Genomic DNA, 112,212 nt, shown 5'->3' with positions numbered 1-112,212 from the left:
CACCTCTGGGTCCACCTGGAACCTGGGGGACCTCATCACCCTGAAGGGAAGGACATGGGCCTGGCTGGCTTTGCCAGCTGCTGGTTGTTAAGCCTCAGGTTATTGAACAAACACAGGCAGTAGCCAGGAAGTGGTGACAGCAGGCCTTGGGTGAGACCAGTGCTGTGCTGGCTTCAGGTCTGACCCAGTGCAGTCACAGGGTGGTGGCCACAGGGATGGTTGTGTCACTTCACCCCCAACTTTAGGTGACTCAGAAGAGAAACTCTGTTTGGAAGAAAGAAAGAGAAGAGAACAAGAGTCGCTGCCTGATAATCCAGATAATTCTCCTGGATCTTGTCCAAGACAATAAAGGCAGTATCTATGAGTCTGCAAGAATCACAGTGTTACTGGACTTGGAGTGCCCCCTAAAGCAGGTACAGCTTAGATCACAACACTCAAGCCTCTTCTAATATGTGGAAAGCCTTCCCAAGAAAGATGGGAAAGACTTAACTCTTCAAAGCCCAGGCACAGATGAACACATGTAAGAATCAAGACATTCCAGGAAAAAAAAAACCTCACGAAATGAGCTAAATAAGGCACCAGGGACTCATCCTGAAGAAAAAGAGATGTATGACCTTTCAGACAGAGAATTCAAAATAGCAGTTTTGAGAAAACTCAAGAAAATTCAAGGCAACACAGAAAAGAAATGCGGAATTCTGTCAGATAAATTTAACAAAGAGACTGAAATAATTAAAAAGAATAAAGCAGAAATTATGCAGCTGAAAAAACGCAGTTGGCATACTGAAGAACAACACAGAGTCCATTAATAGCAGAATTGATCAGGCAGAAGAAAGAACAGTGAGCTTGAATACAAGCTATTTGAAAATACAGTCAGAAGAAACAAAAGAAAAAAGAATAAACAATGAAGCATGTCTACAGGATCTAGAAAATAACCTCAAAAGGGCAATTCTTAAGAGTTGTTGGTCTTAAAGAGGAGACAGGGAAAGAAATGGGGGTTGCAAGTTTATTCAAAGAGATAATAACAGGGAACTTTCCAAACCTAGAAAAAAAAATTACAGGCGACAATACAATAATCACTGAAGACTTCAACACCCTACTTTTAACACTGGATAGATCTTCTAGACGGAAAATCAACAAAGAAATATTAGACTTAACCTGCAATACAGACGAAAAGGACCTAATAGATATTTACAGAACATTCCAGCCAATGGCTGCAGAATGAGCATTCTTTTCCTCAGCACATGGATCCTTCTCAAAAATAGCTCATATGTTAGGTATCAAAACAAGCCTTCAAACATTCAAAAAAACTGAGATAATATCAAGCATCTTCTCTGATCACAACAGAATAAAACTAGAAATCAATAACAAGAGGAATTTTGAAACTATACACATACATGAAAATTAAACAATATGTTCCTAAATGACCAGTGAGTCAATGAAGAAATTAAGAAGAAAATGGAAAAATTTCTTGACACAAATGATAATGGAAACATAACATACCAAAACCTATGGGATACAGTAAAAGCAATTTATATTTTTATAACAGTTTATTGCTATAAGTGCCTACATCAGAAAGGAGGAAGAACTCCACATAATCTAACAATGCATCTTAAAGAACTAGAAAAGCAAGAGCAAACCAAACCCAAAATTAAAAGAAAAGAATAAAGGTTGGCACAAAAATAAAACTGAAATGAAAAAATAATATAAAAGATCGGCTGGGCGTGGTGGCTCACGCCTATAATCTCAGCACTTTGGGAGGTCGAGGTGGGTGGATCACGAGGTCAAGAGATCGAGACCATCCTGGTCAACAAGGTGAAACCCCGTCTCTACTAAAAATACAAAAAATTAGCTGGGCATGGTGGCGCGTGCCTGTAATCCCAGCTACTGAGGAGGCTGAAGCAGGAGAATTGCTTGAACCCAAGAGGCGGAGGTTGCGGTGAGCCAAGATCATGCCATTGCACTCCAGCCTGGGTAACAAGAGTGAAGGTGCGTGTCAAAAAAAAAAAAAAAAAAAAAAAATATATATATATATAAATTATATATATATAAAATTATATATATATAAAAGATCAATGAAACAAAATTTTTCTAAAAAGTTAAACAAAATTGACAAATCTTTAGCCAAACTAAAAAAATAATAATACGAATAAATAAAATAAAAAAGGAAAAAGGAGACATTACAACTGATACTGCAGAAATTCAAAGAATTTGATTCCAGTATCATTTGTAAATAGTATAAGCAACTATATATCTAGAAGATATATCTAGATATAGCTCAAAATATAAATAAATCAAAATATCTAGAAGAAATGGGCAAATTCCTAGATATATACAACCAAGCAAGACTGAATCAGGAAGAAATTCAAAACCTGAACAGACCAATAACAAGTAGCAATATTGAAGCTATAATAAAAAGTCTCCCAGTAAAGAAAAGCTCAGGACTAATGGCTTCACTGCTGAATTTTACCAATCCTCCTCAAACTATTCCAAAAAATAGAGGAGGAGTGGCTACTTAACAAACTCATTCTATAAGACCACTATTACCCTGACATCAAAATTAGACAAAGGTACATCAAAAAGAAAAAAAGAAAGAAAACTACAGGCCAATATCTCCGATAAATATTGATTCAAAAATTATCAACATTACCAGACCAAATTCACTAACATATTCGATCATTCATCATGACCAAATGGAACTTATTCCCAGGATGCAAGGATGGTTCAACATACACAAATCAATGTGATATATCATATCAACAGAATAAAGGATGAAAACCATATGATCATTTCAACTGATGCTGAGAAGGCATTTCATAAAATTCAACATCGCTTCATGATAAAAACTCTCAAAAACCTGGGTATAGGAACATACTTCAACATAATAAAAGCCATATACAGCAGACCCATGGTTCTTTTAGTGAATGAAGAGAACTGAAAGCCTTTCCTCTAAGATTTGGAACACAAGGATGCCCACTTTCACCACTGTTATTCAACAAATATTATGAGTCCTCACTGGAGCAATCAGACAAAAAAAAAAAAAAAAAAAAAAAAAATATATATATATATATATATATATATATATATATAATGGGCATCCAAATGGAAGAAGTTAAATTATCTTTGTTTATAGAAAATATGATCTTATATTTGAAAAAACCCAAAGACTCCACCAAAAAACTACTAGAAGTGATAAATTCAGTCAAGTTGGAGGATATAAAATCAATATATAAACATTAGTAGCATTTTTATATGCCAACAGTGAACAATCTGAAAAAAAACTGAAGTAACCCCATTTAAAATAGTTACACATAAAATGAAATACCTAAGAATTAACCAAAGAAGTGAAAGATTATAATGAAAACTATAAAACAGTGACGAAAGAAATTAAAGAGAACACCAAAAAAAGGGAAAATATTCCATGTTGATGGACTGGAAGAAGCAATTTTGTTAAAATGTCCATACTACCCAAAGCAATCTATAGATTCAATGTAATCCCTATCAAAACACCAATGACATTCTTCACAGAAATAAAAAAAAAAAACCCTCAAATTTATATGTAAACAAAAAAGACCCATAATAGCCAATGCTATTGTAAGCAAAAAGAACAAAACTAGAACAATCACATTACCTGACTTTAGAATTATATTAGAGAGCTGTAGTAACCAAACAGCAGGGACTGGCATAAAAACAGACACGTACACCGATAATAACGAATAAAGAACCAAAAAACAAATCCCCACACATACAGTGAATTCATTTTCCACAAAGGTACCAAAAACATACACTGGGGAAAAGACAGCTTCTTCAACAACTTGTGCTGGGAAAACTGGATAACAGAAGAAGGAAACTAGACGCCTATCTCTCACCATATCACAAATCAAATCAAAATTTTTACATGGCTAAAAACGGCCTTCTTCAGTGAATATATATAGGAAATCCAAAAGAACTATCTGTATCAGGCACTATATGATAGAAGATTTATCTGAAAAAAATTTTAAATCATACCTATTAATATGAGCCCAGGTATGGGCTTTCTTTCTCACCTAAGGGACAAAGGGTCTGCCTGTACAAGTGGAAATAACTGCCAAACAAGGCTGACTGGCAGGAACACATCCCCTAGGGATCTGGGAAGCATCCTCAGGAAACACCTTCTCTGACCAGATACCTCCTTGAAGAAATGTGTGTTAATTTAATCAGCGCATACATCATGGTATGCAAAGTTCTTCACTTTCTTTCTTCTTCCTTTCTGTCCTTTTAGATTCAAATATACCAACCATAAGCCTTAACATCCATAACTTTCAAGTCAGTTTGTTTATGTTTTTTGAGATGGAGTCTCACTCTTTTGCCCAGGCTGGAGGGCGGTGATACGATCTCGGCTCACTGTAACCTCTGCCTTCGGGGTTCAAGCAATTCTCCTGCCTCAGCCTCCTGAGTAGCTGGGATTACAGGCAGGTGCAACCACACCCAGCTAATTTTTGTATTTTTAGTAGAGACGAGGTTTCACCATGTTGATCAGGCTGGTCTTGAACTCCCGACCTCGTGATCTGCCTGTCTCAGCCTCCCAAAGTGCTAAGATTATTGGTGTGGGCTACTGTGCCTGGCCCTAAGTCAGTTTCTATATACACACAAACCAAATTAAGAATCTCATATCTTTTGTTAACATTTGGGGAAACTAGGTAAAAGACAAACAGGAATGATTTGTACTGTACTATTTTTGTTTAACTTTTCTGTGAGTTTGAAAGTATCCCAAATGATTTTAAACACTTTTTATTTAAAAAAGATTCTCTTTTCATTGAATATTTTAAAATATTGCCATGACCAGGTTTACAGTTTGAATTTTAAAGCCGGGTCTAACACAGAGCAGAATTACTTCAATTCATCTAAAGTTTCTGGCCACAAGGTTATTTTTATCAACTTTCCTTCCTATCTGACATGCTCAGTTATAAATGCTGCCTGGTCAAACACTCCAGAATCACCAACCACCACCCAGCTCCTGCAGGGGCAACTGATGTTCCTTCAGCTCAAGGAGCTCTTTCACACACTCCAAGTTCAAAGTGCTCACTCAAGATTCACAGAGGTATGGTTCAGCAAGCTGCACCACTACCTTCAAGGCTGAAATGTCCACATCTGTGGCCTAAAACATAAAATAATGTGACTTAACACATGAAAATAAAAATTAAACTCCATGTAAAAACACTACTGACTACTGATGGCCAGGGGGAGTCATCTCTGAGCTGAGAATGAAAAGGAAGCAGCCATCTGAAGAGCAGGAAAGACGTAAAGGGCCTGTGGCAGAGTTAGGCTTGGTCACTGAAGGCGCAGAAAGGCAGTTCTTCTTGCTGGAGTCAAACAGAGGAAACAGGGAGGGGAATATCAGGAGAGAAACAGCAAGAGAAGAGACGGGAGAGAAAGGCAAAAAGACCAGGACATAGAGTCTCAGGAGCTTGGGTTTTACATGTTCTCCAGCACAATGAAAAGCCATAAAGCCAACACGAGGCCCTTGGTAAATGCAATGCATTAGTAGTTTTAAGCAGAGAAACTGCACACTTCTCTTAAAATAATAACTTTGACTGCTTTTAGAGAAGTGATGGGGGCAGGAGGGGCAGGCACCATCATAACCCAACGAAAAGGCCTGAACTTCAACTGAAGATATTAGCATAATCCAAAACTTAAAAACTCACAAGGAACAGCTACAACCGACTGCCTTGTTCATAATCGCTGCAGTATGTGATGCCATTTTCTAAAGGAGCTGCAGCAACAACTTGTATGCGCACTCCCCGGTTTAACATTTTATCTTAACAGGGTTTTTTTGGTTCAGTTAACAAACGCTGAGAAAAATTCACAGCTGTAATTAGAGTGCAAATTTAATGTAAAAGGCCCAGTCAGTTGAAAAATACGATTGTTTTTACTTTCTGCAATGAGACACATTATCAAGAGATGAACCACATAGCTACAAGTTTGCTAGGCCAAAATGGGATAATTTTAAAATGCCTCTTTGGTTTGAGCTACTTAATGGGCTTCAACTAAGAAGGTAAAAAATTAATGGAAACTGTTGACCTCATAATTAGGCCTCCTCATTTTTTAAATGATCTCAAATACTTCCTCCACTTCATAGGTTTATAATCCAGTTTCCTTTGTCAAAGGACACTGAAACTTAAGCTACTTTAATTCCCTATAGGTCCTCCTCAGTTGCCTTTAAAATTTGCAGAACACTTCCTACACCACGGCAATTAGATGTGAAAAACATGCTATTTCAATCAGCTCATAAACTTTAATTAAAAATAAGCGCTTTGGCTCTAAGAGTTTAAAGTAAAGTGCTTATAGCTTGAGACAAATGTCTTAACAACAAAATTAACTTTGCCTCAAGCGGCACCTTGAGCACATTATGTGCCAGACTGCCCGCCATCCAGATGGCTCAAGGACCTTCTCCAAGAACTCAGCTGTGAATTCCCATGCCTCAGAGCCCTTGCAGTCAGTTGCAAACAAATTAAACCCAGGAAGAAGTGAGAACACATAAAGCAGAGGGAAGTTAATAAATCCACTTAAATCCTTTTTCTCAGAATGAACAACCGAGGGACTGAGACAGGCAATCCATTTATAAACTAAAAAGATAAAAGCAGCAAAAAAGGCCAGGCATGGTGGCTCACGCCTTTAATCCCTGCAATTTGGGAGGCCGAGGTGGGCAGATCACTAGAGTTCAGGAGTTCGAGATCAGCCTGGGCAACACGGCAAAACCCTCTCTCTAGGGAAAAAAAATACAAAAATTAGCCAGGTGTGGTGGTGCACACCTGTAGTCCCAGCTGCTCAAGAGGCTGAGGTGGGAAGAGGGCTTGAGCCGAGAGCAGAGGCTGCAGTGAGCCAAGATCGTGCCACTGCCCTATAGCCTGTATGACAGATCAAGACTCTATCACCAAAAAAGAAAGAAAAAAAAAAAAAAAAGCAGAAAAGAAACGCAAGAGAACCTACTCACCTAAAATGTAGTCTTGATAGGCCCTGGATTACTCACAGAGCAAAAGTTGATTTGTTTGGAAAATTCTAGGCAAACTGGCTTTTTTTCCTTCCGGAATAAAACTACATAAACTAGAACCTGGCTTATCACGACAGTTACAATCACTGTGTGAATCTCCATTTTGAAAGAAACCTAAAAAGTCAAAAATAATAGTAATAATAAACAGGCAAGAGTATCCCAGATACTTCCAGTGCTCGTCAAGGGTTTCTGTCTCCACCTCCTTGCTTGAGATTCCAAACCAACAAGGATTTGAGTATGAATTTTCTACTTATCTGTATCATTGTCAGAAGAAACTGGCTTTCCAAACCTGAAAATATCTCAAAATCCAAGTTCTACTTAAAAACACTAAGAGCTTAAGATCTTTCACAAGGCAGGTTTTTGTTGTTATGTGGGGATTTGGGGGAAGGCAGAGAAGTGAGATTGCTTTTTAATCCAGTGGAAACCACCTAAGTTCTTCTAGGGATCTTTACTTTTTTTTTTTTTTTTTTTTTAACTTTACTAGCATCTCAGTTACTTTTTTTTTCCTCCCAAACACTTCCATAAAGCAGCATTAAGAGAGCTAATTTCCTAGACTCCCTCTCTAAAGGGTTGAAGCCTCCCTTTATTTTCTACAATATCAGCCTGCCAATGGCTCCTCAAACAGGGATGAGAGATTCTTAATAATGCATAAGGTTTACTTCACTAAGACTACTGGGTTCCTCCTCATTAATTTCAATGACTGTGTCTAAGGAAAAGATCAGAAAATGCAAATCACATTAGGTTTGGGCTGTATGTAATTATGTTTCACAAGGCATGATTCAGCCAGTGGCATATCTAATTCTGTGTAATAAGATGTTTTTAAAAAACGAAATGACTACTAAATCAGCAATGCTGAGTGTAGCATTTAGACTGGCAGAGTAGTTTCCGAAGGTGGTTTCAAGGAAGGTGTCTGGGACTGTAATTAGCAGCAGTCTTTCTTCCCTCATTGCCTTTTATTTTCCCCTTTCCTTTTCTCCTTCCTTCCATTTCTTTGCCCCGACTCACGCCCCCAGAATTACCTGATCCCACAGATGAGATGACCAAAGCATGTGCTGTTCATAAACACTGACACGCATGCACCTTAGAGGGCATCAGCACCTTACTGGCTGCGGGACAATCTCTCTGTGCCTCAGTTCTCTTGCCTATAAAGAGAAGATAAAAATAGTATGCCTACTTCAACTAAATTAAGAGAAATAAATACATTTTGTTAATTATTTACTACAGTGCCAATTACACAGTGTGTGTATATATACATATATAAGAATATTTGTTAAACAAATATACTTGACTTCAGCACCACTCTTTACAGCTATTTTGTTTTTTCCAGCTTTACTGAGGTATAACTGACAAATGAAAACACTGTATAATCTAAGGTGTACGACGTGATGTTTAGATATACATTATGAAATGGCTGCCACGGTAAAGCAAATTAACATTTTTGCATTCGTGTGTGTGCTGAGAACACCTGATTTACTCTCGGCAAATTTCAAGTACACAGTAGCGTCATTAACTACCATCACCAGGCTGCACACTAGATCCCCAGAACTTGATCAACTTTGCACCCTTTGACCCACATCTCCCCGTCTCTCTCACTTGCAGCCCCCGGCAACCACCCCGCTCCTCTTTTTCTCTCAGTTCTGCTTTGTTATTTTCCACCTATATTATTTAGAATTTTCTTTCTTTACAGCCACTTAAAAAATATTCCCCTTTGCACGTTGTTTCACTGCGTCTTCACCACAAGGACAGCCACTAGCTCCGTCTTCAGATGGGAAAACTGCGGACGGGCGACTTCTGCCAGTTGGAAACACAGCGGTGGAATTAAAGTCACACTTAGGCCTTCTCACCTCGCCGGGCCTCTTTCCACTACACAATACGACTAAACGTGTTAAAGTAAAAACGTGACCCAGTTTAAAGTGTAGGGTTTTTTTTTTTTTTTTAAAGGAACCTCCCTGACCAGTGAGGAGGCAGAAAGGACCGAGAACGAGGGGACCCGGTTCCATTTCTGGACCCCCGTCCGCAGGCTGCTCGCCCGACTCGGGGCCGCCCTGCCCTGGGCGCTCAGGACAGCTGCGTAGGCCCAGGGCGGCCCTCTTCTTCCGGAGAGCGAATGGCTCGGATCTCCGCACAGATGCAGCTGGAAAAGGGAGCCCTCGCTCCACAGCTCGCGGCAGTTCCTTGAATCCCACCCAGGTGGGGAACCCCTGGCGCATCCCGGCTCCCTGCTGTCTCCGGGAAGCTGAGAGGGGAGCCCTGCCCCGGGTCCCTCCGGACCCTGACGTCCTAAGAGGGATACGGGCTGTGCACGGCCGCCCCCGCCATCCAGACCCGCCGGGTCATTACGCCCCGGCCAGGCCGTTCCCCGAGGATCCCGACGCCCGGGCCTCGCTCGGAGGCGGCTCCTGGCCCGGCCCGGAGGGCGCTCACCTTCCTCTCGGGCGCTGGCGCCTCCTCGGCCGCCCAGGTGCGCGCAGCCTCAAGCCTTCGCCTCCCAGCGGCCCGGTTAGGCACTTCAAATTCCCGCGGACGGTCGCCGGGACAGTGACGCGCCGCCGCGGCGCCTCTGATTGGACGGGCGGCCGAGCTCGGACCCGGGAGAGCCCCGCCGCCCCTCCTGGCTGGCGGAATGCTGCTCTCGCTCAAGCTCCGGCGCGGGGCTGCGCTGGACGAACTAGGGCGAAGTTGAACTGGGACATCATTGGGGATGATTTTTGAAAAACGAACAAGCCATGGCTGGAAATGAGGGAGAGAAGAGATGAAACTGGATTGAAAGTCAGAAGACGCGGCGTTTAGTCCGGCTTCGGTTATTCCTAGGGGGCACTGCCTTGGGCAAGTCATTTCACCTCGCAGGCGCCTCACCTGTCCCAGGATGCTGGCCCCATGGCCTCAAACTTCCATCACCAAAATCAGTCTCTCTCTTCTCATTCAAAACACACACGCACGCAGAGTGTATTTTCAAAGAATGTCAAATTTAGTACTTTTTAAAATTATTGATCAAAGGCAGCTGTAGCGTAAATAATGGCTAACATTTACTGAGTAGTGTGTGCAAGACACTCTCCTGCATGCTTTACCTGAATTATCTTGTTTAGTCTTCAAGAACCATCCCATGAGAGAGGAACTAGTATATACCCATTTTACGGAGAACTAATGGAATCAACGAGCAGTGAAGTGACTTCAATCTAGGCAGAGCTAGGAGGTGAAGCCAGCCAGACTCCAGAAGAAACCCTTTAGTGCCTCTGCCAGCACTGCCAAGCTGATGAGAGCAGCCTGAGATAGCCCAGGTCACCAGAACACCAGCCGGATGAGTCCACAGGAGGCCAGGAGCCTGTGCAGGACACCCCGTGAAGCCTTGTCGTAGGGAAACATTTCCACTTCCTGCTTTGAAGGGAAACCTGGGCTACAGTCTCTCAGATCCCCTACAGCTGAAGTAAAATGGAGCCAGGAGAGGTGATTGAGGAAACCTGCACTTAATTCAGCTAGCTTTGCCAGGAAACAAGATTTCTTTAACTCTTGTGTGCAGAGTCTGACCTTACATTTATTTGTTCACTGAACAAATATTTATTGAGCACCATAAGGTGAAAACACAGAAAACAATAAAATCAGGACTAACAACAGACCTTGAGGACTAAGGTAGCTTTTTCATAATTTTCCTCTTTAACCCTCCTGCCCATAACCTCACAAGTGGCAGCATTTCTCCTCACCTATTTTCATCATCACTGGAGACAACACAGCTCTCTTCCCGTTCAATTACCAAATATTTCTTCAACCATGAAGATATTACTCAAATCAGTTCTTCTAGAAAATTATTGGAAAGAAATAGGAGGCAACAGCTTAAGACAAAATATCTATGCTATTGCAAACTCCATTAAGGGGAAATTATTGATTACATGGGATACATTTGCTAGACACAGCCCTTCTCATTTCCAAACCTGTGTCAACACATAGTCACTACTTGTTCAGATCATATCGGAGACTTTTAGAGTCTCTCCCTAAGTGGAGACCTGTTAGAAGCACACATTTCTTGGGAATTTTCTTTCCTTGCCCCTCCATATCGTAAAGAAAAGGTTTTCTTCTTCCTCCTTTTCAATCTCTTCCCCTGCCTATCACAACCTTCTACTTGCCCAAAGGTGGACGTCACTTGACTGCTGTTCCATTTTTCTTACATCATTACTCTTTCTATCACCACTGGGTCCTTACACTCTGTTTACACATGGGCTCACAAATATCTGTGCTCCCCCTAAAAAACTTCCCAAACCCCAGCTTCAACCATGAGAAACTGCCCTCTTGCTTTCCTTCTTTGTAGCCCCAAACTTTTCAGTATAGTGCCTCCCTCTCCTGAAGGCCGGCAGTCCGTCCTGAGGCCCTCAGCTTCCACCCCACAGCACTGACCTGGCTGACCACCCACCCCTCTGCTCTTTCCTCCTTTACACTCTGTGTCCTCTCCCTCCATCTCCATTCTGATTCTCTGACTACAGTACCTGGGTCAACTGTGGTCTGAAAGGATTAAATGAAAAATGCCAGAAATAAATACCAGTTTCAAATTACAAGCTCTTCTCAGTAGCAAGACTCATTCCTGTCTGGAAGTGCCCACACTGTATATGCTCCCCATCTGGTAGTCACTGCCAAGGCCCACAGAAAACTTCTCCTTCACCCTTGAAGGCTTGCTGAAAATCAACCAACAAAAGGCAGATGAATCAGAGAAAAAGGCATAAAAAATGTATTCATATGCACAGGGCTGGGGACAACATACAGGATGACCGCACCACACAGTGGGGTAGAGATGATTGTACACCCTTCTTCTTGGGGCAAAGGGAGATGAGGAACTGTGGATGATTAGGGGTAGCAAATTTTGGCGGGGGAAGAATTCATTGGGCTTAAAGAACATACAAGGACCTGGGACAAAGTCTCTTGAGCACACAGAGCAGACAATTATTTATGACAAAAATCTGTCCAGGGGTATTAAAAAACTCCAGTCTTTCTTCCGGCAATATAAATTCAGTGAATGAAAATTAGAAATCCAAGGTAATTGTTTCCATCTTTGGTGGGTCAGACTTTAGACAGAAAAAGGAACTTCAGAAAACAACTTCATCTGTGCTTTGTGAGAGACAGAGGATTGGGACATGGGACAGTGGAGGTAAGAGAGACTTTAGGCTGCTTCTTGAGTTCACCATGACAAAGCACGGTGGTTTGGGGTATCAGTTTCTGGGCCCCAATATCACTTAGTGGCCATCTCAATTATACTGTATATACTATAATTGTATATATACTATACTGTATGTAGTATATATACTATAAGATATATGTATACTATTATATATATATTACTATATGTAAACTATATATATATATATATATATATATATATATAATGTATATACTATGCTTGTCTGGGAAATACTTTATTTCTTCTTTATGAAGCTTAGTTTGTCAGCATATAAAATTATTAGCTGGCATTTCTTTTCTTTAAGTATGCTAAATAACTGACACAAGAGCAGAAAATCAAACACCACATGTTCTCACTCATAGGCGGGTGTTGAACAATGAGAACACATGGACACAGGGAGGGGAGCATCACACACTGGGGTGTGTCGAGGGGAAACAGGGGAGGGACAGCAGGGTGTGGGGAGTTGGGGAGACATAGCATGGGGAGAAATGCCAGATATAGGTGATGGGGAGGAAGGCAGAAAATCATGCTGCCATGTGTGAATCTATGCAACAATCTTGCATGTTCTTCACATGTACCTCAAAACCTAAAATGCAATTAAAAATAAAATAAAATAAAAAGGATGCTAATTATGGGCCTCAATCTCTTCCAGCTTGTAAGGTTTTTGCTATTCATCTGCTGGGTTCCCCCTTATAGTTAATATGACCCTTTTCTTTAGCTGACTTTATGATTTTTTCTTTCACACTGACCTTCAATAGTCTGCTGACTATGAGCCTTGGAGATAGGTGTCTTATGTAGTATCTTGCAGGAGTTCTCTGGATTTCTTATATCTGCATATTGACCTCTATAGGAAGGTTAGAAAAACTTTCCTGAATCACATTCTCAAATACATTTTGCAGGTTGCTTACTTTCTCTTTTTCTCTCTCAAAAGTACTACTAATATGTCATAGATTTTTATTGCTTTACATAATCTCATGTTTCTCAAAAAACTTTGTTCATTAAAAATTTTTTTCTTCATTTGTGTCTGGGTTGATTCTAAGAACCAATCTTTGAACTCTGAGATTCTTTCATCTGCTTGGTCTATTCTGTTGCTAAGGTTTCCAATGTGTTTTGATATTCCCATAGCAGATTTTTAAAAATGTCAATTCCAGAAGTTCCATTTGATTATTTCATAACTATGTTGTCTTTCAAATCCTGAATCATTTTTCTGTTTCCTTTGTGCTGTATTTCAACTTTCTCTTAGATCTTGTTGAGTTTCTTTGCCACCCATACTCTGAATTCTATTTCTGTCATTTCAGACATTTCTTTCTGATTAGAATCCATTCCTCGGGAGCTATTAAGATCCTTTGAAGGTGACAAAACACTTTGGCTTTTTGTATTACTGAAATGCTTTTGCTGATTTCTTCTCATCTGAGAAAGTTGATGCTTTATGTTTCAAATGTGTTATCATTTGGATGGGGCATTTTGATTTTTTTTTTCTTTTTTCCTTTGAGGAGTTGACTGTGGTTTATGTTGTGTGTGATCAACCAGCTATATGTCTCAGGGTCTTCAGAGGGCCTGGGTTCCTTGGCTGCAGACAGATTCATATCTTTCTTGGAAACTGCTTGGTAACTTTCTTGGAAACTGCTCGGTGTAGCAATGTGTTTTTGTTTGGTGCTATAATTCAGACTGCAGTCAAGTCAATGGCACTTCAGAGTAAGAGCCAGCAGGAGGGTCTCACTCTGCCTGTGGTCATCCTCAGCAGAAGGGGAGGCAACAGAGAAACACAAGAGGACCCTCCCCTAGAACTGCTGTTCTTCAGCAAAAGTAGAGGCCCTTGAAAAGCTCGAAAAGTGTCTCTTTCGGCCCACGCTTCCCGGGACCCAACAAGAAGATGTGTGGCTGCATCCACAACACTGCACTGGGGAGAGACAGGGGCACTTAGATGATCTCCTCTCCAAGTTTGTTTGTAGACTTTGGCATTGCCCCTCCAGTGGTTGGCCCTGCACTCCAAGGGAAGCTTTGACAGGCTGTGTTCTTACTTCCCTTTAAGGCAGTCCTCAACAAGGGTTAGGTCTCCAGTGCTTGGGGGATGCCTCCCTTCCACTCCTCACAGTTGGTGGGTCACACTTCACCAGCTGATCAAGGGAGCAAGCTGGGACACCCAGCAAGGGCATACACTGACTGGTTCCAGATCACAAAGCTGTCCTTGGCTGCAAGTCCTACTGCTGAGTAGAAACCTCATCTTCAGCACTTCTTCTCCTGCTGCAGCCTTGCAACAAATGAGTCTAATTTCACTGCCTGCTCCTGGAGTGCTCTCCGAACTCACCACTCAATTCTGGCTGTGAGGGCCCTTCCCCGGCTCTACAGCAAATGCTCCACTCTCTGGTCTGAGGCTAAAATGTCTGCAGCAGCCACTATTGCCAGGTTACCACACAGTGACTGCCCTGATATAAACCCAGATTAAAAATGGTGTCATCCTCTCAGTCTCACGTCTGGGAAAATGCCAGCAGCTTTTCCCAGTGTCTTCCCTCCCTCCCTCTCTCAGCCTCCCCCAAGTTAGCTCCAGGGCTTGGGAAAAAAAGGGGTGCCCTGTCTTCGCCTGGGTTTCGCAGACCCCTAACAGAAGGGTGAGACCCAGAGGGAGATAGGCTGCTGCCCTTGCAGGCAAGGGCTTTATTCACTGATCAGTCACTGTCATGGAAGCTGCTTGTGCATCTTTCCCTCCCCAGAGTCTGGTGTGTCCTTCACTAATCTGGTGAATTCTTGTCTCCCTGTGAAAGTTTACAGTGTTGATCTTTAAACACTGTTGTTCTATTTCCATGTGGCTGTGGCATGCAGAAAGCCTCTCATCTGCCATCTTCATTATTACCATCTGCCATCTTCATTATTCCTGCCCGCCCTCCCTCCCTCCCTCCCTTCTTTCTTCCTTCCTTCCTTCCTTCCTTCCTTCCTTCCTTCCTTCCTTCCTTCACATTCTCTTTTCATCACCACAATGGTTTCTAATCCCTAGTGGGGCATTCAGATAGAGGTTTGCCAACAGTTCTTTTTATATGTAATATAATAACACAATGTTATTAGCTGAATAACTTGGGTTTAGAGTCCAGTAGCCAGGGCTGGGGCCATGCCGGATGCTTCTGCCCAGATGCCTCCAGGAAGCAGATTCAACATTGACATCGTTACCCAAGTCAGGGTCAGTGAAGGCTGATTGAATTGGAGACCCTCCTCTGCCTGCAAATCATCTCAATAGCTTCCCTAAGAACGGGAACAGCCTTTCGGGTGGTAACTAACAGCATAGTTAAGGGCTTTGATTCCCTGAGAGATAGGTACTACCGTAAGTCATTATTAGACATTCATGTGAATGAATTTCAGAGAGCAGATATGTGCCAGACAGACAGTGCAAATTCTGAACAGCAGGGAAAAGGAGAGAGAGCTCCTGATTGCAGGAGGAGTCCCACTGGGGTAAGGCTCTCTCTCTATCTGCAGCTGTATGGAGCTCCACGTGGGCCCAGGGTGAGCCTGAGCACCTTCCATAAAAAAGGAAGCTACTCCACAACACCCATCGGCTTCAGGGAGAGAAGAGATACTAGCTCACTGCTACTGATTAGAGTATCTGAGAGTCCCCATGCTGAAAATAAAACCAAAGAAAATACAGGCTCACATCTTGGCCTGTATTTTCCACTAGAGGGCAGCTTAAACTTTCAAAATAAAATAAATCTTGCACACTTTGTAAAGGACTATATATAAAATTTGTATGTACACATCACATCAAACTAATGTTCATATTCTAGTTTTTGTAAGTCTGTACAAGCAGGTCAAGTGTTTAATTCCGTATGTCTGGATGTATGTATCGTAGGAAACTAGTCTAGGATACAACTGAAAATTCTTAAGAAGGTTAAGAAGAAAAGAGAAGTGCCAGTGCCTAATGATCCGTCCTCTCAGTCCAAGACCCAGGCACCACCCACCCTGCTGGGCCCAGTGTTTGTTTTCATCAGGCCTATGGAGAGAACGTAGGTCAGTGTGTCAGTCTCTAGCAATAATGAGGAACTGAAGCTAAATCTACCTTCCCACCATAAGCAACTAGAAAACCAGAAAAAAGAAAAGAAAAGAAAAGAGCAGTTTTTAAACAATGGTCATGGCAGGACTATGATCCCTAAGAGAAGACAAAAGTTGTGTCTTGTTATCCCCCTGGCCTTCTGCCTGCAGGTGCCTCTGGACCACAGAACTGGAAGAGGAAATTTGAGCAGAAGACAGCTTCTCAGCGAGTTCGGGAAAGAGAGACCAGAGTTTGGAGAGACAGGGGCAGCTGGAATTTTTAAAAAGAAGTATCAGGAGAAAGAGCTGATTTCAAAAGGAGCTTGAGAAATCTTTAGACGGTTTCACTCTAGTCTGATTCTGGATACTGAGCAACATGTTACTAGGGTGAAACTCCATGGGCTGGGCCAAGAGTTAAACCATGACCACAACTCACATAGGGATGGGAGACGTGGAGTTCAGACAAGCCAGAGAGGTGACCCTCAAAGACACCTATCTAAAGTATAGTGCTTTATAAGCACTCAAAACACTCTGAAAACAACTAACAATGAAAGACAAAACAGTCAAAAAGCATAGACATTTCACTGCAGAGGATATAACGATGCCAAATAAGTATATGAAAAAATGGTCAACTTCATTAACTGTAAGAAAATGACAAATGAAACCACATGAGGGCTCACGTTTGTAATCCCAGCACTTCAGGGGGCCGAGGCTGGCAGATCACTTGAGGTCAGGAGTTCGTGACCAACCTGGCCAACAAGGCAAAACACATCTCTACTAAAAATACAAAAAACAAACAAACAAAAAATAGCTGGGCATTGTGGTGCACGCCTGTAATCCCAGCTACTTGGGAGGCTGAGGCAGGAGAAGCACTTGAACCTTGGAGGTGAAGGTTGCAGTGAGCGGAGATCGTGCCACTACATTTCAGCCTGGGTGACACAGCAAGATTCCATCTCAAATGAAGGAAGGAAAGAAGGAAGGAAAGAAGGAAGGAAGGAAGGAAGGGAGGGAAGGAGGGAGGGATGTTACTACACACATATCAGAATGACTAGAATAAAAATTAATAAAAGTACCAATATTCTGCTAAGAATACAGAGAAACTTGATCACTCAAACATTGCTGGTGAAATGTAAAATGGCATAACCACTCTGAAAAACCGTTTGGCACTTCCTCTTTATATATATATATATAAAATTGAACTTTAGGTTCTGGGGTACATGTGCAAAACATGCAAGATTGTTGCACAGGTACATACATGGTAATGTGGTTTGCTGCATCCATCCCACCCCGTCACCTATATCTGGTATTTCTACCCCTGTTATCCCTCCCCAACTTCTCTACCCCCCACTGTCCCTCCCCTATTCCTCCCCAACAGACCCCAGTGTGTGATGCTCCCCTCCCTATGTCCACGTGTTCTCACTGTTCAACACCTGCCTAGGATGAGAACATGCAGTGTTTGTTTTGTGTCAGTTTGCTGAGAATGATGGTTTCCAGATTCATCCATGTCCCTGCAAAGGACATGAACTCATCCTTTTTTATGGCTGCATAGTATTCCATGGTGTATATGTGCCACATTTTCCTTGTCCAGTCTATCATCAATGAGCATTTGGGTTGGTTCCAGGTCTTTGCTATTACAAACAGTGCCGTAGTGAACATACATGTGCATGTGTATTTATAAAAGAATAATTTATAATCCTTTGGCTATATACCCAGTAGTGGGATTCCTGGGTCAAATGGAATTTCTATTTCTAGGTCCTTGAGGAATCGCCACACTGTCTTCCACAATGGTTGAACTAATTTACACTCCCACCAACAGTGTAAAAGTGTTCCTATTTCTCCACATCCTCTCCAGCATCTGTTGTCTCCAGATTTTTTAATGATCGCCATTCTAACTGGCATGAGTGGTATCTCAATGTGGTTTTGATTTGCATTTCCCTAATGACCAGTGATGATGAGCGCTTTTTCATGTTTGTTGGCCTCATAAATGTCTTTTTTTGAAAAGTGTCTCTTCATGTCCTTCACCCACTTTTCAATGGGTTTGTTTGTTTGTTTGTTTCTAAATCTGTTTTAGTTCTTTGTAGATTCTGGATATTAGCCCTTTGTCAGATGGGTAGATTGCAAAATTTTTTTCCCATTCTACTGGTTGCCAGTTCACTCTAATGATTGTTTCTTTTTTTTTTATTTTTTATTTTTTTTATTTTTTATTTTTGAGGCAGAGTTTCACTCTTGTTACCCAGGCTGGAGTGCAATGTCGCGATCTCGGCTCACCGCAACCTCCACCTCCTGGGTTCAGGCAATTCTCCTGCCTCAGCCTCCTGAGTAGCTGGGATTACAGGCAGGTGCCACCATGCTCAGCTGATTTTTTGGTATTTTTTAGTAGAGACAAGGTTTCACCATGTTGACCAGGTTGGTCTCGATCTCTTGACCTCATGATCCACCCGCCTCGGTCTCCCAAAGTGCTGGGATTACAGGCTTGAGCCACCGCGCCCTGCAATGATTGTTTCTTTTGCTGTACAGAAGCTCTGGAGTTTAATTAGATCCCATTTGTCTATTTTGGCTTTTGTTGCCAATGCTTTTAGTGTTTTAGTCATGAAGTCCTTGCCTATGCCTATGTCTTGAATGGTTTTGCCTAGGTTTTCTTCTAGGGTTTCTATGGTGGTAGGCCTTATGTTTAAGTCTTTAATCCATCTGGAGTTAATTGTGTAAGGTGTAAGGAAGGGGTCCAGTTTCTGCTTTCTGCACATGGCTAGCTAGTTTTCCCAACACCACTTACTAAACAGGGAATCCTTTCCCCATTGCTTGTTTTTGTCAGGTTTGTCAAATACCAGATTGTTGTAGATGTGTGGCATTGCCTCTGAGGCCTCTGTTCTGTTCCATTTGTCTATATCTCTGTTCTGGTACCAGTACCATACTGTTTTGATTACTGTAGCTTTGTAGTATAGTAGTTTGGTGTCAGGTAGCATGATGCCTCTAGCTTTGTTCTTTTTGCTTAGAATTGTCTTGGCTATGTGGGCTCTCTTTTGGTTCCATATGAAGTTTAAGGTGTTTTTTTCCAGTTCTGTGAAGAGGGTCATAGGTAGCTTGATGGGGATAATGTTGAATCTATAAATTACTTTGGATAGTATGGCCATTTTCACAATATTGATTCTTCCTAACCATGAACATGGAATATTTTTCCATCTGTTTGTGTCCTCTCTTATTTCCTTGAGCAGTGGTTTGTAGTTCTCCTTGAAGAGGTCCTTTACATCCTTTGTTAGTTGTATTCCTAGGTATTTTATTCTCTTTGTAGCAGTTGTGAATGGCAGTTCATTCTTGATTTGGCTCTTTTTAAGTCTGTTATTGGTGTATAGGAATGCTTGTTTTCTGCACATTGATTTTATATCCTGAGACTTTGCTGAAGTTGCTTAACAGTTTCAGGAGATTTTGGGCTGAGACGATGGGGTCTTCTAAATATGCAATCATGTTGTCTGCAAATACAGACAATTTGACTTCCTCTTTTCCTAATTAATACCCTTTATTTCTTTTCCTTGCCTGACTGCTCTGGCTAGAACTTCCAGTACTATATTGAATAGGAGTGGTGAGAGAGGGGATCCTTGTCTAGTGCCAGATTTCTAAGGGAATGCTTCTAGTTTTTGCCCATTCAGTATGATACTGGCCATGGGTTTGTTGTAAGTAGCTTTTATTATTTTGAGATACGTTCCATCAATACCTAGTTTATTGAGAGGTTTTAGCATAAAAGCTGTTGAATTTTGTCAAAGGCCTTCCCTGCGTCTATTGAGATAATCATGTGGTTTTTGTCTTTGCTTCTGTTTATGTGGTGGATTATGTTTATAGACTTGCATATGTTGAAACAGCCTTGCATGCCCAGGATGAAACCTACTTGATCATGATGGATAAGCTTTTTGATGTGCTTTTGCAATCGGTTTGCCAGTATTTTATTGAAAATTTTTGCATCTGTATTCATCATGGATATTGGCCTGAAGTTTTCTTTTCTTGTTGAGTCTCTGCCGGGTTTTGGTATTAGGATGATGTTGGTCTCGTAAAATGATTTGGGAGGGAATTCCCTCTTTTTGGATTGTTTAGAATATTTCAGAAGGAATGGTACCAGCTCCTCTTTGTATGTCTGGTAGAATTCAGATGTGAACTCATCTGGACCTGGGCTTTTTTTGGTTGGTAGGTTATTAATTGCTGCCTCAATTTCAGCCCTTGTTATTGGTCTGTTCAGGGTTTCAACTTCTTCCTGGTTTAGGCATGGGAGGGTGCAAGTGTCCAGGAATTTACACATTTCCTCAAGGTTTACTGGTGTGTGTGCATAGAGTTGTTTGTAGTAATCTCTGATGGTAGTTTGTATTTCTGTGGAATCTGTGGTGATATCCCCTTTATCATTTTTATTGCATCTATTTGATTCTTCTCTCTTCTTTTATATTAATCTGGCTAGTGGTCTATTTTGTTGATCTTTTCAAAAAATCAGCTCCTGGATTTATTGATTTTTTGAAGGGCTTTTTGTGTCTCTATCTCCTTCAGTTCTGCTCTGCTCTTGGTTATTTCTTGTCTTCTGCTAGCTTTTGAGTTTTTTAAAATCTTGCTCCTCTAGCTCTTTCAATTTTGATGAAATGGTGTCGATTTCAGATCTTTCCTTCTTTCTCATGTGGTCGTTTATTGCTATAAATTTTCCTCTAGACACTGCTTTAAATGTATCCCAGAGATTCTGGTACATTGTGTCTTTGTTCTCATTGCTTTGAAGAACATCTTTATTCTTGCTTTCATTTCATTGTTTATCCAGTCAACATTCAAGAGCCAGTTGTTCATTTTCCATGAAGTTGTGCACTTCTGAGTTAGTTTCTTAATCCTGAGGTCTAATTTGATTGCACTGTAGTCTGAGGGACTGTTAGGATTTTCATTCTTTTGCATTTGCTGAGGAGTGATTTGCTTCCAATTATGTGGTCAGTTTTAGAGTAGGTGTGATGTGGTGCTGAGAAGAATGTATATTCTGTGGATTTGGGGTGGAGAGATCTGTATATGTGTATTAGGTTTGCTTGGTCCAGAGCTGATTTCACGTCCTGGATATCCTTGTTAATTTTCTGTCTCATTGATCTGTCTAATATTGACAGTGGAGTGTTAAAGTCTCCCACTATTATTATGTGGGAGTCTAAGTCTCTTTGTAGGTCATTAAGAAATTGCTTTATGTATCTGGGTGCTCCTATATTGGATGCATATACATTTAGGATCATTAGCTCTTCTTGTTGCATTGATCCTTTTACCGTTATGTAATGCCCTTCTTTGTCTCTGTTGATCTTTGTTGGTTTAAAGTCTATTTTATCAGAGATTAGGATTGCAACTCCTGCTTTTTTTTTCCACTCCATTTGCTTAGTAAATCTTCCTCCACACCTTTATTTTGAGCCTATGTGTGTCCTTGCATGTGAGATGGGTTTCCTGGATACAGCACACTGATGGGTTTTGACTTTTTACCCAATTTGCCAGTCTGTGTTTTTTGATTTGGGCATTTACCCATTTACATTTAAGGTTAATATTGTTATGTGTGAATTTGATCCTGCCATTTTGATGCTAGCTGGTTGTTTTGCCCATTAGTTGATGCAGTTTCTTCATCGTGTTGATGCTTTTTACCATTTGGTATGCTTTTGGAGTGGCTGGTACTGGTTGTTCCTTTCCATGTTTAGTGCTTCTTTCAGGAGCTCTTGTAAAGCAGGGCTGGTGGTGACAACATCTCTGAGCAACTGCTTGTTAATAAAGGATTTTATTTCTCCTTCACTTGTGAAACTTAGTTTGGTTGGATATGAAATTCTAGGTTGGAAGTTTTTTCCTGTAAGGATGTTGAATATTGGCTCCCACTGTCTTCTGGCTTGTAAGGTTTCTGCTGAGAGATCTGCTGTGAGTCTTATGGGCTTCCCTTTATGGGTAACCTGACCTTTCTCTCTGGCTGCCTTAGCATTTTTTCCTTCATTTCAACCCTGGTGAATCTGATGATTATGTGCCTTGGGGTTGCTCTTCTTGAGGAATATCTTTGTAGTGTTATCTGTATTTCCTGGACCTGCATGTTGGCCTACCTTACTAGGTTGGGGAAGTTCTCTTGGATAATATACCGAAGAATATTTTCCAGCTTGAATTCATTCTCTCTGTCACATTCAGGTACATCTATCAAACGTAGATTAGGTCTTTTCACATAGTCCCATATTTCTTGGAAGCTTTGTTCATTTCTTTTCACTCTTTTTTCTCTAATCTTGTCTTCTCATTTTATTTTATTGAGTTGATCTTCAATCTCTGATATCCTTTCTTCTGCTTTGTCAATTTGGCTATTGAATCTTGTGTATGCTTCATGAAGTTCTCATGTTGTGTTTTTCAGCTCCATTAAGTCATTTATATTCTTCTCTAAGCAGTTTATTCTCATTGGCATTTTGTCAAACCTTTTTTCAATGTTCCCAGTTTCTTTGCATTGGGTTAGAACATGTTCTTTTAGCTCAGAGGAGTTTGTTATTACCCACCTTCTGAAGGCTGTTTCTGACAATTCATCAGACTCATTCTCCATCCAGCTTTGTTCCTTTGCTGGTGATGAGTTGCTATCCCTTAGAGGAGAGGAATTCTGATTTTGCATGTTTTCATCCTTTTTGCACTGATTTCTTCCCATGTTTGTGGATTTATCTTTGTAGGTGGTGACTTTTGGATGGGGTCTGAGTGGACACCCTTTTTGTTGATGATCAAGTTATTTACTTCTGTTTTTTAGTTTTCCTTCTAACAGTCAGGCCCCTCTGCTGTAGGACTGCTGGAGGTCCACTCCAGACCCTGCTTGCCTGGGGATCACCTGCAGCTGCTGCAGAACAGTAAGGGTTGCTGCTAGTTTCTTCTTCTATTATCTTCATCCCAGAAAGATACCCGCCAGATGTCAGCCTGAGCTCTCCTTTATGAGGTGACTCTTTGGATATACAGGGGTCAGGGAGCTGCTTGAGGAGACACTCTGTCCCTTATAGAAGCTCAGGTGCTGAGCTGTGAGCTCTGGTATTCTGTTCAGAGCTGCTGGGCAGGTATGTTTAAGTCTGCTGCAGCAGAACTCAAAACTGCTTTTTTCCCCAGGTGCTCTGTCCTGGGATGGTGAGGCTTTATTTATAAGTTCCTGATATGCTGCTGCCTTTTTTCAGAGCTGCCTTGCCCAGCAAGGAGGTAGCCTAGTCACAGTCTGCCAGCAGAAGCATCGCTGAGCTGCTGTGTGCTCTGCCCAGCTGCTGTGTGCTCTGCCCAGCTGCTGTGTGAACTTCCTTGCAGTTTTGTTTATAGAGGTACAGTTACAACTGCATTGGTAATGGCAGGCTGCCTCAGTAATGGCAGGACTGCCTCTGTATTGGTGGATTGCCTCAGTAATGGCAGACTGCCTCAGTAAAGGTGGATTGCCTCAGTAATGGCAGACTTCCTTGGTAGTGGTGGACTCCCTCAATAGTGGCGAACTGCCTCAATAATGGTGGATGCCCTTCCCCCAACAGAGCTGGACCATCCTGGGTCCAGCTGCACTTGCCGTGAAACTGTCAGTCCAGAGCGTTTCAGATTGCTGGTCTTTGTGGGGGTGGGACCGACTGAGCCAGGTCACCTGGCTCCCGTTTTCAGCCCCCTCTTTCTGAGTTGAATAGGTAGCTCTGTCTCCCAGGCATTCCAGGCACCAGCTGAAACAGCCACCCATGAGTTTTTGTGTGGACACCTGCTGTGCTGGCCGAAACAGCCATGCTGGAAACTCATCATGCTTTTCAGCCTAGGAATCTCCTGGTCTGTGGACAGTAATAACTCATTTGGAAATGTGGTGTTCACTCACCTTCTGTGTTGTTCTCGCTGGGAACTGCACTCCAGAGCTGTTCCTATTCAGCCATCTTAGATCCAGTTTGGTACTTTCTAAAAAAAAAAAAAAAAAAAAAAAAAAGAAACATGTAAGTACCATATGACACATAACTGTATTCCTGGGCATTTATCCCTGATAAATGAAAATTATGTTCATACAAACACCTATACCCTAATGTTTATAGTAACATTAGTAATAATAGCCTCAAACTGGAGACAACCCAGATATCCTTCAATAGGTGAACTGTCAGACAAACTGATGCCTTTGAGGCATGTGTATCAATTAGACTTCTCCAGAGAAAGATAATTAATGTAGGATTTTATAGAGAGGGAGAGAGAGAGAAAGCAAGAGAAAAAGCAGACATTTTTAGAAATTGGCTCACACAATTGTAGGGGCTGGCACTTTTAAACTTTGTAGACAAAACAGGCAGACTGGAAACTCATGCTGAAGTCATGAGGCAAAATTTCTTTTTCTTTGGAAAACTAGTTTTTTATATTAAGGACCTCGAGTGTTTATATGAGGCCCACTACATTGTTGACAGTAATGTCTTTTACTTAAAATTAACTGATTATAGATGTTAACCATGTTTACAAAATACCTTCACAGCAACACCTATATTAGTGTTTAATTAAATAATTGGGTACTATGGCTTAATCACATTGTCACTTAAAACCGACTATCACATCATATTCAGCAATTAAGAGGAGCAAACTATTGATATATATAACAAACTGGATGACTCTCCAGTGAATTTTGTTGAGCAAAAAAATACCATTTCTAAAAGGTTACATACTGTATAATTCCATTTATATGACATTTTTGAAATGACAAAATTTTAGAAATAGAAGAGCAATTAGTGGTAGCCAGAGTGGGAGGAAGGGGTGGGAGCAGACACGGACAAGAAGAAGGAGGGTGTGGTTATGAAATTACAACATAAGGGATCATTTTGATGCTGGAACTGACCAGTATCTGAACTGTGGTGTTGAAGACATGAACTTACACAGATTCTAAAATAATATAATAATACACATAAACAATGAAGGCAGCAAGATTGGGGTAATTGGATTAAGGTCAGTGGATTGTATCAATGTCAATATCCTGGTATAATAAGTCCTGTATTATACTATATATACTATATTACAGTATGTAATGAACACAATTTTTATTTCTCAGGGATAAATGCCCAGAAGCATAGTTGTGGGTCATATGGTAGTTACACATTTTATTTGTTTTTAAGAAAGCGACAGACTGCTTTTCTGTACAGTTGAACCAATTTATATTTCCAGCAGCAATGTTTGAGAGATCCAGTTTCTCTGTATCCTTAGCAGCATAACACTATGCTATAACATAGTATCCACTACAGTGTATTACAGTATATTATATATACACTATAGTATAGTATTTTTTAATATACACTATTTTATACTATAGTTTTCAAATGTTACAACTAGAAGAAACAACACAAAATGAGCAGAAACCTCTGTATTATTTTTAACATCAACTTTATTCTTATAATTTACAAAAATAAAATGCAACTACTTTAAGTATACACTTTTAAAGTTTTGACAAACATATACAATTGTACAATCATTACCACAACAGATATAAAATATTTTCATTATCCTGAAAGAGTCCCTTGTGTCTCTTCCCAGTTAACCATCTTCTCCTAGGAAACAATGAAATCATGTCCTTTGCAGCTACATGGATGCAGCTGGCGGCCATTATCCTTAGTGAAACAATGTAGAAAGAGAAAACCAAATACTACATGTTTTCAATTATAAGTGGATCTAAACATTGAGTGCACATAGACATAAAGATGGGAATAACAGACCTCTGGGTGCTACAAGAAGAGAGAGAGTTAGATAAGGGCGAAGTTTTATATACTACCTATCAGGTACTATGCTCACTACCTGGGTGATGGTATTATTCATTACCCCAAACCTCAGCGACACACGATTTACCTATGTAACAAACCTGCACACATATCCCCGAACCTAAAAGTTGAAAAAAAAAATCGAAAAGTGTGTTATTATGGAATAAAAGAATAATTTTGAAATTACTTATAGAAAAAGTATTTGATAAAATTCAACATCCCTTCCTGTCAAAACCTTCAACAAACTAAACATCAAAGAAATATACCTCAAAATAATAAGAGCTATCAATGACAAACTCACAGCAAACATACTGAATGAGCTAGAGCTGGCAGCATTCCCCTTGAAAACTGGAATAACACAAGAATGCCCATTTTCACCACTCCTGTTTAATGTATTAGTAGTACTGAAAGTCCTAGCCAGAGAAATCAGGTAAAAGGAAGAAATAAAAGGCACCAAAACAGAAAGAGAAGAAGTTAAATTATCTTTTTTTGCAGGCAATATAATTCTATACCTAGAAAATCCCATATACTCTGCCCAAGGGTTGCTAGATCTAATACATGACTTCAGCCAAGTTTAAGCATACAAAATCATTGTGCAAAAATCAATAACATTTCTATTTACCAATAATGTCTAAGCTGACAGCCAAATCAAAAACATAATCCCATTCATAAAAGACATAAAAAAATAAAATATCTAAGAATACAGCAACAAGAGAGCTAAAAGATCTCTACAAGAAGAACTACAAAACACTACTGAAAGAAATCAGAGATCACAAAAAAAAAAAAAAAATAGAAAAGCATTCCATAGTCCTGAATAGGAAGAACCAATAACATTAAAATGTCCATACAGCACGAAGCAATTTACAGAGTCAATGCTATTCCTATCAAACTACCAAATCATTTTGCAAAGAATTGGAAATAACTATTTTAAAATTCATATGGAACTACTGACATCAAACCAACAAACCAAAACACTAAAGCAATCCTAAACAGAAAGAACAAAACTGGAGAAATCATACTACCCATCAACTGATTATACCACAAGGCTACGGTAACCAAAATAGCATAACACTGGTACAAAAACAGTCACATGTACAAATTGAACAGCTTAGAGAACCCAGAAATAAAGTTGTCCACCTACAACTATCTTATATTTGAAAATTTTATAAGAAGCAATGGTGATAGGACTCCCTATTCAATAAATGTTGCTAAGATAACTGGATATCCATATGCAGAACACTAAAAATTGACACTTCCTTGATATCATATACAGAAATCAACTCAAGGTGAATTAAAGGCTTAAAGGTAAGACCTAAAATTATTTTTAAAAATTAAAAAGAAATCTTAGGATACAGCATTCTGGATAGAGGTCTCAGCAAAAATTTTATGGCAAAGTCTCCAAAAGTAATTGCAACAACAACAAAAATAGACAAATAGTACTGAATTAAACTGCAGGGCTTCTGCACAGCAAAAAATTAAATTAAATTAAATTAAAAAATAAGAGTAAACAGACAACCTACAGAATGGTTGAAGATATTTACAAAATGGTTGAAAATATCTTACAAAGTCTGATACTCAGAATCTGTGAGAAAATTTAAACAAATCAGCAAGTAAAAAAAAAAACCACCCCATTAATAGACAGGCAAAGAACATGAACAGACATTTCTCAAAAGAAGACAACACACGGCCAAGAAGCGTATGAGAAAAAAATCATCAGCATCACCAATCATTAGAGAAATACAAATCAAAACCACAATTAAGTACCATCTCACAGCAGTCAGAATGATTGTAACTGAAAACACACACAAACCCACACACACAACACATGTTGGTGAGGTTGTGGAGAAAAAGGAATGCTTATACATTGCTGGTGGAAATATGAATTAATTACTTCAGCCACTATGAAAATATTTTTAGAATTCTCAAATAACTTAAAATGCAACTACCATTCAACCCAGTAATTCCATTTTTGGTTATATACCCAAATAAATAAAAATTATTGTCCCCATAAGACACGTTTGTTTTTGTTCATTATAGTGATATTCACAATAGCAAAGGTGTACAATCAACCTAGGTGCCCATCAACTGTAGCCTGGATAAGGAAAATGTGGTACACATACATTACAGAATACGTACTATGCAGTCACAAAAAAAAAAATGAAATGGTTTTTTTCCTGCCAACATGGATGCAGCTGGAGGCCATTACCCTAAGTGAACTAATGCAGGAACAGAAAATCAAATACTGCATGTTCTCATGTGTAAGTGTGAACTAAACTTTGAGTACACATGAGCACAAAAGGTAAAACCATAAATGCCAGGGCCTACTTAATGGTGCAGGGTGAAAGGAGGGTTAGAATCAGAAAACTACCTATCGGGTACTATGCTTAATACCCATGTGATAAAATCATTTTTACACCAAACCCCAGTGACACACAATTTACTCATGTAAGAAACATGTGCATAAACTCCTGAATGTAAAAGTTGAAAAAAAAATTGGTCTTCTCTTAAAACAACTGGGTTTCTTTTGGAGAGACTATAGGAAGAGATTATAAAAGGCTTTTTTAAAAAACCTCTTTATACAAACTTCTTGAGAAAAAAAACAATTCTGTGTTTAATCAAAATAATTTATTGTGCTTGATATCTTATTAGGTCTTCTGATTACTAAGACAACTAAGCTTTCTTAATATTAAAGAATTTAAAGTTTTTTGAGAACTATGTAACTTTTCTGTATTTGCTTCTTTTTCATAATGATGATTCTATTGAGTCAAGCGTTTTAAATATTTTGTTTGACATTTTTGACAAACTTCTCAAAAGAAAGTTTTAATTAAGTCTTTTTGACCTTGAATTAACTTACAATAGTTACAGAGAAGCCCTGAGACATCTCAGAGATTTGAAAAAGAGAGACATTAAGGTAGTTAGAATTACTTGATACGTAAAATTATATGTGAAGAAATGTCAAATAAGAAATCTTGTTTTTTCAATATGACATATTGGAGGCAATGTTAGCATGTGTCTCCCATGTAGAAAGACAAAATAATTTTTAAAGATTCATGCTGTGAACCTTTTTCCAAGATGCAACACAGGAATTTATCAGAAAAACTGAAAGAAAGCATAGATGGTTTGAATGAAGTGGTGGGCTGCAGCCTACACTGTGAGCCAGACAGAAGACATCCAACGAGAGACAATGGACCTATTCATGCACCCGGCACATCACTACTACAGCCAGAGTCTCAGAAAGCCATCACACAAAAATTCTCTATAACCAAGAAACTCACACTGAGTCTTTGCCTCTGAAAGCACTCAGAGCTGAAGCTAAGTGAGAATACACTGTAAACATTAAAGTCACACGATTGGCCATGTGCAGTGGCTCATACTTGTAATCCCAGCACTTTGAGAGGCCAAGGCATTTGGATCATTTGAGGTCAGGAATTCAAGACCAGCCTGGCCAACACTGTGAAACCCCATCTCTACTAAAAATACAAAAATTAGCCGGGTGTGGTGGCACGTGCCTATAATCCCAGGTGCTCAGGAGGCTGAAGCAGGAGAATCACTTGAGCCCAGGAGGCGAAGATTGCAGTAGGCTGAGATCATGCCATTGCACTCCAGGCTGGATGACACAGTGAAACTTTGTCTCAAAAAAAACAAAAAACAAAAAACAAACAAACAAAAAAAAAACAAACACACACACACACACACATATTCTGGAAAAAAAAAAAATGAAACAAAATTCAAAAGTCATTACAAGCAATAGTCCATCCCCAAGAGAAAGAACAAAACAACAACAACAACAAAATTCTGGCAATACAAAAACAAAACAAAACAAAATCAAAAACAGCATTCTCTAATTCTCAAAAAAGATATTACACTGACTGTCCAGCAGTGGATCCAAACTAAGAAGAAATCTTTGAAATACCAGATAAAAAATTCAAAAAGTTCCTTAGTAATTTGTTCAAGGAGATACAAAGTGAAGATAAAAACCAACATAAATAAATTTTAAGAATTCAGGATATTAATGAAAACTCTTCTAAAGAGGCAGATATTTTAAAGAAAACCCAATCAGACCTTCTGAAAATCAAAGTCACCTTTAGGCAACTACAATTCAGTAGAAAGTTTTAACAACAGACTAGACCAAATATAAGAGAGTTTCAGAGGTTGAAAACAGAACTTTTGAATTAAACCAATCAGAAAAAAAAGATTAAATTCCCAAATGAATAGGAGATTATGTAAAACAGCCAAACCTAAGAACAAAAGGTATTTCTGGGTGAGAAGAAAAAACAAAATTTTAGAACACCTATTTGAGAAAGTTATTGATAAAACTTCCTGGGTGATGCTAAAGATCTAGATACCCAAAAACAAGAAGCTCAAAAAAATTCTGGGAGATTAATTCCAAGTATATCACTAAGGCCTAAAGTTATTGTGAAGGAATGAATTCTAAGCGCAGTGAGACAAAAGTATCAGGTAACTTATGAATTAAAACCTATCAGACTAACAGCAAACTTCTCAACAGAAACCTTGCTAGACAGAAATGACTGGGATCCTAACTTTAGCCTTCTAAAAAAAAAAAGAATAATTGTCAGCCAAGAATTTTAGATCCAGTGAAACTGTTTCATAAAAGAGGGAAAAAAGTATTTCTCAGATAAGCAAATGATGAGGAAATTTGTCAGTGTAGACAAGCCCTACAGAAAATGCTAAAAAAAAAAAAAATCAACTTTGAAACAAAAGGTTGATACACACTACAACAGAAACTCTTAAAAGCATAAAACTCCCAGGGCTTATAAAACAATAACACAATGGAGAAAACAAAGTCACCTGGTAACAATTAACATGATGACTGGAAAATTACCTCACATTTCAATACCAACATAGAATGTAAACGGTCTAAGTGCTACACTTAAAAAATAGAGGTAGAATTAAAAAAAAAAAAATCACAAAACAAATATCTGCCCTCTTCCGGAGACACACCTAAAGGATATTTCATGAAAATGGAAACCAAAAGCAAATAGGAGTAGTCTTCAATCAGATAAAACAGGCTTTAAAGAAACAACAGTACAAAAGACAAAGAAGAACATTATACAATAATAAAATAATCAACTATATTATAACATATAACAATCCTAAATATACAAACATTTTACTCTGGAGCTCCCAGATTAATAAAGCTATTACTACTAGACTAATAAAAGAGATAGACAGCATACAATAATAATGGGAAAGTTTTCAATATTCTACTGACAACACTAGGCAGATTATCAAGGCAGAAAGTCAACAAAGAAACCCTGGACTTACACTGTAGTCTAGAACAAATGGGCCTAACCGCTATTTAGAAAACATTCTACCCTGGAAGTGCAGAATATACACTCTTCTCAGCAACACATGAAACATTCTCCAACATAGACCATACAGCAGCCTACAAAAGAAGTCTCATTTTTTTTTAATGTTGAAATTGTATCAAGTCACTTCTCAGACAATAGCGGAATAAAACTAAAAGTCAGTTCCTAAAGGTCCTTTAAACCTAAACATGTACATAGAAATTTAACAATCTGCTCCTGAATAATTTTTAGATTAACACTAAAATCGATAATAAAATTTAAAAAATATTTGAAATGAATTGTAATAGTGAAAGAAGGTATCAGTACCTCTGGAATACAGTAAAAGCAGTGCTAAAAGAAAAATTCACAATGCCAAATTCCCGCATCAAAAAGTCTGAAAATAATCTGGATAGCAGGAAACATCATGAGATTCAGGAGAAAGCTGAAACCCATTCCAAAGAATCTAAAAAGTCCAGTATAACAATTCAAAAAATGAAAGATAAAATAGTTATTTTAATATAGAACCAAACTGAGCCAACAGAGCTGAAAAACTCACTGCAAGAATTTTACAACACAACCAGAAGTATTTTTTATTTGAATTTTAATTTAAGTTCAGGGGCATATATACAGGTTTTATATAGGTAAATGTGTCATGGCAGTTTGTTGTACAGATTATTTCATCACCCAGGTATTAAGCCTAGTATCCATTGTTATTTTTCCTGAGCATTTCCCTCCTCCAAACCTCAACTGTTTGATAGGTAGGGGGTGTTGTTCCTACCATGTGTCCATGTGTTCTCATCATTTAGCTCCCATTTATAAGTGAGAACATGCAGTATTTGTTTTTCTGTTTTTGCATTAGTTTTCTAAGGATAATGGCCTCCAGCTCCATCCTTGTTCTTTCAAAGAACATGATTTTGTTCTTTTTCATAGCTGCATACTATTTCCTGGTATATATATATACCACATTTTCTTTATCCAGTCTATCACTGATAAACATTTAGGTTGACTCCATGTCTTTGGTATTGAGAATAGTGCTGCGTGCATGTTTCTATATAATAGAATAGTTTTTATTCCTTTGGGCATATACCCAGTAATGGGATTGCTGGTTTGAATGGCAATTCTATTTTTAGGTCTTTAAGTTGCCACACCGTCTTCTACAACCATTGAACTAATTTACACTTCCACCAACAATGTATGCGTTCCTTTTTCTCCACACCTCTGACAGCATCTGTTATTTTTTGGCTTTTTAATAGTAGCCATTCTAACTAACGTGAGATGATATCTCATAGTGGTTTTGATTTGCATTTCCCTAATGGTCAGCAATGTTGAGCTTTTTAAAATATGCTTGTTGGATCCATGTTTGTCTTCTTTTGAAAAATGTTCATTCACTTTTATCGCCTACTGTTTAATATGGTTGTTTGTTTTCTTCTTGTTGTAAATTTGCTTAAGTTTCTTATAGATGCTGAATAGTAGACTTTTGCCAGACGCATAGTTTGCATGATTTTTCTCCCATTCTGTAAATTGTCTGCTTGCTCTGTTGATCACTTCTTTTCCTACGCAGAAATGCTTTAGTTTAATTAGATCCTATGTGTCAATTTTTGCTTTTGCTGCAATTGTTTTTGGTGTCTTTGTCATAAAATCTTTGTTGATGCCTATGTCCTGAATGGTAATGCCCAGGTTGTTTTCCAGAGTTTTTATAGTTTTGGGTTTTACATTGAAGTCTTTAATCTATCTATTAAGTGTTAATTTTTGTATATGGTATAAAGAAGGGGTCCAGTTTCAATCTTCTGCTTATGGCTAGCTTGTTATCCCAGCACCATTTATTAAATAGGGAGTCCTTTTCCTATTGCTTGTTTTTGTCAGGACTGTCGAAGATCAGATAGTTGTAGGTGTGTGGCCTTATTTTTGTGTTCTCTATTCTATTTCATTGGTCTATGTGTCTGTTTTGGTACCAGTAACATGCTGTTTTGGTTACGATAGTCCTGTAGTATAGTTTGAAGTCAGGTAGCGTGATGCCTTCAGTTTTGTTCTTTATGCTTAGAATTTCGTTGGCTATTCAGGCTCTTTTTTGATTCCATATAAATTAAAAAAAAATTTTTTTTTCATTCTGTGAAGAATTTCAATGGTAGTTTAATAGGAATCTCATTGAATCTATAAATCACTTTGGCCAGCAAGGCCATTTTAACACTATTGATTCTTCCTATCTCTGAGCATAAAATGTTTTTCCACTTGTTCATGTTATTTCTGTTTTCTTTGAGCAGTGTTCCAAGCTTCTCCTTATAGAGATCTTTTACCTCTCTGGTTAGCTGTATTCCTAGGTATTGTATTTTACCTAGGAATTCTTGTGGCAATTGTGAATGCAATTGAATTTCTGATTTGGCTCTTGGCTTTACTGTTGTCAGTGTATAGGAATGTCAGTAAATTTTGCACAATTGATTTTATGTTCTGAGACTTTGCTGAAATTGTTTATTAGGTGAAGAAGCTTTGTGGCTGAGACTGTTGAGCTTTTTAGATATAGAATTATGTCATCTGCAAACAGTGATAATTTGACTTCCACTCTTCTTATTTGAATGCCTTTTATTTCTTTCTCTTGCCTGATTTCCCTGGCCATGACTTCCAACACTGTGTTGAACACAAGTGGTGAGAGACAGCATCCTTGTCTTATGCCAGTTTTCAAAAGGAATGCTTCCAGCTTTTGCCCATTCTGTATGATGTTTGCTCTGGGTTTGTCATAGATGGCACTTATTATTTTGAGGTGTGTTTCTTCAAAATCTAATTTATTGAGAGTTTTTAACATGAAGTGGTATTGAATTTTGCCAAAAGTGTTTTTCTGCATCTATTGAGATAATCTCTTGGCTTTTGTCTTTAGTTCTGTTTATGTGATGAATCATATTTATTGATATCCATATGTTGAACCAACCTGGCAACCCAATGGATAAATCGCAATGGATCAAAGATCGTAGTGGATGAGTTTTTTGATGTGCTGCTGGATTCGGTTTGCCAGTATTTTGTTGAAGACTTTTGCATTGCTGTTTATCAAGCTATTAACCTGAAATTTTCTTTTTTTGTTTTGTCTCTGCCAGGTTTTGGCATCACAACGATACTGGCCTCACAGAGTGAGTTAAGGAAGAGTTCCTTCTCCTTAGTGTTTTGAAATAGTTTCAACCTGAAACTAGCTCTTCTTTGTACATCTTGTAGAATTCAGCTGTAAATCTATCTGATCCTGGAATTTGTTTTGTTTTTTAGGCAATATTACTGACTCAATTTCAGAGCTCATTATTGTTCTGCTCAGGTATGCCATTACTTTCTGATTCAGTCTTGGGAGCATGTACATGTGTAGATATTTATCCATTTCTTCCAGGTTTTCTAGTTTATATGCATAAAGATGTTTATAACATTCTCTGATGGCTGTCTATATTTCTATGGGATGACTTGTAATATCTCCCTTGTTTCAGATTGTGTTTCTTGGATTGATTTTTATTCTTTATTAGTCTAGCTAGTGGTCTGTTTCATTTTTTTTTTTTTCAAAAAGCTAGCTGCAAGATTCATTGACCTTTTCGATAAATTTTCATGGTTCAAACTCCTTCAGTTCAACTTGCATTTTGCTTATTTTTTGTCTTCTGCAATTTTTCTACCTCAGGTTAGAGGTAGAAACTTCTTTCTACTTCTTTGGAGTTGAAAATTTAGTGTCCCAGAGATTCTGATATGTTGCTTCTTTGTTTTCATTAGTTACAAAAAACCTCTTGATATCTACCTTAATTTCATTATTTACCCAAAAGTCATTCATGAGCAGGTTATTCAACTTCTATGTAATTGTATGATTTTGAGTAAATTTCTTAGTCTTGCTTTCTAATTTGATTTCACCATGGTCTGAGTGATTATTATTTCAGTTTTTTGCATTTGCTGAAGAGTGTTTCACTTCTGATTATATGATTGATTTTAGAGTATGTGCCATGTGACAATGAAAAGAATGTATATTCTGTTAGTTTTGGGTGGAGAATTCGGTAGATGCCTATCAGGACCATTTGATCCAGTGCTGAGTTCAGGTCCTAAGCATCTTTGTTAATTTTCTGTCTCAATGATCTAATATTGTCAGTGAGGTATTAAAGTCTCTCAATATTATTGTGTGGGAATCTAAGTCTCTTTAGTCTCTAAGAACTTGCTTTATGAATTTGGGTGCTCCTGTATTTGGTGCATATATATTTAGAATAGTTAGAACTTTTTGTTGAACTTTTTTACTATTATGTAATGTCCTTCTTTGATTCTTTTTAAAAAAATCTTTGTTGTTTTAAAGTCTGTTTTTCTTAAAACTAAGATTGCAACCCCTTCTTTTTTTCTGTTTTTCATTTGCTTGGTCAATTTTTCTCCATCCCTTTATTTTGAGCCTATATTTGTCACTGCATGTGAGATGGATCTTTTGAAGAAAGCATCCCAAAGGGTTCTTTATCCAGCTTGTTACTCTGTGTCTTTTAATTGGGGGCATTTAGCCCATTTACATTCAAGGTTAGTATTTATATGTGTGGATTTGATCCTGTCATCATGTTACTGATTTTTCAAACTTGTTTATTTGGTTGCTTTATATTGTCACTGGTATGAGTCTTTGTGTTTTTGTAGTGACTGATATTTAGCGCTTCTTTCAGGAGCTCTTGGAAGGCACGTCTGGTAGTAACAAATTTCCTTAGCACTTACTTGTCTGAAAAGAATCTTATTTCTCCTTTGCTCATGAAGCTTAGTTTGGCCAGATATAAAATACTGGGTGGGAATTTCTTTCCTTTAAAAATGTTGAATATTGGCCCCCAATCTCTTCTGGCTTGTAGAATTTCTGCTGAGAGATCCACTGTTAGTCTGATGGGGTTTCCTTTGTAAGTAACCTAACATTTCTCTCTAGCTGCCTTTAACATTTTCTTTTCCATTTTGACTTTGGAGAATCTGATGATTATGTGTCTTGGGGTTATCTTTTTGTGAAGTATCTTAGTGGAGTTCTCTGCATTTCTTGAATTTGAGTGGTGGTCTGTCTAACTAGGTTGAGGAAGTTCTTATGGATGATATCTTGAAATGCGTTTTGCAAGTTGGTCCCATTCCCCTGCCCCCCATCTCTCTCATGGACACCAATGAGTCATAGAGTTTGTCCATACATCATTCCATATTTCTCAGAAATTTTGTTCATTTTTTTCTCATTATTTTTTCTCTGTTTGACTGTCTTATTTCAGCAAGCCAGTCTTCAGGTTCTGAGATTCTTTCTTCCACTTGGTCTATTCTACTTTTAATACTTGTGACAGCACCATGAAATCCCTGTAGTATGATTTTCAGCTCTATCAGGTTGGTTATATTCTTTATGACATTGACGGTTTTGACTGTCAGTTCCTGTACTGTTTAATCATGATTTTTAGCTTCCTTGGATTGGGTTTCAATGTACTCCTGTAGTTCAATGATTTTTGTTTCTGTCTATATTCTGAATTCTGATTCTGTCATTTCAGCCATCTCAGCTCAGTTCAGAACTCTTGCTAGAGAAGTGATGTGTTTATTTGGAGAAAAGGAGGCACTGTGGCTTTTTGCATTTTCAGAGTTCCTGCACTGATCCTTTCATGTTTGTGAGCTTACTACCTTCAATCTTTGAGGTTGCTGACTTTTGGATGAGTTTTTTTCTTTATCCGAATTGACAATTGTGAGGGTTTGATAGCGGTATAAGGTGGATTCATCTGGCTGGCTTCATTTATGGAAGATTTAAGGTGGCCAACACTCAACTTCCAGCTCCTGGACACCATGCTCTGAGTGACTTGTACGGGGTTCCAACTTTGTTCTCTTGTTCTTTGAAGTTGGGAATCCACTGTGCTAGGGGCCAGGGGAAAGGGAATATGCTCCAGGTCCACTGGTCATTACACTCTGATAGATGGTGTCAGCCAAAGTGTTTTGAAGTGCAGGGACAGTGGGATCCATCCTCCTTCACACATGCCAATAGCAGTGGTAGTGGTAGCTGTGGCAGAGTGATAGCAGAAACCAAGGTGCCTGCCTCCTTTCAAACCTCAGTTCCTCACCAAAGCTTCTTATACCCTTAGTTGCCTGCCAGGTTGTTGCAAGCCCCTAACAGCAGGCACAATTTCAGAAAGACCCACAAGATGTGAAATTGGCTCAAACTACTGTGGTAGGAGTATCAGAAGTATTAAAAGCAGAATAAAGCAAGCTGAAGATAAAATCTCTGAGCTCGAAGACTGGTTCTTTGAGTGAACTCAGACAAAAATAAGGAAAAAAGAATTAAATGAAAATATTTAGAAATACAGGATCACAGAGAAGTCAAATATATGGCACGTTGGCATTCCTTAAAAGAGAGAGAGAAAGCAATCAATTTGGAAAACATATGTAAGAATATTGTCCATGAACATTTCTTCAACTTTTCCATTTGAGACTTAGCTTAACATTTCACCAAATGCACCAAACAGACATCTCCATAATACTCCATGTAACAAAAACAAATATGCAAATTCAGGAAAGTCAAATAACCTCTGTGAGATACTCTAATGACTAAGAAGCATAGTTATTAGATCGTCCAAGGTCAACATGAAACAATATTAATGGCAGCCAGAGAGAAGTCACCTACAAAGAGGACCTAATCAGGCTATTAGCAAATATTTCAGCAGAATTCTATACCAGAAAAAAATTGGGGGCTTATGTTCAGAATTCTTAAACAAAATAAAATCCAACCAAGAATTTCATATCTAGCCAAGCTAAGCTTATATATAAGTGAATATGAAATAAAATCCTTTTCAGACAAGCAAATGCTAAGGGAATTTGTTACCACCAGGCCTGCCTTATAAAAGATCTTTAAGAGAGAGTGAAACATGGAAATAAAAGTTCTTTTCCAATCATCACAAAACACACCCAAGTCCATAGACCATGGACACTATAAAGTAATATTTAGTCAAGTCTACTTAACAACAAGCTAACAACATGATTACAGGGTCAAATCTGTGCAAATGTCCATATTAACCTTGAATGTAAATGAATTTAATTCACCACTTAAAAGGCAAAGAGTGACAAGCTATGTAAAGAAGAAGACTCAACTGTATGCTGTCTTCAAGAGACCCATCTCACATGCCAGAACACCCACAGGCTCAAAATAAATGGAATGAGAAAGACAAATCAAGCAAACAGAAGACCAAAGAGGGCAGCGGTTGCTATTTTTACTTCAGACAAAATTAACTTTAAACCAACAATAATCAACAAAGATAAATAAGGGTATTACATGGTAATAAAGTGTTCAGTTCAACCAGAAGATTTAACTATTCTAAATATATATATATACACACACATACATCTAACTCTGGAGCATCCATATTTATAAAATAGTTCTTAGAGACATACAAAGAGACTCAGATAACATCACAATAGAAGTGGGAGACTTCAACACTCTAGAGACTTTTGGAAACATAATCAAGGCAGAATACTAACAAAGATATTTGAGACTTAACTTGACATTGCACCAAATGGACCAAACAGATATCTCTATAACACTCCACATAACAGAAACAAAATATTCCTTCTTCTCATCTTCACATGGCACATATTATAATGCTTGGCCAAAAGCAATTCTTAACACATTTTAAAAAAAAGTATCAACCCCATTCTTGGACCACAGCAAAACAAGAATTGAAACCAATACCAAATAGATCTCTCAAAACCATACAATTAAATGGAAATTAAACAATCTGTTCCTGAATGACTTTTAAGTAAACAAATAAATTAAGGCAAAAATTAAGAAATTCTGGGAAACTAATAAAGCAAAGGAACAATGTACCAGAATCTGTAAGACATACAAAAGTAATGTTAAGAGGAAAGTCTCTAGTGCTAAACACCCACATCAGAAAGTTAAGAACTCAAATTAACAACATATTATAATATTGCACATAGATAAACTTGAGAGAAAATCAGCCCCAAAAATTGCATAAGAAAAGAAATAACCAAAGTTAGAGATGGACTTAATCAAATGGAGATGAGAAAAATCATACAAAAAAAAAATCAATGAAACAAAAACTATTTTTTCTAAGAATAAAGAAGACTGATAGACTTCTAGCTAGACTAACAAAAGAAACAAGGGAGAAAATCAAAAAACCTACAATCAGAAATGAACAAGGAGACATTACTACTGACTTTACAGAAATAATAATAAAAAAAGCCCTCAGAGACTATTATGAACAACTCTATGCACAAAAACTAGAAAATCTAGAAGACATTGGTAAATTCTTGCAAATATGCAACTTCCCAAGATTGAACTAAGAAGAAATTGTAATCCTGAACAGACCAATAATCAGTTTCAAAATTGCAGCAGCAGTCAGGCATGGTGGCTCATTCTTTAATCCCTGCACTTTGAAGATTGATGCAGGTGGATCACTTGAGTCCAGGAGTTTGAGACCAGCCTGGCTAAATAGCAAAACCCTGTCTCTACTAAAAATACAAAAATTAACCATGCTTGTTGGCACAGGCCTATAATCCCAGCAACTTGGTAGGCTGAGGCACAAGAATCACTTGAGCCTGGGAGACACAGAAGTTGCAGTAAGCCATGACTGTGCCACTGCACTCCAGCCTGGGTAACAAAGTGAGACTCTGTTTCAAGAAACAGTAGTAATAGAAATAAATTAAAATGTTGAAAAATTTGCACCAGCAATATAAAATCTAACAACCAGAAAATAGCCCAGGAATACACAGATCTACAGTCAAATTCTACCATATATGTAGAAGAGCTAAGACCAATCTTACTGAAACTATTTCAAAAAATCGAGGAGGAACTCCTCCTTAACTCATTCTATGAGGCAGAGTCATTCTAATACCAAAAATCTGCAGAGACACAATGCAAAAAACAAACTTCGGGTTATGACTCAGAATATCTGGAACAGCTCAGAAATCTGGGTGCAGAGGGCTAGAGAAAAGCCTACTCAGTCAAGTTGCTTCTGGGGCAGATGCCAAAGGGAGTTCCACTGGTTTGGGAGAGTGCAAGCTGAATAGGCCTTGCAACCATCTGCTGGGCTAAAAACTCTGGGCCATGGGTACCTTCCCAGTTGCATGTCATTGGGTATCACTGCCCTGCCAGAAACTCCTCCAGTCCTTGACCCATTGCACCAGCAGACATACCCTACAACCAACTTGGACTCTTTCAAGCACAGGGAACTGACAAGTCCCTGGGGAACTGGGAATCTAATGGTGACCCAACACTTGGCTGGTACCACCCCTAAGGAAGGAGAGAATGCATGCTACCAAATCTCCCCTTAGGACAAAGAAAACACGGGCATGATGCCAGTTTTTGAAGGGGATGGCACCAGGTCTTGGGAATGAGATTGGAGAGGGAGTTATCTCTCGCCCCTGCCTGCTCTCCCCAGAGCACTGTTCTATAACCAATCAAAAGAGTTGTGCACAGCAGAGTTAAGAACTTATCTGCCGGGCCTTATTCTTAAGTGCCATCTAGTGGACTACATCCTAAATTACACCACAAGTACACAAGTACGCTACATCCTAAAGTATAACACAAGTACATCACCCAAATAGGCAATGCCTTTGAAAGATACCAGAGTGGCCGGGCGCGGTGGCTCAAGCCTGTAATCCCAGCACTTTGGGAGGCCAAGGTGGGTGGACCACAAGGTCAAGAGATCGAGACCGTCCTGGTCAACATGGTGAAACCCCGTCTCTACTAAAAATACAAAAAAAAAAATTAGCTGGGCATGGTAGCACATGCCTGTAATCCCAGCTACTCAGGAAGCTGAGGCAGGAGAATTGCCTGAACCCAGGAGGCGGAGGTTGCGGTGAGCCGAGATCGCGCCATTGCACTCCAGCCTGGGTAACAAGAGCGAAACTCCGCCTCAAAAAAAAAAAAAGAAAGAAAGAAAGAAAGATACCAGGGTAACATATATACAACCAAGGAACCCATACTTAGAGAGCTTTGGCCTTCTGAAAGCACTCAGAAATGAAGCCAATTGACTATACGCTATATTCATCAGTCAAACTCTCAAAGGAAGCCAGAATTAAAAAAAAAAAAAAAAAAAGTCCCATCCAACAAACAGCAAACTAAAAAAAAAAAAAAAGAAAAAAGAAAAAGAAACTGCTCTCTGATAAGAAAAAATAAGCACTAGAACTCTGGCAATCAAAAATGTCAGAGTGTTTAGTTACCTCCAAAAGATCACACTGACTTCCTAGCAATTAATCCTAGCCGGATTGAAATATCTGAAATTGAAAACACACAATCCAGAATGTAGATGTCAAGAAAGCTCAAAGAGATTTAAGAGAAAGCTGAAACCAATCCAAGGAAGTCAGAAAAAATGATCTGAGATTTGAAAGATGACATAAGCATATTAAGAAAGTACCAAACTGAACTTCTGGAATAAAAATTCACTACAGGAGTTTCAAACTACAGTTGGAAGCTTTAACAACAGACTAGCTCAAGCAGAGAAAAGAATTTCGGAGCTCTAAGACAGGTCCTTCAAATCAATCAAGTAAGACAAAAGTAAAGAAAATAAAAATTAAAAATTGAACGAAGCTGGCTGGACATGGTGGCTCACACCTATAATCCCAGCACTCTGGGAGGCCAAGGTGGGTGGATCACAAGGCCAGGAAATCGAGACCATCTTGGCCAACATGGTGAAACCCCATCTCTACTAAAATACAAAAAAATTAGCTGGGCATGGTGGCGCGTGCCAGTAATCCTGCTATTCGGGAGGCTGAGGCAGGAGAATTGCTTGAAGCTGGGAGGCGGAGGCTGCAGCCGAGATCGTGCTGTCACCTCCAGCCTGGTGACAGAGCAAGACTCCGTCTCAAAAAATAAGAATAATAATAATTGAACAAAGCCTCCAAGAAATATGGGATTATGTAAAATACCTGAACCTACTACTCATAGGCATTTCAGAGAGAAAAGAAGAAAGTGTAAGCAACTGGAAAACTTATTTGAAGATGTAACCCATAAAAATGTTCCCAATCTCACTAGAGGGGTCAACAAGCAAACAGAAAAAATTGAGAAAACCCCTGTGAGATACTATACAAGATGATCATCCCTAAGGCATATAGTTGTCAGATGTTCTGAGGTCAACGCAAAACATTTTAAAGGCAGCTAGAGAAAAGGGTCACATCATCTATGAAATGAAACCTCATTAGGCTAACAGTGAACTCAGTAGACATGTTGCAAGCCACAAGAAATTTCAACCCTATTAACATTCTTAAAGAAAACATATTCCAATTAATAATTTCATATTCCACTAATCTAAGCTTCTAAAGCAAAGGTGAAATAAAATATTTTTAGACAAGGAATTGCTAAGGGAATTTGTTACCACTAGGCTAGCGTTACAAGAGATGCTTAAAAGCACTCTAAACTTGGAAACAAAAGATACCTGTTACTACAAAATACAAGTAAATACATAACACACAGACCCTACAAAGCAACCACGTAATCAAGACTAGATTGTTGCTAGAGTGCGGTGGTGCAATCTGCTCACCGCAACCTCTGCCTCCCGTGTTCAAACGATTCTTCTGCCTTAGCTTCCCAAGATAGTTGGGATTACAAATGTGTTCCACCACACCCAGCTAATTTTTTTTGTATTTTTAGTAGAGACCAGGTTTCCCTATGTTGACCTGGCTGGTCTCAAACTCTCAGCCTCAAGATCTGCCTGCCTCAGCTCTCAATGTGCTGGGATTACAGGTGTGAGCCACTGTGCCTGGTCTTCTGCTTTCTTATCTTGCTCAAGATTGCCGTATTTGGGGTCTTTTGTGATTCCATATGAAGGCTAGGATTGTTTTTCTATATTTTTGAAAAATTCCGTTGGAATTTTGTTAAAGATTATATTCAATTTACAGATCACTTTGGGTAGCATAGACATTTTAACAATAATAATTCTTACAATTTGTAAACACAAGTTTACACCATTTATATTTTTCTTAAGCTTTTTAATCTATGTAAAACTGTAAAACATAGATTAAAGCTTTTTCTCAAGCTTTTAAATCGATGTTTTACAGTTTTCAGTGTACAGATATTGCACCTTCTTGGACAGATTTATTAATAAGTATTCTTTCTGATGCTATTGTCTTGGATTGTTTTCTTAATTTATTTTGGATACATTATTATTTGTATATAGAAAAACAAGTTATGTTTGTGTGTGTGGGGGTTTTTTTTGTTTTTGTTTTTGAGGTGGAGTTTCGCTTTTGTTACCCAGGCTGGAGTGCAATGGCGCAATCTCGGCTCACCGCAACTTCCATCTCCTGGGTTCAGGCAATTCTCCTGCCTCAGCCTCCTGAGTAGCTGGGATTACAGGCATGTGCCACCATGCCCAGCTCATTTTTTGGATTTTTAGTAGAAACGGGGTTTCACCATGTTGACCAGGATGGCCTCAATCTCTTGACCTCGTGATCCACCCGCCTCGGCCTCCCAAAGTGCTGGGATTACAGGCTTGAGCCACCACACCCAGCCATGTTTGTGTGTTAATTGTATTTATGTTAATATTTTGTGTGATTATGCTGTGCTTATTGAACTTATTAGTCCTAATAATTTTGGATGGAGCTGTAGCATTTTGTGTTTATTATTATTATGACACCTAAAACCAGATAATTTTGCTTCTTCCTTTCCAGTTTGTATGCCCTTTTTATTGCCTTATTGCCCTGGCTAGGACTAAGTTGAATTGGACTGCTGAGAGTGTGCATTCTTGTCTAGTCCCAGCTCTTCAGGAAAGTGCTTTCTTTCACCTTATCCTCATTCAGTATAATGTTGGCTATGGTTAATGTTATACATGTCTTTTATTATTTTGAGATATATTTTTTCTGTGCTAATTTGTTAAGAGTTTTTATCATTAAGTGGTGTTAGATTATATCAAATACTTTTTCCACATCTGTTGGGATGATCATATAATTTTTGTTTTTAATTCTGTTTATGTAGTGAATCACACTTACTGATTTGTATATGTTAAGCTATCCTTGAATCCCTGGGATAAAACCTACTTGATTATAATATACTGTCTTTTTGATGTGCCATTGAATTTTGTTTGCTAATTTTGTTGAGGATTTTTGCATCATTGTTCATCAAGGACGTTGGTCTGTAGTTTTTTGCTGTATTCTTGCCTGATGTTGATATCACAATATTGGTTGCATAAAATTAGTGAAAGAATCATCTTTCTTGTTCATTTTCCTGGAATAGTTTTAGTAAGACTGGTATCAGTTCTATTTTGTATGTCTAGTAAAATTTGGCTGTGAATCTGTCTGGTCTTGTTTTTTTTGCTGTTGTTTTTGTTGGGAAATTTATTACTACTGATTAAATCTCACTACTTGTTATTGGTCTGTTCAAAATTTCTATTTCTTCCTGGTTTATTCTCATGAGGTTGTACTCTTCCAGAATCTATTCACTTCCTCTAGGTTTTCTAGTTTGTGTGCTTAGGGATTCTCACAGTAGTCTCTGGTAATCTTGTGTATTTCTGTAGTTATCAGGTGTAATGTCACCTTTATCATTTCTGATTGTGTTTAATTTCCTCTTTCTTTTTTAGTGTAGCTAGTAACCTATCAATTTTATCTTTTCAATAAACATTTTGTTTATTCTTTTCTTTTTTTGTCCTCAATCCCATTGGTTTTGCGCTGATCTTTGTTCTTTCTTTTCATCTGCTAGGTTTGGGATTGGTTTGTTTTTGTTTTTCTAATTCCTTGCAGTATAAAATTAGGTTATTAATTTAAGATATTTTTCTACTTTTTATGTAGGCATTTGACACTATAAACTTTTCACTTGGCACTGCTTTTGCTGTATCCCAGAGGTTTTGGCATGTTATGTCTCTATTTTGTTTGTTTGAAAATTGTTTTTAAAATTTCTGCCTTGATTTTGTCAGAGAGTTAAAGGTCATTCAAAAGCAAATTGTTCAGTTTCCATGTATTTGCATGTTTTTGAGAGTTCTTCTTGGTATTGATTTCTAATTTTATTACACTGTGATTCAAGAAGATGCTTGATTTATTTTTGATTTTTAAAAATTTACTAAGATTTGCTTTATGTCCAAATATATGATTTATTTTGGAGAATTTTTCAGGTGCAGATGAGAATAATGTATATCCTGTGATTTTGTAAAACGTTCTGCAAATGCCTGTTGGGTTCATTTGGTCTGAAATCTAATTTAACTGCAATGGTTCTGTGCTGATTTTCTGCCTAACTGTCTGCCTAGGGTGTTATTAACCCATTATTACTACTCTCTATCTGTTCTCTTAGTTCTATCAGTATTTGTTTTATTAATATGAGTGCTCCAGTTTTGGGTGCATATATATTTAGATAATAATGTCTTCTTGTTGAATTGAGCCCTTTATCATTATGTAATCTTGTTTTTTACTACAGTCGATTTAGTCTGCTTTATCTCATACAAATATGACTATTTTTGCTTATTTTGGTTTTCCATTTGTGTGGCACATCTTTTCCCACTGGTTTTCTTTGAGGCTTGGCTCTTTACCTTTAAAGTGTATCTCCTTAGGCAGAAAATGTTTGGATCTACTTTTTCTATTTAATTTGCCAGTCTATATCTTGTAAGTGGAATATTTAAAACAATTACATTCATGGGTAATATTGAAATGCAATGTTCTTATCGCTGTCATGTTATTACCTGGTTGTTTTATGGCAACAATTGTGTAAATGCTTTATAGAAACTGTGAACTTTTCCCTAATGTGTGCTTTTATGATGGCAAATTTTGTCCTTTCATTTCCATCTTTAGAACTCTTTTGAGCATTTCTTGTTAAGTCCAGTCAAGAGGTGACAAATTCCCTTAGCATTTGTGTCAGAGAAATACTTTACTTCTTCTTCATGAAGAAATTTAGCAAAAGTCAAAGGTTTTGACTGGCAGTTCTTTGCTTTAAGAAGACTGAAAATAGAAGCCTGATCTCTTCTGGGTTGTATAGTTTTTGCTAAGAAGTCCACTGTTGGTCTGATGGGACTATATGTATAGGTGATCTCAGCATTGTTCCTTTATGTTAACTTTAGTTTGTCTGATGAATATATGCCTCGGTGAGATCCATCTTGCGAAAAACCTTTCAGGTGTTATTTGCACTTCTTATATCTGAATGTTTATCTATCTAGATCAGAAAAGTTTCTTAGCTAATCAGATACATTTCCCATGCTTTTTACTGTTTCTTCTTCTCACTCAGAAATGCCTGTAACTTGTAGGTTTGATTACTTTACATAACCTCTTATTTCTTAAATGTTTTTTACACTTTTTTAAATGTTCTTTCTTTCCTAATTTTCTTATGACTGGGTTAATTCGAAGGACAGGGCTTTAAGGTCTAAAATTCTCTCTTCTTCTTTGTCTAGTTTACTGTTAACATTTTCAACTACATTTTACAATTCCTTCAATGAATTTATTTCCAGAAGTTCTGTTGTTTTTAAAATATCTATCTCTTTAGTAAATTTTATATTAATATCCTGAATTCTTATTTTGATTTCTTTATGTTGGTTTTCAACTTTCTCATGGATCTCATTGAGCTTCCTTACAATTAGTATTTCGAATTTTTAATGTGTCACTGTAGTTCTATTTCTGTTAGAATCCATTGCTTCAGAGCTGGTGTAATCCTTTGAGTGTGGCAGTGTTTACTCTCTTTTTGTACTGCCAAAGTTTTTATATTATTTCTCATTTATAGAAGCTGTCAATTAATTATTTTTGTATTTGCTTTCATTTGAATGATATTTTCAATTTTCTATCCTTCTCTCTTTTGGGGGTGTGATTATGTTATTGTAACTGGATTTTTTCTTGGGTACTGGTGAGGCACAGCACCCCCGAGAAAATGTTGTTGAGTTCTTGGTCTCCAATCTCTTAAAGAATAAGTGATGAGACCACTGCAGGTACTCTGCATGCTTGAACTATCAGACTCAAGAAGTGTTGCAGAAAGGTGATTTTATTTAGGTAAAGAGAAGAGAAAGACTTCTACAAAGGGTGTGGAAGAGAATTCCAGAGGGGAAAATCCCAGAGGGGAAAGGGACCTCCCACCATGTGGGAGGGGATTCCGGAGAGCTGGAAATACGGTGTGGGTGAAGGAGCAAGGAAATTCATCCTGGGAGAAATTCCCACGTTCCCAAGTTCTCTGGCCAATGAAAGGAGTCCCTTTAAACTTCTGCTGGGGTGACTGACTCTTAGTTTCTTCCCGTGCCTGCGAAATTCAAACATAAACTGTTCAATCTCCCGGATGGAGAGAAATGAGAGGGGAGCATGGTGCTGGAAAATTATTGTCCTTAAAACTATGCCCCCGCCATGGACCCAGAAAGAAAACATCTTCCCTCATTGTGTGTAATCATTTGGCTTCAATTCTGGGTGCTTTCAGGGGGCCAAGGCTCTATATGAGTTTCTTGGTTATAATTTTTGCTTTCTCAAATGCTGATTGTTGTAGCAATATATTGGGCATATATTCTGATGATGTTCTGCAGGGCTGGGAGTGCAGAGGCCTCAAGAAGAAATCTCATTCCCTAGTATTATGCCCTTCTACCAGCAGGTTTTGTATATGGTTGTGCAGTTCATCTTACTGTTTAGCAGTTTCCTGAAGGGGGTGGTGGGAAAGCTCATTGTGGGATGCACACAGTTCTCTGCCAGGTGGTACAGGTGTGGAGCATGTTGCACGAGCTCCTCATCATTGGGATGTAATTCACATCCCTATCTACTCCTGTTCAAGGGCTCACAACCTCCAGTTCAGATAGATAATGTCCTTTATCTCCAGGCTGCCATGCAACTAGGGTTCATGGAAAACATTCATCCTGTGGCTACAGACAAAATGGCCTCTGGAAAAAAACCTCTTCACACAGCTTGAAATACACACTCTGTATATTGGTCCACACTCTATAGCTGATTGACACTCTAGTACAGAAATGCTCCTGCTTTGTATAGGGAGCAAGAGTAAAGTCCCATCTTTTGTGTTAAGTCCAGGTTGGTGGGGACACTTCCAATTGGGGTGTGGACACTTCCAATTGCCATCCCAAACTGTGCTGAAAAGCTGTCTCCAAGTGCACCCACACCACACAAACCCTCACATGTATTTTTAGTAGAGACAGGTTTTGCCATGTGGAAAACGTCATGATTGTGTCTACAGCAGTGCTGGAGAGAGCAGATGTCTTTTCCATTTCAATTACTGCCACTGGTGCCACCTGTCCACTGGGGCAAGACAATACTCCTCATCTTCAAAGATCAGCGTTGCACCTGTGTTTCTGCTGGGAGAAATACTGCCATTTTCTGGTTATAAGTGGGGGTGGGGGCTCTCCATTGGGGAGAATGTGCTTTGGACTACAATCCTTCTTTCTTAGTGAAGGCCTGTATCAAAGGCTAGGTCTCTTAAGGATCTTGCAGCTCCCCAAGGTCCTACTGGTCCCCTGTGGTCACCATAGTCAGAGGAGTTTCTGGAAAATATTTGTGTGGGATCTAGTCATGCAGAGACACAGGGCTAAAACTATCTGGGCAGAATAAAGGCCTCGAACAGATGTACAGTCTGTATGGTATCCTCTATCTCAGCTTGGGATTGAGGGGAGAGCAAGCAAACTTGGTTGAGCTCACTACCCAGTGCTCTGACCTCCAGAGGTTCCCCAATCACTATAAAAAGTGGTGCCTGGGTTTGCAATGGCAGAGGGGCTGGCTATCAGACAAATTGGTGGTAAGCAGTCAGCTATAGGGATGAAGAAAAAAGACACATCCCCATCTATACTTTCCATAGGACTCCAAGTTTCTCATGGGTCAGTGTCTGACAGACATTTATGCCCTTTATTTTTCTGTACCCCCAACTTCTTCCTGTGGGTTCTCCAAAAGGTTCTGACACTTTGCTCTCATCATTCCACCTGGTCATGATTATTCATCTGTAACGTTAAATCTTTCTAAGAACTGTATCTGATGTCTCTAGTTAGCCATCTTGAAAACAATCACCACATGATTTTTCTTTTTTTTTAAGATAGGGTCACTCTCTGTGGCCCAGGCTGGAGTACAGTGGCATGATCTTGGCTCACTGTAAACTCTGCCTCCTGGGTTCAAGCAATTCTTCTGCCTCAGCCTTCCTAGTAGCTGGGATTACAGGCACTGGCCACCACACCTGGCTAATTTTTGTATTTTTAGTAGAGACAGGTTTTGCCATGTTGGCCAGGCTGGTCTCAAACTCCTGACCTCAGACAATCTGCCCACCTTGGCCTCCCAAAGTGCTGAGATTACTGGTGTGAACCACCACACCCAGCTGATTTTTATTCTTTATTCTGTTAATGTGATTTATCACAATTATTTTTATTTCGTTTCTTCAGCTTTATTGAGGTGCAGTCATTTGACAAAATTGTGTACATTTAAAATGTACAACACAATGATTTGAACTAAGTATACATTGTGAAATGATTGCTGCACTCAAGTTAATTATCATATTCATTATCTCAGGTACTTAATTGTTTTCTTTCATTTTGATGAGAATGCTTAAGGTCTAGTCTTTGAAAATTTCGAGGTATATACTTTAGTATTACTAACTATAGTCACTATGATTTACATTATATTCTCAGAACTTACTTATCTTAGAATGGAAAGTCTGTATACTTGGCTTACATCTCCCAATTTGACCCACCCCCAGACTTTGTCAACCACCATTCTACTCTGTTTCTAAGAACTCAATTTTATTGTTTTATATTCCACATTCACTTTTTTTTTCTTTAAAATGGATTTTGTAAATTAGAGCACAGAGAAAAGATGCAGAAAAAGGCTAAAGGGTCTTACATTAATTAATCTTGGGACTGGGATAAACAACTATGAACTGTGGGTCAAATGCAGCCCTTTACCTGTTTATGTAAATAAAGCTTTATTGGAACACAGCTATACCTGTTCATTTATACAATATCTATGTATGTTTTCACACTTCAACAGTAGAACTAAGTAAGAAAGACTGTATAGCTCACATAGCCTAAAATATTTATCTGCCCTTTGCAGAAAAGCTTTGACTGGTTGTAAATTAAAAAGAGCATTTTTGTCATAATCTAAATGAGCTGAAGTAACACAAAATCATCTTTGCCAATGTTCTTGAGCCAGAATAAGTGGATTAATATATTTCCATATCATATGTGGTTTGTATTAGTCAATTTTGTGTTGTCATAAAGGAATCCTTCAAACTGGGTAATTTATTTTATTTTTATTTTTATTTTTCCAAGACAGGTTCTCACTGTATCACCACTGGAATGTAGTGGCATGATCTCAGCTCACTGCAAATGCCACCTGTTAGGTTCAAGCAATTCTCTCACCTCAATCTCCCTTTAGCTGGAACTACAGGAGCACACCACCATGCCTGGCTAATTATTGTATTTTTAGTAGAGGTGGGGTTTCACCATGTTGGCCAGGCTCAAACTCGGGACCTCAAGTGATCTGCCTGCTTCAGCCTCTCAAAGTGCTGGGATTGATTACAGGCATGAGCCACCGGTCTCAGACTCTATTTTAAAAAAATGGGTTCATTTGCCTCACAGTTATCCAGGCTAGACAAGCATGGTGCCATATCTGCTTTAGGCCAGCACCCCAGGAAGCTTCCACTCATGGCGGATGGCAAAAGGGAACGGGTTTGTCACACAGTGAGAGAGGAAGCCAGAGAGATGCCATTCTCCTTTAAGCTCCCAACTCTCATGTGAACTAACACAGCAGGGACTTGCTCATTACCATGGGGAAGGCACCAAACCATTCATGAGGGATCCACACCATTACTCAAACACCTTCCACCAGGCTCTACCTCCAACACTGGGAATCACATTTCAACATGAAATCTGGAGGGGGAAAAATATCCCAACCATATCAGGCTGTTCAAACATTCTGCTTAAAATTTGTGCAGCCCAACTAGTTACCAACTGTGTTTGTTAGCTAAAAAATAACATTTAATTTTTTTGTGTATAACCATCAAATTATACAGATAGATATAGAGAAAGAGACAGAAAGAAACAGGGAGAGAGGAGAGAGAGAAGATAGGAGCTATCCAATTTGAGTATAAGGAAATCTAAAAATAAAAAAAAGAACTCAAAATCCTATTACTAGAAACTTCTTTTTGAAACCTAGAAACATTTTAGTATATTTTTCTTTATATTTAATAGCATGAGACTGTTAGTAGGACCCATACCAGAGCAAAGACAATTTACAACTTCAAGATTTACCCATGATGTGACAAGCTTTTTGAATATAAACTAACCAGCACTTCTATAGAACATTGATTTTTAATAATATAATTGAACTGATATAGCAAAATAAAAAACTTTTCATTTCTAAATATTTTAGCCAAAGTTGCATCAAAAGTCAAATATTTGACATTTTTTCAAGATTTTTTTAAACTATAATTACAGTATTATATAGTACACATAGTTTAAAATATATTACAAACCTTTTCTCTTTATATGAAATATAAAATTTAAAATGTTGTAGCATGATTCATATTGGAAAACATGTAAAATTGTATAAACTGCTCTCATACAAAAAGTGCCATTGGAATCACATAAAACGTTCTAATGCTTCAAGGTGCTAGGCACAGTGCTTGGCACACATGACATATTTCATAAATGTTTGTTCACTCATTCTCTCATTTACTTATGAGATAAAAGATGTCCAATCTTTTATCAACAAACTTGGAGTTTTGACAAAGACTCTGATGGGCAGTGGAACAGATGAAAGGATGATAGTCAAGATTTCAAACTGTTTGGTTAAAATCTACTGAGTAAAGCCCCGGGTTCACAAGACCTCATAGAGAATCAGAATCAATACTCCACAAAAAGAATGTATTCTTTCAATATCCAGGTTGGACTTTTATATATAACCATCTGATTGAAGCTGGGAATAAGTTGTGGTAGAAAGAAGTAAAACACATAGTCCACCAGAAGGTACAACCACCTGACGGGGGACTTGTTTTCCTGCACTGAGACTTCCTTTCAGGTAGGGTCTCATTCTCTTGGTTCTGACAACTTAATACAAGTTAGAAAAAAACAAACAAACAAAAAAAAACACTGGTTTAAATCAAAAAATTTTATTCTAAAATAAATATAAATAAATGTAGAAGGTAGAGGGGTGTTTAACCTTCCTATTTTTTCCCATTATGCACCAACCAATCCATCTATTCTGCATATTTGTGCCAAAGTCACAAGGTAAGTTGACAACTCTTTGAGGAGCATTTCTGGGCTATTTGCAGAAGGTCTGATAAATGCAGTATTTTACCAGAGTAATAAGGTCTACAAAATGCAAAAAGCAATAAAAAAAAGAGAGAAGAAAGTATGAATACTAAGCAGAATATAAGACAAAAATTGATCTTGGAGGAAATTTACCCAGTTTCTGTTTGCCCCAAGAATACCGTGCTGGCAGTGAGATGCACACTTTTTTTTTTTTTTCCTAAATGGAAAATGGGTTAAAAATCTTTAACAAAAATAAAACATAATACCAGCAAGTCATTTGCAGCTGGCCCGAATTGTCTTTGGTATTCAGAGAAGAAAATAAATGGAAGTACCATTACAGTTCCAGTCTTACCATTCCATAGAAGGTAGTGATGGGTGTAGAAGACCTTCTCAAATGCTTTGCTTATGAACTGACTCTGCTTGAATACTTCTCTGCATCTCTTAATTCCAGTCATCTGAGTAATACAAAGAAAGCCCTTGGAGATATGAGTTGTGTGTCCTCATCCCTTGAGAAGTTCCTGGAAGACCAAGAAGGGCTCTTTACTCTGCATTATTCTAAACAAACTAAGAGTTTGGAAACTTCATTGCCATCTGCACAACTTTTCTGGGTCGTTGCCAACTAAACTTTCTTGCCTTTTTTTTTTTTTTTCCAGTGATTCATAAGTGGGCTTGTGCTATTTTTAGCAAGAAGCCTTTTTTAAGAACCAAATACTTTCCCTTTTCTCTTCTAAAGTTATAGTCATCTACCTTTGTCATTTAAAAATTTTAAAGGTTCAAGTAGTAAAAGGTATTACAATCTCAAAATATGACCTAAAATTTAACTCTCTTAAAGACTTTATTGTAACTGGCTCTACATCCTTATTTTCTATGTTTACTGAAAACTTTTGCAGTGGCTGTCATTTAGGAATCATTGGTTAGACTTTGAAAATTGTTTAATAATTTGTGGCATAGGATGGTCAACCTTGGAAAATATTTAATTATATTCATTCATTAAATCTTTTGCAAACTTAAATCTAAAAGCTAAGTTAAAAAGAAATATTATCAAATAAGGAAATAAGCCTTCAGAATTCCAAGGTGGATTTCTTGTATGAACTGTTTCATAAAGTCTTTAAATTCATAGGAAATATCATAATAGTTATACTGTTTTCAATTTTATTAATGTCAATGGAAGATGTCTAAATTAAATTAAAACAGTGAAAATGTCCCTTGAGTTTATGTGACAGAAAATTTGTAAGCATTAGACATTTATTTTACACTATAGTAATTGATAAAAAGTTTTCTTTTTGACAAAATATAAAGAATTAGTAATTTCTTTAAAGAGAAATATCAATGCAAAACTTCCTGATGGTAACAGAAAATCCCTAAGTTACTTACTTCAACACTTTCATCACTGAAAATGATTTTGAAGCTATTCTAATTATTTTGATTTCTATAAATATCGATAGAAACAATTTTTAAAACATAAAATATTTGTGAATGGTGCATTCACCTGATTAAATTAATAAAGTATATTATCCCAGATAGAATATTTAAGAAAGTTGCACTGTGTTTTGTTTTTGCTTTAATGAGTTGTAAAAGTAATTTAGCTTATCAAGGCAAATTCAGAGCTATATAATAGTATAGTGAATTTTGCCAAGTCACATTAAGTTGTGAGTTGGATGACTCTCCTAATGTTATTATGAGATTAAAGTGGATAAAACTTATTTGGTAGATTTATTAGTTCAGAAAAACAATCTCCTACCAGAAAAACTAATAATTTATTTTAGAACAGGTTTCAAGGCAACAAACTGTGGTTTTTCCTCACTTTTTGTCGTGTTACCAACACTGACCGAACCACATGAACAAGATCTCAGAAACTCAGCCTTATGAGTAGTGGTTATGATAAATAGCAATTTTAATGATTTAATATGAAGACAGACACTTGAAGAGTATTTTTTTTGTGAGATCATGCCCCTGGAGGAAACTAAATTTAAATAAAATATATTTCATTTAAACCAATTAAATAGGATTTGAAATGGTTGCCAGTCTGGTCATCCAATAGGAAACTTGAAAATTCAGACACGATTGGCACTTCTGTTTTTCGAGTCTTCTTGTCACTGATGCAGTTATACTATCTTTTTTCTTGTTTACCTTAATTTATCACATTATTAAAATGGAGAAAAAAGAAAAAACATGCAACATGTGATTTGACAGTTGTACCACTGTAGGAAGAAATGAATAATTGTTTCCAAAGGCCATCCTTAACTCCTTCAAGGTGCTTCTATATTCTTGGCTTGCTCTTAGGAAGTCTACCCTCCAGACTCCAGGACTCTATGAACCATATATATATATATATATATATATCCATATATACATGTGTGTATATAAATACGCACACACACACACACACACACGGTTTGTAGAGTACTAGATTGCTGCAAAAGTAATTGTGATCTTTGCTATAACACACATTTTTCATATGACCACTATCATGTTGACTTAGAGGTCTAAGTTTTCAGACTCATTTCTATAGTGGTCCATGTAAACAAAACATGTGACACTGGTCCTTTTGGAACTGCTTTTATCCAACAGTAGAATTACCTGAAAGTGTAGTGTTGGCTAAATGTGACACAGGCAGAGGGTGAGCCTCAGTATTAAGCACCCAGTAGTCTAAAGGTAAAAGGTCACTACTGGAGAACAGCAGATACAAGTATTTTAGAGTTTCAGCAAGGACACCCTGCTGTATGTCATCATGTGTGGTAGAGAAATGTACATCTTTGACTCCAGATAATCCACCACTGACTCAGCAATACTTTTCAATGGCCAGTGCTCTCCCCAGCCCCACTGCCTGTATTTTGGATTGTGAGAGGATCACCATAGGTACCAATAGGTTTCAATTACTTCTGAACAGAGGATATAATACTTTTCAGTCTGACAGCCACAACCTGCACTGCACCATCAAACTCGAATGACTCAGGACCCAGCTTTAATGCAGTTCTGTAAGATAACTCATGACATGTACATGCAATTCCACCCCTAGCTCTAAATTATGACAGAAGTTATCTGTTCTGGAACCATCTTCTTCTACTGCAAACATTACCCCAGCAAAGCAGGCCGGATGCCCCATCTTATTTTCCAAGTGCCCATTGATCCACTGTTTACTAAAGATAAGACATCCATGGGAGTTCTTATTTTTTTTTACAGCCTCAATAGCATCATCATATATCTTCCTCTATTCATGGTCTGTTTTATCAGACATCAACCACGCTCTCAGTAAGTATTCATAAAGACTGTCTCCCAGATCACCAACTGATGTGTGATACTGACCCCAGCGCCCTGTTCTTGGCTTCAAACAATTTGGATAAAGACCATTTGGACAATCCATTTTCTGAAGCAGTTTCTGCATGTACATGACATTGTTGTAGTAAACCAGGTCTGCTGACAAGTAGCTGAGGTGGATGAACTCCATATGCAGTGTACCAGATTCAGCCACAATGCTGCTACATGCAGACCCCTAGCCTCAGTTTCACCCTACTCCATTCTGCAAATGTACCACTGTCCAGGGAATCCCAGTCGGTGTGTGAAAGGCAGGAATGAGTTTCTCAGCTAGTTGTATAGCTTTAATCTTGAATATCTCCTTTCTTAAAAGGTAATATGCTGCAAGTAGGCCTTCTATAAATTGAATGTTGACTTCAAATACAGACATCTCTGAATTGACACTGATCTCAAGGTTGTTTTTAAACCATCTCTGCACATATAGGAATTCAGCATGAAGTCCCATGATAAAAAGGGTATCCAAAACATCTACAATGGTAGCACCCATTTGTGAACTTCCAAATGTTAGTTGCATGTCCTTTCCTTTTCACAGGTCTGAGTTCATTACATCCCAACTGTATGTCCTGTAATTATCCCAGGCATGTTTCATGCTTTAATTTTTTTCCCTTTTCTTTTTTATGTCGTCTTCGGGGACTCCACCATTCATGCCTACAACGTTTGGAATAGGGACTGGTGGCAGTGAATTGTTTCCTGTCTTCATTTCTTGGACCTTATTTTTCTCTATGCTTGGATTTCCTTGCTTGACTTTTCTTTCTCTTTGAGATGTGGTCTCACTCTGTCACCCAGGCTGAGTGCTGTGGTGTCATCAGGGTTCACTGCAGCCTCCACCTCACAGGCTCAAGCAATCCTCCCACCTGAGACCCTGAATAGCTAGGATTACACGGGGGCACTAGCATACCTGGCTAGTTTTTGATTTTTTGTGGAGACAGATTCTCATCATGTTGCCCAGGCTGGTTTCAAACTCCTAGATGTAAGCCATCCTCCCGATTTGGCCTCCCGAAGTGTTGGGATTACAGGTGTGAGCCACAGCGCCCAGGCTGCTTGACTTTCTCAATTTTTATTTTGCCTCTTCCAGAGCCTTCTCATGATCAGCTCGAATTGTATTTCTCAGAGGTTCTTCTTCTTCCCTGTGTGTATATTAATCAGGTACATAGATCAAGAAGACTTCAGAGTTTTTAGCCCCTTTGCCAGCAACTACAGGAGGAATTAACACATCGTCTAAACCCAGATCAAAGCGTTTGTTTTGAGAAGCCTAGAAGGAAAAAGAATGCCCCCAAACACAGGGTGATGAAGGCACTAAAATTGTCTTCTCAGAAAGCCTCGATAAGTGTCTTCTTAGGAGCCCTGTGATGCGGGAGGGAGGGCAGCCCCAGGTTCAAAAGTGGGATCCCGCGTCTCGAGAGGGCAGCAAGGCCGGGGTAGTCACCGTTTATGCTCTTGGAGACACTCCATAAAGTTCTCATCTTATAGCAAATGCACAATACATTAACTATCTTCAAAATCTTGGCAAAAATGGGAAAGCTCAATTTCGCTCCACTTAAAGGACTGCGGCTTCTTCACAGGCACCCCTTTCACGTTCCACCAATTCCATTCAGAAACGTGCATGACCTCCCGCCGCGAACGATCACAAGCTTAGGTCCTGCGAGATCTCGTTTACCCTTTGACTTTCAGGACCCTACGGGGTTATCGGAAATCTCTTCATTTCTAAGGGTCTATCAGAGAAGCCACACTGCAAAGGAGCTGCCCCTTGGGGAGGTGCTCAAGGGTGGTCTTCCGCCCCAAATGGGAGCCTGGCTAAATCGGAGGAATTGCAGAAGGTTCACCATCTCCTCTAGTGCTTCTATTCCAGAATCTCTTAACCTTCGTGGTGGAAAAATAAGGGTTTCCACCGAATCCTGCAAACTGGGAGGGAAGGTTTCCCGCCCCCGGAGGCCAAGGCAGCGGCGCTGGGGTAAGGAGCAGGAAGGGACCGGCCGCCCGCGCTTCCCAACGCTACCGGGCAGGCTCCCGGGCCGAGCAGAGCTCCGAGGCTGCCTCCGGGCAGTCACGTCCAACGTACCTGAGCCCGGCCAGCAGCAGTCGCTGTCGCCGCCGCACCTGGCGCGCTTTCCTCCTGTGCGGCCCCTCAGAAGCCCGGAGTGCGGGCAGGGGAGGCGCGGCGGGCCCCGCGGCCGGGTCAGTTCGCCACCTGCCTGCTCCGGAGCGTGTCGCCGCCGACCCCGCCGCGCCCGGCCGAGCCCCGAGCTCCGCAGCGTGGGAAAGAGGCGAGCGGCGGCTGTCGCTCCGAGAGCCCGGGGCCGGCAACTGCCCATTCCCCGCGCAGCCGTGGGGCCGCGGGTGGCCCCGGGGGCGGGCGAGCAGCCGCTTCTCCGGCAGGCAGAGGTCGACTCCGGGTCCTCCGCCAGCCGCCGTGTGGGCTTCGTCTGCGCTGCCTCCCGTGGCGCCCGGATCCGCCTGGCTGCGGCTGTTGAGACACGGCGCCCATGCGCGAGGCTGCGACCGCGCCTCTGCCTCTCCAGGCCGGGTGGGCGCGGAACAGCTGCGAGGCTACACCCGCTGGACGCACGCGCGGAGGAGCCGGAGGGCGGGGCCGATGGGGCGCAGCCGGAAGCCGCCGCCGACTCGCGAGTGGGCGGTGCCGGCGGCGGAGCGTGGGGCGCTCTCCCTGGAGTCCGCAGTTAAGTGACGGCACCCTGGGTTTGCCTTTCTCTGTCGGGATAATTTCTCTTTTTATTACGTCCCGACACACTGTCAGACACACTGTCACAGATGGCGGTTTCTGCCTTCCTCTGGCTATTTCATTGAATATATATCCCGCATTTTCTGTATCCAGTCATCCCTCTGTGGACTGATAGGTTGTTTCTGTGTCTTGGCTGGTTTAAGTAATACCGTAATAAGCAAAAAGTGCAGATATCTCTTTCCTTCAGCTACGTACCCAGAGGTGAGTTGTATTTTTCACTTTTTAAGGAAACTCTATATGTTCATATGTCTGCACCAATTTACATTCCCACCAAGAGGGAACAAGGACTTCCCTTTCTCTGCATGCTCTGCATCACTTGTTCTCTCTTGTGAGGTGTTGATGACTAGTTCTAGTAATAGTCATTGTAACAGAAGTGACGTGATATCTCATTGCGGCTTTGATTTGAATTTTCCTAATAATCAGTGATGTCAAGCACCTTTTTGTATATTTATACCTGTTACTGATTTTTAAAATTTTGAAAAAATGCCTATTCAGATTATATACCTTGTTTTTATTTGGATGGTTTACTTTTTTGCTATTAGGTTGAGTACCATATATAGTTTGAATATTAACCTCTCAGATTATGGTTTGCAAATATTTCTCTTATTCTGTGGGTTACCTTTTCATCTCGTTAAGTCTTTTTGCTGTGCAGAAGCTTTTCAGTTTGATGTAATGCCATTTGTCTATTTTTTTTTTTTTTTTGCCCGTGCTTTGTGGTATATCCAAAAAAACCTTTGCTAAGACAAATGTCAAGGAGCCTTTCTCTGTTTTGATTTTTTTCCTAATATATGTTTTCTTTATATTCTTCTAGGAGTTGTACATTTCATATCCTACACCAAACCTTTAATCCATTTCCAGTTGACTTTTGTATATGGTGTAAAATAAGGGTCTAATTTCTTTTTCCTTCCTTTTTATTTCTCCATTTTTTTTTTTTTTGCATGTGAATATCTAGTTTTCCAAACATCATTTATTGAAGAGACTATCCTCTTTCTATTGTCTTCTAGGCAACTTTGTCTGAAATAAATTGATGTTAAATGTGTGAGTTTATTTATGGCTCTATTCTGTTCAATTGATTGCTACGTCTTTTCTTATGTCAGTATCATGCTGATTTGGTAAATATAGCTTAACAATATAAAAACAGAAAGAGTGATGCCTCCAACTTTGTTCTCTCTCAAGAGTGCTTTGGCTATTTAGAGATTTTTGTGGTTCCACACAAATTTTAGAATTATTTTTATTTGTTTAAAAAATGTCACTGGAATTTTGGTAGGAATTGTACTGAATTTGTAGGTTGCTGTAAGTAGTAGTAATTTTACCAATATTAATCGTAAATGTGATATATATTGTCTTTTATTTTTGTCTTCAATTACTTTCAATATTTTATAGTTTTGAGTGTCTAGATCCTTCAAACTCTTAAGTTAAACGTCTCCCTAATTTTTTTAAATGCTATTTAAATTAGATCATTTTCTTGACTTCTTTTTAGGTAGGTCATTATGATGTAAAGAAGTGCGGTTGATTTTGTGTGTTGATTTTGTACCTAAAGCAACTGATTTTGTGTTTTGATTTTGTATTTATTCATTAGTTCTAACTTTTTTGGGGGAATTTGTAGGATTTTCTATGTATAGGATCTTGCTATTTGTAGGGATAATTTTACTGCTTGTCTTGTAATATGACTGTCTTGTGTTTCCTTTTTTTTTCAAAACATTAAAAAAAAATTTCTGTTATCTATTGAGATAACCATATGGCTTTTATCTTTCATTCTGTTAATATGTTGTATCATATTGATTGATAATATGATACAACCAACCTTGCATTCCAAATTGCTCTTGCTGATACTTCCAGTACTGTGTTGAAAAGAAGTGGTGACAGTGGGCGTTTTTGTCTTGTTCATGATCTTAGAGGAAAAGCTTTCAGTTTTCCCTGATTATTATGTTAACTGTGAGTTTCTCATATATGGCCTCTACTATATTGAGGAAATTTTCTTCTATATCTAATTTGTCAGGAGTTTTTATTATCAAAGAATATAATTTTTTTCAATTTTTTTTTCTGTATCTACTGAAATAACCATGTGGTTTTTATCGTTCATTCTGTTAATGTGTTGTATCATACTGATGGATTTCTCTATGTTAAACCAACCTTGGATTCCAAAGATAAATTTCACTTGGTCAAGTAGTATGATCTTTTTGATATGTTGCTGAATTTGGTTGTTGTTGTTGTTTTTTTTAATTTTTGTTGTGTTTTTAAAAATGAAACCACAAAGCAGTACTCTAATGAACACAGATACAAAAATTCTCAATGACATGGTGAGTTTTGAGAGCACAACTTTCCTAATAGCTTTAAGTATAAACACTGGATTCAGACTGTCTCTGGATACCAGTTTTATCTTATTTGAATAACAGCTGCCTAATCTTTGTCAAATTACTGACCTCCTCTGAATCTCAGATGCATCATCTGGAAAATAACAATAACAGGGATTTGAGAAACAAATGAGGTAATTAATACAAAACACTTATCACAGTGTATTTTACAAAGTAAATGCATTTGTTGTTACTTTCAGCAGCTAATGGGAGCTACATTCATTCAGACTAGCATAGCCCAATATGCAGAAGCCTATGGCTAGTCTGAAATTTCTACCCCTCTTTCCACCCATCTTTATACTTCCTTACATTTATGACACTTCTGTTCTTAGATACACTCTAGTTCAAAGTGATGAAAGTCTTACTTTTGTCCTACTTTCCCCCAAGCATAGAAATCCTTTTGTTTGCTGATTTAGCTGGAATATATACTGATACTCCTTTTTTATTTGAATGCAGAATCATTCAGTTCCCTTCTTTCTCCCTCCAGGGATTTCACTCTAGTTTCATCTTCATGTCAGGAGACATGTTTCAACCACATGTCTTTTTTCTGGAAGAAATATTTTACCAGTTGTACTTGCTCAAGGCAGGTCAGCCATGGAGCAGAATTGAAGATATGGATACTCCAAAGTAGAGATAAAGTGTGGGCAGGGGAAAAAGGAGGGGAGATCTTTATCAAAATCATGGGATTAACCTTCCTGGACATGGAAGGTTAATCATTAGCCTCCCTTATGATTTGCTGATCTTACAGAACAAGGAGGTGTTGACAAAAGAGTCAGACTCTGTAAAATATTTGAAGATATTTATTGAGTGCCAAATATAAGTGACCGTGTCCCATGATACAGCCCCCAGGAGGTCCTGAGAACATGTGCCCAGGGTGGTTGGAGTGCAGCTTGGTTTTATATATTTTAAGGAGGCACGAGACGTCAACCAAATACATTTAAGATACATATTGGTTTGGTTCAGAAAGGGGGGACAACCCAAAGCAGGGAGGGGGACTTCCAGGCTATAGGTAAATTTAAACATTTTCTGGTTGACAGTTGATTGAGTTTGTCTAAAGACCTGGGATGTTAGAAAGAAAATGTTCAGTTTAAGATAAAAGGCTGTGGAGACTTAGCTTCTTTTGAATTCTTATAGTGGTGGCCTTTAGAGACAGTAGATGATAAATGTTTCCTATTCACATTTTTTTGTTTTTGAGACGGAGTTTCACTCTTGTTACCCAGGCTGGAGTGCAATGGCACGATCTCGGCTCACCGCAACCTCCGCCTCCTGGGTTCAGGCAATTCTCCTGCCTCAGCCTCCTGAGTAGCTGGGATTACAGGCACGTGCCACCATGCCCAGCTGATTTTTTGTATTTTTAGTAGAGACGGGGTTTCGCCATGTTGACCAGGATGGTCTCGATCTCTCGACCTCGTGATCCACCCGCCTCGGCCTCCCAAAGTGCTGGGATTACAGGCTTGAGCCACCGCACCCAGTCTGGGTACGTGTTCTTAAATCTACTTTTCATTTAACTGATCTTCCCCCAAGATGGATTCAGATAAAAAGCTGGGCCTTATGGGACAGGATTGCTTCATGAACTCAGCACTGACTTTCTCTTCCTGTCACATTTTTCTGCAGATATAAGGAGAGAGCTTTAATATAGCACCCTCCACACTACCATCTGGGGAAATACTTAATCAACACAACCTCCCAGACAAATGGGCCATCAAATGTTTTAGAGATGGATAGAACAGTCAGGCCACCCCGAATTACTGGGCTTGGCTTATTAGTTTTTTCATCATTATTTCTGTTCCCCATTTTTTTTTTTTTTTTAGACAGAGTTTCACTCTTGCTACCCAGGCAGGAGTGCAATGGCGCAGTCTCGGCTCACCACAACCTCTGCCTCCTGGGTTCAGGCAATTCTCCCGCCTCAGCCTCCTGAGTAGCTAAGACTACAGGTGTGCGCCACCATGCCCAGCTAATGTTTTGTATTTTTAGTAGAGACGGGGTTTCACCATGTTGACCAGGATGGTCTCGATCTCTTGACCTCGTGATCCACCCGCCTTGGCCTCCCGAAGTGCTGGGATTACAGGCTTGAGCCACCGCACCCGGCCCTCTGTTCCCCTTTTTCGTATTCTCTTTGCTCTAATTGAACTATGCTTATAACACACGTCTTTTATGAGCATAGCTCAAGCACCTTCTTGAGTATAAAGCTGCTAGTACTCAACATGAATAGGTGTCTTGAAACCAAAAAGCACATATTTCTGTCCTTAACAAGTCTTACAATGCTATTCTGATGGAAAGACGGTCTGAACTGTATATAGGTAGGCCAGATTTTAAGAGAGGAAATAGAGACATTTAGAAACTCAAGCATTTTGATGCCTTTCTAAAAGGGACAAGGATGTCATTCTATACAACTCTGGAGAGCATGATCTCATTTCATTCCATGCCCCTATCCAACTTAGAGCATGATGCCCTGGGGAGGCTCCCATACACTTAGAAAAAAATATGATAGTGAGCATACTTTTAAAATACTCTTTTTATAAGACTCAACATATACTCAGAAAAATTCCAGTTGCGATCTGCTGAAGAGAGAAAGTTTCTGCAAAACTGGAGAAAATGTATAGCATAGTATTGTCACTAAGCGTGTGGACATGAGATGTAAGTGCTTTATAAAGATCTCAAGCTCAGCCTCCTCTGTGTCTGCCTCCAGGACTCAGCCATCTCTGAGCATGTTTAGAAAGTACATGCTAAGTCCTGTGAAATTCCATGTGAATATTTGAGAGCTTTCTGGGACTGGATGTGGCGGCTCATGCCTGTATTCCCAGTACTTTGAGAGACTGAGGCACAAGAATGGCTTGAGGCCAGGTTTTCCAGACCAGCCTGGGCAACAGAGCAAGATCTTGTCTCTACTAAAAAGAAAAAATAAAAATAAAATTACCTGCAAATGGTGGCTTGTGCCTGGAGTCCTAGCTGCTCAGGAGGCTGGTGTGGGAGAATCACCTGACCAAGGGAGTGCAAGGCTGTATTAAGTTATGATTGTGCCATTGTACTCCAGACTGGGCCTTTTCAGAAAATTTAAAAAAAAAAAGAATTTTCTGGAAAGGAAGAAGTCCTAAAGGAAGGCATCAGAAAGAACCAGCTTGACTTAGCTGCAAAGGTTTTGCTAACACAAGTGAGAAATAATTCTGAATACAGAATGAAGTCCAACTCCTGCGAAATTCTTTGGATTCTAGGGAGAAGGCAAGAGCCACAAGTAAACAGAGATCAATGCCATGAGGTTCATGTGAGATACATGCATGTAAGCAGGACTAACATGGGGCCAGAGCGGAGCACAAAGAAGATGAACCCAGCCATTTGTTCACACACCTCCCCGGAGCCCAGGCTGCACCCGTGACCCAGCCTCCCAGTGACGCAGTTCGGAAGGAAACCACAGTGCCCGCTGAAACCCAGTCACCCTTAGTGGGAGAAGGAAGCAGCAGGTAAGAGAATATTGGTGTATTCAAAATAGACAACCTGTCAAAACTCCCAGGACTTTTCAAGGGGGGAATTTTTCATGGAGCTGGTCTGTATGAGCAAGTGGCTTACATGAGCTAGGAAGTCCATGCTATTACTGTCATTGTGACCCAATCTATACCAACTAGCTGGTCTGACCCTGCAAATGCAGGGGATATATCACATAAAGCATTCCTCTTTTTATTGAGCCTCAAAAGAAACCAGGAAGCAGGTGTCTAGACATCAGCAGTGTAGAGGTGAGAGCCAGATGAGTCCGTATCCACTGTGAGTCGTGGAATGTTACACTGTAAGGGCAAATGATAGCTTTTGTTTTGTTTTGTTTCGTTTTTAGGGCAAATGATATCTTACTGTGGTCCTCTGACCCAGTATTCCACACCTCATTTAAATATTATCAGTGCCGCCACTGATGTAGGCATGAAAAAATGAGAGGCTTCAATTAGAACAAACGTGCTGTAGTGATGCATTTCAGAGACATTTATTGCAATCCTCATAGCAGGATCCTGATGGAGAACAAAGAAATTTAAGCTCAGAGCTACTTGAGCACTCTTCCTTTAGGAAACAGGGCATCTCCTACTTCCTGATGTCACGTGTTCTCTCTTCAACCTCTTGGTGACTGCGTAGCCTCACCTGGTTGCCTGATGCTTGTTAGATTCAGAGCTTCCAGCTAGGCATTGTGCAGAAAGAGAGGAGCAATCCACACCAAGATAAGAAAACCTTGCTTAGGAGGAGGACAGAATGATTGCAAACACTATGAGAATAAACGCTACACCTGTTACATTTGGTGAAGTATTTCCACCATATGATCCAGTGCAGAAACATGGCAGGCACTCAATGAGTTTTTAGTTTTTCACTCAAAATTAAATTAAAATAAGGAGATGACCTTTATATGAAGAGACGAAAGGCTTACTGAGTCGAGAGGAGGGAGAAGCGAACTGTCTAGGGTGTGTGAATTGATACAGAGTGGAAGAGGTGGCAGACACTGGCAACTGAGTGGCAGACCTGGGCTGGTGCAAGGTGTCCTGACTCCTAACCAGTTGCGCATTTCCGCACACTGCACCACCCTGACTGTGAACTTGGGAATGGAGGGTGTGGGTCATGGTGGTTCCCCTCTGGGTATCTCAAGGCTCTCTGCCCTCTGTGCTGGCAGTATTTGCCAATGCAGGTGAGGGCATGCTGAATAACGCCCCCCATAACAGGGTTTGACTGCAGGTGGTGGATTTTGTGTGAGTGATACAGTGGCAAATATGTTATTCCTTTTAATTTTTTCAAGGTTTACTGAGGTATAGTTCATAAATAGAAATTATATTTAATGTGTACAGTGGGATGTTTTGATATATGTATACACTGTGAAATGATTACTGTCATCAAGCTAATTAACATAATCATCACCACATAGTTACCTTGTATGTGCATGTGTGCACGCACGTGTGTGTGTGTGTGTGTGGTGAGAACACAAGATCTACTCTCTTAGCAAATTTCCAGGATGCAATACACTGTTATACACTATAGTCACCAAGCTAACTATACATAAGATCTCATATTCATCTCATAGCTAAAAGTATGCACCCTTCCACCCGAATCCCCCAATCTCCCTCATCCCCCAGTCCTTGGCAACCTCTTTTTTACTTTTTTTGTTTCTATAAGTTGGACTTATTTAGATTTCACATGTAAGGGAGATCATGCAGTATTTGTCTTTCTGGGGAACAGGTTTTAAAACCAACAACTTGTTCCAGTGATTCCCCTCCTTTGAGTGTGATGGTGACACCTTGTGTCAGTGACAGTCCTCGCGGGGAGGCTGAGGCAGGGCCATCTGGAAAGTGGAGGTCAGTGTGGGACTCCCTGCAACTGATGCAACAGCAGAGTCCACACCTGGAGCTGCTACCAGATTCTCTTCCAAAACTGTGTCCCCCTCTGTGGGGTGGGTGGTGAAGTCTCCTGTTCATTAAGCCCCAGGGCAAGCTCCCCTCTGCATGAGGATGGAGACTCAAGACTCAGTAGGGCAGAAATACCTCTCCGTTCCTGGGTTGCTGCAGCAAGCTTTCCCTCCTAGAGATGAGTTTGGGCTTCTTCATCCAGCTCAGTGTCTGGCCAGCCAGGCTCCCTTGATATCTGACACAATTTCATCACAATGACGGAGGTGACAGTGGGACTTAAAGTCTTCATCTTCCATGCCCTTGTGACTGACAGTCAAAAAAGTATTCATTCGCAGAAATTGGTCATGTTCTATGTCTGAGGCACCATGAGACCTTCCAAGCCCCGCCCAGGCATCACTGCCTTCTTCCAGCTTCCTTTGCTCCTGTATTGCAGAGTCCCCTGTATCCCTCCCTCATGCAGCCTAGGGCTACTCACTGTGGGCTCGAATTTTCTGGTCCTTGTTATCTCTCTTCTACTACATCAAAATTCTATGACCAAGGTGAAAAAAGCAGTAGACGTTGAAACTTGAGTCCACTGAAGCCCTCATGAGCTGGTAAACAGATTCTGTCTTCCTTGATGCAAAATCAATGACCTAGAACTTTAGCTGAGTTTCTCCAGACAGCCTACCCTGAGACCCATCTCTGTCCCCTAAAAATTTCAGAATGTTCTATCTTCTAGCCCAACTGAACCTCCATAAGGTGTGTGTGCTCTGCAGCTGTGAGGGCCATTGCCATCAGCACCTACCTGTGAAGCAGGAATAATGCTGTCCCTCCATCCTCATGGCCCCAGAATGTTTTCCCACCGGACTGAGTTGAAGCCAGTTGAGTGGAACCACTTCTTTTACTCAAGCATCTTGGAATAGCAGTCTCGGGAATCCAGACTCCCTACTTGGCTCTGGGCTGCCTCCTCAGAGCTATTAGTCAGCCAAATTAATGGCACATCTATAACTGGCACAACAGCTTGTGTCTGGGTTCTGGTATATTTATCCAGTAAATGTTCTGTAAAATCATATTATGAAATTAAAACAAGATCTTAATAAATCACAGTGGATGAGATTTACCAACAGGATTAGGAAGACATTTTTGGAGGCAGGGATTGTGCTGGTTTCCGAAGGTGTGCCTTGCTTGTCACTGCTAAATGCTGCTCGGTAGTCCCTGGAGTGCCCGAGAGCTTTGTGGCTCCACAGCTCAGCAAGGGTGTCCTGGGGCTGATCCGAGTTGTGAAATGTTCCTTACGTCTCATTGGTTGTCAGGCTCTCACTCCTCTCTGAAAGACACCCAGCTCTTGACCACTTTTCCCCTTGGTGCTCATGCTCAGGTCCTCAAAACAGATGATTACAGTAGCCTCTTTACTCATCACGTGTCATGACATTACACAGGCTCTGATTTATTTATTTATTGTGCACTCAGCCCTGTCATGACACATTTCCCCAAAGTCCACCTTCCAATCAGCCTCCTACCCCCACACTCACGTTTCTGCATGTTCCTGGACTAAGTAAGGTACATAGGAGGTCACCTTGTCCTCTGGCTGTGGATTGGATTTAACTAACTGGGGGCTGGGGGGAAGCAAGGAAACCAGGATGAGAAAGGAGGATGGGTCAGTATTTAATTTGCCACTGCTTTTTTGTTGGGCCATCTCAGCCTGGTTGTTTCCCTCCAACAGAGGTCAAAGCTCCTCTTAAAGAGGACTTCTCTCCATGACACTGTCCTTCTGATGCTAGAAACAACTCCCTCCCAAATCCCCTTGGTCCTGGTACGGTCACTAGAACCAGGTTACTGCCCTACCTATGGGCCTGCAGAACACTCCTTGCTAATAAGTGATAAAATAAAAACTTCAGCTAAATTAAGTTTAGAAGAGTTTAATTGAGCAATGAACAATTAATGAATCAGGCAGCCTCCTGAGCCAGAGTAGGCTCTGAGACTCCAGAGCAGCCACGTGGAGGAAGATGAATGGACAGCAAAAGGAAAGTAATGTGCAGAAAACAGAAGTGAGGTACAGAGACATTTCATTGGTTACAGGTAGGTGAACACAGTTTTGAAGCAGGAGCGGCCACGAACAAACCTCTCAAACAACTAACTGGGTAGGAAGTGGCTTTCTATTTGTCCGGGAGTCTCAGCGGACTTGTGTCTCAAGAACCGAGCTCCCCAGTCAAGAAAATCCTAGCCCTTTTAAAGGCTTACAATTCTAGACAGTGCATGTGAGAGGGTCGTGATTGATGAAGTAGGCATGGGATATGTGAGTAGGTGGGGGTTTGAGCAAGACTGAGCCAGAACAATGCTTTCTGGCCGGACGCGGTGGCTCACACCTGTAATCCCAGCACTCTGGGAGGCTGAGGCTGGCGGATCACAAGGTCAAGAGATCGAGACCATCCTGGCCAACATGGTAAAACCCTGTCTCTACTAAAAATACAAAAAAAAAAATTAGCTGGGTGTGGTGGCAAGTGCCTGTGGTCCCAGCTACTCAGGAGGCTGAGGCAGAAGGATCACTTGAACCCAGGAGGCGGAGGTTGCAGTGAGCCGAGATTTTGCCACTGCACTCCAGCCTGGAGACAGAGCAAGTCTCGGTCTCAAAGAAAAGAAAAAGAGAACAATGCTTTATGGAGGGTGTTTCTCCATATTATGCCTGTGATCTCCAGATAGGAGTACGATTAAGGGTGGGGATTTTAATCTTTAACCTCCAGGCCTGGTCAGTGGCGCCAGCCGACCTTGCCACTGACCTCATGCCTGCTATGTCTCAACTTTTACTTCTCCTTTTGAAATGCAAGGCTAAGAGGAAGTGATGTTAGAAGCTTAAGAGGAAGGGGTCTCCTTCCTCAGTTTGAACACTCAGCAGTGTGTGAGCAGTTGAAGTATGGCTGCTGGGATTGGCTGAGACTCCACTATTGCTACAGGCACAGACTCCTAAATTAGGTTTTCTAATCTTGTCTAACTACTAAGTTAGGTTACAGTTGGTCCACATGGACTCAAATATGGAAGTAGGGAGTCCTTCTCAGGCCATATTCATTTTCACTATAATAGTCTGTTTACTGAATTGTCCCTTTCTTATTCTAATTAGAGTTGACCATGCTTTTCCTGACCAGCCATAGACTAGGACACTTATTTTTCTAAATAATGTGAAGCCCAAATGGGCTTCACTTTAAACTCACGAACTTTTTTCTCAAAGAGCAGAGCCAGTCTAGGAAACTCCCAGGAAGGAAGCCTCACTCTTCTGGTTCCTCCAAATTTTCGACCATAGGTCTTTGTGGCTGAGATGTTGGAAAACAGGTTTGTCAGTGTCATAGACACAACATCCTTCATCCTAGAGCAGGGGCAGGGAGGAGAAGAGTGGAGAGTGTAAGGCTGGTTGCCTCGCCGGGAGGCCGGGCACACCCACTTCTGCACTCAGCATGTGACTCTGCACCCTGCACCAGGCTCTGCACTCAGCTCCCAGCTCTGCCGCATGGCTCCCCTGGAAGGCTCTGGCTGATGCAACCCTGGCTGGCTCTTGCACTGGAAAACCCGTCCAACAATCTGCCAACCAATAGTGGCCCGCCCCATCTCAATCCTGCTTTCCTGGAGCCAATCAGAGCACCCAGCTGTTGCTTGTTAACCTATAGCCACAAACCGCCCCCTCTCCGCCCCTGAAGTCAGCGCGACTTCTCTGGCCCCCTTTCCCTGGACCAGAGAACCTCGCCCAGAGCTGAATAAATAGGCATTTAATTTTCTTATACTGGCCTCAGTTTCCTCGTTTTAAACTCGGCAATAACCCTTACAGAGAGGAGGCATAGAGGTGGGAAAGGAAGATAGGACAGAATGGTTCCTGACAGAGGTTTCAACCTCTGGGTGAGGCTGAGGAATCCCCTGTGGGTGTGTCACGTGGAGCTGCAAGGGAAGGACATGTCTAGCAAGAGGAAGGCATCCTGGATGCCGGACTTCGAGCAGTTACTCTCATGCTGCAGGGAAGATTCACAGAGATTCCCTATTCAGTAGGAGGGGTTCCTTGACATCTGAGAGAGGAGGACAGGTAGGTTCAGAGGGGGAAATGGCAGCTCGCACTTTCATCAGCTCCTGTGCTCCCGGTGCCTGAAGGCAGAGTATGCCTTCCCCATGAGTCATCAGCACTCAGGAGCAGAAAATCAGAGCTTGGCTCCCTCCTGGGTGTGTGATCAGCCAGACCCTGAGCGGAGCGTTTCTCACCCAGGCCTTTTCTGCACAGATGCGCTTCCTTCTTCTCTCTCTTTCCCCTATTACGTTTCTTTCTTTTTTTTTTTTTTTCATTCTTCTCTCTCTCAGTCTGACTGCTGGGATAGTCATCTTTCCCAAAACCAGGTCACTTGAGCCCCTTCCCACTTGTACTGTCACTCCATTCAGGAGGGCAATTCCGAAGCATCAAGCACGTTCATATGCAAATTGCACATCCTAAGAGCTCCCTTTTGTCCCTAAGGAAAAAGCCCAACACCCCGGGGAGACACTGAAGGCCCTTCTCTCCCTGGCTCCTGTCCTCTTTCGAATCTCCCCATATCTCCCTGTGCACCTTACACACACCCAAGCAGCCTGTAAGCCCCAGGAACACCCTCTATTTCCATCCCGAATGCTTTCACCGGGAGATTCCTTCCATAGAATGTCTCTTCCCCATTCTTCCTTGTAGCCCCATTGCCTTTTCCTCTATGTAATTTTCACTTCACGCCTTCGCTGGTGTTTTCTCAGTATTTCGTATCAATCGTTTTCTCTTCCGCATTTATAATTTCTTCTGTCTTCCCTTTATTAGTCGGGAGAGGCACCATCCTCACAGCATTCTAAGCTGGAAACTGAAAACAGAAAACTGCCTTTGCCTGGTCTCTCCTCCTCCCTCCTAGCTAACCAGCCATCCAGATCTCACTGATTTAGCCTCGAAAGATTTCTCAAATCCATTCCTCTCTCCCTTCCTGCCACATTGCCCTACTCCAGATGCTCGTCATTTCTCTCCCGGACCATCACAACAGCCTTATAATTGGTTTCCATGCCTCCAGTCTTTCTCCTCTCTACTCTGTTTTCCATTCTGCAGTCTCCCTGTACTCTTCCAATCTGTCTAAAGCACACATCTGACCTTGTCGCTCGCTCCGCAGCTGAAACCACCTTCACCCGACGAATACAGTTTAAGTTCCCCAGTCTGCATATGGCCAGAGCCCCACTTCTTCAGCCTCATGGTTAGCCCCTGCTCTTCAACTTCTCCCTCCTGAGCACGTGATGTCCAGTGCGGCCCAGGACACGTCACGCCCATCTATCATATGAAGCCCACTGTCCAGGAAATGCCTCTCACTCTGCAACACACACACATGCACACACACTCACACATGCTCACTTACACACAGTCTTTTCGGCTTGGTGAAATCCTGGATCTTCAAATCTCACTTCCATTCTTGCTCCACAGTCCACTCCTAACTGGCCATAGGTATAGCATATTTTCAGAGTTCTCAACATAAAAACAAACCCTTCTTCAGATGTCACCCCCATTCAGCCCTTCTCCACCCCTTAATTTCCACCTGAAGATACTGGCCCCTCTCCTACACGTTCCTTCATTCCTTCCACACACTGAAGTATATAATTAAGGCAGTTGTCAACATCGTCACTTGTAAGATTGTCTTTCTTGCTGGAATGAATGTGAGCTCACTAGAGGACACGTACAATTTTGGATTTATGCCCTAGTGGGTGTCCGAGATGAGTTTGTCTCTCTTATGTCTACAGCAAAATTTTATTTTGTTTAAAGCATAGTTATTTTTTTCTTCCCTCTCCTCATTACCTAAGAGCTCCTTGGGGCCAGGGATATTTTCTTGCTGGTCTCTCAGTCTTTGTGTCCCGACATCCAACTACCACTCAAGGAAGGTGGAAATGTGGGATCAGAACCCAGGGCTTGGCTCCAGACAGCCCATCTCCAATAGAGGCACAAGCAGTGGGCCCAGATGTAACTTCTGTAACTGACCCGGGTGAGAACAGACAGGGAGCAAACTGAGTAATGGACTAAAAAGCAAGGAACTCTTTGGGAATCCAAGGCGGGCAGATCACGAGGTCAGAAGATCGAGATCATCTTGGCCAACGTGGTCTCTACAACAACCGTCTACAAAACCCCGTCTCTACAACAAATTCAGATCTTCTCGCTGGTGTGGCCTGTCTGCTAGAGCAGGGGGACTCTGCCTTGGTCTGTGTGTCCTGGATGAAGCCACCTGGGATCTGGAAACACAGCTAGGAGAGTCCAGAAGGGGCAGAGGACTGACCCCACATTTGCATAGCAAGAAGCTCTAATGTCACCCTTCACCAAGGTCATCTTTCTGTGTGTAAAAGAACTCTTTGTCCAAACCTGATCACCTCTCAAAGGCCCCATCTGTAAATGCCATCACATCGTGGATACGGACTTCCACAGGTGAACTTGGGGAAACACAGCTTAGTCCATAGCCACCCTTACTATGAAAGGCATCAGAGCGATGAGACATCTCCTAGGCTCTCTCCAACAGGGATGTGTTTTCACTCTCAGAATATAGATGTTAGGGGTCCAGCACAACCTGCTTCCTCCCCAAATTCTCTTTCAGACACTCTGGGAGAACTTGAGCAAGGGTGAACGCCTCACCAGCACCCAGCCAGGCACCCATGGGCACCCTGGCCACAGGCCACCAGCCACCGTAGCAGTGAGACAATAGAAAATGCATTTCAGTTGTTTCAGCCAAAGATCATACCTTGCGTGCACATTGGTTTCCTATTCAAGAGACCTGATAACCCCTCGGGGTGCTACGTAAGCCCTTGACCTCGTGTTGGTAGGAGGCGTCCTTGCTCAGTGCCTGCCCAGGTGTTACGCTCTGCCCCATGGGCTGCAGTAGGGATGGCACCGTGTCTGAGGGGCTGAAGAAGAGACCCAAGACAGCAACCAAGACACAGGGTTTACTGACGGAACTTGCACAGAGGGTGGTCCAGTAGCAGCAGGCTGGACAGGAGAAGCGCTGCAGTTTGTAGAAAGCATGCCGTTCATACAGCATTTCGCACAGCACCCTCTGCTCAACCCAGGACAAAGGGCCTCGACTCCCTGTCCAGACTGGGTTCCAAAGGATGGAACAGGGGTTCAGACAGATAAGGAGTAGATTTACCCCTTCCCTCCCCTTCCCCTCTCCCCTCCCCTCCCCTTCTCCCCTCCCTCCTCTCCTCTTCCCCCTTCCCTCACCCCTTCCCTCCCCTCCCCTTCCCTTCCTTTCTTTCTGACAGTCTTTTTTTTTTTTTTTTGAGTTGGAGTTTCGCTCCTGCTACCCAGGCTGGAGTGCAATGGCGCGATCTCGGCTCACCACAACCTCCGCCTCCTGGGTTCAGGCAATTCTCCTACCTCAGCCTCCTGAGTAGCTGGGATTACAGGCACGTGCTACCATGCCCAACTAATGTTTTGTATTTTTAGTAGAGATGGGGTTTCTCAATGTTGGTCAGGCTGGTCTCGAACTCCCGACCTCAGGTGATCTGCCCACCTTGGCCTCCCAAAGTGCTGGGATTATAGGAGTGAGCCACTGTGCCCGGCCTCTAGAACACTTTTCTTACTGATGAAGGTAAGTGTTATGAAACAGAGTGTCATGGGAATCAAAGTAAAAGAGAAAAAACTATTCACCTTAGACAATCAGAGTAGGTCACTATCCTGATGTCCTGACAGATCTTTCTACCTGCCTGCCTGAGGTCTCCGCGTAGGTATCTCAAACCAAACTCATGATCCGGCTTCTATAAATCCCATGCTTCTCCCCATTCTCTCTCGGCAGGGTCTTCCCTGTCTGGGTCTGCCTGGCCATAGAGAAATGTATTTACGGTGTCTTTGTCTTTCTCTCCAGCACTTGAGTCAGCCTGTAGTGTCACACCTATGTATGTGCTCATTTAATGAGTGTCTACCTCCCCCAATCTTTGGTAGCACCCTGAGAACACACATGTAATGTTCCTGCTCATCAGCGTAGTCTCAGAACTAATTTAATTCCTGGCACCGAGGAGTCTCAAAATAAGTGATGCTGAATAAATGCCTGAAGGAACAAAGAAGCGAGTGTGTGGACTGGTTTCAGAACTCACCCTTGATTGAGAGGTTACAATGCGTAGAAGTGGAGGAAAAGCATTTTCAGGGTGAAAGGAATCAGAAGAGCAAAGTCACTGCAGCATGGATCCTTGATGGAATCCTGGAATGGAAACAAGACATTGGCGGAAAAACAAGGCACTGGTGAGATCTAAATGAAGTCTGGAGTTTAGTGGAGAGTGACGTGCCCATGTTAATTTCTTAGTTTTGGCAGATATGCCCTGGGAATTTAAGATGTCAACATTATGGAAAGCTGCTGAGGGGTAGAGGGGAACTCTCTGTACCATCTTTGCAATGCTTCTGCTGTAAGCTAAAATTATTATAAAATTGAACATTTATTTTTAAAAAATGAACTTTCTTTTTGCCCCAGAGAAAACAGAGACCATCTCAGTCAAATTAAAGCAAGTCTTAGGCCAGGCACGGTGGTTCATGCCTATAATTCCAGCACTTTGAGAGGCCAAGGCAGGTTGGATCACCTGAGGTCGGGAGTTAAAGACCAGCCTGACCAACACGGAGAAACCCCACCTCTACAAAAAATACAAAATTAACCAGGTATGGGGGGTGCATGCCTGTAATCCCAGCTACTCGGGAGGCTGAGGCAGGAGAATTGCTTGAACCCGGGAGGCAGAGGTTATAGTGAGCCGAGATCGCGCCATTGCACCATTGACTGGGCAACAAGAGCGAAAGTCCATCTCAAAAAAGAAAAATAAAGACAATAAAATAAAGCAAGTTTTACTAGTTATGACCAGTCTCAGAGCTTTGGTCCTGGAGTCCTTGGAATTAATCAGAGCAACAAGCTTAAGTGTGTTTTTCTTAAAAAAAAAAAAAAAAAAAAAAAGTGAGGGGTGAGATTCACGGTGGGCCGCAGCTGGGGTGTTCAGGGCATGTCTCTGATAGGTGAGGCACAGACCACCAGAGCTCCATTTTTCCTCCCCAGACTTTTCCCGCTGTTCCCTTGCCAGATGTTGGCATGGGAAAACGGACTTGGAGGTCCTTTTCAGTTGAAGGCTAGCTCAGACCACCAGACTCCTGGCCTGGGACCCTGTCCTACCAACGTCCCCTTAGATCCCTGTCACTAGCTCTGTATGCCAGCCCCACAACCCTGTGCTTTGCCAGTCCTTCTTTGGGGGACATTCCTGGGGTGCTCAAGTGGCCCCATGGGAAATGCATGATGGCTTGCAGCCAGTGACTGGCTGGTGCGAGGCTGCCGCACACAGCCCCCTGGATACCGGCAGGACAGACTCTGAGGGGGACTCATGCTCCAGTGCTCCCTGTGGGGTCTGCCTACATCTGGGGCTTCTCCTGGAATCACACTTTTGCTTGGCTTCCTTCTTTGTGTTTTCTGTCCTGCTTCTTCTAAACCCTTGGTGGGGTGTGTGTGTCTGTGGGTGCCCGCGTGCATGCACAGGTGTATTTGAGAATTTCCTTAATCAATCAAAATCTAATTCTAAAAAAAAAAAAAAAAAAAACAGAACCGAGACACTAAGAATAGCTTTTAGCATCACAAGACCTGCCCTTAAACTCTAACTGTAATACCCACCAGCTGTGTGACCTTGGAGACAATTTCCCTTCCCTCTTACCTATAAAGTGAAGATAATAGTGTCTGCCGCTGGGCTGATCGTGGTGCTGACACAGGTTAACTGGTGTCAAGTACCCGGCACCCCCTTCCTCACTCCCTGAGTGCACAGTTCCTGAGCACCCTGGGCCCCTTTTCCGTGTGAAAGCTGTGTCCATGCACTTCAGATAAACTCTCCGTGTGTCTCAGTCAATAGAGGATATTAGCAAATGCTTAGCCAAGTGTTCTGGCTGCATTTACTCCCACATCCACCGCCATAAAAAGTAAACAGCAGAATAAATTGCCTGTCTGCTGCCATCAATCACAAATACAATCTTCGCCCACTGTAACACAAGGCAAATACAGTAATGACAAAATCTATAGCTAGGGAAATGATAGAGTGGCGGCCCGGATTTTCCTCTCTCCACAGCGCCGGTCCATGATCTATTATTTAAATGCACAGGGAGCATCCACAGCGATCAATGTGTTGCCTGCCTTCCTGCCTTCACTGTCACAGGGCAGGCTGGTTGCTCGGGCCTCGAACTTAGGGCCTCTGCGTGGCATGCTCCAGGTGGCCCAGCTCTAGGACAGTGGACCCTGAGAGGAAGAAAAGCAAAGGCCTCTGTCCTCAGAGGTAGAAGAAGTCACCAGAATAAACGAGACAAGAATGTGTCACAGTGGTACCTTCACATCTATAAAGTAAGTTTCAAATAAACCTTTCTGGTTTCAAAAGAGATAGGAATTTTCACAAATACGGAAAAACTCAGGGAAGAAAATCTTAAAAACGTATGATTCTATCACTCCCCAAATAGTCACTGTTAAAATACTGCTCTATATCCTTTAGACATTTTCTCATCCATATAGTCATATGCACACATACATGGAAAACTGAGATAATGCTGGGTGTCCAACTGTGTTCTTTGTACTGTCTCTGTTTCTGTTTTACTTTTTGCCTAACTGTCTGTCTGTCTGTCTCTCTCTCTCTCTCTATATATATATACATATATACACACACACATACATACACATACATCTGTAAATATATATACATTTCATAAGATAGATACATCTTACCAGTGTTGATGTAGGCACAGTTATAAACTATATACAACCCTATTAGTAATGCATGTTAAACTACAATTTAAGAGTTTCATGCATTGTAATTACATGAATGTGCTTTGGTTTATTTAAGCAGTTCCCTATTGTTGGATATTGAGTTATTTCAATGGTAAGTAATTATGAATAGCACTTTAAAAACAAGATCGTTCATCAAAGTTTGTTGCATCTCTGATTAGCTCTTTAGGATCAAATCTATGAAGAACAAAGACTAGGTTAAGAATATGAACATGTTCGCATTGTTGTTATCTACTATCTGACAGCCCTTCAGAAAGGTTTGCCAATTTACACCACCAGCATGAATGTGTGTACATGCATTTCTGTGTCTCCTGACCAACACTGGGTTCTGTTTTTTAAAAAACCCTGCTAGTTTAATCGATTAAAATAATACTTCATTATTCTACCTTGTGTTAAGTAATTTTACCAACAATGTACTCTTAGTTTGCTATTGGCTCTGTCTGAAAGATGGAAAAAATGAAGTTCAGAGAGAGTACGTTTTCAGCCAGCATCACAGAATTGATGGCAAGACAGCACCTTTGAGGGTGAAGCGTGTGCTTCCTGGCTGTAAAATCCTTGTCGCATCGGAATAATTGCTATTAAAATTCTTTATGAAACTGCCACCTCATGGCATTTACAGATCACGCATTTGAGTTTAATGAAAGAGATTTGAGCAATGAGTTTGACAAAAGGGGAATGTAAATCTGGCCACAAGGATATGTCTCTTCTGTTCTTAGTGAAACCCTTCATTGTTCAATGAGGGGCAAGCCGTGTGCATGTGTGTGCATGTGGATGGGCACACATGCATATACGTGTCTGTGCTGTAGAGGGTGCTGATGTGAGCTCAGAGCACAAGAAGGGCCCCTGCCTTTTCCCATTGCTCACTGGTGCTTTTTTGCATAATCATAAAACAGAGCCTTCTGTGTCACCTAGGGGCTCCTGCTGGAACAACCAGTGTCCCTGAGATTGATGGCGTTCATTCTACAGACGTTTCTTAAACAACTGTGCTTGTTATTGAATGAAACTATGAACACAATAGGAATAGTCTCTTCCTTCACTGGGCTGCGGTCTAGCTGAGTGAAGCAGAAAAACCAGCCATTGATAGGTCACAACTCATGCATAACCTTGGGTAATCAGTAAAAGATCATTGACCTGGAGAGATATTTACATGGACCAAATGCAAGTAAGCCAAACAACTATCTTACAGTGGGTGTCTGGGCTTCACGAGCATGCTAAAACTAATCAAATGAGTGAGAAAATAATATGTCTCCTGGGTTAAATTCAGCAAGGTCTTCTAGGGTCGGTTACAAGTACAATTAGCAAATAAATTCATAGATATTTCCTGTTTACACTTCAAACAAACCTGACTTTGCTGATTTACACAGCAGTTTGCACCTTGATTATAAATGATTAAGTGGTCATTAATGAATGGCATTACCGTTTTAATTTTCCTAAGTATGTTTGAGTATCACAGCAAAGAGATGAGATCAGTCAACACATTTGCATATCATCCAGAAAGCAAGACATAAAGCAGAATTAAGTGTTCTTTGGAAATAGACGTCTGTAGAGAAAGCTGGCCCCGACCTTTGCATTGTAATCCTGCTAAACCTCTTCCCAGGGATGCTGGCAATGAACCTTGAGAAGAGGGGGAGATCGGGTTTGTTAAATTGTGTTGAGTCTCCAGCTCTCAGATACGGATGAGTAACAAAAGTCCCATGTACGATTCTTATCACCTGTGGGTCATTACAGCCATCCATGCACAGACATTAAGAGCTGTGCTGGGAATATGGTATATGATACTGAAATCCCTCCGGTCAGTTCTTATAGAGAGCCAGTTTCCTAATGAAGATCAGCAGATCCCGACAACACTGTGGGGTCTCCCGGAGATTCAGACTCAAGGCTTCTGCGTACTCACAGGTCCTCCTGCGCTCCCCTCAGCCCTCTCATTCCTCAGAAGCTTGCCCCCCTCACCCTACATCCCATCTGTCCCTCCACGCTGCCCCGCAGAAACAAGCACTCAATTCATTTCTGTTGAATGAATGAATGATTGAGTGACAAACAGCCTCCACTAGAGCTCTCGGCTCTCAGGAAACTGTGGTGGCCTCTGCCCTCCAGGATACCCCTCATTGAGTGTTGGTGAAAAACGTCACTTTGACTTTCATTTTATCTTCATGGGGTGCACGTGCAGGTTTGTTACATGGTAGATGTGTGATTGCTGGGGTTTGGGACATAAATGATCCTGTGACTCAGATAGTGAGCATGGCACCTAACAGGTGTTCTTTCAGCCTTTTTCTTCACCCTTTCTTTCTCCAGTGGTCCCCGGTGTCCCTGGCTCCCATCTTTGTGTCCATGGGTACCCGATGCTTAGCTCCCACTGATACACACCTGCTTTCATAAGTACCTCAACGCGGGATGCTGAGCTCCCAGCGCAGGGCAAGACTTCAGTTTACAGAAGGGATTCACTTGCCGAAGGGACCTGCTGGCTTCTAAATTTGAAGTCCAATTTGAAAAACTGAAGTGCTCTCAGACATGTGCAGCCTTCTAGTAATTTCCAGCCGGGTTCCACTCCACTTCCCAGCATCAGCCTCCTCCTCTCATCAGACCCAAGCATTTAAGCACCAAGTGAGAAAGGAACTCAAATAGTTCCTGGACATGTGGGGAGGATGGAGGGGGAGGAGAAATGGAGGAGCTCGAAATGCCTCCCAAAGATGGAACAACCGGTCAGGTTTTTTCAGAGAATAAGCAATTCCAGCTTCTAAGTGCAAAAAGAAAACAGCTGGATTTCCAAAATGCAAAAGGCTCCTGCCTCCCGGTTCCCAGATTGGGCAGCAGAGGGAGAATACGTCCCCAGCTTTCACCAAGATAGAGCCTTAGTTTAGGGATGTTTCATCTAAATGGGGACCAGCACATTAGGGTTTTTCTTATTTTAAAAATGGGACAGGATGGGACAGGCGAAGGGACAGGATGGGACGTGTACCAGCGGCAAAGAACCTGGTTCGGTGATTTACTGGCCACATGCCTTGGGAAAATTGCTTCCTCTCTCTGAGTCATAGTTTATTTATTTTTTTTTAGTTCATAAGCTGTAGATATGAATACTGATCTCTTCTTGTTGTAAATTATCTCACCTATTAAAGCACGCACCACATGGAAGACTCCCAAAGATTTCACAGTCATTCTGGCTCAGGGGTTGCTCTGGAGGAAGGACTTTCTTTCCGTCATTTGCTCTCGAGTTCACTTGCCTCCCTTGGTCCCACCGGCCTCCCTCTTGCGCTCCTGCCCCCGTGCAGGCGGTGAACTTCACGAGGGTGAGGAAGAAGGCGCAGGTGTGTCTGTTCACAGCCCTGCCCTGCACAGCCGATCCTGGCACATGATGGATGCTCACTGAATATGTATTGGGTGACTGACTCAGCAAATCCCAGAGCCCATCGCAGGGCACAGGCCTCCTCTGGTTTGTTCTGCAAAAGTATTTTACACTTTATGCTGTTCCTCGAGCTTCCTTAAACTTCTAGTGATGAAATGAAAGTGTATTACATTTCTACCTTTAAATATTGGCATTTTGCTGTAAGAAAAGCAGACTTTCTTTTTTTTTTTTTTGAGTTTCGCTCTGTTGCCCAGGCTGAAGTGCAATGGTACAATCTTGGCTTACCACAGCCTCTGCCTCCCGGGTTCAAGCGATTCTCCTGCCTCAGCCTCCCAAGTAGCTGGGATTACAGGCATTTGCCACCATGCCCAGCTAATTTTGTATTTGTAGTAGAGACGGGGTTTCTCCATGTTGGTCAGGCTGGTCTTGAACTCCCGACCTCAGGTGATCCGCCCTCCTCAGCCTCCCAAAGTGCTGGGATTACAGGCGTGAGCCACCATGCCTGGCCTATGACTTTATTTTCAATTCATATAAAATTTATTTTTTTAAATGAAAACCCCTAAGAATTTAAAGAAAAGAGTGATCAACCACCAGGACTTCTTTGTTTTCATGATGTGTGCCTCCCGGCCCCATAGCAAGCATTCTTGAACTCTTTCATCTCCAACACAACTGAAGATCCCCGCCCCAAGCAGCTGCTCTTGCAGTAAAATGACAGTTGCCTGCCACCTTTCCTGAGTCTTCAGCTTTTCTCTTACATTCAACAAGATCAAGAAGCATTGGACCAGGAGCCCAGATCCCCTGAGCTGCTTTCTCCTCACCTGTGTATCTCTAAGCCCTCCTAGGAGCACCTTCAGAATCAGATGCCTGGGGGAGCACACATGTCTTGTTCACAGTAGGGCTGAGATTTGAGGCTGAGCTAGCAGCATCGATAGACCCCTGTGAGCAAAGCTGTCATGTTTGGCCCTGGTGAGCCCCTTAGCCTCTCCCTTATAAAGCCTCCTGCTACATCCGCACATCCCCAAGCTCTCTTTCACCTACAACAGTCCTGTTGCCAGGCGTTCCCTTCTGCTGTGAGCGGGGCTGAAGCTAACATCCCGAGCCTCTGAGGGGGATGATGACGGTAGCAGCTTCTGCCTCCTTGGGTGATGAGTTATGCCTGCAGAGGATCTTGCGGGGGGCCAGGCTGAGTGGCCAAGCCTGTTTCCTAGGCACCTTACATACCAGGGGGATTCCATGATGAGAGTAATTCAGGAAGGCGGAATAACATGGGGATTCCGAAGGATTTGTTCACAGAGCAGCACATTAAATGACGTGAGAAATTCCAGTAAGACATCCAGGACTTGCCAATCTTATGTGGCTGCAAGGCCTTAGAGCTCCTAACACTTCCTGGGGCTAGGGCTCTGCAGAACAGCCTTTAAAATATACGGTTTTTGTTCACTGCTCTAATTTTAAGGATGAGGAGCCAAGACTCAGAGAGGGAACAGGAACGCGTTTAAGATCATAAAGTGAGATCCAAGAAGGTAACTCACATCGTTGCTTCCCGATTTTAGGTTGGTCTTTTAAGAGATTCAGAGGAGGGCTGGGTGTAGGGGCACACACCTGTACAGCCTTCCAAAGTGCCTGTAATCCCAGCACTTTGGGAGGCTCGGGTGAGCGGATCACGAGGTCAGGAGTTCAAGAGCAGCCTGGCCAATATGGTGAAACCCCATCTCTACTAAAACTACAAAAATTAGCTGGGTGTGGTGGCAGCACCTGTAGTCCCAGCTACTCAGGAGGCTGAGGCAGAGGAATCGCTTGAACCCAGGAGGCGGAGGTGGCAGTGAGCCAAGATTGTGCCACTGCACTCCAGCCTGGGCGACAGAGTGAGACTCTGTCTCAAAAAAAAAAAAAAGATTCAAAGGAAGGAACCTCTAATGGTGACAATGTAAGGCTGATAATTCTAGAGTCTCTATAGTATGTGTGTACGTGTGTGCATGTGTGTATATGTTTTGTGCGTCTGTGTTATGTGTGCATGTATGTGTGGGTGTGTGTTGGTGTGCATGTATGTATTGGTATGTGTGTGCATATGTTGTGTGTATGGTTATCTATCTGGGTATGTGTGTGTTGTGTGTAATGTGCGTATGTGCATGGGTGTATGTGTGTGTTATATATGTGTGTTATATGTGTGTAATGAGTGTATGGGTGTGTATGTGTGTATATATGCATGTATATGTTTATGGATGTGTGTATGTGTATGTGTGTGTATGTGTATGGGTGTATGGGTGTGTATATGTATATATTCACAGATGTATGGGTGTGTGTATTTGTGTATGTATGTGTTTATGTTTGCATGGGTATATGTGTGTGTGTGTGTTTATGTGTGTATGTGGGTGTTTATGGGTGTATGGATGTGTGCATGGGTATACGTGTTTGTCTATGAAGGTGTGTCTGTGTGTGTGTGGTGTGTGTCTGTGTGTGTCTGTGATTGGGTGTGTGTCCGTGTGTTCATATATATGTATGTGTGTATTTGTGTGTGTTTGGGTGTGTATATGTATGTATGTATGTGTGTATTATGTGTTTATGGATGTGTGTGTATGTGCTTGTATCAGTGTGTGTGTTTTTCTTTCTGTATGTGTGTATTTGGATGAGACTTTATCTGTATCTCTGGCAGTGGGATGGGAGCTGCAAACCTTCCTACTGAGCTACCCTCTCTGTTCCAGATTCACAGCAGGACTAAACATCAGGAGAAACCGATGAAAATAAAGTCCACGGATGCATCCAGTCTGGATGGGGCAGTGGACGGAGGTCAGGAACTTCTGTGGTGCCAGTGCCACGTGCCAAGCTTTCTCAGCAGATCTGAAGGGGTCTAGGTTCCAGAATCAGGAGCTTTCAGGAATGAGTCATTCTGGACAGTCATGTTTTACTGGTGAGTAAGAATTTGTTTCATTCAAAATCAAAATTCTTCAAGATACGTTAATCATGTTGGAAAGAAAGCTTGCATTCTTTCTTGCACAATAAGGGAACACGCTTGGGCGGTTTGGAGGCAGTTTTGAATTTTGGTTTTTGCTCTCTTGTGCCTGATGCACAGACCCTCAGACACTGTAAAAGCCTGCCTTTTGGGATGGAGGTTGGTTTGCCCCTATACGAAGCAGACCTAAGCTTCTATGCTTTGCGCCACTGTAACTGCTTTGTTTGTTTTCCTGGTTTCCCCGTGGGTCAAGTCTGCAGTCTCATTTTCGCTCTTTCCTCTGCCTCCCACATCATCATATTTCATTTCCTGCCAGACCTACCTGTGCGAGCTGCGTGATCTGGGAAAGCCATTTGATCTTTTAGATACTCCTTTCCTCGTGGGAAATGGTAGTAACATTGCCTGCCCAACAGTGCCGCCGTGTTGAGTAAGACACCGTGAGCGCCTTAGCCTCCACCCTCTTCTTCCAGGCTTTGCTGGAGCCCTACTGAAGGAGCCTCTTGGGCTCGATGCTCTTTCTGTCTCTCCTGTGGACACTCTTGTACCTGCTGCGTGATGCTTCCTTCCAGCAAATCACTGCATTGCTGAATAACATCCCAACAGAACTGCAAGAAACTCTTGTTTTATGATTTTTTTTTTTGAGATGGAGTTTCACTCTTGTCGCCCAGGCTGGAAGTGCAGTGGTATGATCTCGGTTGTCTGCAACCTCCACCTCCCAGGTTCAAGCGTTTCTCCTGCCTCAGCCTCCAGAGTATCTGGGGTAACAGTCGACTGCCACCACACCCAACTAATATTTGTATTTTTAGTAGAGATGGGGTTTCACCATGTTGGACAGATTAGTCTTGAACTACTGACCTCAGATGATTCGCCATCTTCAGCCTCCCAAAGTGCTGGGATTACAGGCGTGGGCCGCCGCACCCAGCCTGTTTTATGAGTTTTTAAACTCTTGCTTGATTTTAACCAGTTAGAGAATTAGGTATTTTTAATTAGAGAATAAGAGAAAGATTCCATTGTTGCTGTTGTTTTTCCTGTCTGGGATCTTGGTACTGGGCTGCGGGGGAAAGAATGTTGTTGGTGTCTGCTTGGCTGAAATTTCATCGAATGAGATAACAGTCATGAGGCTGATGGTGATGAAACCACTCCTCCTCTCCATCAGAACCCACAGGAGGACAGCACTTCCCCACCCCTCTTTGAAGTGTGTTGTGGCATGTGACATGCTTCGGCCAGTGAAATGGGTGTGGAAGCGATGTGCATTACTTCCAGACAGCAGCTATAAGACGCAGGTTCTGATTGCCCACGTGGTCTTCCCTGACTGTGCCAATCATGGAAAGATGGGTGGAGGTGGTGCCAGGGCTGCCCAAATCCCTGAGTGGCCAAAAGAATAGAGTCCCCTGAAAGCCTGTGCTTAGACACAGAGCATTAGCAAGAAATAGTCTTCTTTTATAATAAGCCACCAACATTCAGGGATATTTGTTACTCCATTGTAACCCAGTATGTTCTGACTGATACAGCAAGTAAGTAAATAAGAAACTCTCACCCAGGAGTCTTTGTTAGCAGCCTGTGAAGTGCTTCCTTCTCTGACTTCTCATTTCTTCTTCAAGGCCAGGCCACCTAGCGATAGTCTCAATAACCCATTCATTTTCTTTGCAGATAGTCTGGGGGAGAAACTTATAGCCCTGCCCAGCTGCGCTCTCTGTTTCTGACCCTGTAGGCTGGTTCAGACTCAGTCAAACATTTACCCATTATGTTCTGGACCTGCGTGATGGTGCTTCTCCCCTCACCCTCCATCACATTTTAGAGCAGATGGAAGCTTTTCCAAGAGGGTTTCAGCTTATCAGTTTCATGTCAGATTTTTCATGGTATATTTTTCTAATTAAGTTAATTGAATGGAAAAGTCTCTTCATGTAAGTAACAGAACTCTACTTTCTCTCACTGCCTGATGACTTTCAACTACAAAGTCATTTTTTTCCCTCTCTTTTATTTGACTTTGGGCACGCTTTGCTAAACACTTGTAATTGTCCTAATATAAAAGCAGTGCAACTGATTTCTACACTATGAAAACATTTGGAGCCCTCCGTGTGTGTGTGTGTGTGTGTGTGTGTATTCATATATTTGTAATTTTTTAAGCTCTAGCAGGAACCTTATCTTTTTTTCCCCTAAAATCCCTCTAACATCTCCCCCCCAGCTGAGTGAAGATAACCACAGTCCTGGCTCAGTATAGTTACTTGTAATTACCTTCAGGTGCAAAAGAGTTCTTACTGATTCAAATTCGCCTTCCACTGTATTGAAGTAAATAGATGTAATTTATTACTGAAAGCGCTGCTGCTATGCCGATGTGGTGGGTGGGAGTTGACATTTGCGATATTGTGTAATGTATAATGAGTCTGAAATGAGTGGTTCTGATCCAGTCAGCATCACGGGCAATTTCCCCGGTAAGGAAAAATGCCTGCAAATTAAGTTGCATATCTTCACGAAGGCAGGCAATGGCGTAAACTGTGGAAATATTGATTCTGATTCGGCTTTTCTTAGAAATTGCTTTGGATGTGTATTTAGAAACATGTTTTCTCCGAGAGAGAACCCTATATTTTCAGCCAGAGAGATGTTTGAAAGGCGTTTTTGGTAAGGATTGTTTTTCAGATGTTATGAAAATGAAATCAATGGGGCTAATTTCTCTTTGTCATTTTCTATGAATGTTGCATGAGGGGCTGCAGACCAAGCACAAAATCAGGCCGAGGACCGCCGAGGACCACCCGCCCTTCTTTTCCTCTGCAGCCCAGGCTGTGCAGAACGGCTTTGCCCAAAGAGAGATCGGTTGGTGGGGCTTGCTCAGAAACGACAGGCTGGAAAGTTATTTTGTGGCCAAGAAGAGGAGAGAAAATAGCTGGAAAAGAGAAATGACATGCACTGGCTGCCAGGAGAAGACGGAAGAGAGAGCCACTGCCTATAAAACAGCAACGTTAATGGAATTGGAAAGCACCAACTGCAAGATGAAGAAGTAGGTAAATTTACCTGGAAATCACACTGAAACGAGACCGGTTTATAACACCGCTTCAGGAACTAGCAGGTGCTCTGTCTCTCCAGCTTCAGTGTCTGATTCTCCTTCTTACCTTGCTGCCTCAATTGATTGTAGAAATCACATTCCAGACCATGAGCAAAGGATTCAATGTTGCTGCCCGAGGAGTCTTTTCTGCCTTCTGACAACACCGTTGGTTTGCACAAATTCTCTTAGAAGTGTTAAAAATATCAGTCATCATTTTCCAGTGGTTTTTCTCCACTCTTCCTGCATACCAGACAGGAAAACGGAGACACCAGGTGCCCTGCATACTTCTCTTAGGGGGGAGCCTGTTCTTCCCACCACGAATTCAGTCTTTGGGACGAAATCACCAGCTTCGTAAGGCCTCGGGGTACACTAATTATTTACCCACAGGACGAGCTATACACAGCTAGGAAAGCAGGGGGAGACCTCAACACACTGTGGGATATCCTCTGTCACCCCCAGCCCCGAATTCAGTTCTAATCCTCTCTTACCTGTCTTGTGCTCAGAGGCGCTTCAATGCAGACCACAGCACCTGGGATTTCTTCCCTACGCTTTTCTATCTGATTTTGTCAGTGAGGTGCACTGTCAGGAGATTCAAGGGCAGAAGGAGAAAGAAGTTAAAGCATGTCTTTTCCCTGCTCCGTTCCAGCTGTGTAACCCTGTTTCTGGCGGTGGTTAATCCTCCCATGGCCACAGATCCGAGTCCCTCCTGGATCCTGATGGTTCTAACTCTCTTAGGCCCCATAATGCCATTCCTCCTCGCCTGTCTTCATTCCTAGGGGCTGGAGAGCTTGGTGCTAGTCTTTGGATGTCTCAAAGGCTAGCATCTCTTTCTAGTTTTCATCATCCTGACCTACACCTCTGTATGCTGTTCCTATAGTATAGTCTCTTCATTGGAATCACCCGGGGTGCCTTCTGTTTCTTGATGGTAACATGCAGTCCAAGTTCAATAGAACTAAAGAGCTCTGAGGCTGAAGTAGTCAGGGAAGTCTTTCCAAGAGAGATGGAACTTGAACTGTGGCTTGGACGAATCGTACCTATCTGGACTCTGAATTTGTTTTTTACCATTTGCAACTGAACCACCTGGCTTAAGCAGAGGAATATTTGGTTTATGCAACTAAAAACTTAGGGGCTTCAGGCATGTCCAAATCCAGGACCTCAAATGAAATAAATCTTCTAGGTCTTAGCTCTGTTTTTATTATCATTACTATTGTGTTATTCCCTGGCAAGTTGTCTCTGACACAAAATTGGCTCTAGGAAGCTCCAGGCATAATTCATTCCCTTAGCGCAGAGTCTCTGCAGGAGACAGCAATGCAATCTCTTCTAAAATCCAAGGCAACTTCTTCCACAGAACCCATTGGTCTTGTTTGGATCATACACCTCCTTTCTCTTCCCCTTGCCCAGAAAAATCACTGTATCTAGAGGGCTGGGGCATTCTCATTGGCTGATGTTTTCACACCTATGGCTAGGAAGTGAGGGCCTTTGGATTGAGTATGCCCTCATCCTGGAAAAGAACAACTTCCAGAAGGAAGGAACATGAAAGACAAAAAGAGTCATCAGGCCAGGTGCAGCGGCTCATGCCTGTGATACCGACGCTTTGGGAGGCAGGTGGATCATGTAAGCCCAGGAGTTTGAGACCAGCATGGCCCACATGCTGAAACCCTGTCTCTACTAAAGCACATACCTGTGGTCCCACCTACTCAGGAGGTGGAAACATGAGAGTCGCTTGAATCCAGGAGGTGGAGGTTTCAGTGAGCCAAGATCATGCCACTGCACTTCAGCCTGGGTGGCAGAATTAGACAGAAACGTGCTGCCTATCTGCAATTCCCTATTAGCAAACCACGTGGAGAGAGATGACCAAGTGAGTTCTATTGAATTCCTCCCATTCCATTGAAAAGCAAAACATTTGGGTTTTTTGTTGATATTCATGATTGAACTTCTAATGCATCTGTAACCTCCCCAAGGGGGTTAAAACCCCACCAACATTCCATGGCTAAAGAACACGTTTGTTCTTCTCCGAAGGGCTCTAGAGGCGTGTTTATTGCCCAGGTCAGTATCTTCTTCCCTGACTCTCCCTTGCCAAAACACCCTTCCAAAGCACGAGGTCTGACACTTTGTTGTAGCGTTTGCAATTTGACAGCCTTGCTGCCTTCATCCGTGGAGAGCTGGCTTGCTGGTTTTATTTTGCATTTTGTCTTTTTTCTAATCAATAAAGCTCTGTGAGTAGTGTTTAAGATACTACAGTAGATACCAAAGCTGGCAGATAGAACACGCTAATTAATTTTTAATTATGGTTTTAATTTTATACGATGTCATTTAATTTTATTAGATGTATTAAAGTGAAGCTGTCAGATCACAGGATCTGCTATTCGGGCCAGGGCGAGAAGTGCCCCAGGGGCTGCTTGCAGGTGTGTTACGTCATTAAGAACGTCGTAAGTGGGTGCGTGCTGCAACGTGCGTATCGTGCACATAAATATCACTTATGTCTGAGTGGGTGACGCGGCTTCCTCTCAGGCAACATGCGAAGTAGCGGAGCCACTGTGCTCAGGGCAGTTCAAAGACTGCCTGGGACACTGGGCTGCAAGCTGCAAGTTAGAGCCTGTGTTGTCACCGACTGGCCTCATGGCCTTGGTTAACTATGTTATTTTGGGCCAGGCACTATGGCTCACATCTGTAATCCCAGCACTTTGGGAGGCCGAGGCAGGCAGATCATGAGGTCAAGAGATTGAGACCATCCTGGCCAACATGATGAAACCCTGTCTCTACTAAAAATACAAAAATTAGCTGAGCATGGTTGCATGCACCTGTGGTCCCAGCTCCTTGGGAGGCTGAGGCAGGAGAATCACTTGAACCCAGGAGGTGGAGGTTGCAGTGAGCTGAGATCACACCTCTGCACTCTAGCCTGGGTGACAGAGCAAGACTCCATCTCAAAGAAAGAAAGAAAGAAAGAAAGAAAACTATGGTATTTTGCTTTCCTGAGCCTCAGATTCTGCACCAGTAAACCGATCAGTTTATGCTTTTGCTTTTTGGAAAAAAATAAAAAGCGATACGCTTAGCTATGATTGCTGGCATGAACCTCCCTGCCCCTAGAACTTGAAGGAGGGAGAGAAAAAGGGAGAGAGGGAAGGAGGGAGGAAGGGAGGAAGGAGAGGAAGGAGAATAAGCTCTAAGGGCCAGTGTTGTTTCATCTCCTGGGATCCCTGCCCTTGGCTTCTGTTTGCTTTACCTTCCAGCAGCCCAAATGCTGCCTTCAGGTTAGGGCCACTTTACCTTCTAGGTCAGAAGCTGGAGATGCGTTTGTACCCCACCCACAAACTCCCAGGTGTAATTTATATCCCAAAGTCCTCCTCAGCATCAGCCTGCAGCTTTGACTTCTGAAGCACTATCGTTGCTGACCTTCTCCCCTTGGCGTTCTGTTCCCTGACTTCCTGTGGGGTCCCCAGAGCGTATTTTCTTCGTAAATTCCCTGCACGCAAATCCTTCACTCAAGAAATGTGGAAAAGTGAACCTAAGACTGGGAAAAAGAACTGGGAAGACAGATCAGGTCACAGGCCAAGAGAAGGCTTTATCCAACCACAGCTGGACAAGCAGAGACATTTGACCCTGAGACTTCTTCATTAATGGACATGTTTGTGTGTGTGGGTGTGTAGGTATGCGTGTGTGTGCTGAGTGCTGCACACTGTTCTCATTGTAGCAGGCTTCAAAGTCCCTGACCAAGGAATCAAGAGGGGCAGAATGGCATTGAGATAACATCCCACTCTGATAGAAACGGTGCTGTCAGGGAAACTGTATTCCTGTGCAGAACGGCTTGCCTGGATTTCCAGGACTGGCTACAAAAATGCCCCATGGAGTCAACCATTAATCAAACAGAAAGGACTCACCTGCATAGAAAACAGAATATGGAGCTTCCTATAGTGAAACATAAATCACTTGGCAGAGCAACGTAGTACCCAATGGCATAGAATTGTGTTGAATGTGCTTCAGAACGGCAGAGAAATGTGCAGAGTCACTTACTGTCTTAATTCCTATGTTGCTTCATTTTCATGAGGCAGAAACGACACACCCTTCAGACCCATGGAATCTGGAAAGCCTTCTTTCAGGAGATATTTACTAGTCATCTGTGAGCATACTTACGGCCGCCTGAGAGCCATCCATTCAAGGAGGCTGGTTTTCTGCCCTCTTTCTTCAGATCTCTTTTGATTCAGATGAATGATTCATGCCGTCTCCTCCAGGAAGCCCCTAATCTTCTGGATAGAATGAATGATTCTCCTGTCATGTGCCCTCTCACCTTGATTTGCATTTTTCTTGAGGCACCCTGTCTTTATACTACTGGCTGGGTACATGTGTGTCTCTTAAAATAAAACTTTTCTTAATTAATGCATTCATTTAACAGATCGTTACCAAGCACGCTGAACGGTCAACATGCAGACCATCCATTCAGACTCACTGCTCTGCCGGCTATGTGTCCACACTCTTCCCAGCATGGGGTATTCAGAGGTGAACTAGGTACTAAGGTTCCTGCCTGGGGAAACCTACTGAGGGGAGAAAGTCAGTAAATGAAATAATTCCTGCTGGTGAGAAGAGCTACAACAGAAATGAAATAGTGATATGGTAGGAAGTGGCCATGAGGAATCTAATTCCTTGACAAGTGCTTCCTGCCCCCTGCACCCACAAAACCATTCACCGAGACTGTGATGTTGCAGTAAAGAAAGAGCTTAATAGATGTCAGGCCAGACACATGGAAAAGGGAGTTATCACTTAAATCAGCCTCGCTGCGGCCGGGCGCGGTGGCTCAAGCCTGTCATCCCAGCACTTTGGGAGGCCGAGGTGGGTGGATCACAAGGTCAAGAGATGGAGACCATCCTGGCCAACATGGTGAAACCCGTCCCTACTAAAAATACAAAAATTAGCTGGGCGTGGTGGCATGTGCCTGCAGTCCCAGCTACTCGGGAGGCTGAGGCAGGAGAATTGCTTGAACCCAGGAGGCAGAGGTTGCAGTGAGCCGAGATTGTGCCACTGCACTCCAGCCTAGCGCCTAGCGACAGAGTGAGACTCTGTCTCAAAAAGAAAATCAGCCGGCTTGTGGAGGTTAGAGGTTTTTCAAGGATAGCGTAATGAGCAGGGGAGGGAAGGGGGAATGTTGATTGCTTAGGAATGAAAACAGGGGTGTGAAAAACTGTCCTCATGCACTGAGTTCACCTCTGAGTGGAGCCACAGAACCGGTTCAGTGATGAGTAGACGGTCTGGGTAGAGTCAGTTGGCTGCCAAAATTGCAAAAGTCTGAGAAGACATCTTAGAAAGCCATACTTATGTCATACAGTAATGATGCTATCTGCTGGGCACGGTGGCTCACTCCTGTAATCCCAGCACTTTGGGAGGCCGAGGCGGGCAGATCACGAGGTCAAGAGATCGAGACCAACCTGACCAACATAGTGAAACCCCGTCTCTACTAAAATATTAAAATTAGCTGGGTGTGGTGGTGCATGTCTCTAGTCTGAGCTACTCAGGAGGCTGAGGCAGGAGAATTGCTTGAACCCAGGAGACGGAGGTTGCAGTGAGCTAAGATTGTGTCACTGTACTCCAGCCTGGCACAGTTGGAGAGTGGCTTAGCTTACCCAAGGGCACAAAATTAGGTTCCCAGTCCCATGTCCCTGTCCACTGTACAACCCTTTTGAGATGGCTTTGACATCTGACCCTACCAATTGACCCTACCCCTCACACCCTGGACTCATGACTCAACTGGTCCCGTGACCCCAATCAGAGGTAAACACAGCTCATGAGGACTGTTTTCCACACTCGTATGATTTCGTTCCCAACCAATCAACATTCCCCCTTCCCTCCTCTGCTCATCAAACTACCCTTGAAAAACTCTAACCTTTACAAGCCTTCGGGGAGACTGATTTAAGTGATAACTCCCTCTTCTGTGTGGCTGGCCTCATGTCTACTAAGCCCTTTTTTTTACGGCAACACCATAGTCTAGAGGAATGGTTTGGTCAGTGTGGTGGGTGGGAAAAACTTTTCAAGACATTGTCAACTTAAATAGCAGCAAATGAGTGAATGAGGAAATTCCCTGCTGTCACGCACGCACATAACCTCCATAACATATGACCTAGGAGGTATTTTCTAGATGAGGAAACTGAAGTACAGAGAGATTAAGGAATTTACCCCAGCCATTCAGTGAGGCGGTGAGATACTGGGATTCGAGGAAGCTCTAGAGCCCTGCTCTCTGGTGCTACACTGCCTGCAGCTTCAATGTAAACGGCCTCTCCCTAGAGTACGTAGCACTCACCTGGCAGGAAATCAGCTGGAAAACCAGAGCTGCGTGAAGCTGGGCCAGGAGCATCTTAGGAGTGGAGAGGGGCCTTGGACACTCGGGTCTCCTCAGGGCTCAGAAAGACAGGTACATCACACAGCTTCCCTTCCAGAGTCTAAACTCAGAGCAAACACTTATTTTCTACAACTGCCAGGGCAGTGCCCCATTCACATGGCATCTGCGCCCTTTCGGCAAGGAGGCACGAGTCCATCACGGGCTCCATCATGCACCTACAGAATGGCCTTGGGTTATGCGGTGGTTAGGGAGGTAGGACTGGGAGCCTAACTCCAGGCTCTGCAACCTTTGCATCCAGGGGTAAGCTAAGCCACTCTCCAAGGCTCATTTTCTCATCAGTAAATGAGCTTAATCATCTCTAGCTTTCCGGGTTATTGTTCATGGAAGGGGAGACACTATGGTGACGCGTGTGAGGTGCCCGGGACACAGAAACTGACGGTAGCGCTTGCAGGAGCCTAAGAGTGAGGGTCTCCTTACATTTCACAGCCGGGGCAGCACTCTCGTCTTACCTCAGCAGGCCCTCAATGTGATGGGGGTGGGTGATGCAGATGGAGGGCTTAGCACCCTGCTAGGCTCCTAGGAAACACTCAATGATTGCTAGCTGCTGTTAAATGACCCTTAGGGATCTTATCTGCAAAATGAGAATGAGGCTGACATTGCATAGTGACTGCCTCTGGGCTTGTGAGGACTGCATGGAATATCTGAGGTTGACCGCTTGGCATGGTGCGTGGTACACCGTGGGAACCTCCAAAGGGCATTCTCTATCCTCTGGGAAGCCCTGAGCCTCCTGCCTCACGGACCAGGCCAGACCATCATCGGGCACTGTGAGTGCCTGGAGTTGGTGGCAGCCACGGCTCCTTTCACATTGCGCTGCCAGCTCTGAGGATGCTGTTTGAATGTGTCCTTCAGCCTGAAAAATAGCTCTGAGTGATATGCCTTCCCGCCAGATTTCTTGAAATTAACACACAATGCTGCCTTGAAAACAGGTAATTTCCAAAGGAGAGAATTATACAGGGATGTGTTTCCTCCCTCAGAGCATCCTGGGAAAAGCCATGGCAAAACTGCTTATCTAACAGGTTGGGGCAACAGGGAACACAGGTAGGGGCTTGGGGAATGTCTGCGATCAGTGCTGCAAATTCCCAGCTGCTGGGCTGCATGCCACCCGAAACTGCACACCCAGTATGTGCTGCTGTGCCCGGGAGAAAGTGTCCACATACATCACAGACACCTTTCCCCAGCCATTCAGCCGGTATCTCCAGAGTGTGAGCTCTGCGTCAGGCACTGGGCTAGGAGCAGAAACAGAATGGCATGGCCCTCTGCCCTGGGCAGCTCACAGAAGAGACAGACACTTAAATCAAGGCGGCACACGCTTCACCGTCATGAAGGAGAGACAGGTACGTCACACAGGCTTTCCTGCCAGAGTCTAAACTCCTCAAAACAAACACCCACTCTCTACATCTGTGTATTAGTAACCAGAGCTGAGGGCACAATAGATGCCCAACAAAAATCTGTCAATTAAAAACCCAGCCAGCAACAATGCAAGGGAGTCCAAGTATAGAAACCGAAATGCAAACAAGCACCAGATAAAGAATCGTTTATAAAAAGAAACTTGGCAAGTTTCAAATACTCGCCATGTGGCCCCTGTAAATCCCCACCACCCTCACGTGGTGTTTAAAAACAAGAGATGCTGGTGGCATCCACAGTCTTCCAGAGCCTGGAAACTGGCATATAAAGTTGCCCTTTCAGGTGGAGAGTCACCGCCATGGTGAGATTTAGTGAAAATTCATACAAATTATCTTGCTGTGAGACAAGGAATCAATCAGCCCTTCTTGGGAGAGCTGTGCCTCCTCAGGGGCCTTTTTTTTTTTTGGAGTGGCCAGAATAGTGGTAGCAACCAAGACACTGTAGAGGTGACTATGGTCCAAAGCGCGGCGGGGAAGCCAGCGGGCGGGGAATGACCTTCTGGCTGGGTTGGGTCCAGGGCTGCTCATTTCCCAGGACCCCATGCAGGTCGCTCGAGCCAGGAGCATTGGGCGCATTTCCAAAGCTGAAACCTTCGTGGAAGCTTGGGAAAGAGGCCAGGCTCTTGGGCTTCCTCTCAAAGCAAGGTTGTAAAATGAGTCTGCTGCTTTGCTACTGGGATGAGAAGAGGATCGTGCAGAATGTTAAAAAAAAAAAAAAATTAAAGCTCTGAAGCATATTGAAGAATTGAGCAATTACAAACATACGAACGGCTACATTAGGAATGAATCATAACGATTCCCTGAATTTATACAACCTCTGCCACTTTGCATTTCATGCATATTATCTCATTAATTCTCATTTTAGTAGTTTAAAATTGAGTTCATGTGCATGTGAGTTCTCCTGGAAGCTTCATGACCATGGTGGGTGATTTTCACAGGACTGTGGAAGCCTTTGCAGAAATTTTATAAAAATTAGTCCTAATTAGTAAAGCAAACAAACATCACAGAGGGAAAAACATTAGCCTGTTGCTCCCTGTCCCCAGAAGTCCCTGTTGCCCCTCTGGGCTTCCATAGGCTTCCCCAAGCCTCCAACTCTCTCGCCAGGGTTGGGCACCTGCTTCTCACATCCTCAGGAACCCCTGCAAGACACACCCCTTGTCATTTATTTCTGAGCTTCTATGGCCTAGTCCAATGCTTGTTAAATGTACACATCAGTAGCTAAGAAGTGAGTGAATGCTAATGGAATGAATGCTGTGGTATCAGAAATCGACTTGTATTTCTTTCCATTTCTGTCTTAGAGCTCCTAAGACCCTTGGGAATTTCTGAGCGCTAGGCATATGCTTTCTTTTTCATAATCAGCCCCTTTCCATGACACCTGAATTTATACTAATGAAGGGACTTCTACGGCCCCTAGATCTTCTCAGGAAGGGGCTGGTCCCTAGAGAGGCCAGGTGAGTTGGACTCTCAGTCCCTTGTAGCCCTCTGGGATGGACTGGGGGCAGCCTGGAGACTCAGCTCTGTAGAAACTCTTCAGCAACAAGATTTGATGAACTTAGGCCGGGCCTGGTGGCTCACACCTATAATCCAAGCACTTTGGAGGCCAAGGTGGGTGGATCACCTGAGGTCGGGAGTTCAAGACCAGCCTGACAAACACAGTGAAACCCCGTCTTTAAAAAAAAAAAAAGATTTGATGAACTTTTGGGTTGCTGAACACTTGGAGGTGCTGGGGGAGGGGCACACCCAGAGAGAGCACCTCAAACCTTACCCTGTGACTCTCCTCCTCCGGCTATCCGTCTGTGTCCCTGATGACATCCTTTATAATAAACCAGTAAATATGCTTCCCTGAGTTCTGTGAGCCATCCTGGCATGTTAAACCCAACAGCTGATAGGTCAGACGTATAGATGGCAACCTAAGGAGTCAGCATTGAATTAAAACACAGGACACCCAGTTGGTGCCTGCTGGAGAATTGCTTGGTGTGTGGGAGGACACCCATGCATCTGGCCACGGAAGTGGTCTTCGCTGAATATGACAGTAGAGGAAAAGAGAAGTTTGAATTTTCCTTGACAAAAACCCTTGCCTTATTTTCTTCGTTAGGCAGTTTTACCTTTGAGATGCCTAAGCCACACACCCCCAGCTAGCATGTCTCCTGAGAGCAGTAACCCCGTGTCATGCTTACCTGTCTGCCTCTTTCTGTTTTTGATAAAGTGACTGACAGATACTAGGTGCTCAATAAACATCTGTTAAGTTAACTTAGATTTTCTCATGGTTGGAACAGCTACCCTCAGAGAACACTAAGAGAGACACGTTTAGGAGCCTCCATCCTCTTGTGTACATAAGAAGATCTTAGCGTAGGTTCCCCAGAAGCAGATTGTGAGATGAAGATCTGAGGGCAAACAGATGAAATTTATTTAGATGAAATTAGGAAGAAAAGGGAAAACCACCAATCAGGTGTCTGCAATGGAGCCAGCCACCACCATGTGTGGGTGGAGCTGAGTTCCACGGGGAACTCTGGGTGGGCACAGTTTTCCCAGCTGATGGGCCAACGAGCTGTGGTATTTCTCCACTGTCCCCTGTAGGTCATTTTTAGGCTGCTTCTACGAATTTTAGGCTGATTCTTGATCACTTCGAGCCTGGTATGGTCCTAGCAGCCAGAGAAAGGCTTCAGGCAAAAGAACACAGGTCCTGGCTGTGGGAAGTCAGAGCCGAGAGCGCCGGAATGAGGAGCCCTGTGGGAAGACGGGAGGACTCTGGTAGCATCTGCTACAACTGCCCTTTAACTAGGACCCGTGGGGTGCACTGGGCCCAGAACTTGACTGTGAGTTTCGGACTCCACGTGGGAGTCAGAGCTCTCGGGATTTTGCCTCTTTTTCCTGCCCCAGGACAAGCAGGAGACTCCTCATCTCTCTGGCTCCAGAGCTTCATGGCAGGGGTAAAACCTCTCTGCCAGGGCCCCGTGATAGAAAGGGGAATGCCAGCTCAGGATCCGGAAGTCCTGCTTGCACCTCAGCTCTGCCTCTGATGAGCTGTGTGGCTGGGTCAATAGTTCACCCTCCCTGAGTAAAGACTGCAGGCAGTTGGTCTGGTTTGTAAGAGCCCTTCCTTTTTGCCCTGGTACTGGGCAGCAGACTATGTGGTTCTCTTCTCTGGATGGTCATCTTTCTCCATAGATATTTTGTATTATCACTATTATTAACGAGACAAGGTCTTGCTCTGTTGCTCAGGCTGGAGTGCAGTGGCGTGATCACTTGAGGTCAAGAGTTCGAGACCAGCCTGGCCAACATGGCAAAACCTCATATCTACCCAAAATGCAAAAATGAGCCAGGCATGGTGGCTCATGCCTGTAGTCCCAGCTACTCAGGAGGCTGAGGCAGGAGAATCGCTGGAACCAGGGAAGTGGAGGTTGCAATGAGCCAAGATTGTGCCGCTACACTCCAGCCTGGGCAACAAAGCAAGACACCATCTCCAAAAACAAATTACTCAGTCTCAGTTATTTCTTCATAGCAACAGGAGAACAAACTAATATCTTTAGGTTTTAAGTTAAGCTGAAAATAAAATACCTCAAGTGGGATTCAAAGCAGTCTTAGGAAACTTAAGACAAAACTACCCTTTGACACAGTAATCCCGCTACTGGGTATATACCCAAAGGGAAATAGTTTATTTTATCAAAAAGATACACACATTTGTGTGTTCACTGAAACACGATTCACTGTAGCAAAGACATGGAATCAAGCTATGGTAGACTGGATAAAGACAGTGCGGGACATATATGCCATGGAATACTATGCAGCCATAAAAAAGAATGAGATTATGTCCTTTGCTGTAACATGAATAGAGATGGATGGCATTATCCTAAGTGAATTAATACAGGAACAGAAAACCAAATATCACATATTTTCACTTATAAGTGTGAGCTAAACATGGGGCACATGTGGCCATAAAGACGGGAGCAATAGATTACTACTAGATGGGTCAGGAAAACAGGGGGCTGAAAAATCATCCATTGGGTACTACGCTCACTACGTGGGTGACAGGACTGTTTGTGCCACAGACCTCAGCATCATGTAGTATACCCATGCAACCGAACTGCCCTGGCACCCTTTAAAATAAAAGTTGAATTTTTTTAAATTAAAAAAAAAAATAAAATGGGTTTTGGCATTTGGGGCCTATTATATTAGTTTTTTAAAAAAATATATTTATTGTATCCCTAGTTTCTTAAACCAAAAAACAGAGATCTATGTGCTGTTTGCCAAAGTACTGTTGAATATAAGGATAAACCAATTTAAAGGGTCATTTAACTACTTAAGGCCGGAAACCATCCTAGATTAAAACAGCAGGGGGAAGGGAAGTCTGATAGGCGTACTTAAGTGAGGGGCCTTGACCTGCCCTTTCTGAAGCACTGCTTCCCCTGTCCCTGCCACACCTCACTCTCAGAGATTTTTTCCTGTAATTATTTGGTGGCTTCCTCACTCTTCATGGAATTCTTCCTTCTTTAATATCTCAGGTCCTGGCTAGGTAACAGTTTGTCAGGGAAGCCTTTCCTGACAAGTGAATATAACACATACACACACACACACACACACACAAGCACTCACTTACATATTTACATATTTCTTAAATATGCAAAAGATTTAATTAGACATTCTTTATAAGAAAACAGGCATGTGAAAAGGTTTTCAACATCACCGATTCTCATAGAAATGCAAACCAAAGCTACAATGAGATATTATCTCACCCCAGTTAAAATGGCTTATATCTTTTTTTTTATTGCATTTTAGGTTTTGGGGTACATGTGAAGAACATGCAAGATAGTTGCATAGGTACACTCATGGCAGTGTGGTTTGCTGCCTTCCTCCCCTTCACCTATATCTGGCATTTCTCTTTTTTTTTTTCTTTTTGAGACGGAGTCTTGCTCTGTTGCCCAGGCTGAAGTGCAGTGGCTCGATCTTGGCTCACTGCAACCTCTGCCACTCAGGTTCAGGCAATTCTCCTGCCTCAGCCTCCTGAGTAGCTGGGATTACAGCCGTGTGTCACCACGCCTGGCTAATTTTTGCATTTTTAGTAGAGATGCGGTTTCACCATGTTGGTCAGGCTGATTTCAAACTCCTGACCTTGGGACTCATCCGCCTTGGCCCCCCAAAGTGCTGGGATTACAGGCGTGAGTCACCGCACCCAGTCACACATGCACTCTTCCACACATACACACTCAACACACACTCACATGGACACGCACACACACATGTACGTACACACTCAACACACACACAGAAATGCACAAGCACACACACAGCCACAGATACACACACACACAATCTCTCTCACACACACACACACATGCACCGTGCTCCCTGCCTGCCTCACTGTTTTCCATGGACTTTGTTTGCTTCCTTTCCCCATGGGCTACATACTCCACATGGCCCAGTCTAGGAATCCAGAACATTCTGGCACCCAAAGACGATCTTTATTATTATTGTTGCTGGGGAGTGGGTGTCTCAAGCCAGGAGATGGGGACCCACCCTTTTCTGTATGGGGAACCCTGGAACCCCGGAAACCTGCCCTCCTCTGTGAGGAGAGGCATGAGGACCTGCCCTATTCTGTGAGGGGGACCCCAAGGATGTGACCTCATCTATGCAGGGAGCCCTAAATTCCGCCATTTTCAGTGAGGGGGACCCTGCGGACAATCCCTCTTCTGTGAGGTGAGACCTGGGGACCTGCTCTTTACTATGAGGGGAACCACTGGGACCTGCTCTGCTCTGTGAGGGGAGCCCCAGAAACTCACCCTTCTCTGTGAGGGGAACCCCAGGGACCCACCTTTCTCTGTGAGGGGATCCCTGGGGATCTATCCTTTTCTGTGAAAGGAGCCCCAGGGAGCCGCCCTCCTCTGTCAGGGGAGGCCTGGGGACCCTCTCTACTTGGTGAGTGGAACCCTGAGAACCTGCCCTCCTCTGTGATAGAAGCCATAGGGACCCACCAGTTTCTGTGAGGGAAACCCGAAAAACCTGACCTCTTCTGTGAGGGGAGCCCCCAGGGACCCACCCTTCTCTGCTGCCCTCCTCTATGAGGGGAGCCCTGGTGACCCACCCTTTTCTGTGAAGAGAACTTGGGAACGCGCCCTCACCTGATTGCCTCCGCCTGGTGATGAGCTTCTATAGAAGGGCAGCTCCGCTTTGCTCTTCCTCATGACGTGGCCCTCCTGGTGAGGAGCCACTTCTAGGATTTCCCCTGGTCTCCTGCATGCCCAGTTCTATCTTGTCCTTCCCCGGGGCAGCCCCTCCTCAGTGACTTGCGGCCTCCTTGAAGTTTCCTGCCAGAGTCTGCAGGTGTCACTGAAGGGGTGGGCACCATCCTGCCTAAGGCCAGTACCATGACCCTCCAGTCCAGGAGCCTTAAGGCTGACAGTGGGGGCCAGGGGGAAAAAAAAGACAAAAAAAAAAAAAACCCTCAGGCCGGGACCTTCCTTTCATAGTGTTGTTAAACTGTACAGGGACTTCGGGTGATAAATCCAGGAACCAGCCACTGTCCTCCAGAGCTGGCAGTTGGGGCGCTAAAGAGATCCTGGGGTCTCTGGGTGGTCCGGTGTTGATTCCCTCTGAAGCCCCCCTCTTTCTATGTTGGTTCTCTTAAAACCTCCATACTGAAACTTGTTTTTGCACTGACCATTATCAATATGGAACACAGGTGTGGGCTGGGCTGGGCGGGTTGAAGGGAGGTGAAGGGGTGACATGCCGACATTAGAAAGGTCTCTGAGGTTCGAACAAGCCCCTGGTCCACCAGGAAAGGAAGCGGAAATGCCAGAAAGGCAGGAGAATCTGGATGCAGAGAGGACTAAGGGCCAGTTTCTAGGTGGACATGATCAAAACAGCAGGGTCCGCTTCCACATCCCTGGTGTTAGATCTCGATAAAACCCAGAACGGTGATCTGGGACACTGGGAAGGAAGTAGTCCCTCAGAGCTTAGGCTGTCGGGAACTGCACATACAAAATCCTCAACCATCACTCCCAGCTCAGGACTGGCAGCTACCACAGTCTCCATTGCCCAGGACAGTGCAGATACCACAGTTCCACACAGCCCAGGATGGTGCAAATGCCACAGTCCACAAGGCCCAGGATGGTGTGGGCATACCCTTCCCTTATTCTCCAGGACTGGGCAGACCCCACAGCCCCTCACAGTCCAGGCCTCTGCACACGCTACATTCCTCACAGCCGAGGTCTGTGCAGTAGCTGCCTCCCCTCATAGCCGGGCCCAGGCACACACAGAAGTTCCTCACACTTCACGAGTGGGCAGACATGGTAGTGTCTTCCAGCTCAAGACTAGGGCCAGAGGGATGAGGAAGTGGCTGAAAGAGGCCTTGTGATCAGAACTGTGAGCATTCAGCGCGTGGACATAATGACTGGAGATCAGTCACAGACCTGGAGCTCTGCAGATGTCAGTGTGGGCGGGGGATGCCCCCAAAATACAATTTTTTTTCTTCCCAAAACTAATATTTAAAAGTCACATGAGTCTTGCATATTTAAACAATACTCTCGGGAAAATTTCTGGATTAACTTTACCCGGAATTAATGATGATGATCATTTTTGCAAAGATTATGTTGTAGAAAAAAGATAGTTAGATCCTCGTACACACTTGGATTTTAAGAAGTTAGAACAGCCAGCCTCTGACATCATTCCGGGCTCCATAATCCCCTGGCATCCATGTTAGAAGTTCCCATTGGGAGTACCTGGGGAAGGTTGCCCTGAATGTGCCTCTCTGTCACCCGCTCTGGGGACTGTCCCCATTGCCAGGGAACTTTGGATTCTTTAGCCCTCCATATCCAAAGGAAAACCTTGCGTAGAAATCAGCCTTCTGTCCCCGACTGCAGCTTCGCCACTGGGCTTCCAGAGGCGCTCAGGCAGTGTGGGTTACACGTGGGATGGGCGCTGGAGTTTCCGCGGAGATGATCAACAGCCTGCTTCCACCCGAAATCCAGTCCCCATGGCTGCCTGTGACAGGAGAGCCCCTCATGCTGAGTGCTGCTCTGGTCGCTCCTTTTTCTCTTTGTGTTTAGACAGAGATGGTGAATTCGTGTTTGATTAAACAGTGCAGGCCCAGGAAAATCAATTAGCAGGTAGAGCGATCCACAGTAATCAGGATCAGTGCCATTTACTAAGCTCCCATGATGTGCGAGGTCCCATATTAGGGCCTCACTGTATCATCTCCCTTCATCTTAATGAGAGGAGATGGATATTACTATCTTTCTCACTTTACAAATGAGTGACAGGGCAAAGAGAGGTTAATGCAGAATTGCTAAGTATCTGATCAGGATTTGAAAGCTGGGGTTTGCAATTCTGTAGACCTTGCGCTACACTTGTGGGGTGCAGCCAGGCATTCCTCACATCTTGGTGACTTCAGGAAGTTGCCAGCATCGGAATCCAAGACACTCCCTTGTTGGGGTTGGTGGGGGGCAGGTTGTGAGCAGCCTGGAATGAGCCCCGTGATTGATCTGTGCGCCTTCCTTCCCACAAGTGGGTAATTTGATCTCCTTTCTTGTTCTAGTTTTTGCTTTTGTTTTTTAATTGGAAATAACCCCGTCCAATTGGCAAAGACTGTGGGGAGAACCATTTTATTACTTTTTCTAAACATAATGGGAAAAAGTTGCTGACCCAGAGCTCTGTGGCAGGAACAAATTGTGCAAGGTCTGTCAAGAAGAGGACAGATGTGCACCTGGGACTGCAGAGAGGGGCTCCCGGGACGGACGTCCGCTAGAAACTAATGTCCACATGGCGGTCTCTTCCGATGCAATTGGCACGTTACAGGAAGCATGAGAATTTTTCATCAGCTGTGTTTAAACTTCATGATGCTACTTTGGAGATAACCTATGGCAGTTTCTAGATCTGGATTCAAGAGGACCTACGGCAGTTTCTAGATCCGGATTCAAGAGGACCTATGGCAGTTTCTAGATCTGGATTTGGAGAGGACCTATGGCAATTTCTAGATCTAGAGGGGCTCAAAGTCCTGACTCAAGTCACACTTCCTCTGGGAAACATGTCCCAAGTCTCACCTGCCCAAGCACCAGTGTTCTGCATCCAGGGGCTTCAGTATATGCTGCGTGACACTGGCACCATCTTTCGTATCTAACTCTGTCTCTCAGGTTGTTTTTCAGGGAGGCAGGAGCTGGGTCTCACCTTCTTTTCCCACACCCTCAGCACCCAGCAGTGCCTGGCGTGTTTTAGTCATCAGTAGTCGCTTGTTTGGTGACCCTCACCTGAGTCCCAAATCTTGCTCTGTAAATGGGAACAATAATACATATACACCCTTTAGGGCTGTTGGGAGGATTAGGGATGAAGCATATAAAGCATTTATCACTTTGCTTGTAAGTAGTGGGCAATTAATTAGTGGTGACTATTAGAATTCTTTTCAGAAATGAATGGCTGCAAATGCAGCTCAAGTTTTCTTCCCTCAGGGAGCGGGATTCTGTCTCCTGGAACTCTACGGAGGTCAGTCGTCTGTGTCATCATTTAACTTTCTTATCGATCTGAATCTACCCGCTGATGAGACCTTCTGGTGATGCTGCCCTGGAAGGTGTAATTAAAATTAAAGTGAAACCAAACAAATACATTAGAGAGGAGAGAAGTGCGGGCTGGGAATGACAGGGAGGCCGGTTGGAAATGCAAACGAGGCTGTGCTAAAATAGTCTCCACAGCTGGGGGAAGGAAGAAACCACCCAGAATCTGAGGGTTTTCTAAGAGACATTAACGGCAGTGAGGACAGCAGCTGGGGAAGAATCACAGATCTAGGCAAGGCAGGGCTGTCGGGAGCCTTCGCCATGTCCAGTGGCCCAAATCGCTAACATATAAGGTGGGAGGGGGTGGGAAAGATGAAGGGGATGGCAAGACATCCCAGGAGGGGTGGCTATGTTGTGTTTTTCTGTCTCCAAGGTCACACAGGAAATCAACACCAACTGCATGCTTAGTACACGTGCTCCAGGTAGGCTCTGGGGCCCTCTGGTTCCAGGGGCCTGGAGCAATCAGGCCTTCAGATATCCCTGGAGATGGTGATCACTTCTTGGCACATCTTGTGACCCAAGCAGGTCCCATGAGAATGTCACCCAGGATGAGCACAGGAGCTACCGGGAGCAACGATTTTTTCCCAGTGGACTGGATGCTGGGAGGATGGGAGGATGGTGCATTCTTAAATCCTTTATCCAAAAGCTGAAACCTGAGACCCAGGTGGGGAAGCCGGGTCAAGAGATAGACGTGAAGTTCCAGTGACTTTTTTTCTGAGTCCCTAACCCACACCTGAAAGTCACATGTTTTTGATTTTCTAGTTGTATGAAGCAATAAATCTGCTTTGTTCTATTTTTTTTTTTTTTTTTTGAGACAGAGTCTCACTCTGTCACCAGGTGCCAGGCTGGAGTGCAGTGGCGTGACCTTGGCTCACTGCAACCTCTGCCTCCCAAGTTCAAGCAATTCTCCTGCCTCAGCCTCCCGAGTAGCTGGGACTACAGGCATGCGTCACCATGCCCAGCTAATTTTTGTATTTTTAGTAGAGATGGGGTTTCACCATGTTGGCCAGGATGGTCTCTATCTCTTGACCTTGTGATCCGCCCACCTCAGCCTCTCAAAGTGCTGGGATTACAGGTGTGAGCCACCGCGTCCGGCCATCTGCTTTGTTCTTGACCAATTTGTAGTGAATTTCATTTTACTTTGGACACTAAGCATTCAGAGGCTCCAGGCCCCAGGAGTGATAGAGTAGACATCTGTTCCAGTCTTTTTCTAGTGGGCATTCTTTTACTGCAAGGGTGGGGGAAGCAAACGTTCCAACTCCCATGCCCCTCCCAGCTTGGATTCTGCATCTGATTGAAGTTCCACCAACCAGGTGTTATTCTATGAGACCTGACTTGCACCCAAGTTCAATGAAAGAGGTGAGGCAGTTTCGCTGGTGTGTGTGCAGAAGGTGCAGGGGTGCTGCTGGGTCCCCATATCACTGCCAACATGGCAGAACTAATGCTTAGGATAAGACATGGGGATTCACCTCTTCCCTGATTTTAGCAAAAGCAGCACACAGCTTTCTGGATGGGCCTGTTCTGCAGTGAGGTCCTGGGTCCCAGTCCTACAGAGACTGCTCTGAAGGCTTCCAAGGGTTTTGGAAGCACCTCATTTCCAGTATTAACCCTTTTTTCTTTTTATTATTATTAGTATTATTATTATTTGAGACAGAGTCTTGCTCTGTCACCAGGCACCAGGCACCAGGCTGGAGTGCAGTGGCGCGATCTCAGTTAACTGCAACCTCCGCCTCCAGGGTTCAAGCAATTCTCCTGTCTCAGCCTCCCAGGTAGCTGGGACTACAGAGGCATGCCACCATGCCCAGCTAATTTTTTTTTGTGTGTGTATTTTTTAGTAGAGACGGGGTTTCACCATGTTGACCAGGATGGTCTTGATCTCTTGACCTCGTGATCCGCCCACCTCAGCCTCCCAAAGTGCTGGAATTACAGGCTTGAGCCACCGCGTCTGGTCACTCCCTTTTCTTGAAATAGCTGGAGTGTGTTTCTGATTCCTGCGTTGGTATCCTGACTGATAAAGCAGCCATTCTGCCTCGGGGCATGGCAAATGCCGTAGTCAGGTATGAGCGTGCCAGGCTTTCCCTACTTAGGGCGTCTGACTGCTTCTAGGTGGCAGGAGGCTGGCGACTGCCCCCTGAACCCCCAGAAGTATAGATGGACCATGTTTGTGATGTGTGGCTCCCAGCTGATCCAGATTTGGGGTGGAGGAAGGAGAGATGAGCGATGGGGGTGGATGCAAAAGGATAAACTGACTGAACTTGAGAAGAGAAAACGCTGTCATTAGTATGGACTTTCTCCATGTGTGTCTCCTTGGGGTTAGGAAGACAGCAATTGAGTCCTTCTGAGCAGCCTCCACAGAGGTATCCTAAAGGCAGTCGTACCCAGGGGTCTTTGGCCATGCTGCCTGCCTGTCCCACTCCAGAGGAGGAAAACGGCAGGCTGGAGGTGGGGTTGGGTTACTTCTCAGGAGTCACAACTTGGGATCACTGGTATAAAGCCAGTGACCTTACAATTTCACACAGAGTGATTGGCACCACCCACGTCCATATCATACAGCTAAGAGCACAGCCCCAGGCATGGTCCAGCTTTCTGAATCTTCTCAGGTATATGGGTTGTTCCTGAGATCAAGGATAGGGCACTGTGTTCTCACAGCGTAGTTGGGCCCCGATGTTTGACAATTCATTTACATTTTAATTCAAACTCCAAATAAAATCCCTGACATAAAAAGTTTCCGCAGATTCACTGACTGGACACCCTCGTGACTCCCTGCTAGCATGTCTTCCTGCACTGTAGGACAATGGAGCGTGGCTTTGAAACAGCTGCCTCAGCATCACCACAGAACTTGTTAAAAATGCAAATATGTGACTGGGAGCGGTGGCTTATTCCTGTAATCCCAGCACTTTGGAAGGTCAAGGCAGGTAAGCCATTTGAGGCCAGAAGTTTGAGACCAGTCTAGGCAACACGGAAAATCTCCATCTCTACTCAAAAATTTAAAAATAAGCTGGGTGTGGTGCTGAGCACCTGTAATCCCAGGTACTCAGGAGGCTGAGGCAGAAGAATCGCTTGAACCTGGGAGGCAGAGGTTGCAGTGAGCCGAGATCATGCCACTGTACTCCAGCCTAGGCGATAAAGTAAGAGCTTGTCTCAAAAAAAAAAAAAAAAAGTAAGTTCACAAGCCTCATCCCAAACCTTACAAAATGTTAGCTTTCTCATAGTTATTGCAGTGATTGAATTAAAACAAGATGTGTGTAGTCACAGGACTGACACTCTTCGGGTCTGTGTGTAAGGGTGCACGTCTGTGTGTATGTGTGTGTGCACATGAATGTGTGTGTATGTGTGTGCATGCGTCTGCACACGTGGTTGAGGTGTGTGTGTATGTGTGTGCATGTGTGTGTATTTGTGTGTGCACTTATGTGCATGTGTGTGTTTAGGTCACTGCGTACGCCCTCAGCTCTGTCTGCGATGGCTCTCTGTACGGGATGGACCCGTATCCATCTTTCCAATTTTTACTAAAGCATCCTTTGGTTTATTTGTCTCTGAGTTCTCGTCATATCTTACTCCCCGCTGATACTAGCTTCTCTCCCGGAGCTTCCACCCTATCAACATTCCTTGCTTACATGAGTCAAATGGTCCTTGTGGCTGGTCCGAGGCCGATTCACCCTTCCCCTGCTCATGGCATCCTGGTTTTATTTTGAGAATTTTTGTGCCATCCAATCCTAATCCGTGTGGTGTGGGGGAATTGATCCAACAGCCCAGCCAAAAGCCTATTGTCTGAGCTGACCAATCTAATCATACTTCATGGCCACAGTGACTGATTCACAAGAGAGCATGGGACATGCATGGGTCCAGGGAGGGGTGGTCTTTAGATCTGGGCTCAAAATATTGGCCCATTTTTGGCTGGGATGGGAGAAATCCTGCCCAAGCACAAAGCCAACTTTGAGTCAAACAGCAGCAGACAATGGAGACCGCCCCCTGGCATTTTCTGAACATCTGAATCTGTTGGTGACCACGTTAGACCCTGTGTGAATTAACCAGGACTGTTTTGGGGTAAATTTTGGGGGATTTTGTTCTTGTGTTGTTCTCCCCCGTCACTGTGATTGTGGTTTTTGCCACTTGCAAAAGGAACAGTTGGGGTTTGTGACCTGGCCTTACCAGTGCCTGCTTCCTGCAAAGTCCCTGTGCTATTGCAGATCCCTAGGAAGTGCTGAACGATGGAATGGATGTCTACCAAAAGAGAAGGGCTGAGTCCTTTCGTTCAGCCCTTTCTTCACCTCTTCACCACCTTCATGCATGTGGCAGCCATGCCCCAGGCCTCTCTCTGCTGTTCAGTTTGCCTGGCTGGGCCTCGCTTCTCCTGATCACCTCAACCTGTATCTGTGAGATCTCAGGGGCTGAGCAGTAACGTCTGCACCTGAAGGCCAAGCAAGGAGGCCCCTCCACGACCCTCTGGGCTGGAAGCCATTGGGCTCAGATGGCCGTACCACGTAGCTGTCTGTTAACCAGGTCCCACAGAGTGGAGCAGACTAGTTGGCCATTCGTCTCTTGGCCAGCTGACAGACAAATGTGTTTTGGATGACAGGCTAGTTCATCTCATTTACAATAGCCGATTAATCCCTGCTGGGGGCGTGTCTCTGCCCGTTCACTTCCTTTTGAATTAAGATTCCTCTTCTAAGCAGCGAACATTGGCTCAAGCTTTCAGGCAGCCGCAGGACTGCAGTTAGTTAGGGGTAGGAGGCTCACCCGGGCTCCTGGCAGCTCTCTAAAGGCTGGAGGGCATGATCCAGATGTTCCTGCCTCAGGAAGGAACTGCAGCCACACACTGGGCCCTTTTTCCTGCTGCTTGTACAGGAGACTTAGAAACCCGTCCCGGGATCCCTTGTCGAACTGGCCCCAAGTGAGTCACTGGAAATTTTGGATCTGAACTCCAGGCTCTGGGCTGACAAGCCACGCCTCCCACTCCACGGTCACCTGGCTGGGGAAATGGGATGAGGGAGCAGATAGGGTGAGGCTGGGACCAACAGGGAGAGGACTGGAGGAAAGGATATCAGTGATGCTTCAGACCTTTTCTTTCCCAGAGCCTCCCTCTGTTGCCCAGGCTGGAGCGCAGTGGCATGATCTCGGTTCACTGCAAGCTCTGCCTCCCAGGTTCAAGTGATTCTTTGGCCTCAGTTTCCTGAGTAGCTGGGTCTACAGGTGTGTGCCACCATGCCCGACTAATTTTTTTTGTATTTTTAGTAGAGATGCCATTTCACTGTTAGCCAGGATGGTCCCGATCTCCTGACCTCGTGATCTGCCTGCCTTGGCCTCCCAATGTGCTGGGATTACAGGCGTCAGCCACTGCAGACCCTTTCTAAAACCGTAGGTTGAATTGTTGATTTCTGGTCAATTGTGGCAGCTCAAGCCTATAATACTAACATTTTGATAGGCCAAGAGTTTGAGACCAGCCTAGGCAACGTGGTGAGATCCAGTCTCTATTTACAAACAAAAATAAAAAAACTAAATTGTTAATTTCTAAAGCCGTGTGCCTCTCTCCTTAGAAACCCTCTCAAAGTCTCTGGAGCAAACAGCACCTGGAGACTCAGCATGGGAGCCCCTCTTCCCTCTACGGCTCCACAGACGCCACCGCACTCCCAGCAGCATGGATCCAAGCTTGCAGCAGGAAAAGCTCAGGGACACGCTGGCCCAGTCCTCTCCTTTGACCCTTGAGGAGCCAGGTCTCCGGGGGAGGGGTGGGGGGTTAAGAAACATGCCATAGGAAAAAGGAATGCAAGAGCTAAACTGGAACTAGAATCTCTGTCTCTGGAAATCTAGCTCAGTCCCTTTCAAGCTGTTATTTAAGATTATCACTGGACTGCCCTGGGCCTCCAGTTTGCAGGTTTTTCACTCCACCCAGAGTTTTAAGGCACTCCTTTGTGAATTATACAAATCATGGGTGTAGCCCTGCGAGAGCTAAGCAAAAAGTTGTCCTGCATCGCCCCCTGGTGGGTTTTTGGGCTACAGTCATATTACACTTCTAGGAGGGACTGAAGTGGCCCCTACCTCTATGATGCCCTGATGGGGCTCCATCGCGCACGCCTGCCCTCCTGCCTGTGTGGAGCGCCCTTCTCCTTTCTCAGACTGGATTTATCATCCCAACCCTAACTGCCTTTCTCAGGCGCTGTTCTCCTCCCCTGAAGCTCTCAGCAGTGTGTGGATCTACCTGCACTGTGATTTTCCGTTGGTTTCCACCCCAGCTGGGCTGCCTCCTGGGAAAAAGGACTTGACTGTTTAAAAATAAATAACTAACTAAATAAATATATGCATACATATATATTTGTTTATTTTAATGGAAAGTTAAGCTCATTGAAATTTATTTACTTTTTAATTTTAACTTTTTTTTATTTTTGAAGTGCAGAGTAGGTGTATATATTTATGGGACACGTGATATTTTGATACAGCCATGCAGTGCGTAATAATCCCATCAGGGTCAGTGGGGTATCCATCACTCAAGCATTTGTCTTTCATTGTGTTATAAGCAATATACTCTTATTTTTAAATGTACAACAAATGATTATTAAGTGTAGTCACCCTGTTGTGCTATCAAATACTAGATCTTACTCCTTCTAACTGTGCTTTCGTACCCATTAACCACTCACATTCGCCTCTCTCCCCAACCCTTCCCAGCCTCTGTAATCATCCTTCTACTCTCTATCCCTATGAATTCAATTGTTTTACATTTTTAGCCCCAACAGATAAGTGAGAACCTGTGAAGTTTGTCTTTCTGTGCCTGGCTTAGTTCACTCAACAGCATGACCTCCACTTCCATCCATGTGGTTGCAAATGACAGGGTCACATTCTTTTTTTTTTTTTTTTTTTTGAGACAGAGTCTCACTCTGTCACCAGGCGCCAGGCTGGAGTGCAATGGCGTGATCTCGGTTCACCCCAACCTCCGCCTCCTGGGTTCAGGCAATTCTCCTGCCTCAGCTTCTTGAGTAGCTCGGACTACAGGTGTGTGCCACCATGCCCAGCTAATTTTTGTATTTTTAGTAGAGTCGGGGTTTCACCAAGTTGGCCAGGATGGTCTCAATCTCTTGACCTTGTGATCCACCCGCCTCGGCCTCCCAAAGTGCTGGGATTACAGGCTTGAGCCACCGTGCCCGGCCCAGGATCTCATTCTTTTCAGTGGCTAAATAGTAAGCACTCCCTTGTGTATATGGATCGCATGTTTTTTATCCATTCATCTGTTGATGGACAGGTTGTTCCGAAATCTTGGGTATTGTGAACAATGCTGTAGTAAACGTGGGAGTGACGAGATCTCTTCAATACACTGATTGCCTTTCTTTGGAGTCTGTGCCCAGCAGTGGGATTACTGGATCGTATGGTAGCTCTACTTTTAATTTTTTTCTTTTTCTTTTTTTTGAGCCTGAATCTCGCTCTCTTATTTGTTGCCCAGGCTGCAGTGCAAAGGCACGATCTGGGCTCAACACAACCTCCGCCTCCCGGGTTAAAGTGATCCTCCTGCCTCAGCCTCTCGAGTAGCTGGGATTACAGGAGCCCACAACGACACCTGGCTGATTTTGTATTTTTAGTAGAGACGGGGTTTCCTCCGTGTTGGTCAGGCTGGTGTCCATCTCCTGACCTCAGGTGATCCGCCCACCTCAACTTCTGGAAGTGCTGGGATTACAGGCATGAGTCACCACATCCAGCCTACTTTCAGTTCGTTGAGGAACCTCCAAACTGTTCTCCGCACTGGTTTGTAAGTTTGTTGTGTTAACCTTATCACTGGATACCTAGCACGGGCACAGTGGTAGGGGTGGATAAGACACTCAAGTATTTTATCAAGGGAGGGAGCGAGGAAGGCGAGGGGGCCAGAACTCTTGCCTTGGACATCCTTGAGCCCTCACCACACCTGGTACACAGCCTGGAAGAATAGCATCAAATCACGGATGTGCAAACAGATGGATGAAGAAATGACTTTCTCCTGGGGCTTCCTCGTGTCAAACTCACACTTCTCGTCTCCACTGGCACTGACCCCTGTCCTGTCCTAGCACCTGTTCAGTTCTAAAGTGGCAATCCTAGGACCCTGTTGCCTGTGGTTTCCTCATGTGTTTTTTGCATTTTTTTCTTTTTTAAGACAAAGGAGCCCAGAGATTAGGTATCCTGTTTTTTGGTTTAAAACTGTCAGAGGTGTTCGAACCAGAGTGACTTCATCTTGAATAGGGACTGGATAAATGGAATCTGAGATCTGCTGGGCTGTTCCGGGAGGTTAGGCATTCTTAGCCACACGAATTCATGTCGACCAAACAGACCCAAGACTTAACAGACCCAGGAAATGTCCTAATATCCTGATATCTGAAGAACAAAAGCATTCTTAGTTTAAGAATCAACTTCACTTTAAAGATACAGATTCTTGTGAAGATGGTAGTTACACAAAGATGAGCAATCCTTTGACACAGCCCTGGCAGTGGAGCACCTCCCCCATGGCTTTCGCTCTGTTATTCTATATATAAACAAGCTTTTCAGCTAAGATGGATGTGTTCCTCCTCTTGCCTTTGGGAGCGCCCTGCGCTGTCTATGAAGTAGCCCTTACTTTATTCCCATACTGTCTTAATAAATTGGCTTTTGCTTTACTCTCTGGACTTACCCCGATTTTTCCTTGTGCAAGATCTAAGAACCCTCTCTTGGGGTCTGGATCGAAACCCCTTTCCAGTAA

General features: G+C 42.6%; 1 protein-coding gene, 1 long non-coding RNA gene and 1 pseudogene across 2 annotated transcripts; 1 reads left to right on the top strand and 2 right to left on the bottom strand.

Annotated features, from left to right (window-relative positions):
- Window positions 1–9,307: 9,307 nt before the first annotated feature.
- Window positions 9,308–58,201, bottom strand: LOC120362689 (uncharacterized). The gene is made up of 3 exons (XM_074385691.1): window positions 57,703–58,201; window positions 24,016–24,092; window positions 9,308–9,757 (listed from the first exon to the last, which is right to left on the bottom strand). Exons 1-3 carry the CDS (start codon window positions 57,953–57,955, stop codon window positions 9,308–9,310), a joined length of 780 nt encoding a protein of 259 aa, XP_074241792.1. The 5' UTR covers window positions 57,956–58,201.
- Window positions 43,447–57,705, bottom strand: LOC101051320 (mannosyl-oligosaccharide 1,2-alpha-mannosidase IB-like; annotated as a pseudogene).
- A 106-nt stretch (window positions 58,202–58,307) lies between the features above and the next one.
- Window positions 58,308–83,106, top strand: LOC141581179 (uncharacterized). Its single transcript, XR_012513709.1, has 3 exons — window positions 58,308–58,584; window positions 63,950–64,195; window positions 82,909–83,106. It is a non-coding gene; the product is annotated as an uncharacterized LOC141581179 (long non-coding RNA).
- Window positions 83,107–112,212: the final 29,106 nt, after the last annotated feature.

This window comes from Saimiri boliviensis, chromosome 14 (genome assembly GCF_048565385.1).
Source record: "Saimiri boliviensis isolate mSaiBol1 chromosome 14, mSaiBol1.pri, whole genome shotgun sequence".
NCBI classification, from domain to species: Eukaryota; Metazoa; Chordata; class Mammalia; order Primates; family Cebidae; genus Saimiri; species Saimiri boliviensis.
The sequence above is the reverse complement of the archived record's forward strand: the minus strand, read 5'-3'. Positions and strand labels throughout refer to the sequence as shown.

Excerpts from the sequence above, each read along its gene's own strand:
- LOC120362689 (XM_074385691.1), bottom strand. The coding sequence starts at position 57,955 with ATGGGCAGTTGCCGGCCCCGGGCTCTCGGAGCGACAGCCGCCGCTCGC. Across the intron at positions 24,093-57,702 it reads CTGCTGCTGGCCGGGCTCAG|AAAGTACCAAACTGGATCTA; the intron begins GTACGTTGGACG and ends TTTTTTTTTTAG. Across the intron at positions 9,758-24,015 it reads CAGCGAGAACAACACAGAAG|CCATGGCTTGTTCGTTTTTC; the intron begins GTGAGTGAACAC and ends CCTCATTTCCAG.